Genomic DNA, 144,179 nt, shown 5'->3' with positions numbered 1-144,179 from the left:
GAGTAATGGAACCAGTTTCAAAATAGTATAATTTTTGCATAGATAATATATACAAAGATTGGAAAAACAAGCATCTAACTGTTAATACAAGTTTTCCCTAAAAATTGTGTGACTGAGGGACGCCTGGGTGGCATCTGCCTTCGGCTCAGGTCATGATCTCAGGGTCCTGGGATCGAACCCCACGTCCTCCCTGCTCAGGGGGGAGCCTGCTTCTCCCCCTCCTTCTGACTGCTGCTCCCCCTACTTGTGCTCTCTCTCTCTGTCAAACAAATAAATAAAATATTTTTTTTAAAAAAGTGTATAATTGAGAAGACTTTCACTTTCTATGTTTTATTGTCTGAATGTTCTCCAAAATGAACATGTTTTATTTCAAAATAAAAATTTAAATAAAAATAATTCCTTAACCAGTCCATTTGGTGTTATTCCAATGAAAATCATAAAAATGTTTTATTTAATAAAAATAGAAAAAAGAGGAGTAAAGAATATTCTAAAAAAGAATAATAATAATAAAGGTGAAAGAGATGTGGCAAGCATCACTAGTCCTCCCAGATAAAGTAACAATAATTAAATGATGCAATACTGACACAAAAACAAACATAAATAAATTAGAATTTTAAAACCCAGATATATCAATTTATATATTATGTTTAACTGTTCAGTGAAGTAAAAATCACATAATTCTGGGGTGCCTGTGTGGCTGAGTCGGTTAAGTGTCCAACTCTTGATTTCGGCTCACGTCATGATCTCAGGATTGTGAGATCAAGCCTCACACCAGGCTCCCTGCTGGACATGGAGTCTGCTTAAGATTCTCTCTCTCCATCTCTCTCTGTCCCTCCCCCACTTTTCTCTCTCCCTCTCTATAAAAAAAAAAAAACATAATTCAGGCAAGTGAACATTATTTAATAAATAGCGATAATTATAGTGCAACATAGAGAAAATCGATTTAGATCTAAAACTTATAGCCCAAGTGAACTGCCTGTCAATTATTTGGTTATAGAAATGTAGAAAGAAGAAAAAGGAAAGAAAAATATTTCTTACAAAAAATAAAGTTATGCTAACATTTCCAGAATTTCAATAAAGTATGAAGAAACATCCTAACATTTTATTATTCAGACTTTTTAGTTTGTTTGTTTGAACTATTTCCTTAAGTCAGTTTCCCAGAATAAAACTCTTGGCAAACACACACACACACATTTACATGGTTCTTGACAGGTGTTGGGAATCAAATTCAGAACATGTTTTGACAAAGCTGAGAGTATTTACAGACAGAATTAAACAAGATATCTGACCTCAACCCCATCCAGAACATCATACATTCAATTAACTACAAAATTTAAAACCAAATACAACCTGTATCCACCACAAAAATAAAATAAATGACAACATGTCTTTGTAACTAAATATTAAGATGCCATATAAAAAGATAGATATAAAGATGAGGCTAAAGATAAAAAATGGTTTACGAACTAAGTGAAAAATTTTCAATGTTATGGGTACTCTAATTAGAACTCTGCATAAATGTAGATAAAGATTCTTAGGAAATATATATAGAGAGAAAATATTTGTGTTGAGAATGTGAGAATATGGGATAATTTCGTGTTACCTTTAATTTTATTATAACAATATATAATATATTTAAATAACCTAATGGAGTGTATTGAAATGTACAGATGATAAGAGTAAGACTGTTCTCACCAACTTGCAACTCCATTGCCACTAGTTAGGATGTGACTGGATACCTTGAAAGTGCAACTGCTTTCTCATCAATAAATACCTGTTTCAATTGTCTAGAAGCAAAGGAATAACATGAAAAAAACCCAGTGTCTAAAATCACATATATTTTTAGTGGAAATACTATCACAGATGTCTATTAAATTAATTTTGGGGCAGAAGGCGAGTGACACTATGCTCATAATATGATTCCAGGTACGTCACAAAACCCCCTGGTAGCTGAGGCTATGGTAGCTATGGTTGCCTCATTTTTTCTTCTAACACCTGACAGTAGTCTGTACTTAGAATTTTTACCACCAAAAGAAAAAGAAAAGAGATGCAAAGTACATATATTTGAGCTGCAGAACAGACTGTGAGTTAGCTGAAGGCAGGGACAGAACTCAATTTCTTCATATCCCTAGAATTTAGTAAAGTTCCCCTACTTTGCAGCTGTGTGTTTGTAGAACAACTTGACATACTACTGCCCCCTGGTGGACACTTATGTTTTTACTTTTTATTTATAGACCATAGAATAACTGGAACTGAGACCCTCAAGAACACTTTTAGATAACCACTAGTAATGATGCTTCCACTTCCACCAATCCTGACAAATACAGGCATTAAACTATATATTGTATTAGTTTACTGAACATAAGAATTAGGAAATGATAATGCAAAGATATATTCTTAGAAGCAAAGATCTTTGAATTGATTCTTTGAAAAAAATACAATTTTTAATATTGGCGAGGCAGTAATTTCTCATTTTCAACTTTCGCATGTTTTTCTTCCTTGGGGAGAAGTGGTTATCGAAATTGTCATGTCTTCCCAAATATTCTAATTATAACGCATACGACCAAAATCTTCACCAAAACATTTTAAACAATTCCACCATTTATTCATCCAACATTTTCCAATGCTTACAATACGCATCCTTGACACAAGTAACAAGAAAATTATTTTGAAATATTTCAAATATGTTCTGTAATTCATGCCCTGGCTCACTGATTATTATAATAAGCATTGAATACCATCAGGTATTCCTAACTTAACTCTGTGCTAACTCAGTACTAAATTCAAGTATTTCTCTGATGCTAACGAAGTGCTTGTGTTGTCAACATATAAATGACACAAAATGTAAAACTGCACAATTTTTAACAATTTTTATTAGAAATTTTTTTTTTTTTGCATCATCTAAGTTTGATTTTCTGGGGCAAAGCCTCAGTTGCTCAGTCCTGACCATAGCTAAAGTTTACTTCTAAGAATTATGGGAGGAGCTGGAGCATTAGAAACAAGTAAGACCCGGTGAGAAGCACAAGCTTCTTCTTTTTTTCTTAAAGATTTTATTTACTTATTTGACAGAGAGCACACAAGCAGGGGGAGCAGCAGGCAGAGGGAGAGGGAGAAGCAGGCTCCTCGCTGAGCAAGGAGCCCCACACGGGAATCATGACCCGAGCTGAAAGCAGACACTTAACTGACTGACCCACCCAGGCGCCCCAGGCAGAAGCTGCTTTAACATCAGGCCGAAAACATGCTGCAGGTGCTAACAGCATTGGTTACTGGGCATGGATCGACTCTTAGCCATCGCCAGCTGAACTGGTGATGCTGACACCACAGAACTTCCGCTTGCCCAGATGCAAGCTCTGCTCTTCCTGGAGACTGGAAGATGAGGTGGACAGGAGCATAAGGAATAACCAGCGAGAAGACTAAATGTGTCTCAAGTATATATTCTCAAGCGATTTGCAGCTGGGTTCTCGATGAGCTACTAAATACGCCTTAGCTTTTGCCTCAGGCTAAAGGAGAAAAGGAGAAAACTCCTAAGTTGGGCATCCATTAATCATGATGTACTACTAAAATTTAAGATTAAAAACAGAGTAACAGTTGCTTCGTTAATGTCTGAGTTTTCTGCTCTATCACCTCTGTTTCAAATTTCCTTTTAAGAGATATTTATATTCTGTCTCCAATTTCTCTCCTCTGGGGAAATATATTTTATCATCCAAACAGGAATATTTTGGGAATGAAAGAAAGCACTAAGAGTAGGTATGCCAGGACAACAGGCATCCCCACCCCTTCAGGGATTCCCATTCTCTCCTACACCCACTGCAGTCAGGCTCCCCCACCGTTACACCAAAAGTGCTCTTGGTAAGGTGCCATGTTGCTAACTACTAAATCACCAATTCTTTGTCACAAGCTTCCTGATCCTCAGTAGTACTGATCACACTCCCTCCTTATTACTTTCTTTACTTGGGTTCAGAAACATTGCACTCCTTTTTCCTTCTTCTTCCAATCAAAGTAGCTGCTTGTTTCACTCTCCCTTGCTGGTTCCTCCTCTAATCCTTGCTCTCTTCAAGTCGTAATGTTCCAGGACACAGTCCTCAGTCCTTTTTGCTATCTACACTCACTCTCTTGGTGATCTCAACCAAACCCTAAGTTTTAATACCATTCATATACTGAAAGATGTCTCATTCATGTCCTAAACTCTAGACTTGTATATTCATATGCCTACTTCACGTCTCCGCTTGGAGGTCTAATAGACATCCGGGATGGTTAATTTTATGTGTCAACTTGGCTAAGCCATGATACCCACCCAGATAGTTGGTCAAACACCAGTCTAGATTTTGCTGTAAAGGCATTTTTTTAGATGCCATTAACATTTAAATCAATAGACTTTGGGTAAAGCCGATTACTCTCTATAATGTGGATGGGCCTCATCCAATCAGCTGATGGCCTGAAGAGAAAAAGACTGAGGTCCCCCAAAGTAGAGGGAATTCTGCCCCCAGACTGTCTTTGGACTCAAGCTGCAACACTAACTCTTCCCTGGGTCTCCAGTCTGCTGAACTTCCCTGCCAATTTTGGACTTGTCAGTTCCCATAATCCTATAAACCACAAGCAATTTCCTTAAAATCTGGCAATCTTTCATCCTCTCTCCCTGTCTCTCTGATGGTAAGTATGTTTGTGTGTGTGTGTGTGTATACACATACATACATACGTACATACATACATACGTATGTATTCTACTTCTTTGAAGAACTCTAATACATCTTAAGCTCAAAATATCCAAAACTGAACTACATGTCTTGCACACCCAAGCCCCTTTCAACCTACAGTCCTATATTCTTCTTTATCTAATGACGACATCTTTCAAGTTTCTTGAATTGAGTCTGCTCTTTTATCTTATACTCCACCATCATTCCCTGCAGAAATTCTGTTGACTGAACATTCAAAATATATCTACCCTATATAAAACTGCAATATGTCTTCTATCCTGGCATTCTGAATCTTCCTTAATGTTATATTTTTTTAAATTTTTCATACAACTTTTAACAAACTAATTTTCCTATTTACAATGTTTAGTTTTTACTCTGTCTCCTCCACACAGAATTAGAATCTCAAAAGAGCAGAGATCTTCATTTTGGTCACCGACATTATCACAGTACTTAGTACTGTTTTGTCACACGGTAGGCAATCGACAAATATTTTTAAATAAACAGTAGAGGTGAAAAGTAAACCTGAGGAAAATCTCCGAAAAGTAAGTTAAAGGACAAAGAGATGGAAAACAGTAGAAAAAAATTAGAAGACTTCTTTAAGAGACTCACATCTAAACAGAGTTTCCAGAAATAAAGAGAAAATGGTGGATGGAATTTATCAGAGAAATATTTCAAGAAATTGCCCATTACTCTCCTTGGTAAGTAACATGAGATTTTAAAAACAGAATCCAAAAAATGCCAAGTGCTTTGGATGAGAGAGATCCATGCCAAAGCACCGCATTTTGAAATTTCAAATTACTGGAGCCAGAGAGAAGATTCCAAAAGTTTTTTTAAGGGGGAAAAAGAAAGGGTTTACTTCTAAAGATTAAGAATCTGAATAACATCACAGTTCTCAACAGCGATACTGGTGCCAGAGCTCCATGGAACAATCTTTAGAATCGTAATTTCTTTTGTCTTAGAATTTTATGCTCAGCCACACTTTTAATTAAGGATGAGGGTCCTTTTAAGAAATTTACTGGTTAAATGAAATTCATCAGTATGAAAAATAATATAGCATAACAAGCAGCTTTTAATACAAGCACCCAAAGTCTTATGATGGTGTACTTAACAGAAGAGGGAAATTTGGACACAGAGGCAAACACACAGGGGAGAAGGCCATGTAAAGACAGAAACAGAGATTGTGAAGATATATCTATAAGGCGAGGAACACCAAGCACTGATGGCATCCGACAGAAGCTAGAAGAGGCAAGGAAGGATTCTTTCCTAGAGCCTCGATTTTGCCCACCTCGATTTTGAACTTCTAGCCTCCAGAACTCAAAGAGGAAAAATTTCTGTTGTTTTAAGGCACTCAGTCCGTGGTAATTTGTTATGGTTGCCCTTGGAAACTAATACACCACCCAAATTTCAAAGACAATTGTCCTGGTCCATTCAGGCCGCTACAACAAAAATACCATAAACTCGGTGGATTACAAACAGCAAATCATAGTTCTGGATGCTTGGAAGTTCAAGATCAAGTTGCTGGCTGAGTCCCTGTCTGGTAAGGGCCCGCTTCCTAGATGACCGTCTTTTCCCTGTAGCCCCACGCGGCAGAAAAAACAAGGGTGCTTTGTTGGACCTTTTTTACAAAAGTACCAATTCTATTCATGACGGCTTCACCCTAATGACCTAATGTCCTTCCAAAGGCCCCACCTCATAATAACGTCACCATGCGGTTAGGATTTCAAGAAATGAATCTTGGGGGACACAAACGTTCAGACCATAGCGCCAATATTAGATTTCATGGTGAAACTTTGAAAGTATTCCCATCAAATTCAGGGACAAAATCCACTATTATGCTTTCTTATAAACATTGTTCTGGAGTTCATAGCCAATGATTATAAGGAGGTATAGAAGTGGGAAAGAAACAAACTGAAATGCCTTATTTTGTAGATAATATAATTATATAAATAGAAAATTCAAGAATATATACAAACCAACTAACAGAACTCTAAGAACGTTCATCAGGATCAATGGATACAAGATCAGCATAGAAAATTCAATAGTATTTCCATATACTGGCAATAAACCCATCAGAAATTATTACTGACAAAATTTTCATTTCCCAAAGCAACAAAAACTATTAGGTACCTAGGAATGAATCAACAGAAATACAATATCGCCTTTATGGAGAAATAACTATGTTTATGAAGGATATAAAAGAAAACCCGAATAAATGGAGATTTCTTTTTTTTTTTTTAAAGATTTTATTTATTCATTTCACAGAGATAGAGACAGCCAGCGAGAGAGGGAACACAAGCAGGGGGAGCGGGAGAGGAAGAAGCAGGCTCATAGCAGAGGAGCCTGATGTGGGGCTCGATCCCGTAACGCCGGGATCACGCCCTGAGCCGAAGGCAGACGCTCAACCGCTGTGCCACCCAGGCGCCCCTAAATGGAGATTTCTAATCAAGAATTAGAAGTCTGGCTATCATAGAGATGTCAATTCTCCACAGATTAATTTCAACATATTTCCAATAAAAATCTCAACAGGATTGACAAACAGATTTTAAGTGTATGTGGAAGAACAAAGAGTTAAGATACTCTTGAAAAACAAGGGAAGGGGATCCGAAGTCGCATGGCAGTGAAGGGACAAGCAATCCAACCAATAAAACACAGAAAGGAAAACCAGATCTATGTTTTGACCACTAAAAATCAACGCAGAAATATGGGTGGCTTATTAAATAATGGCAGGAAAAATGGCTCTTCTTACTGGAAAAAATAAATTAGATCCCTAACTCCCAACATAGACAACACAATAGCTGCTAAATATCCCCACGTCTCAAAGCAAGGTCCTGGGCCATCCGTGAAGACATGAAAAAGAAATCACCCAGAAGAAGTCTGTGGTTTATAGTGGACATGTGGACACACTCAAGCACGCCCACCACGAGTGCTGCTTTTCTAAGATGAAATAAAAAATAATAACAAATCTATTTCCCATTCTCCCTTGCTGTTGCTAGGCCTCCATATGAAATTCTGGCTTAGTAGTGACAGATGTAGGGAAATAGGCAGAAGCAACATGTTCTGGGGTCACCCGTGGCAACAACAGTTGCCCAAAGGGGACAGACGCAGGGTGGCTCTGGGTCGGAGAAGGCTGAGTTGGTACCAGGCCAATTCGGTGCGTGGTTCCGAGAACAGTTGCTGGAAGCTAAGCTGCACTCCCCCAGCATTCCCACGATGCCAGGAGCTTTACACTATCCATAATAATCCTCCGGTTTAGACAAATTTGTCGCATGCAAAAGCCACAGAATCCTTACCACCTACCTTACGAATATTTAAGACGTTGGACAAGCCAGGAGAGATGGATGTGTTTAAGAGAGAAATTTTTGGAGAAAACTGTCGAAGTGCTTTTGAATCTCCCTCATGCCCAAACGTGATTGGCAGGAGGGGGGTGGAGGAGAAATTCTTTTCTCTTACTTCAATCCCAGGGAGAGAAGTTCTGGAATAAGTTCTTGGAGAACTGGACACACGTACCCCAGAGTTTGACCCATGACTAACACATTTAAAGGCAACAGGTTGTGATGAAGCCGTCTGTCCAGCAACACAGGACAGAGATGGCCCTATCAGGAGCCCGCCCTAACCCCACTGATACGCTGGTGGGCTGTGCACAGTGTCTGTCGGGAACCTACAAAAAGCCCCCTGCCCCACTGAAAAAAAAGGGTCATTTTCTGACAGCCATCAAAGAATGAAAGTTCCCACATCAGATCACACACACGAAAATCTTGTCAAGTAAGACCTTTCTTGTCCCTTTCTTCTCCTCCTGCCCCTTTCTCCTTTCCAGATTTGCGGGAGCCCTGGGGGACCTGGAGCAGGGGATGAAAGGTGGGACCAAGCAGAGGTGAAAGAGAAGCAGAAAGCAGGGAGGTGATAGATAAGAAACTGACTGCACACCCCCATCCCCATGGCAGTCTTCCAGCTTGAAACAGACCTGAGCTCAGAGAGGGAGGCCAGCTTCATTTTTTTTTTTAAGATTTTTTATTTATTTATTTGACAGAGAGAGAGACAGCCAGCGAGAGAGGGAACACAAGCAGGGGGAGTGGGAGAGGAAGAAGCAGGCTCCCAGCAAGGACCCTGATGCGGGGCTCGATCCCAGAACGCCGGGATCACGCCCTGAGCTGAAGGAAGACGCCAATGACTGAGCCACCCAGGCACCCCATGTCCAGCTTCATTTTAAATAAAGCCCAGAAGATTTATCATTACGCTAAATTCAACATTTAATTTCTAAAATGAAACCATTCCTAGATTCAGAAATTTCATTTCTGGTAAATACCCCAAGACAAAATACTACACATGCCTCCAAGGAGCTATGTCAAGAATACTCATTGCAGCATAGTTTGTAATAATAAAAATTCAAAAAACAGAAGACTACATGAAGAAATGAAGAAATCAATGAACAAAAAAAAAATAGCTGATCTTTAATCTCTATAATATTCTCATAGGTTATTCAGTTTCAACCTTAAAAAAATTTCCCTAGATTTTGGTTCTTTAACAAGACTGACCTCTTATTGGAGAGCTCCAGTAATTAAAATGATTTGTGCTAATCATTTGTACCAAATTCTGTTGTATATCTTTATTATCATGATCATAAATAATAATCATCTCCATTTGTAGATGGTGGTATCACGAGAAGTATGAAAAACAAAAAAACTTAGTCTCTGCCCTTTTAATTAGCTCCGCCTAGATATTACTATACTTCCCCCTGGAAATCAGTACTTCACACTGGAAATCAGAAATCAGTATGAGTAGCCCCAAGTAAAAAGACTAGAAAGAGAGAAAAAAAGAAAATTCTTTGATCAGTTGGGTTTTTGTTTTTGTTTTGTTTTGTTTTGTTTTTTTGGTTGTTTTTGTTTGTCTTTTTATCCCTGAATAGGCAGAGCACTCAAACAGGTCTGTTCCCAATTTCTGAGAAAACATGACCATGTAAGTCAAGACAGAGACAAACAGCTGAGAGACGCTAAGATTTGTACAAATGCAGGTGGGACAAAGTAATTATCTTACAGGAATTTGGGGTGGCATCATTCACATTATAATTATGAACACCTTTTTTAATTGTAACTAGATAAGAAAGGTATTATATTGCACATTATAATGGGTCTGACTCATTTTGCAAGACCACTTCCCTGTATGTGTCTGAGGAGGGTGGTGTGGGACGGGGAGCTGGAAAAGCACTCTTAAGTCATCCTATAATTCTGTCAATGCATGCAGATTTGAATTACATAAAGTCATTATTGCACCTCAAGGGTGAAAAGTCTGTAACAGATTTAGACTTTGGGACTGTAAAATGCTAATTTTGTCACAAGAGATTGTTACCAGGAATTTTGGAGTTCGAAAGTGACCACTGGGGGAGGACCAGAGGCTGCTCCATTTTAAAGTGATTAGGCAATTGCATACAATCTGACACATGCAAGAGTCTTGCTAGATATTGAAAGAGATGACAAAAATAACCTTTCAGCCAAAGAACGAGAGACACGGCCATTGCAGATGCCCCTTCATGGTCCTGGGCCGGTCTGCATAAACAGTACTATGTGTTTCAGATTTTCTATTTCCAGAACAAATAAAAACCATGTATTATTGAATAGTGCAGGAGCAGTTAATCCAACCTGCTTTCTTCTGAATGTATTTCACAGACTACCGTTTAGAACAATGGGACAACAAACAACCCATCCAGTCAGAGCTCAGCCACGTCCTGAGACGCACTGGTTACACACAGTGCCTAACGCACCATCCAAGCCCGAACTAACCTGTGATGTTCATTGATAGCCATTGCACGTCAGTAATGGCGCACGATACTTCTATGGGACCTACCTAGCTGGGCTTAGTGACATCTTAAATGTCTAGGGATACGACAAAGGCAGAGAACCAGACTTTGTATGTATCAAAGCAGGAGACTTTGAAAAAGTCCTCCCTGCCTCATTATGATTTTTTTTTTTTCAGGGTCATCTTTGCAGTCTGTGGATAGGGATGTGGAGTGCAGGATTAGAGAGGGAATAAGGAAGAGACTGGCCCCATGAAAGTTTTACTTGATTGCATCCATGTTTCAGAAAACTACCTCTGGAGGCTGGGCAGAGATAGGATGAGAGAAAGAATTGACTGGAGATGGGGGAAAGGCTTTGGGGGTCATTACAACGACATAGTTGAGAGAGAATGAAAGGTTGAACTACAGCCATGAAAATGGGAATTAAGAGGAATAACAAGAAGATCTGCACGTGGGAGCTCGTTCATGGTTTTTCAGAGCCCTTTCTGAGCTTCTGCTTTGCTGTAAAGCTGTGCTTGATACCTGTTAGGTAACTGGGCCGCCACGTGGACCGCTACTTAAATAAGGCTGCCCAAAGCACTGGAGACTCCAGGGAGTTGGGTCTGCAGGTAAACCGTCACCTTAGAACTTTCCCTACAGACAGACTAGTAGGGGATTGGAAAACACATTAGTCTAGGTCCCTCCCAACGCCTCTTTTGGAAGCAAGGCATTGCCTGATGAGGGAATATCATCATAGCCAGAGTGGGAGCTTCTCGGGGACAGCTCTGCAGCAGTCTTGGCCTCTCCTGCCTTAGCCCAGTGGAGAGCACACAGTAGCTCTTGGTAAGAAATAATAATAATAAAATAAAGTAAAATTTACCCATACTTTCCACTCGGTCTACATAATAGCTTTATTCAAAATGTATTCCTAGTTTTGACAGTGTATCATAAGAAGTAACTAAATTAACCCTAAGAAATGGAAACATAAGCCAGACTAGAAATGGAAACATAAACCATACTACTCAAAAACAAGCCCTGAAGAACAAAACTGAAAATAGTCTACACAAAGCAGATGAACCACGGGATTGAAAAGTAATATAATAAAGTACACAATGGGTAAACTAAAACCACCACGGACTGGTAATAAGCTCTGTAAGGGGCAGAGAGTTTCATTTGCTTACCTGCTGCAACCTCAGATCCTACAGCAGTGCCCAGCACACGGGAGGCACTCAGTAAATATTTGTTGAATGAATAAATAAGCTGTCCTGGTTTTAAAAAAGAAGAAAAAAAGGAATACAATTAGCTTTTTCTTCTATTAAAAGCTGATTTGAGGTTTTTTTTAAATTGGGTCCAATTCTAGAACTAAAGAAAACATCTCTCATGCAGCTGTATTTTTTTTTATGTAGACTACTGCCAAAGACTGATATTTAAATCCCATAAGGAATAGAGAATAGAATGCAAATTGTTCTTTTTCTCATGCTAGAAGCTCTTATTCTCTTGCTCTGTCATTCTGCAATTCTAGAGAAGCTTGAGACAGAAAATCATGTGTAGATATTTGACATTTAGTTCTTTCCAGGGAAATAAACTTACTTGGCTAGTTTAATACTCCTTGGTGAACTATTAATGACGGGCTGTTTCCCAGAGATGTTTTTCTCAGAAACATGAAGAAAAATAAAATTTTAAAAGGAAAAGAACATGTCTGAATAATGGGAGAATTTTCAAGTAGCACATTCCCGAAACAATCAAATATTATCTACAGCAACGTTCTTTGTCAAGCAGGAATTCATTCAGTTTCGTCGTGTATCACATCCTCAAATACTTCAGTCTTTTCTTACTCTAGCCCAGAGTTTTCAGCTACATCCTAAGGATATAGTGTTAAATAAAACATAACCTTTACCATCTGGGAGGTCACAGCCTCCTACAATTCGCTCCTGGAGATTTCACAAGTTAAAATGCCCTTGTGTTTTGGGACTAGCGAAACAAAAGATGTGAAGGGAAGAAATAAAAGATGTGAAGGGAAAAAACGATAACATCTTTTGAAATGTTATTAGGCACAGTTAGAGGGGTAACCGTAGCTATGCTTTCTAAATAGCTTCCACTCCACCCCTGCTTACTTTTTTTTTTATCCTGCTTTTTGTTTCTTCATCTACTAAAATGCACTTGACATTGTTCAGGGCTCTACCCCCAGCTCTGAGAAGTAGCAGGCAGATAGTACGGTTTTTGTAGTCATTGCATGAATGAACTTGAGAGGTAGGAATTCTTTGACAAATGAGACCAAGACCGATAGCATAAATGATTTGTTCATGACTGTGAGCCTCTTGAGTCATAAATCAGGTGTTTCAACCTTTGTATGAGCGCAAGGCCCGTGTTCTTTCTACAACCACTCCTTTAAATGGGATTTCTGTACGGAGGCATGAATCTCTTCATTTGTTAAGCATTGTTATGTGAAAGACACTTGGACATACAAGGATCTTGCCTTCATGAGCCTGTCAGTCTGGTTAGGAAGAAAAGAAATATCTGGAGATCCAACTACAAGGGTAAGGCTGCGTCTGGCTCTGGAAGGAACCTCAGAGACAGTAACAGGAGGAGGGTGAGCTGGGCCTGGTGCTGGATCCTGAAGAGCGCGCTTCCCTGGCTGGGGACTGTTGCCCCTGGAATGCGAGCAAGCAGAACAAGTCAAGTCTTTCAGAGTAGACAGCTTTCCTACAAGCCCTTTCCCTGAGTTTCCATTTAGGTGCCAGAAAGTAGCACGTTCCCCGCACCCCTTTCTTGTAGAGGGAAAATGGTGGAAGGTAGAAGAAAGGCTCGTTTTGAAGAACGTTTGGAGAGTTTGTGGTCTTAGGAAGAAATGAAGAGATGGAGAAAAAGAAATGGCAGCCACTGAGTTGTTTCACCCAGGACAGAGAGAAAGTAGGGGAGTGGAGGGGGGAATTCTCTCTTCGTGGGGAATTCAGAAGTTTGTTGCATGTCCTCACACTTCCTTGGAAAACATCTGGCGTGTCCCGCCCTTGAAGGACTGTGGGTTCTTTCTGCAGGAGAGGGTTTAGATTTATTCTCTGGACACCAAACAGTGGGACCAAAGGGTGAAAGCCTGACGGAAAAGCGTTTCTTCTGGACATAAGGAAATGCCTTTTTAAAAGCAGCTGCAGGGAGCGGTCTCAGGAGGGGGGGGGTGAATCTGCTCCGAGAGTGTTCCAGCAGAGGCAGGTCGCCCCCCGGGCCCCCAGGGTCGTGGCACTCAGGTCCAGGGTCTCGGGCCGGGGGCGGGGGCCGGGAGCGAGTGTGAACGTGTCCGAGGCTCCAGCTGCGCGTCCGGGCTCCGCGGGGAGGGGCGCGGGGCGGGGCGGGCGAGCCCGAGCAGTGCTCCGCCGGCGGCTGGGAGCGCGGGAACAGCACGCAGCATGCTCGCGGCTGTCGGGGGCCTCCTGCGCCTCCGCCTAGGGCGCAGCTTCCGCTGGGCCCCGGGAGCGCGCGGAGAAGCGGCGCCACGGCGCATCGCGCCTCTGCGGCCTCGGGGTGTGACCCGCTACTGCAGCGGCCGGGCCCCCAGCGGCTCTGAGCCCCAGGGTCCAGGTGAGCCAGGGCTGGGAAAGACCTGGGAGGGAGGGGGCGCGGACCGCCGCGCGAGGACCCGGGGCTGGGGTGAGGGAGGGAGCTGGAGGCGTGAGTGCGCTCTGAGCCACTGGGTCGACGGTCAGTCGGTTCCTCCGTCGACCCCTGTCGATTTTGCAGCAGGAAAGGTCCACCGGGTCCCTGCCGAGCACAAGCCTTCGCAATTCGATAAGAAAATCCTGCTGTGGACCGGGCGTTTCAAAGCGATGGAGGACATCCCGCCTCGGATCCCGTAAGTGTGGCCTGCGCGGCGGCCGGGTTTCGTGCGCGTGGAGGGGTGCCGGGTCCATGCACCTCCCGACCTGGGCGCGCCCTGGAAAGAAGGCGCCGCGGGGCTTCACAAAACCTACCACCTTAAGGAGTGTGCTTCTCCAGGAGCCCCCTAGTGAGGTTAAATGTCAGACGCCTTGGCTGGACAGGGGGCACCTAAGCTTACAAGGAGATTGTTGAAGTTGGGTGAAAAGCCAGAAGTTCAGTGGGCACTTCCACCCTCGCCCAGATACCCGCCCCAGGGAGCTCGGAGCCGCAAGGCGGAGGGGCGCTTAGGCCACATGGAAGGCACGGTCCGTGCGTGCACCCCGGGTGTCTGCGGGGTCCCCAGGGAGGGAGAGGGGCTCTGCGCGGGGAGCAGCTCCCTGCTGCACCCAGCGAAGGCCCGGGGCTCCTGGGAGGACTAAAGAGCCTCTGGGAGGAAGCCGCATCCGCGAGACCTCCTATTCTGGGGCAGGAGAAGCCTGGTGTCCCTGGTTCTGCACCCCGCCGAGCGCTGGGTCTACTCGGGCTAGGACCTTCTTCAGGGCGTCAGCATCGCTGGCCTCTTCACCAACCCAAAACCAAGAGAGAGGGTCTCTTAAATGATAAAACTCAAACTGTCAACTTCATCCCAAGGGTAAATTTAACCTGTAAAAACCATCTTTCTACAGTTTCAGTTTGTTCAAGCCCAAAATACTTCCCAGCAGTTTTTACAAGGGAGTGGATTTAAAAGGGGGAATGAAGGAAACTAAGAATAAAACCAATCTACTATTTTTTAAAGCTGATCTTTAAAAAAAAGAATAAGGAGACTAGAACCTTAATATCAAATAAGGATTTCAGATGTCCTGTAAATAATTTTTATACAATGTAATCAGTGCCTAGCAGAATGAATAATGGAAACTAGGCCTACATCTTGTTCTGCACACATTACCTACACTTTTTAAAATTTAAATTTAAATTCACATTTGTTAATTGAAGTATAGTTGACATACAATGTTACATTAGTTTCAGGTGTAGTTGTCTACACTTTTATTACTTTGTAATTTACTGGTTACCAAAAGCATATCCAAAAAATGAAAAAAAATGTGATGGGAAATGTTCACTCAATAATGAATTCTCAAACATTTTTATCCCTTTCGTGGATCAAATTATTTAATGAGGAATGGACACGGAATTTGAAATAACACAGAATTTGAAATCAGTATTCAGCATTTATTCAACCACAGAGACATTTTTTAATGTTATAAAACAAATATTGTTTTCCTTGAGATCTGTAGACTCTGAACTACAGACTTAGCCCAAAGCAGAAATTATCCTCAGAAAAGCTGAAACACCATCCTTAATTTTTTGGAATTTTGAGTTCTAGTGCTCCAACAGAGTAATCAATGTTTCAATCATAAATAAAAATAAATAAACTGATCACTTAAAAAAAAGAATGTGAAGAACCCGCAGTATTGTAAATTAATTCTTGTCAAGTGATAGTAGACCCAGTATTGCATTAATATGTGTGAGCTCTATGTGTGAGGAGACCCATTTTATAGAAATAATTTAATTTCCTCGGGATCACAGTCAAAAGAAGTGTTATAAACAGGAGAATTTCCAATAAGATGTCTAAGAAAGGAATTGTAGTTTGGCATTGGAAACTAAAGTATTTGAATATTTTTCATTTTGCTGTTTTCTATAATTTTTTAAAGCATTGCTGTTGAAGAGGGATATACCTCCCAAACTAAGTGTTAGACTTACAACGTGAAAAGCTTTCAGTTTGTATGCTCTTAATGGACATGTAATTAACAAGTGACCTATAATTTTTGTATCATACACTAATGATATTTAATAAGAACTGTGCTTTTTCTTGTTTTTTCAGTGCAAACCTAATTTGATATGGCAGATCAAAGCCAGATGGATGGGCAAAAAAAGATCATATCTTCTAGGCTCCATCTGGAACAAAATTCAGCAACAAATATAATCTAATAATGTCTTCGTGTTCACCTGTTTGCAACCAACATCTTAAAACGTACATTAACCTGTCTCAAATCTAAGGAAAACAGGCTAGATATTGGTTTGCTGTGCTCTTTAAACTGGTGGAAAAGTTAAAGAAAAAGTTTCTCATTTTTAAGAGAAATTGCAACTTGTCTTTCTAAAAATTTTTTTCAATGTAATTACATTCTATTTAAACTTGACATTAGATAACAAAGAATACTGCTGCATACATTCCCAAGAATCATTCCTTAATCATGTGTATCTATAAACTGCCACTTCATATTATTGCAAATCATTAAAGTTTATTTCAGTATAAAAAGCCCACAGACACAATTTGTAACCCTGCTTTGTTAAGTTGCATTGCTAAAATCTTAAACAACTTGCCTGTAACTTTATATTAATAAATAAGTCTCCCCAGTATTCTAACAAGTATATAAAATTTCAGAATAATAAGAAAACGAAGGTGACTTTGTCATTTTCTTCCACAAATCATCGTAATTTTGATCACTTCTTTTGAAAACTTCATGCAAAAGCCAGAGGACACACCTTTTCTCTAACAGTGGTCCTCGCAGAATGTGTAATGGTCTCTCTAATCAAGATAGGATGGGAGGAAGCAAGAAGGGATTGGGAGCCCAGTGAGAAAACAAAATGAGGAAAACAAACTTTAAAAAACAATCTATTTAAAACTGAGAAGGAGGGGCGCCTGGGTGGCTCAGTCGTTAAGCGTCTGCCTTTGGCTCAGGGCGTGATCCCGGGCGTTCTGGGATCGAGCCCCACATCAGGCTCCTCCGCTGGGAGCCTGCTTCTCCCTCTGCCTGCCGCTCCCCCTGCTTGTGTTCCCTCTCTCGCTGGCTGTCTCTATCTCTCTCTCTCTGTCAAATAAATAAATAAAATCTTAAAAATAAAATAAAATAAAATAAAACTGAAAAGGAGGGGTGCCTGGGTGGCTCAGTGGGTTAAGGGCCCAGCTCTTGGTTTTGGCTCGGGTTATGATCTCAGGGTCAGGAGATAGAGCCCTGCCTCGGGCTCTAGGCTCAGCCCGGAATCCACTTGAGATTCTCTCTCACTCTCCTTCCGCCCCTCCCACCTGCCCCCATGCTCTCTCACTCTGTCTTTCTCAAAATAAATAAATAAATAAATAAATAAATAAATAAATAAAACCATAAAAAAAAGACTAAACTAAAAATGAAGCTCACTTATAACAGAGGGGCCAAATGAACACAAGTCATAGACGTACATAGACTTACACGCTTACCTTTACCCTGATCTGTGACCAAAAAATGACGGAGAGTCAGGCCATAATTTCTAGTAGTTATATTTTGAGCAACTAGAAACTATACTACACTGTGGTTTCATGGTGACTAACATTAATTAAGACCTAAATACACCTGTTAATTTGAAATTGGGAACATAATGGGCTAGCCTTTGGATGTCCTCCACAGTTGACTTCAGGGAAATTTGGGGAATATTTACATAAGAAATGATTGTCCATCATGCCAGTGAGAAAAAACCAGATTGTTTCAATATAATTAACAGAATACACATCTTGGTTTAGGCCAGAAATGATAGATGCTGCAAGAAACAAGGCTCGAGTGAAAGCTTGTTACATAATGATTGGACTCACCATTATCGCCTGTTTTGCAGTGATAGCATCAGCCAAAAGGGTGAGTATCTCTTCAAAATAAAGCCGGACTGGTGAATTTTAAGAAATATCATGAGCTTTGGTCTCAATTTGGGGATTATCACTGTGTTTTCAGTGTAAGCGCAATTTCGTCTTAGACTACCTTGAGCCACCCATAAATATCTATCCTCCTGGAAACAATTTCTTTCATGAAAATCTGAGTCCACAAATGCAAACTACATGGGCAGACAGGAGGAACAAAAGTTTGTTTCCATTTATAAGATAAAAACAAAAACAGGACAGTTCATAGCCTTGTTAAAATCTGTGCAAGTTTGCTGTGTGAAAATTACCCAGACTAGATCATTCCTTAGGTCATGAATTCAATCATAGCTATCGCACAGAATCACGACATCCTCAGAAATGACAAACATTGGAGGTGCTCCAGGACAACTTGTTTGTCCATATCCCATATGTGAGCCCTTTCCTTGCCATCCCCAGTATTCTAGAGAGAAATTAAGAGCTGATTACTCTAATTGTGTTTCTTCCTCCCCAAATCCTTTCACCTGCTGATCACGTTTTACCATGAGAAGCAACCCCACAAATATTGGGAGACATCTAACGATGTACATCCCCACGAGTCTTCTCCACTCTTAATTTCCTATCCCTTACAGCTTCCCTCTATTCTGAGTTCTCCTCTGAACACACTACGGTTTAGCCGTGTCCCTCGTCACGGTGGCATTCGCGGCCGAAGCCATTAGAGCCTGACGGTAACTTCCTTGTTCGTGAACTGCATTCTAGTAGCACAGCCAGAGCTGGAACTAAGTTTTGGCCGCCGCACCACACAGAAGAGTTTGCGTGGATCCATACATCTTCACTCTCTGGGCGTGTGTAGCCAATTACCATTCTCCCTCGTCCTGTGATTCTGCCCTGGGTTACTGTTCAGAGCTTTGAGAGTATTTGAGCCAAGTAATTCACATAGGAACTGAGGCTGTAAGCTTACTGATGTCATGTACATATCCATTCATTTCTATTAGCGTGGCAGACAACGTGTGCTTTGATATAATTCTCACCAAAGGGGAAATTTCTTAAATCTTTCTTAAATACTCGAACATAGAAATAAAGAAATTTGGTCATCTCTTGTCTATAACCCACTGTAGATAAAATGACTGTCCACCAACGTGATGATTCTCTGGCTCCTAAATGACAGACTGGAGCCTGATACTGTCTGGACCCTCCTTGTTTTATAACATCTACTCTTTGTTCATTACGCTCCATCTACATTAGTTCTTTTCTATTTTTTAGTACACTAAACTCTTTCTCCTCACTAGGCTTTCCTTCCCTCCCCTGGCCTTGCCATACCTGGCTTATTCTCATTCCCGTCAGAGACCTTCCCGGACCACGCCCTTAAAATGGCCTTGTCCAGGTGCTCACTATTTTATCATCTTCCCAGTTGCTCATGAGTAAGCCATTATACATCAGCAATCCTGTTGACTCCACTTTAAAATATACCTACCGTTGGACCACTCCTCACCATCTCTCCTGTTATCACCCTGGTTTGAGATAACCAACATCTGTTGCCTAATTGATTGCGGTATCTTCTAAAGGGTCTCACAGCTGTCCCTCTTGCCTGTCTCCAATTCTTTTGTTTTAAATAATTAACGCATATACTTTGAGATTGTGATAGATGGAGGTGGAGAAAAGGTTAGCCAATTTGAGATCTATTGGGGGAGGTAGAAAGGATAGAACTTTCTGATAAATTTAGTGTGGGAAGAGGAAAGAAAATGGAACCAAAAAGCCTGGGTTTTTTACTTCAGCAACTAGGTGGATGGTGCCACCATTTGTGGAGATGTGTAAAAGCGGGGAGAGAACTGGTAGGCACGACAGGCAAAATGCACTATGTCCTGTACCGTGGATATATTAAATGTGATGGGTGGATTAGGCATTCGTCAATATCTATTAAATTTTTTTTATTCTCCTAAGGACTTCGTACACTCTTCAGTCTGAAGACCTATATATACCTTTCTTCACTTCTGAAAAAGTCTAAGCTGTCATAACTTCAAATATGGCCACTTCACCCATTCTCTATTCTTTCCACCTATTATACATGTATGTTGGAACTTCTAATTCTATTCTCCATGTCTCTTAACTTTTTTTTTCTATCTTTTGTACCTGTCTCTCTGTCCGGCACTTAGATTGTTCCCTCAGATCTATACTCTAGCTGGAGTGTTTACTTCCTCATTATGATGCTGATGATCTCTTCTTCTCAGAGGTGATTCTCCTCACCCCACCTCCAGACAAATGCCTCGTTTCCTTGCCAGTTCCTTGGGCTAGTAAGAGGAATTTTAGTCATTTCAGTGGAGTACGTGATACTTCCAATTCCAGATCCAAACTCTGGACTCACTTTTTGGTGTAGAGATGAAACTCCCAGCTCACAGCTGTTAAAACCAATATTTTTCCCTAACGCCCCCTGCCTGAAACCATTCCTTCCTATCCTGGCTTCAGTCCTTCTTATTCCCCACCAGTTCATGCCTTTTGAGTTCTTTCCATTTCTGATACCTGAGGATTTCCCTTTCTTGATTTTTAGCATAACTATTGCAAATATTTTTGTCATTTTTTATCCAAAAAATATGTCTTTGTGTGCCAAGAAAGCCAGGGCAGATTTCTGATGTCAGTTGTCCTATTGACTAGAAGTCTCACAGCTTAAATAATTTCTTTGCTATACCAAAGGATCATTTTTCTTGGATACTGTTTGTGACAGATGTTTTAAGCGACTTTTCTCCTTTTCACAGAGTATCTCCTATGTATGTCTATCTGAAACACGAATCCTTTCCAGAGAGTCACAATGCTTTGTTTTGTTTTTTGTTCTGTTTTGGTTTTTTATTTTTTTATTTTTCAGGCTGCAGAACGACATGAATCCTTAACAAGTTGGAACCTGGCAAAGAAAGCTAAGTGGCGTGAAGAAGCTGCATTGGCTGCACAGGCTAAGGCTAAATGAAATTCTGAGTGACACAGTGTTAACCAGAGGATCATTACTATTATCAAAAACAATAAAAGATAGGTAAAATAGAATATTTAACAAAATAATTGCCATGGTTTTATTTGGTAAAGAGAAGCACAAAGTCTTTTTATTTTTACTTTTTAGTAAAATTTTACCAAAGCTTGATAAATATTTACATAGTGAACCCATGGGCATAACCACCTCCCAGGTCAAGATGCAGAACACCAGTAATACCTCAGAAACCTCCTTTCTGCCTTCTGTCATTCATTACCCTCCAAAGGTAATCATTGCTGTGCGTTTTATCACCAGAGGTTAGTTTTGCTTGTTTTTGAACTTCATGTAACTAGAATGACACAATATGCACTTGCGAGGGTGGATTCTTACCCACAAATTTTGTGTAGCATGAGTTTATTCATTTTGATTTTGTTGTAGCATCCCATTGTATGAATACGAGGCAGTTTATCTGGATATTTGGTCCAGTTTTTGGCCAAGACAGATAATGCTAAAATGAGCACTCTGTGTATATCATTCAGTAAGCGTTCTTTAAAATCTAAACTAATTTTCAACGAAAGTGCCGCTGTATTTGGGTAGGACTTCACTGATTGAGAGGAATGTAAAACTATCAGCTTTAGATTTTGTTAAGTTAAATATATATGTTAAGGTTCCTAGGGTAACAGGAAAATATGAACTCTCAAACAAGTAGAGATTTTTTAAAAAATAGATGACTGACTTTAGTCCAAAGGCAAAAAAGGGGGAAGAGAAAGAAAAAGAGAATAGAAAAAAGAGAAACAGGACAAAATAACATGGTCAAAATGAATCCAGATATATTGATAGTCAGAATAAATGAAACAAACTCTGGTAAATGAAGACAAAGATACTCAGAATGTATTAAAAACAGTAATATGCTATATACAACGGACACTGATGAAACAACAGAATGCTGCGTAGACGGTTACGAGAGTTCAGATATAGAATATAAAAAATGGGAATTTTGTCAATAGAGAAATGAAACTGAGCTTCAGTACATTAACTTTGCTAAAGCTGGTTGATTCATCAGTGGAGAATGAAACCACACATCAACCAGTTATTTTATCTTTTAAGGCAGAATTGCCATATGGCCAATTAGGCTGTAAAAAGGTTTGAAGGGAAAATGCTTATGGCAAAGATGTTTACGGAAAACTTACCTAGGACAGAGATTGGGAGCAGGACTTCTGTTGTGAGTTCTCTTTTGTTTTAGTTACGTCATTTTATTAACCAATCTGTTCCCCGTCACCTATTTTAACATTAGTAATCCTAGACCAAAGGTTTGGTACTCTTTCATTCTGTCTCCTGACTGCTTCTTCGGATGCTGGCCATTCGCTAGTGCACTGCTACAGAAGATCTCTCCGTGAAGACCTATGACTGAACCTTCAATCTGATCCCATGTTCATCTTGGCAAAATAAGGCTGCTGTGTCTTCAGCTTTCAGCAGGAAAATCCATTGTTCCCACCATAACTGAAAAGAAAACATTTCCAGTTAGGTTTCAACTAGTTTGTTTTATTCAAATTCAGTCATCACATAAACTGAAAATAAAATTAATAGTAACTATTGTCCTGTTTCCTTAACACATAAATATACAAATTCTCATTTGAACTTGGAAAGTATTATACTAATCCTAAATGTGTATGCACAAAGTAATGTGGCATCTAAATATATAAAAACTGGTCAGAACTAGAAGGAAAAAATGGACAGGCCCATCATTATCTTGGGAAATGAACACATCTCCCTTAGAAACGGACAACTGCACTGACTAGTAAATATGTAAAAGATGTGAATCAATTAATAATACACACTCTTTTTTAGCATACATGGAATGTTCACTAAAACAGCACATCCTAAACCATAAAGCACATTTCATCAACTTTCAAACTACATGCAATCATATCACAACTTAGAAATTAATGACATAATGTTTTTATTCACTTATTTATTGTCATAAGGTTTTTAAAGTTTGAAGATTTAAAAACATCTCTAAATGACTGATAGGTCAAAGAATGAATCATAATAGAAATTTTAAAATGCTTAGAGCTGAATATTAAGAAAAAGCTATATCAAAGCTTGTGGAATGCAGCTAAAGTGGTAATTCAAAGTAAATTGTTAGCCTAAATATGCTTTTCTTAGAAAAGAAAGGTTTATAACAAATATATTAAATATCCCTAAGAAATTAGAAAAAGAAATATAGAATAAATCCAAAGGGAATAAAATGTTGGAAATTATAAAATTAAGAGCAGAAACTAATGAAGTAAATAAAAACATAGAATATAGAGTGTTGATATAACTGAATTTGGCAGAGTCTTTAAGATAAAAGATAAAAAGTATAAACAGTTTAGAAATGATAAAAGGGATGAAAGCCAAGGTACAACAGAGATTTTAAAAAGAACATTATGAATTGGTATGCCATCTTCTGCTCTGGCCAAAAGTAATAGGGATAAGACATACTCTCTTCCCTGAAACAACTAAAAACTTGGACAAAAACGTGAAACAACAATTTCCAGACATTGGGCATCTGACAATGAAGGGCAGTGATCTGTGAAATAGAGAAAATAAGTTAGTTGGGCCCAGTAATTGCTCCACTTTACTGCCTAAAGAGTTTCAAGACTACATGGCATAAGCAAAAAACCTGGGTGGATCTTCAAAGTATCTCAGAGTTGAGGAAAAGAGTCAGGAGGCCAGGGAAAGTAAGACAATTAGATTTCACAGGCTAGGGAACTAAAGTGCGAGAGCTGTGCAGAGAGCTCTAGAGATCTGCCACTGAGTGTTGATGACCGCAAGTGACCGCTACCCATGGTCATGTAAAGAATCATCTGAAAGAACAAGGAGAAACAAATTTTGGAGCTCACACATGGCCAAGAATAATTTGAGTTGAACCAGCCAAATTAGTAACTCTCATATTTGACAGAGAAGCTGAGTACTTAGAATGGTATAGCCTCAGTAGTAAAATAAAGGCTGCTCTGTGCCTGCCTTACAAAGTGTAAAAGCAAAATAAATAAATAAATAAATAAATAAATTTAAAAGCATGGCTGTAAAGGATCAAATCATCTTCAAGTAACTTCATTGTGTTCCATACCAAAGCTTAAGAATAGATGTAGGAAACCCAATATCTAATAGCCAACAAAGTCACATTCACAATGCCTGGTATCCAATCAAAAATTACCAAACATGAAAAGAATACATGCAAAATGGAAAATACAAACCATAATGAAGAAAAAGGATAAAAAGAAACAGAACAGATGATAGAATTAGCAGATAAGGACAACATAACAGCTATAGTCATACTCACTGAAGAATACAGAAAAACTTGAGTATAAGAAGAAACATGGGAGATATTAAACAGACCCAAGTAGAACTTGCTAAAGATAAAATATACAAAGTCTGACATGAAAAATACACTAATGGAATTAAGAGCAAATTAGACACAACAAAAGACAAAATTAGTGAATTTAAAGACCCAATTACCCCATCTCTCCAACCAGTTCCCCTCCAGCAACCCTCAGTTTCTTTTAGTTAAGAGTCTCTTATGGTTTGCCTCCCTGTCTGTTTTTATCGTATTTTTCCTTCCCTTCCTCTATGCTCATATTTTGTTTCTTAAATTACACATATGAGTGAAATCGTATGGTATTTGTCTTTCTCTAACTTATTTTGCGTAGCATAATACCCTCTAGTTCTATCCATGTCATTGCAAATGGCAAGATTTCATACTTTGTAATGGCTGAGTAATATTCCAGTGTGTGTGTGTGTGTGTGTGCGTGTATTATATATATATATACCACATCTTCTTTATCCATTTCAGTAAGTAGACATTTGTGCTATTTCCATAGTTTGGCTATTGTTGATAATGCTGCTATAAACATTGGGGTGCATGTACCCCTTTGAATCAGTATTTTTGTATTTTTTCGGTAAATACCTAGTAGTGCAATTGCTAGATTGTAGGGTAGCTCTATTTTTAACTTTTGAGGAAGCTTCATACTGTGTTATAGAGTGGCTGCACCAGTTTGCATTCCCACCAACAGTGTAAGAGGGTTCCTCTTTCTCTGCATCCTCGCCAACATCTGTCATTTCCTGAGTTGTTAATTTTAGCCACTCAGGAGGGCACTTGATGTAATCAGCACTGGGTGTTAAATGCAACTAATGAATCACTAAATTCTACCCCTGAAACAATATACTATATATTAACTAAATTGAATTTAAATTAAAAAAATAAAGACAAAACAATGAAAACTATCCAAACATAGAGAAAAAGAAATGGACAAAGCATCGGTAAGCTGTATGACTATTTTGAGCAGCCTAGTATAAGTGAAATCGGAATTGAAAAAATATTTGAAGACATAAAGGTTAAAATGTTTCCAAAATTGATGAAAACTATAACCTCACAGACCCAAGAACCTCAGCTACCTGCAAGAACAAGAAACATGAAAAAAGGTACACCAGGACACATCATAACCAAATTGCTTAACATCCGTGATGAAGAAAAAAATTTAAAAGCAGCCAAAGAAAAAGTTAACATTATTTACTTACAAAGGAACAGAGATAAGAATGATAGAATTGTTGTCAGAAAAAGGCAAGTCAGAAGACAGTGAAGCAACATCTTAAAAGAACAAAATACATCTAGAATTCTACACCCAATAAAAATATCTTTCAAGGGGTACCTGGGTGATTCCATTGGTTACGAACATCCAACTCTTGATTTCAGCTCAGGTCATGGGCTGTGGAACCTGCTTAAGATGTTCTCTCTCCCTCTCCCTCTGTTCTCTCCCTCTCTAAAAAAAAGAAAAAAAATCTTTCAAAAATGAAGGTGAAGTAAAGACTTATTCAGGCATACAAAAGTTGATGGAAACCAGCAAACCTACAATACAAAAATATTAAAGTCCTTCATGTAGAAGGAAAATGATACCAAATGGAAATCTACATCAACACAAAGAATTGAAGAACACTAGAAATTGTAACTATGAGACCAAATATTAAAAACTTCATAATTCTTAAATCTCTTTTAAAATAATAGACTAAAGCAAAAATTTATGACTAACCCATGAATGTATTATGGGGTTTATAACATACAGAGAAGTAAATGTATGAGAACAATAGGACAGAGGCTGAGAAGGAGGAAATGGAAGTATACTGTATTTAAGCTTATATCAGTATTATCAAATAGAAAAATAATGCCACATATGAAATTTATAATTTTCTAATAGCCATGTTAAAAAATAAAAATAATCAATAAAATTAACTTAAATGGAAGTTAATCCAATATGGCCAAAATAGTATTTTAGCAAGTAATCATAATATAAACATTATTAACAACACATTTTACATTCTTTTTTCCTTTTTAAATTTTTGAGATCCAATGTAGATTTTACATCTCAGTTCAAAGGCTATATTTTGATTGGAAATACTTGGTCTATAGTTAGACTTCATAAAATGTATAGTAAAAAAAAAAAAGATTCCCATATCCAAGTTGTTCCAAATATACTTAGGTTTTCCAATAACCAAGTAAAGTTATCAGTCTTTATTTTTAACTTCATTAAAACAAAGTAATATTAAAAGTTCCATTTCTCAATGGTACCAGCCACATTTCAAGTGCTCAAAAGCACAGTGTTATATGTGACATACTTCTATATTATTTAAGAGTAGCCGAAGTTAAAAATGCCTACTTTAAAGCCTAAAGCAGCCAATAAAAAATGAAAAACAAATATAAAGTTATAGAGAATGAGTCAAAAAGGAGATGAAATGGAACCCTAAAAAATAATTAATCCAAAACTAGGTAGAAAAAGAAAAAGCAGAACGAAATAAAAGGGACTAAAAGTACAATGGTAGGTCTAAACTAAATTAAATCAATAATCCTGATAATTGTTAATGATTTATAAACACACTCCAGTTAAAATGCAGATATTGTCCGAATAAAAAAGCAAGACCTATTTGTTGCCTACAAGAAATCCACTTTATAAAGGGGGAAATTGAGTAAAAGTAAAAAGACAGAAAAGATATACCATGCAACACAAAAGTAAGTAGGAGTGGCTATAGTAATCAGAGTAGATTTTAGAACAAAGAATATTACCAAACACAAAGAGGGTTATTTGATAAAGGGAGCAATTCATGGTAACCAACGTGTGGAAACAACCCAAATGTCCATGTGTTATATCCACAGAGTGGAATATTACTCAGTAACAAAAAGGGATGAAGTATTGATATATGCTACCACATGGATAAACACTGAAAACATTGTTAAATGAAAGAAGGGAGTCTCAAAATCAGATGTTCTACAGTTGATTGTGGTGATAGTTACACATCTGTACGAGTATAGAAACCACTGAAACCACCGAATTGTGTATTTTAAGTGGATAAATTATATGGTGTGTAAGTGAATAGCTCAATAAAACTTTTCTTTTAAAAAATAAAGCCGCATGTCCTTGATACCTGAACAGGGAAAATTTAATGTAAAAAGATTAGTAATGAGGGATTGTCTACTACAAGTAAAGAGAAGTCTGATAAATAGTAGGAGAAGTAGATGTAGGGAACAGCCACTATGCCCAAGGAAGGAATGGACTTGGAATAGGGCCCTCTCCTCCAAGGCTAAGATTCAGACCTCATCGGTATGCAGCATTCCTGGATGGCAGCTAGGTTTTTTGGGTGTCTCGGGCTGAGGCTGGCAAACAGAGAACTGTCCACTGAGGTGCCAACAAAACTCACCAGGAAGTTGCTCTCAGGGGTGCTGGAGGAACTCCCTAGAATGTTGCTTGCAAGGTGCTGCTTAATTTCACTGAGAAGTTGCCCACTGGGGTGCCTGCAAGGCTCCTTGCAAGCCTGCTGGGGGCACCAGTGAAACGAGCTGGGAAGCTACCTATGGGGTGCCTGTGCAACCTTGCTAGAAAACCAGATTGGGGGTGGGGGCAACTGGGTGGCTCACATGGTTAAGTGTCTGTGTTCAGCTCAGGTCATGATCCCAGGGTCCTGGGATCGAGCCCCACATTGGGCTCTCTGCATGGCGGGGAGCCTGCTTCTCCCTCTACTGTTCCCCCTGCTTGTGCTCTCTTACTGTCTCTGTTAAATAAATAAAATCTTTAAAAAAAAAGAAAGAAAAAGAAAGAAAAGAAAAAAAGAAAGGAAAGGAAAGGAAAGGAAAAGAAAAGAAAAGAAAAGAAAAGAAAAGAAAAGAAAAGAAAAGAAAAGAAAAGAAAAGAAAAAAGAAAAAAGAAAAAAGAAAACCAGATGGGGTAACTCCCCAGTGAGCTGCCCGTAAGTGCCACTGAACTTGCTGGGAAGCTGACTGGAGGTGCCAACGAAACTTACCATGAAGCTGCCTGCAGAAGTGCCGCTGCAAGTACTGGAGGTGAACCCCTAAGTCTTCTGCACGACAGCTACGCAAGACAGGAACAAACACTAAGAAGAGCACACTTGGAAGAGGTCAAGACACTTCTTTCCCCTCCGATGTCTCTCCAGTGCCTTCTACTGACAAAGCTTAACATCATGCCACTTGGCAAAGGAGAAATGTTTACAGGGTCCAGTACCAATATCACAAAGTAGGTTGAGGAAGGGTGCATTTGAAGCTTAAAAGCAGTAAAATGATAAATGACGTATTGGGTATATCTTAAAATAGGTTCAATGCTGGAAAGTCTATTTTTCAACGTATTAACAATGGAAAACCATATGCTTATTCATGATGCAGAAAAAAACACCATTCAAGTTAAAAACAGAACGAAATAAAAACCTTACACTAGGAATAAGAGCGCTTTTTAAAGCTGACAAAAACTATCTACAAAAAAACCCGGTCAATTCTCATTACTCATGGGAGCTACTGTAGAAAGTTGCTGCGAACACTGCATTAGCAAGCACTGATCATTATTCCCAGGGGAAATACAGGGTTAGATTCCTGAGAGCTTCTGGTAACACTTTGTCAACTACTCAATACATAATCTGTTCTATGTGTGTTTCTGTTTAAAGACTATATATATGATTCGTTAACATTGAACTCCAAGCCTACAGAGCTACAAACGAACCTAGCTAACGTAATGTGTTTTTTGTTAAGACACATCACTGTTTTCTTGCACTTAGGAGGAACACTAGACAGCACTTCAGCATTATACTTGGAGGCCATTTTAAATAGCAAAATCAACAGAAGCGCAAGAAACGTGGCATTAAATAGATCAGGAAAGGATAGGTGTTTATAGTATGAAAGCTGAAATAAGAAAGCAGAGCTTTGTTTTGTTCAACCTCAGCTGGGAACATGTGCCCTGGGTGACTCCATTTTTTCACCACTCTACATAATGTCCACAAATAACCTTGAAAATGCCCTGAATGTTGATTTTGGGGAGTAGGCAAATTTGATAATAAAGAATCTGCAAAAACCAAGAGAAACTACACCAACTACATTATATTTTGTGGTGCAACATTAAAGGTGTTAAAAAAAATAAGAACAAGTTTAAAATCCCTGTTATTACTTCTAATCAATATTGTACTAGAGATCCTACCTAATACAGTAAGAAAAAGAAACAAGAATTTGAAACGAATGACATTATTCAGTTAATATTGTCTACAAAAACTCCAAATCATCTATAAATTGGAATTTATTTAGCAAGGTTGTTGGACATGATTAATATACAAAATTAAATTACATTTCTATATCCCAGCAGCAAGTTGGAAAATTTTAGGTAACAAAAGATAATTGTTTTACAATGAAAAACATAAGGGTCCTACCTGGGAGTAAACTTAAAAATGTGAATGATCTTTGTGAAGAAAACTATAAAAAATTTTTTTTGAAATATAGTAAGAAAGCTCTAAGTAAATGGTAAGCTATAACTTGTTCACGGATAATAAGAGTTAGTATCATTAAGATGTTAATTCCTCCAAAACCATCCTCTAGATTAAATTAATTTCATCCAAAAATCTTATGGGCCTCTTAACAGAATTTGAGAGGTGAATTCTTTATGTGAAAATGCAAAGAGCTATGACTATCCCGAAGAAAAACAAAATAGAAGACTTGCCTTATCAGATAATCATGATGATGGCACAAAATGGAATAGTAGCAAAGAAAATGAACCCCAGATGTGCATCAGTGTGAATGCATCTCAAAAAATGCTTAACATTGAGCTAAAAAAATCATGGGATATGTAAAATATTCCATTTTATACATTTCAAAAACAGGGAAGTGAAACTATTTTAGGGATACATAAACATGAGATAAAACAATGAGGAAAAGCATAGGAATTAGTAACACAATCCAGAGTAATAGTTACAAAGGACTGATAATTTAAGTTGGGTGGTGAATATGTAGGTGTTCATTTTGTTATTCAAACGTTATTCTCTTTGTGTATATCTTATAATAAAACAATTTAAAAGATGGGATGCTCAGAAAATAGTGAGTCATGTCAAATCCTAATGTGTATTAAATTTTGTCGTGCTATTTTAGCTCTTAAAAACATGTTAACCATAACTGAAAAAGAACAGAAGAGTTCCCTCAAAAGTAGTCTAGAAGTTTAAAACAGTCAATTTTTAAATAACAGACACTTTTGGGCATTACACATTAAATTCCCCCAACTTCCTACTGTCTCCAAATTAAAATGGTTGTGCATTAACTACTGGGCATTCCAAGTTGTTTATTTTGTGGGGTTGCCCCCAATCAACATTTTAGTTCTGGTGGTGCTTTACAGCCAGTGCAATTATTTGAAAGTCCCATTTCATAACAGAATGGAAAATTGTAATGTTAAAGTGCTATTAATAATGATATATGTTTCATAAAACTTAAGCTACTGAAACAAATATAAAAATATTTGATGTGCTAGAAGGGGGGAATCATGTGCTCATTGAGCTTAGTCAACTCTTCAAATATGAAAGGAAAGGAAAGAACTCTTAATCATAGGAAACAAACAGAGGGTTGCTGGAGGGGAGTGAGGGTGGAGAGATGGGGTAACTGGGTGATGGACATTAAGGAGGACATGTGATGTAATGAACACTGGGTAAAGACTGATGAATCATATCCCTGTACCTGTGAAACCAATAATACATTATATGTTAATTTAAATAAATTTAAAAATGTTTAAAAGTTAAAAAAAAGAACATATATAAAATTGAGCAAATACATCATTAAAGGATGTACTTAGGAATTTCTGGGAAGGAAATGCCACTGCATATTTAAGTCTATTGTTTGACCTGTACATTGTATTTTCATACATTTTCAGGAATTCATTTGTCACTAGAATTGCAGACTGCCTTATTGACAGTAAGGTACCCTAAAAATAACAGATCCAATTACTTTTGCTACTCTGTGATTAACATAGTTTCAAATACTGAAGGAAATGAAGCCAGGCAAAGCAAAAAATATAGTAGCAGCAGAAGAAAACAAAAATACTAGGCTAGGGAGGCTTGGGCTTGGCCACAGTGTAGACCATGTATCCCAGAGTTCATGAATAAGTTAAATCGGACATTCCCTCTGGTTTCTGTTTATCAGATTTAAAACTCTTACCCCTTAAATAAATGCATTGTATTGCATTAAAAGAACAGAAAAGGAAAAAATAATCTCAAAACATGTGAATGTCTGCTGCCAAAGCTTGAAATACAAAGACAAATTTGATGTATAGCAGAATAAATAAGTTCTAAAATAAAAGCAACATACTGCTTTATCGGATATGCTACAAACAACAATCTGACTGGTTCTAGAAAGTGGATGGAATTATAATCAATGAGGGTATCTGTTTTTGTTCCGTTAAGAATATACCATCTTAGGGTCGCCTGGGTGGTGCCGTCGTTAAGCGTCTGCCTTCGGCTCAGGGCGTGATCCCAGCGTTCTGGGACGAGCCCCACATCAGGCTCCTCCGCTGGGAGCCTGTTTCTTCCTCTCCCACTCCCCCTGCTTGTGTTCCCTCTCTGGCTGGCTGTCTCTGTCAGATAAATAAATAAAATCTTAAAAAAAAAAAAAAAAGGAATATACCATCTTAAGTGAGAATAAATGAAATAGACACATTTATATAAATGCAATTGTAAAATAGTATTTTATTATTTTTAATATAGTGCTGTAACATTTCATAATATTGCATACTGCTCAAATGTTGGTTTATTTAGTTAGGCAAGAATATCCTCCCCTCATCCCACTCCCCAATTCAGAATTTAAAGACACATTATCCTTGCAGAGCCCTACCATATTGGCTCCTAATGTCACATTTCATAAAACAGTAATGCTATGAACTAAAATGAGTAAAGGTTAACAACAATTACTTCGATTTCACAGTTTCACAAAGCAGCCAGTAGATTGCTGAATTCAGAACAGCAACAAAAATTCACTAAGACTTTGTATTAGAGTTACCTTTTCCATAATGCTCCTTCTTAAGAAAAAATGAGGCAAAGGTAATGCTTCTTTTAGTCCAACAAATCAACCTTTACCTTGCAAATAAGTTTTACAGTTACCAAATGATGTTATTTCTGTGCCAGCAGATTTTTTATGTGTTTGGTTTTTTTTTTTTTTTTTTGCTTTCTTGTTCTGGTGCTACCAGTTAAGTGAACAAAATGACACTAAAAATTTAAGTTCTAGGAACACCTTTCAAAATAAAACTTGTTAAAGAAAACAAGGCTAGTGAATCAAGTACTTACAAATATGATAAAACAAGTAAGCATAATTGCATAGATTAACTAGTACAAATTCAAATTCAGACAAAATAAAACAATGAATTTAATTAAATAAATGTAAAAGGCTCTTTCAAGTGTTTTCTTTTTTTGCGTTAATGTTGCGTTTTCCCTTTACAACATGTTTTACGTTTTTTTGTTTTTTTGTTTTTTTTGGCACAGTTTCTCTTGAATTTAAATATATCTTAGTAGGAAAGCAAGTTAAAAAAAGGTATTTTTTTCCATAAGGATAAGTGAAGATTAATGAAAATACATTTTGGAGCATTTTAAATATTTTATTTGAAAAGAGTAGTCATATATAAAAAAAATTTTAGTAACAAAGTATTTGCTAGTGTTGGTTCAATGAAGTCATCAGCATGTCAATGGCTGGTCCCAACTATTAGACAGATACTCCCTCTTGCATTCAAATCTAATCAAATTAATTACCCAAATAACAGAGCTAAGAAATTAAGTATAATTCTATATTTAGATGCTTAAAATATGGTCATATTCTGTATTTAGAGATATAAGGTTTGTTTTACCGGCAAAATTTAAAAATTGTCCCCTCAAAAATCATTTTATATATGTGTGGGTATGTACACACATATATATTATTTTTCCTTCTATAAGAACTATTTTGTTTGAAAGACTTGGATTAGGTATTTATTAATGTGACTACAGGGTCCTCAAAATAAAAGCAGGCACAGCTGGTTAGTTTATGAATTATGCTGCATTATCAAGTTCAATTGATTAGAAAGAGTGGAATACCCTGTCACCTGATACTTAGAACCATCTGTACCACAAAAAAAATGTTTATCTCATAAATTCACCATCAGTTTGGTAATCTTTGATATAACTACCCTGTTCTTTTGACTATACATAATGCAAAAGAAAAACTGTTTATACTAAACTTTGTAACTTCCACCACAATAAAAAGGGCACAGATACAACCCTCTACTTAACAATATATAAAAGAGGTTTGGCAGATACAGTCAGCATTATGGACACCATTTAAACCTGTATTTCATAGCTGTAGGTTTTAAGTGTCTTGCCAAAAGCACAGTTTCATGATACATAATTTACAAAGTGTCATACTATTTAAAAGTACTCCTATATACATTTTCTTCTTGTAACATGCCTCTGATTTCCAGCAGAAACATTATAAATGCTATCATAAATGAAATCTTTCTTTACAGAATAGACTATGAATCATATCAAAAATGCCTTAGTTCCCATCTTAAAACAGTTGTATACTAATTTTTAAATAAGTATTTTAGGTATATAATTGGAAGTGTAAATAGCCTGCATATAACTCTAAATGAAAAGACTGAGTTCAACAGTACCATATCTGCTTAGAAAGCTCTACCAAGTACAGCACTGTGAGAATAACATACAGACACCATTTACATACGTATCTATAAATAAATATATATATACTTTTTCTATGGAAACTTTTTTTAAAAGCTTCATGGTTTGAAGAGGTTTTTGCTGTTAATACGTAAAACACATACATTATACTGACCAATCTGATACAAATGTAATTTAATACACTGATTTACAACAAGCAGCAGTATGGCCCTCCAAGTATTATGAAAAATGAAAAAAAATTCCTAATATAGATTTCAACTATATTAAAGAATCCTTAGCAATTTTCATTAGTGTCATCCTTTAGTGTCCAAACATTAAGTGCATTTAATAAAACTTAACACATAACAAGGTGATTTCTTCAGGATAATTTTGCCATTCAAGTACCTAAGTTTATTATTACACAAAAAGTGAAACTTTTTAATAACTGCTCTGAAAAAATCAGAGAAAGAATTACAGTATTATTTTTGCTATGCAGCACTACTTTAGATTCATGATGGCATCTCTATCATGATGCTTTTTAAAATAAAGAGTGAAAAAATAATAAAACACTATTTCAAAAATGGTAGCATATTCGGTCGAAATACAAAATATACTAATATAATAGCATTTACATGTTAAAAACACAAATATTTAAATGTTGTGTAATCACTTTAATGTGTTCAACATGAAGAACAGCTTTTCTCTTCACAATTGTCACATTTTAATTGATTATCAGTACAATACTTCTATGTTTTATAAATAAATTTTACAGGTTTTCTGTTGTATTTTTTTTTTTTTTTGCAAAGTATAACCTACAGCACAGTGATTTATAATTTAAGGTAATAGATATTTTCACATTCTAATTTAGCTTTTACACTATTTCATGCTTCTGAAGCTTTTTTGTTTTTGCTTCAAGATAGAGGTAGATTTAATAGACTGGGCATGTCAGACTTCCTGCCAAAATGCAATTATCAGCTGTACTGCTCATGTGCAGTTTCCAAGATGCCAGAAAAAATTCAGAACCATTATATGTAATACTTTACCAAAGTTCTCCTTTTCAAGCTTAAGTTATTAAATAATTTCATATGTATTTAATTGCTCACAAAGAGTTACAAAAAATAGATAAAACAATAAAAACACAAATATAGGTACACCAAAACAAAAGCAAAACTATAATGAAAGATTGCATCTGAATGGAAACTTTTTTTTGTTTTGCTTTTTAAAAGTGCATCAACTTTTTTCTTTTCTGTTCTAAGTAAAAACACATCAAACATTCCTACTGACATTGTAACAAAGAAGAGATATCTGAAACCACCCTTTGTAGCCATTAATTTTTCCCCCACCAAGTTAAAGTTGAAACCCTTCCATTGGAGCTTCCTGCTGCTGAAACACGAACTGTTGCTGACTTTCATCCACCTGAGGTACTATGCTGGGGTCATCTTCCTCTACACCAAAGTAATGTTCAATCAGGTCAAAAGCCTTTTGGTAAATTTCCTGATTTTCATGGCTTTGCAGAAATTCAATTTTATCCAGACCTGTTATACGAAACATATATATTTATATTTATATTTATATTTATATTTATATTTATATTTATATTTATATATAATTGTTATTCAAGTTTCATCGTATATTTGAACCAAAATAATGAATCAATAGCATCTTTCAGTCCATCAGCAATGAGGCTGTTATTTTTATCTAATTTCTGCACATACTGATAGCCAACACCAGTTAGGTCTTAAACTTCAAGAATGACAGCATAAGGCAGTGTGATATGAAGAAGTAGCACAAGCCAGGGCATAAAAAGATCACAGACTACACCTTGCTAGCTGTGTGATTTTGCCCAAATAAGTTTGGTTTCTCTATACTTTAGTTTCTCAATTTTAAAATGACAGTTTTAGATTATGTAATTCCACAGGTCCTTTCCAGAGTAATTATGCTATTTATAAAACGTACAAAAACGAAAAGCATCAAAACAAACACAAATGAAACTAAAAGGCGAGCAAACTAACACACACACATTCTCTCAGAGAAAGAGCCAGAGATCAATACGGAATAAGTATTATTTACAAATCCAATGTAGCTACTGTATAATAAACCAAAAGTACAACCTATAAGTGAAACTGAAAAACCCTACTTTTACAAGATACGCAAAATCTAGAGGACTCTATTTTATTGCTCACAAGAAGAAAAATTTACACTAAGACTGGGTGATGCTGAATGTATTTTTCAGTTAATTACAGGTACCTCTTCAATTATATCATTGCAGAATAGTACTGAAGTACCAGCCAGAGCAACTGGGCAATAAAAAGAAATAAAAGCCATCTATTTCAAAAAGGAAGAAGTAAAACTGTCACCATTTGCAGATGACATGGTATTATATATAGAAAATCCTAAAGACTCCACCAAAAAACTTAAAACTAATCAATGAGTTCAGCAAAGTAGCAGTATACAAAATCAGTACAAAAATCTGTTGCATTTCTATACACCAATAACAACTATCAGAAAGAGAAATTAAAAAATAATCCCATTTAGAAGTACATCAAAACGAATAAAATACCTAGGAATAAATTTAACCAAGGAGGTGAAAGACCTGCACACTGAAAACTATAATGAAAGAAACTGAAGTGGATACAAATAAATGGAAAGATATTCTGTGCTCATGGGTTGGAGGAATTAATATTGTTAAAATGTCCATACTACTCAAAGCAATCTACAGATTCAATATACTCTGTATGAAAATACAAATGGCATTTTTCACAGAAATAGAAAAAAAAATCCTAAATAAATAAATAAATATATTTAAAGATTTTATTTATTTGAGAGAGAGAGAGAGCACACAGAGGGAGAGGGAGAGGAAGAAGCAGACTCCCCACTGAGCAGAGAGCCTGATGTGGGGCTCGATCCCAGGGCCCTAGGATCATGAACTGAGCCAAACGCAGACACTTAACTGACTGAGCCACTGAGGTGCCCCTATACTGAAGCACACAGAACCCCAAATAGCCAAAAGCAATCTTAAGAAAAAGAACAAAGCTGGAGGGATCATAATATTCTCTGATTTCAAACTATACTACAAACCTGTAATAATAAAAACTTACTGGCATAAAAACAAATCAATGGAATAAAGAGCCCAGAAAGAAATCCATACACAAAATCAATTAATTTACTACAAAGGAGCAAAGAATGTAACATACAATGGGGAAAGGGCAGTCTCTTAAAAAAATGGTGCTGGGAAAACTGGATACTGGGAAAATGTATACTGTACACAAAAACAAACTCTGAATACATTTCTTGAATGTAAGATCTGAAACCATAAAAGTAGAAGAAAACATTGGTGATAAACTATTTGACATTGGTCTTGGCAATATTTTGGATTTGACACCAAAAGCAAAGGCAACAAAAGTCAAAATAAACAAGCGGGATTACATCAAACTAAAAAGCTTCTGCACAGCAAAGGAACCCATCAACAAAATGAAAAGATAACCTACAGAATAGTAGACAATATTTGCAAGTCGTATACCTTAAGGAGTTAATGCCCACAACAGATAAAGAACTCGACACCAACTCAACACCCAAAACAAGCAATGTGGTTAAAAAATGGGCAGATGATCTGAATAGACATTTTTCCAAAGATGACAGATATCCAACAGGTACCTGAAAAGGTGTTCAATGTCAGTAATCATTAGGGAAATTTAAATCAAAACTGCAATGAAATAATCACCTCACATGTGTTAGGATGACTATTATCAAAAAGACTAGAAATAACAAGCATAGATGTGGAACAAATGGGACCCTGGTGCACTGTTTGTAGAAATGTAAATTGGTGCAGCCACTATGGTAAACAGTATAGAGGTTCTTCAAAAAATTAAACTACCCCCCCCCCAAAAATAGAACTACCATATAATTTAGCAATTCCATTTCTGGGTATTTATCTAAAGAAAATGAAAACACTGACTAGAAAAGACATCTTCACCCCCATGTTCATTGCAGCACTATTTATAGTGGCCAAGATATGTAAGCAACGTAAGTGTTTCCTGATGGACGAATGGATTAAAAACAACAACTGTGGTATATATATGTATACAATAAAATATTATTCAGCCATAAAAAAGAATGAAATCTTGCCATTTGTGACAACATGGATGGACCTTGAGGGCATTAAGCTAAATAAAATAAGCCACATAGAGAAAGACAAATACCATATAATCTCACATATATGTAAAATCCAAAACCAAAACACAAAATACCAAGCTCATAGATACAGAAAATGGACTGGTATTTGCCAGTGTGGGAAGCTGGCAAAATGGGTGAAGGACAAAAGGTACAAACTTCTAGTTATAAATAAGTCTGGGGATATAATGTACAGCATGGGGACTACAGTTAATAATATCATATTATATATTTATAAGTTGCTAAGAGTAAATATTAAAAGTTCTCATCACAAGAAAAACATTTTGTAACTATGTACAGTAATGGTTGTTAACTAGACTTACTATGGTGATCATGATCGATGTATAGTATATACAAACACTGAATCATGTTGTACACCTGAGACCAACTTGTTATATGTCAATTAAAAACAAGAAGACTTGACTATAATGACACATTTCGAACTGACTGCTTACCATATGCTTCTTCAATGAGAGCACAGTATGGATTAATGCCTATTCCATTCTGCTTAGATTCTTGTTCTCCAAGACGTAAAATATTTTCAAGTCCATTTAAAGCCACTTGGACTATTTTAGAGTCCATAACAGTCAATAGGTCACAAAGTGGTTTAATGCAACCTAAGGCTACCAAATACCTTCAGAGTAATTAAAAAAAAAAGTAGAAGAAAAAACATTTAGAAAGACTTAAATATTATTTATAGCAAGTATTCTTCAATGAAATGTTCTATAAACAATTAAGAAAAGTATTATTATACAAACTCAAACATTGTAACATTTAACTTTTCACTTACATAGGAACCCGAAAACTTTTCTACTCTCCTATTTTCATTTAACATAATTAGCAATAAATGAGATTACAAATACTACAAAAATATACATACAAGCAAATCAGTACTTGGACCTGTTTCTGCATGGCATATGAGTACTAAGAATAATAGTGACTTCAAGGTGTTTTTTCTCTTTTTTTAAAGGTGAGCCTATGTACACACATTGGGGTCATATGGGAGCAGGCAAAACTGAAGAGGGAGAAGGGAGAGCGAAATCAAATTTCCCACAAAAGCAATCATAGCTGATGCTCTAAAATACTGCCTGTGTTTCAGAAGCTTCTAGGAGCAAAACAGGCTATGTTGTGAACAATTTTAATAAACAATGTTCACAAAAGTTACTCCACTCATTTTCTAATACTTTGCCCTTTTCTAGTTTTTATTAGTTCTTTTCCATTCTCTATAATATAACTAAAGTCACTGATTTATTTACTTGGCGAAAAGTCCATTACAGCTAAAGGAAAAAAACATGTACTGAAGCCAGACTGCATGGCTTCAAGTCCCAATTCCACTCCTTATTAGTTGTGTGACTTTGAGTGACTGCTCTGTGCTTCAGTTTCTCCATCTTAGAATGGGGATAACAACAGCACCAAGCTCAGAGAGTTGCTACAAAAATACAGTTAAGCATTTGATACAAGTTAGTTTCCACTATCCTTTTTCTTAAAAAAGTACATACTTTCACTAGAGCACTCACTTGCCATATACTATACTATAACTAATCAATATATTTGTTGAATGAATATCTCATAGAGGTATGACCTTAAAGGACATAAAATACATGAAAGTATCGGATACTCTCCTGGCACTCAATAACTGAAATGACTTAGCACAACAACTGGCAATATGAGACATTCAATAAATATTCGTGGTAGGCATGCCGAAATTAATCTGAGATCAAGATCTCCACCCATATATGTACAATTAATGAAATGGTGAAAATGGTTAGAAAAACAATGATCTCAGTTTGGACACTTGATTCACACCAATAAATTTAGGTAATAATATACAGACTAGGCATAATAATAAAAATAATCTGAAAAAATTCAACTATTTGTAGGTGAACAAAGAAACTTTGGTTCCCAAAGCAGATAAAAAACAGTATTAGTTTATAAAAAATGCAAGCTAGAACAAGGGGAAGATCTTGTTTTATTACTCTTTATATTCATAACATGAGATGAAAATGTAATGGAAAGAGGTAGAATGGAAAATAAAAAGCAGAAGAGATGTTATCAACATCCATAAATATAAATCTAAGACACCAAGATAATAGTATAAATGAAAGCAATAAGACAAAGATCTCACAACAGGTATATTTCAAAATCCTCTCAGTGATTTGTAAAATAGCTAGTAGCCTGACTTCTTGTTTTATAAATTAAATACTCATTAGAAAATACTTCCTAGACAGTCATTTCAAGAAACTAAAAAGTCCTAAGTTTCACAGACAAATCCGTAGAACAAAAAGATTCTGTAGGAAGTCAGGCTTTATTCAAGTGTAAAGTAGAACCTTGCTATGGAGGAAAAGAGAGTAAAGGCACAAGATAAAAAGAAATTCTGGTATCAATTCTGATCATAAAAGTTGTGATGAATACAAATAATAATGATAAGAGCAGCTAATCTTAGTAGAGAACTTAATGTTTAGGCACCATGTTAAGCACTTTAAACATATGAATCCCATTTAATTATCAAGAGACTATCATAAGATATTATCCGTTAATCAAATCCATTTAAAAAATGAAGAAACTGTGGATTAGACAGGTAAAATGACTTTGTCAAGGTCACACAACTTTTACTGAAGGAACAGGATTTGAAAGCTGCCAGACTTCAAAGCCCATGTACGCAGTATTTATGTTGTTAGTAAAAGAAACACGTAAAAAAAACAACAGAAGGCCTATCAAAAAAGCTATCGTAAAAAAGAAAAAAGAAAACAAGTATAGAGAAAGAAAAGATACCATCTACAGGTAAGGCTAACAACTGACCAGGAGAACATCCTATACAAACAAATGTCTATTTCAGCATTATCTTTTATTTTTAATAATTATTTTAAATAAGTGGATGTTCAAATTCATTAGCCATTTCTATATAATAAAGTTATATGCACGTGACTCTAATGGTATAAAAAATATTTAATATCCATTAGAGTATATTTTGCAAATTAATAAAAGCTGCTCTTTTTCAGATTTTTAACCTCTGATTTTTCATAAATAGTCTGCCAAGGCAAGTGGTGTTAATTATCCTTTACTGAAAAACAAAACAAAACAAAAACTACTATGAATGAATAATATAACCGATGTAACAAATGCTTTCATTTCACATTAAAAATGCATATTAAACTGACTTAGAAATAATGTTTTAGTTTCATCAACAAATAAAAAGTATGTAGTACTTTATTTTGTCCCATTTATATTTAAAAAAAACAAATTAAAAAACTCTGTATCATACCTTATTTGTTCTGGAGTACCTCCCGATGTTGCATTAGTTATAGCCCAAGCTGCTTCTTTTCTGGTGCGAAACTCTGCTTTCTGCAGAATCTCAATCAAAACAGGAAAAATATTTGCATCTATAACAGCCTGAGGAGGAAAAATGATACAACATAAACAGTGCCAATGTTGTTTTAAAAATGTTATTAAGTAGAGAAATTTTAAGACCCATTGGCTTTAAAATGTCATGCTTTTTAGAAATACCTTTGGAAATCTTTCTAATCTTTCAACAAACTTTCATATACTTCCAAAACTGGAAAACATATTAACAGGATATTAATTTTAAAGATGATAAAGCAGGGGAGCCTCGGTGGCTCATTAGGTTAAGTGTCTGCCTTTGGCTCAGGTCATGATCCCAGGGTCCCAGGGATCGAGCCCCACATTGGGACTCCCTGCTCAGCAGGGAGTCTGCTTTTCCCTCTGCCCCTCATCCTGGTCATGTTCTCTCACTCTCTCTCTCAAATAAATAAAATCTTTAAAAAAAATAATAAAAAAATAAAGATGATAAAGCACAAGGTAGATATTTGATCAAAATGTACAAGTAATTTTTGACTCAATTTTTCACCCAAGAAGCTTGTTAAGACCCTAATAAATCATTACTTAAAAGTTTTGATAGGAAGATCATTACCTAACTTATTTAAAACTAATAAAAATCAATCTCTTTTTAAGACTAGCCATATGTGTCCAGCACTGTGGGCAATTTTATACACACACACACACACACACAATTCCTCACTAGACAACTATAAATGGATGTTATTATTTTAGAGGAGAAAAGGCCATGTTCTGTAAAATCCTTTTTAAGAATTTTTTTTAACTCACTCACTAAAAAAAAAAAATCACTGATAAAATGCTGACTTTTGTCCAAACTGACTTAAGAGATCTTCCTGGTTTTTTTTTTGGTTTGAAAGGTATTTACCTGAATCTGAGCTCTATTTCCAGCAGTAATGTTAGAAACAGTCCAGCAGGCTTCTTTTCTGATTGATTCCTTTGGGCTACTCAACAAATGTAAGAGACATGGTAATGCAGAGCAATTCAAAATTACCTGAAACAAAAATCAGAAATGGAAACAGAAGTTTTGTAGCAAAAAACTACACAAAGATAGACTAATGATTTACAGAAATACAAAAATCACTCTTGAAAAACTTAATTAAGAAAAAAGAAATTCCTCTCAAAGTAAAACTTAGGTACTTGCTACTTTCTACTCTCCCACTTCGCCAAAACCTGGTGCAGTAAAGTGCTCTGTCAAACCACTAAAATGTGGGTAAGCAGGACACTCAGAGGTGTGTCCTTCATGTTTACAAATACACTCAAGAATTCAACTGATACAATTCAAGAGAGATTTAGTGACTGGTCAGGATCCAACCTCTAGTTTTACCAAATGAAATGATGAAAATAAATCAGTTTGAAAATACCTAATTCCGTAACTGGTTAAGAAACTTCAATGCAGAGAATAAGTCAATTTTTTTCATTAAATTTTTTTACTGTTCCACTTTTCTTTTGTAAAGAAGTATGTTCTGCTTTGTCCCTTTACATTCTTCATTCCATGTCATAATTAATTATGTTCCTATTTTCAGAATACCCACAATGATTTACTTGGTGAAGAAGAAGGCATGAAGCAGTGCACCAAAATTCTGCTGAAGAGTGTTATGTTTAGAAGGGCACTCTCACTGGGCGCCTGGGTGGCGCAGGCGTTAAGCGTCCGCCTTCGCCTCAGGGCGTGATCCCAGAGTCCTGGGTTAGAGCCTCACACTGGGCTCCCTGCTCTGCTGGGAGCCTGCTTCTCCCTCTCCCACTCCCCCTGCTTGTGTTCCCTCTCTTGCTGGCTGTCTCTCTGTCAAATAAATAAATAAAATCTTAAAAAAAAAAAAAAAGGGCACTCTCATTTAAAGAGCTATTTTAAATTAATAACTATCAATTACTAAGGATCAACTATTTAAAAACTTATATATCTAAATAGGACTTGAAAAGATTAAACCCAAAAGATAATATGTAAATGAGAATGAAGTTTAAGCTATGGTGGCAAAAAAAGGAGAATCTAATGTGTCACAGAGTTTAAGTTCCTATCTTCAAGAAAGATTGCTCCAGACCTAAGTCAATCTTGACATCACACCTTTTCTGGTATCTCACCATCCTCCGAAAGACAGACAGACAGACAGACAGACAGATACACACGTATTTACTATCCCGGAAAATGTTTCCTTGCTATCTTTCCTTCCATTCTCATAATCTAGGTCTTCAATCTACTATAAAAGACCCTCCCATTTCCAACCAACCCCATGTTTAAACCATTTATAATCAATCACCTTTCACTAACAGTTCCTTCTCCAGTCACGTTTAATGTCTCTCTCTTTTTTTTTAAAGATTTTATTTATTTATTTGGCAGAGATAGAGACAGCCAGCGAGAGAGGGAACACAAGCAGGGGGAGTGGGAGAGGAAGAAGCAGGCTCATAGCGGAGGAGCCTGATGTGGGGCCAGATCCCATAACGCCGGGATCACGCCCTGAGCCGAAGGCAGACGCTTAACCACTGTGCCACCCAGGCGCCCCTAGTTTAATGTCTCTTAAACACAACTCACACATGTCTGCCTCTGTACCTATGTTCACATAAATCTCTTCTAGTCTACTTAAGTTCTTCCCCAACTTTAAGATAAAGCTTTAATTACAACTTCTTTATGGAATCTACAAAGATTTCTTAGGACGGTGATCTCTTTAAACTTCTGTAGCATTTACTGACCAATCAGCTCTCAGCAAAACATACACTAACTTGGGTAATTTGCTTTTGCTTTAGTATATATTTTCTCCTCAATTTTATTATAAATCCTTCAAGAGTCAACCTCCTATCTTGTACTTCTTTCTATCTATATAGATCTAGGATAGTGCTTTCACATACAGGAATTCGAGGTAGATCACTCATCATCAAGAATATGCTTACTGTCACATTATAGATGCCTATATAGTTATGGTAATGCTAAAGTCTTGATTAATATGTAACCAAGCAGTATGAAACTAGATAAATTTCTTAAAATCCATTATCTTAACAATTTATCATACTGAAGTCTGAACTTACCTGTGTTTGAATATCATCACCAGTCACAATATTACCAACTGCTCTTAATGCAGGTGATACAACTTTATAATCATTGTGCCTAAAAATAAAAATATGAACTTACATACTATGCAAGAGTTAAAATTTACAAAAAATTTGCAAAAATAGTACAAAATAGTCCTGTATACTCTTTACCCAGAGATTCCACTCAAGTTTCACTAATTATGCCAGTAATACTTCTGTAATAAAGAATCTAATCCAGGATTATGTATTATACCCAGTTGTCATGTCTCTATTCTAATTCAAAACAGTTCCTATTTTTTCCTTTATTTCATGATCTTGACATTTATAATGATCATAAACTAATTTTTACGTTTTGTCCCATGTTTCCTCATGATTAAGATACAAGTTATATACTTTATGCTAGGATGTCACAAATGCAATCGTCTTTTCATCACATAGGGTAGCCCCTGATAATCTGTTTTGTCCACAATAGTGGCACCGAACTTGTCACTTAAAATGGTGTCTGTCAGATTTCTCCACTTCAACATTTTTTTTCCTTTTATAATTAATATTTTTGAGAGGAAATACTTTTAGACTATGTTAAACCCCACTCCTTATCCCACTTTCACCACTACTTTCACCACCTCTTGATGTGTATTGTCTGAATTATTATTAATATTATTGCCAATGATTTGTAATACCATCATTCCAACTATATGCTTTTTCAGTCTATTGATCTACCTACTTATTTTAGTGTGGACTCATGGATTCCTATTTTATTCAATGCTATAATATATTACTACAATTTATTTTAATGCTCAAATCATCCAAAGTTTGGAAGCTTCAACAGCAGGAGTCCCCTCAAGTGGGTTCTGTGTCCTTTTGATATTTCTCCATTCTTTGAGCACTTATTACTTTCTAGGTTCATCTTATTTTTTCTCAATCCCAGCCCTAGAATCAGCCATTTATCCAAGAATTTTGGTTCCTGTTAATGAAGGGTAGTGTTTAAATACCAAGATTTGGTATGTTTAGCTTTTTAGTACATATGTGTCACTACTCCCAGGCCCTTTAAGAGGATACACACATACACAGACACACACACACACATACTTACATATATATTTATTTCTACATCTACCTCTTTATGTTCAAAGCCATGAGTTCACATTGATATCTCCAGTTCTAATCTAATACCACAAGATTATTCTGGCTTTCCTCCTTTCCATATTTGCATCTCCATTCTCTTAGAATAAAAATAAGAAACTGGCTTCTGATCCAGCTAGGCTGTTATCCATCATGTGTTGCTCCAGCCTGCTTGCTATTCCGCTCTAGTGGGTGCCATCCTCAAGCTTGAGCCCTGATCCCCCCACTGGACCTGCCAGCCTACCCTCCTCAGATGCTGTCTTTGGACTAGAGCCATAACTCCTTATCAGACCTCTCTTCTTTGTGCCATCTGCTTTGTTTGACCCTACCTAATGGCTTTTTGATAAAAGGAAGTAGTATAATAAGTCTTTTTAAAGAAAAAGATAAAGAAAGTATCTTTTTAAAACAAATTCTCTTACAGTTTTTAACTTCTTTTACAAAAAATACGTTCTTTTTAAAGAGGGTAGCAATAGCCTAGCAAGTGAAATACTAAAACAAGTGAAATACGAAATGTTTTCACTACATGGATTTTCACACAAATTAGTTACTGTAATGAACAATTAACTAGGTTACTGGTTCTGTGGGAGCAGGTACCGAGTTCTATACTTCATTAATAATATGTTGTACAACACTCTAGCAGGTAACAGGCATTCCATATATATCTGTTAAATTAAATCCCTGTCACTCATAAAAAGATGAAAACTAATGAAATACATTCACAAAATGATTAGTTCCAACTAAAGGATGAGATATAAATTTAAAAAGGTCAACTTTTCAGCATTATAGCTGTTCTGAAAAGTGGGACTGATGGCTTTTCAATCCTCTCCAAAGACAGTCACTCTTGAGATATTTACAAGGCCATTACCCTAACTGCTAAATTTAATACACAATCATACAATTATTAAACATAAATCATAGTTACATCAAAAGTTCCACCAATCTTCGACAGACTCCGGAATCAATGACTGCTTGAATTTTATCATTGGGTCCATCAGAAAGATAAGAAAGGGCCCAGCACACATCTGCTAATACATCTGGGTCACTGCTAAACAACAATCGTGACAAGACATTTAAGCAAGGTGAAACCTGGAAGAAAAGAAAAGAGCCAATATTTAACAATTTACTCTATCTAAGACCAGGTTTCTTTGGGAAAGTACAGAAACCCATTTTAAAACAAAAATTTAATGCTATAAAAAATACCTTTTGTGAAACAAAAGGCTGAATTAGACAAATTCTATGATCCTTTCTTTCTCAAATCAGACAGACCTAGATTCACTAGCTGTATGACCATGGGCAAATTACCTAACATCTCTGAAAACCAATTTCTTCATTTATAAAACAGGAATAAAACAATACTGTTATACTAGTAAGAATGCATGTAGCATCTTAGAACAGTACCTGACACGTAGTAAGCACGGAGATGTTCGCTCTTTTTATTGCCACGATTAGTATTGATTCTATATTCCTTAAAGCTTTTTTTAAAGCGTTTTTTTTTTTTTTAGATTTTTATTTATTTATTTGACAGGGAGAGAAAGATAGAGGGCATAATCGGGGGGGAGGGGGGCAGTAGGCAGTAGTCTGAGGCAGAGAGAGCCCGATGTGGGACTCGATCCCAGAACCCTGGGATCATGACCTGAGCCAAAGGCAGAGGCTTAATCAACTGAGCTACCCAGGCACCCCAAGTTTTTTTTTTAATCAGCAACCTAAAGTATCCTACAGATAAGAGTTATATACTAAATTTAGATATGCCACAAATAAAGAGTAATGACAGCTTTTTTAAGGTTCTAATACTTGAGATGAATTTTCTCTTTACCTCTATTTTAAAGATTGCCAGTACATAAACTATGAGCATCTGAAAATACCTATCTATCTTCTCTGTGAGGCCTTTCTGTAAGGAAGACCCCAGGGCCCAGGAATAAAAAAAACAGTTCGCTTACAAAATAGATGTGTTTGTAAGTTAGTAAAGCAAATCTGCACAACTGAATTCTTTCCAAATAATCATGCCTTCACCCTTGCCAATGACCTCTTCCTTGAACAGAGAACTGTGAGAATCATTTTTTAAAGCAAATATAAATTTTTGAGTTAAAAAAATCAGCATACTGGTTCATATCTTTTTACTGATTTAAAAAATGAAGCACTACAGATTTCTAGTTTTAAGGGAGCAAAATAAAAACATTTCTGACCCACTGTCTTCTCAGAAACAAGGCAAAGAAGAAAGAAATACAAATCCCATCTCTGAGGAGTGCAGCAGACATCTGTAATCATGCCCATAATATATTGTGGACAGGATTATAAATGAGAGAAAGGTGACACCTCAATGCCTGGAGAGGGAACTACCAATATGAAGAAAGCTAATTTAAAAAAGAAGAAGAAAGCTAATTTATCCTCCAACCATCACCCCAAAGGGCCTCAAGAATCAGAGGTGACAGCTATCAAAGAAGGCACAGAAGAGAAATGGTGCTAAAACAGAAAGAAAGCTTAAAAAGCTAAATGAGAAACATGTTAGACTATAGGTAGGTATCTAATATTCTCAATGCTACCAAAGACTAGAGGTTTATTTTAAGGAGAAACTGAAAAACAAAAAGTGAACTACAGAAACTTAACTTTGGGATATCAGACATAGACAAGTTTGAAATAAAGCACGAGATCAGAAATTACAGAGATTAAGTAAAAGTTTACATACTGACTGATGAAAATCTCTAGTTCTCTTCCAATGCCCAGCTCCCACATCTCCAGTAGTATTATCTACTCTACTGTTCAACCCAATCCATTCACTTTCCACCAGGAGACTAGAAAATCTGTCTCTGGAGACACAGAATGGTCTCAGAAAACATACAGAAATTTTGAGTTCCTCAAAGAAAACATGGTTTTGCTGCCCAATTACTCTATAATGAAGCCCATGAAATGACAAATCTATACACCCACCTCTACACCTATTTTCCATTTCGCTTTTAGTGTCTGCCTCCTAAGTATGTCCAGAGTGCCCAGGATCACCAGTTATATGAGGAGATCGCCCAATAAAAAAGAGACTAAGACAAACAAACCATAAACAAAACAAAAACATACAAAGAAAGAGAGACACCAGAAAAAAGAAAATTTCAAAAAAATTATAAATCCTCAGGTAGATAATTTGCTGGTGCATACAAAAAGCTATAACACCTGTAAAATTCTAGCTAAAGATGAGCAATCAGAGAACAGAAAAAATTCTTGAAAATTATGATTCTGAAAATAAAAATTTCAAAAAAATGTGAATGATAAAAACTCTCACAGAAAGTCACAGAAAATTTACCCAACAAAAGTTTTAAGCCCTATCAATGTGAATTACACTCTAAGTTTGGAATACATAAGTAAACAAAAAGAGACAAAGATTCCTAACTCTAAGGAGTTTATATTTCAGTGAAAGAAAGTTTTTTTGAAAAAATTAATTATGTAATAAATTTTTAAAAATGTATTATGTTAAAAGATGCTAAGAAAAAATTAGAGGTCAGAAAAAATGTGGAGGTCAGTGGCTGGGGTAGTAAGAGATTACATTACTATGTAGGGTAGTCAGAGTGGAGCTCATGGAAAAGGTAACTTATAAGCAAGCACTTTAAGAAGATGGGGGGGGGGTCTGGGTGGCTCAGTCAGTTAAGCAACTGCTTTTGGCTCAGGTCATGATCCCAGAGTCCTGGAATCGAGTCCCACATTGGGCTCCTTGCTCAGCGGGGAGTCTGCTTCTCCCTCTGCCCCTCACCCCACTCTCATGCTCTCTCTCTCAAATAAATAAATAAATTAAATATTTTTAAAAAATGAGGGAAGTATATAGATATTAAGCAGATATTAAGCATTAAGTTGTAGGCCAGTGGTTCTCAAAGTGTGGTCCACGGACTCCTGAAGGATTCCTGAAACCTTGAGGGAAGCAATCTTTAATGCCAAAACCATTTTCATAATTCTACTAACACATAATTAGTCTTCTTCATTTTGTTGACATTTGCACTAAAGCTACAAAAGCAATGGTGAATAAAACTCAGCATAAATCAAGGCAGTGGTACCAAAATGTACCACAGATCTTTGTATTCTTTATATTCACATACTTGCAAAGGGGGGGTGGCGGGAGGATGCCTGTTTCATTTAAGAATTACCTGGTAGAAGCAAGCAGTAAAAATTACTCATTTTATTACGTCTCAATTCTTGAATACATGTCTTTTGAATACATTGTGAGATGAAATGGGAAATATGCATACACACAACACACACATATATATACATATAAAATACATTTTAAAAATATGTTTACTGCCTATTTGAGAACCAACTACAAATATTATCATGATACTTCACCCCTAATCCTTCAGCATGTATCTCTTAAGAAAAATGGAATTTCTTTACACTCTTCTAAGACAATGTAATTGTCACATCCAAAAATTTTTTATTGGTACAATAATATCATCTAAGGTCTAAAGCAAATTTAAATATTTTAAATTAAAACTTAATTCCAATCCACGATCTAATCAGTAATTAAACATTGCATTTACTTGTTATATCTCATTAGTATCTTTAAAAAATCAGGTTTATTGAAGTATAAATTACAGTAAAAGTAATTCTTTTTAGATGTACAGTTCTAGTGAGAGTTTTGACAAATACATTCAGTGGTATAGCTACCACCCAATCAAGCTATAGAATATTCCTATCACCTCTAAAACTACCCTTCTGTCCCTTTCAGCAATCACTGATCTGATTTTGTTTCTATAGTTTTGTCTTTTCCAAAATATTATATTAATGAAATCATACAAGATGTAGCATTTGTGTATGGCTTCTTTCGTTTAGCTTAATTCTTGTGAGATTCACTCATGTTGTTACATGTACCAGTAGCTTCTTACTGTTGAGTTATATTCCACCATATGAATGAAACATAATTTGTATATCCATACACCAGCTGATGTTCGTTTGGGCTGTTTGCAATTTCTGGTGATTATGAATAAAGCTCTCATAAACATTTACGTACAGGTCTTTTTGTAGACATACTATGTCCTACTCCCTGGGTAAGTACCATATTGTTAAATGGCACAGTAAGAAACTGCCTTCTTACTAAAGTGTCTGTGCCATTTTACATTTATCAGCAATGTATATGAATTTCAGTTGCTATCCATCTTGTCAGCACTTGGTATTACTAGCTTCTTAGATTTTAACGATTCTAATAGGTGTGTGCCTTTACTGCCTTTTAATCTTAGATAGTTCCTCAGCTTATTTGTGTGCTTTCACACCACTGATGTTCTTAGAGTCCAGCACATTTATTTCACAAACCATTCCTCAATTCTGATTTGTCTTACTTCCCTCATTATTAGATTCAGAGTAGACATTTCCAGCAAGAGTGTTACATAGGTGATGATGCGTCATTTTTAGTCATGTCACATCTAAAGGCATATCATGTCAGTTTTCCCTTTATTAGTAATGTTAAACTTAATCATTTGGTTAAGGTGACTAAAGTCCACTAGAATTCTCAACAGTAAATAAAACTCCCTCCTATCCCCTTTGTAATTAATAAATACTCTGTAGGTCAGTACTTTCCAACAATGTCAATATTCTGTTCCCCAACAATCTTTCACCTAAATGTTTTAGAACGCATTGATAATTCTTGCCTAAATCAATTATTAGCATGGTGGTTGACTTTTCTAATATGAAGTCTTTCTTCTATAAAAAAGAGCTTTCCTTTCCCCATTTTTAGTATTAGGATAGACTCACAGATTCTTTTTTTTTTCCCTAAGATTTTATTTATTTATTTGTCAGAGAGAGAGAGAGCGCACGTGAGCACAAGCAGGTGAAGCGGCAGGTAGAGGGAGAAGCAGAATGAGCAAGGAGCCCATTGTGGGACTCAATCACAGGACCCTGGAATCATGACCTACCCCGAAGGCAGACGCTTAACCAACTGAGCCACCCAGGCATCCCAGATTCTTTTATTCAATGTGTTAAAAGTATTTCCTTTTCTTAATTCATCTTGATCCTCAAACAGTACCAAATTTGGCCAGAGGAACTCCTACCTGAATATACTTTGGAAGTAGTGCCAACAGAATCTACTGATGGAGTGATTGTAGAGAATGAGATAAAAGAGAAAGCAGGTAAAAAATGTTGAAGTACCTCATTTAATAATGGAAGATGGAAATTCTATAACTGATATGAAAGACTGTTGGCATAGAAGGTTCTGAGGGAAAAGAACAGGAATTAGATTTTAAATATGTTAAGTTTAAGACGTCTATTAGCTATCCAAATAAAGATGCTGAGTTTGGAGTTAAAAAGAAGATATGAGCTAAGCATTGAAATCTGTACGTTGCTGGCATGTGGATGACACTTAAAGTCACAGAATGGGTAATAATCAATAAGGAATTGAATGCAGATAAAGATACGAAAAAGCCAAAACTACTCACTTTGTACTCTCACTTTTAGGAGGAAAAAAAGAAGTGGAACTATGAATCTGAGAAGGAGCAATCATTGAGGTAGAAGGAAAACTTAAAAGAGAGTAGTAGCCTGAAAACAAAGTGAAAAAAATTACATAGGAGGAGGAAGTGATCAAATGTGTCATATGAAGGCAAGAGATCAGGTAAGATGAAGACTGAGAAATCACCACTGTGATACAGCAAGTCGTTTAAGATGAGGTCTAATCATTGACCCCTGGATTTCACAATGTGAACACATGTGTGCCCTTAGTGAAAGCAGATTCAGTGCAGTGACTGAGGGAAAATTCTGACTGGAGAGGTTCAACAAGAATGAAAGAGAGAGAGTAGACAATGAGAATAGACAAATGAGGAATTTTGCTATAAAAGGAAGCAAAGAAATGGGGTGGCAATAAACATGGAAGCTAACAGGACTCTCAGGGACTAAGAAAAGATTTAACATGAGAGAAATAACAGTATACTTTTATAGTATTGAGAATGATGTAGGAGAGAGTAAAACAATTACTAATGTTGGAGAGGAAAGGAGTGATGGACTTGGAGCGATGACCCTGAATAGGGAAAACAGAAAGTTATGTAGTATCCAAACAGATGAATTAACTTTATAAAGAAGCATGGCTAAAGTAATTAACAATGACAGGAATGTATAGCAGTACAAATGATGACAAGATGGCAAATGTAGTGACGGTAGTAATCCATGGAAGTTCTCTTCAGAGTGCTTCAATTTTCTCAGTGAAGAAGCAGGGTCATAAATTGACTGAGGATGGAGAAGGAAGTAGAGGTGGGATGGAAGAGAAAACAAGAGTCTCCTAATTGAGAAATCTTTTTTTTGGTCAGCTGTTAAAATAGTATCTATTTGCCATTTTAAATGTAAATTGGCCTGAAATTCAGATAACCACATGGCTTCTCAAGATTCATATAACTTCTCAAAGTCCTTAATGTTCCATTAGATGTCTCATAAAAGCAATCGTTTTTAAAAAGGAAGCTTAGAAAAATGTGGTTTAGACTATCAGTTTTATAAATTATAAATTTCAGTATCTTTCAAATAAGCAAATTCTTCAGGAAAAGCATCTCTACAAGAAAAACTTTTTTAAAAGAGTCCTTTATAGTAGATGCTTGTTATTACAAAAATTTAAAAAAATCTTTACTGCTTGTCTATGGCTAAAGAACTCTTAAAAACCATGTAATATAACTGGAACACAAAAAGATCTCAAAATGTGAACAAAAAAAGATCCAATACTGTTTCTAAGCAGAAAAAAAGGGAAAAATGAAATATAGCATTTTAAACTTATTATATATTTACAACTATTATCACATAATTATTATCTCAACATATACACATACAGATGCACGCTATTTTAAAAGCAAAGGGAAAAAACCTCCAAACTCTTAAATGGAACGTATTTTAAAGAAAGAAATTTAAAATGAAAAGCAATGTATAAACTAAAGTTCACTGAATAAAGACTCAATCAAAATATAGTTATCCCATACTATTTTTAAGAGGTAAAAAAGTCAAATTACTGTGACTGCTAAAACCATGAATATATACATATATAATTAGCAAGCCAATTCTACATATGCAAGTCTAAACCTACAAACAGCTGGCGAAGGATTCACCATCAGTTGAATTGATCCTTATTATCTCCTCAAACAAAATATGAACATTTTCTTTCCTTTCAATTCTAGAATAATCATTGCCAAACGATGTTTTTATACATAATGCTTTAAAAAAACAAAAAGGTCATAGAGGAGTACTTGTGTACCACATAAATATTCTTTTCCTTGTACTATACCCAGTTCGAATATTCATCCCTTATCCTTCTACTATTAAAGTGAAAAATATAAAAAAAAAACCTTTTAAACTAAGGCCATTGTTGCAACATTATTTCATAATGCTTCCTTGGGGAGCTATGGTATATAGTTTACTCAAAACTTTTCTAAGATATATGTATCTATTAAACCAAATTTCTGATTAAAATAATAATTTTGGGGGTGCCTGGGTGACTCATTAAGTTAAGCATCTGACTCTTGATTTTGGCTCAGGTCATGATTTCATGGGTCATGAGATCAAGCCCCACATGGTGGGGGGGGGGTCCCATGCTCAGCAGGGAGTCTGCTTGAGATTCTCTCCCTCTGCCCCTCCCCCCGCATGCATGTGTGCCTTTTCTCTTCTCTCTCTCTCTCTCAAATAAACACAAATCTTTAAAAAAAAAAAAGTAATAATTTTGTTCCCCCTTTTATTTTTTTAGCATATTTTACAATGCTTTTAACTATCTTCTTAGTCATATTATGTACTTGTCAATGAACATGGGATAGAATAGGCATGGATGGTTATGGAAAAATTTTATGAACTATGACTGAACCCATAACATGCTATGGGGTGTGGTAAAAGATCAATAGATGATGCTACCAATGAGATTTTAAAGTCATGCTGGTGGTTCAGACGAAATGTGGCTTAAAATCATGCATTTTTCAAACTGCAATGGTGAAAGTATAAATGAGAAGGCATACCAGCTCATGCATCATATTTTTCAATTAGGAATTTATTATTTTTTGCCCCCAGAAACTTAATTACTAAATTCTCACCAGATTTTGAGCTCTTCTTAGTGCCAGAGTCAATGTTCCCCTTTCATTCATAGATACTGAATTCAAAAGAAGTATAATGGCAGCCCAGAAATTTACCTACATTCTATCTTTTTAACATCTCATTGGTAAGAAAATGGAACTAGATTGGAAAGTTATTAATAATCTATACTTTTAGCAGCAGAATATGAGTAGATGGGGAAAAAGATATTCTAAACAGATAAAAAATACACTGGGAAAGCACAAGCCACTGGGGACTAATTACTTTTCCAATTTTATAACTAATAGTGGACCTGGATGAATTACCTTAACCTTTTTGGGGGCTTGAACTTCACTTATAGGAAATAAATGAGAAGAACTAAACTAGAAGATTTCTAAAGTCAACACTAACATAAATAGACATCAAGTGACACTAGCTGCCGAGAGGCAATCATGAGGTAAAGTAAAAGTAGAAGAGAAGCTTCCTTTCTATTGTATATCTCTAGACTTTGTACGTGTGCAAATGTTATCTAGTCGATAAAGAAAATAATTACTAAAAAAAGCATAAAGTTCCTTCAATCTCTGAAAGTCTATTATAAGGAGACTTAAAAGTGTATGTACATAGATTCCTTAATTTGTATATTTTAGTCATACCTTACTAAAGTTTGGAGGAGGGTTTTTGCCTCTACATAAATTTGAGAGGGCCCATACAGCATTTCTGGTTGTTGTAAGTCTGTTTGAATTTGTTAATAACCTGCCAAAAAAAAAAAAAGAAAAAGAAAGAAAGAAAGAAAAGAAAAAAGAAAATTGTCACTTTACATTCATTTCTTCTTTTTAGCTATTTTATATCATAAAATATAAAAATTCTCAATATATTTTATAACATAGTCAAAGTGGTAAAGTAGGAAAAGGTAATTTAAAAAATCATTATATATATATATATATATCTCACCGCTGTATTTTTAAAATTCTGAATCTATGATCTGAACGGATCCTTACAAGACATAAAACATGTTCAAAATAAAGGGTATCATGGAATATTGGCTGATTTACTTCTATATACTTTATTTTTTTTAAACCTTGACGGATTTATTGTTTTAAATCACAATATAATGTAACAGATAATATGATTTTGAATATGAAATCTTTCCACTGGGACTTTAGAGGAGCAGAAAAAGGAATGCATAAAGTCTTAGCAAAAGTAGCCTAAGCATTACAAATTAAGGCCAAATTATCTTAGTAAAAAAAAAAAGAAAAGATACCAAATATTGGGTTTGGTGCTTAAATAAAATTATTTCTATATACTTTAAAAAGAGTATTAGATTACATTTTTTTAAACCATGAAAAAAATATGTTTCAGGAAGCAAGGAATACAGGGTCAGATTGAATGAAGATCAGCTACTGAGAAGAGATGTTTGTTTTGAACAGATTGTCAGTATTTTTGATCTGTAACCTGTTACAAGTATAGAGAAACTAGATTTTTAAAAAATCCCTATTCTGTAGTGACCTCAGCAAAAATAGTGGAGACAGTAACTCTGGCAGCCTGTCCCCTCCTAGAAACAACCAAAAAAACTTGGAAACTTTGTCAGGATCAACTATATCCGAACTCTTGAAGATAGTAAAAAACTTATAGTCACCAAGAAAACTTTTAACTAAGAAAGGGCTACAATGTGGTAAGAGAGATTTCAGGCAGTATAATTTACCCTTGACTAACTCCCTCCCAAGTCTGGCAGCAGTCTTGAAGAAGAAAGCCAGAATTTCCACTGTGAATTCCTAGTTCCAAAAAGGAGCTAAGGAGACATATTTCCAAGGAATTGTGTTTGTTTGACCTATGTGGGTGCTGCCTGAAGGACTGATGCAAGGGGCCTGCCTTTGTTTTGTCTAACTGGGAACTCTTTCATTAAGATCAACAGATAAATTCTCATCAAAAACCATGGAGAACAGAAGGCAACAAGATTATATTTAAACTGCTAAAAGAAAGAGCTGTCATTTAAGAATTCTATATCCTGCAAAGCTATCCTTCAAAATATCAAAGAGAAAGTAAAAGATTCCCAGAAAAACAAAAGCAGAAAAACTCATCACCAGTAGAACTGCTTTACTAGAGCAACTAAAAGGAGTCCTTTAGGCTGAAGTGAAAGGACAATAAACAACAACTCAAAACCAGAAGAAAAAACAAACAACACTGCTAAAAATAAGTATACAGATAAATATAAAAAGTGGTAATTTCGATTTGTAATTTTTCTTTTTTTCTATATGACTTAAAAGACAAATACATAAAACAATAATTATAGATCTATTTTAATTGGCATACAACGTATAATGTTATTTTTGCCAAAACTTAAACTAGGGATAGGACAGAGATATACAGGAGTAGATTTTTTTCATAATATTGCAACTAAATTGGTTTTAATTCAAACAAGGTTACTGCAAGTTTAAGATGTTAACTGTACTCCTGGGACTGATCATTAAGAAAATAACTAAAAAATATACAGAAAAAGGAAATGAGAAGGGAATCAATACCATATCTTACCCCAAAAAATCAAACACAAAAGAAGGCAATAAGGAATTAAGAAACAAAAAGGAAATAAAACATACAGAAACCAACAAAATGGCAGAAGTCCTTCCTTGTCAGTATTTCTACTGAATGTAAATGGATCAAATTTTTGAATTAAAGGCAGTGACTGGCAGAACACATTTTTTAAAAACCCCAAGATAAACAACAATCTATGAGCCATCTATAATGCACTCTACAAGATACTCACTTTACTTTTTCCTAAAGATCTATATATTTTAGAGAGAGGGAGAGAGCATATGCAAGAGCAGGGAAGGGGTAGAGAGAAAGGGAAAGAATCTCAAGCAGATTCCCCGTTGAGCACGGAGCCCCACATGGGGCTCAATCTCACAACCCATGAGATTATGACCTGAGCTGAAACCAGTAGTCAGATGCTTAACCGACGGAGCCACCCAGGCACCCCTACAAGATACTCACTTTAGATATGAAGACAAATAGGCTGAAAGTGAAAGGATGGAAAAAGACATTCCATGCAAATAATAACCCAAAGAGAGCCAGGGGTAGTTACAGTAGTATCAGACAAATAGACTTCAAGTCAAAAATTATTTTAAAAGACAAAGAGGAACATTATATATTGATAAAAAAGTCAACCCATCACGAAGCTCTAACACTCATAAACTTAGAAGATGTAACAATACAGCAAAAATACAAAGCAAAAATTGACAGACCTGAAGGGAGAAAAACAATTGTACAATCATAGTTAGAAACTTTAATACACTGTTTTTAGTAATGGACAGAATACCTAGATAGAATATCAGTAAGAAGAAAAAGAGGACTTCAACAATGCTATAAACCAACTAAATATAAAAGACACCTATACAACATTCAACTCAGTAACAGGAGAATATATATTCTCAAGTGCACATTAAACATTCTCCAGGATATATTGTATATTAGATCATAGAGCAAATCTGATATATTTTAAAAGACTGAAATCACACAAAGTATCTTCTCTGACCACCATGAAACTAAAAATCACTAACGGAAGAAAAACTGGAACATTCACAAATATGTGGGAATTAAAAAAACATACTCCTAACCAATGGGTAAAAACAAAAAAACACCCCCAAAAATGAGGAAATTAGGAAATATTTTAAAATAAATGAAAATGAAAACAAACATATTTAAACTTAATGGGATACAGTGAAAGCAATGCTCAGAGAAAAATTTATAGCTGTAGAAACCTACATTAAGGAAAGAAGATCTCAAATCAATAGCTCAAACTTCCATCTTAAGAAACTACAGAAATTAGAGCAAACTAAACCAAAAGCTAGCAGAAGGAAGGAAATAATAAAGAGCAGAAGAGTAAATGAAATAAAGAATAGAAAAACACTAGAGAAAATGAACTAAACCAAAAGTTGATTCTTTGGGGAAAAAAATTAACAAAATTAATACCTTTACTTAGACTGACAAAGGAAAAGGGACTCAAAATTAAGAATGGAAGTGGGGAGGGGCAGGCACCTGGGTGACTCAGTTGGTTGAGCGTCTGACTCTTGATTTTGGCTCCGGTCATGATTGTGGGGTCATGGGGTTGAGCCCCACATTGGGCTCTGCATTCAGTCTGCTTGTCCCTTTCCTTCTGTTACCCTCTCCCACCCCCGGAATAAGCACAGGTACACACGTGCGTTTTCTCTCTCTCAAATAAATAAATAAATAAATAAATAAATAAATAAATAAATAAAATCTTCAAAAAAAAAAAAGAATTAAAGTGGGGCTGTTACTACTGATCTTCTAGAAATAAGAATATAAGTATAAAAGAATACTATGAGCAATAGTAAGCCAACAAATTGAATAACCCAGAAGAAATGAACAACTAGAAACACAAAAACTACCAAACTGATTCACAAAGACACAGAAAATCTGAATAGGCCTACAACGATTAAAGATATTGATCAATAATCAAAAACCTCACAATAAAGAAGAGTCCAGCACAAGATGGCTTCACTGGTAAATTCTACCAAACATGAGAAGAACTGAATCCTTCTCAACCTCTCCCAAGAGATAGAAGAGAACATTTCCTAACCTGTTTTATGAGCCAGCATTACCCCAATACCAAAGCCAAAGACATCACAAGTACAGACCAGTATTTCTAATAAATGCACATGGCAAAAATCTTCAACAGAATTCTAGGAAATTGAATCAAGCAACATATTAAAAGGGTTATATACTATGACCTAATGGAATTTACCCCAGGAAGGCAAAGATAATTCAATGTACAAATAATAAATAATATAATACACATTAACAGAATGAAGGGAAAAAGAACCCCAAAAACCATGTGATCCTGTCAACTGATGCAAAAAAAGCATTTAACAGAACCCAACACTCTTTCATAATAAAAACACTCAACAAACTAGGAGTAGGAGCAAACTACCTCAACATGATAAAGAACATTTATGAAAAATTCACAGCTAACAACATACTCAATGGTGAGAGTAAAAGCTTTCACTCAAGATCAGAAACAAACAGAACAAACCTTCTTTTGCCCTGTTATGCAACACTGTACTAGAAGCTCTAGCCAGAGCAATTAGGTAGGAAAAGGAATAAAGGCATCCAAATTAGAAACCAGTAACTGAAACTATTACTATTCACAGATGACATGATCTTGGATAGAGAAATCCAACAAAATCCATAACAAAGCCCCACTAGTGCTAATAAATGAATTCAACAAAGGTGCAGGCTACAAGATTAAAACACAAAAACCAACTGTATGTCTATACATTACCAATGAACAAGTCAAAAAAAATTTCATCTAAAATAGCATCAAAAAGAATAAAATACTTAGGAATAAATTTAACCAATTCTGTACACTGAAAACTAATTCATATGGAATTGCAAGGAGCCCTGAATAGCTAAAACAATCTTTTTTTAAAAGGATTTTTAAAAAAGATTTATTTATTTGAGAGAAAGAGAGACAGCACGCACAGCAGGGGGAGGGGCAGAAGGGGAAGGCGAGGGAGACAGAGGGAAAGAATCTCAAGCAGACTCGCACTGAGCACACAGCCCGACACAAGGCTCGATTTCAAAACCCATGACATCATGACCTGAGCTGAAATCAAGAGTCGGACACTTAACTGACTGAGCTTCCCAGGCACCCTAATAGCTAAAACAATCTTGACCAAAAAAAGAAAACTGAAGGACTCACATATTCTGATTTCAAAATTTACCACGAAGCTACTGTAATCAAAACAATATGGTACCATTCAATAAGGAAAGAATACTCTTTTCAACAAATTATGCTGTGATAAGCAAATGCCCTCGCATCATATAAAAAAATTAACTCAAAATGCATCAAAGATGCAAATGTAAGCGCTAAGACTATAAGACTCTTCGACGAAGGCTCTTTGACTCTTTGATGAAAACATAAGGGCAAATATTCATGACCTTAGATTTGGCAATGGTTTCTCACATACAATACCAAAAGCATAAGCAACAAAAGGAAAAAAATATATAAATTGGATGTCATCAAAATTAAAAACTTTTGTGACTCAATGGACAATATCAAGAGTGAAGACAACCCAGAAAATGCAAAAAAAAAATTTGTAAATCATTAATCTGATAAGAATGTATTCAGAATATATGAAGAATTCTTACAACACAGCAACAAAGGACAAGTAACTGAATTAAAAATTATTCAAAAGACTTAACAGACATTTCTCCAAAGAAGATATAGACATAGCCAACAAACCTATGAAAAGATGTTCAATATAAATCAAAGCAAAATGAGATAACACCTCACACCTACTAGGGTGGCTTAAATCAGAATAACATATTAACAAGTGCTGATGAGAATGTGGGAAAAGTGAAACTCTCATACATTGCTGGTGGGAATGTAAAATGGTGCTGCTGCTATGGAAAATAGTTTGGTGGTTCCCAAAAAGTTAAAGATAGAGTTACCATATGACTCAGTAATTCTATTCATTGGTATATACCTAAAAAGAATTAAAAACTACTGTTCAAACAAAATCTTGTATATGAATGTTCAGAGGAATACTATGTAATCAACAGATGGAAAATAAATGACCATCAACTGATGAATGGGTGAATAAAATGTGGTACATCCATACAACAGAATGTTATTAGGCCTTAATAATGACATACTGATACATGTTATAGTATAGATGAACCTTGAAAACAATATGCTCAGTGAAAGAAGCCAGATACAAAAGGTCACACAACATATGATTCCATTTATATGAAATATCCAGAATAGGCAAATCCATAGACAGCAGATTAGTGGTTTCCAAGAGCTGGGGCCAGGAGAAAATGGGACATGACAGCTTAATAGGTATTGGGGTTTCTGTTTGGAGTGTTAAAAGTTCTGGAACTAGACAGTGGTGATAGGTACAAAATACTGTTTAATGCCAGTGAACTGTGCATTTTAAAATAATTAAAATGATAAATTTTGTTATGTATATCTTACCATATACAAAAAAAATCTGCTCTACAGGTTTTCCTATAGTCTTTAAAGCCTCCTAAAACCATAACTCATTTAGAAATAAAATAATTACACTGACTTTCTGTATCAGGGGTTGAGAAACTTTTTCAGTAAATATTTTAGGCTTTGCAGGTGTTTCTTGGCAGCAACTGTTCAACTCTGCTGATGTAGCATGAAAGCAACCGTAGCATTAAGTGAGCAAAGGGGAGCGATTGTGTTCCAATAAAACTTAATTTACAAAACGGAAGCAGGCCAGATTTGGCTTGAGGCCTATAGTTGGCCAAGCTGTGTTGTATACTACTCTTCTTTATCTGTATTAATGAGGTTATTATATAAATTAAAATCAAATTAAATTAAAATAACAAATGTGTCAGTATATGAAATCCACAGTAGTGGAAGATTTACATTTGCTGAGAGACTTACGTTTACTGCAAATCAAATGAAGTAGAATGAAACAAATTAAAATTCACTCAAACTGAATTGATAAAACCATATATTAATAGAAGTTGTGCATTTACTTAATAACTAAAATGTGAATTTCAATGTGAACAACAGGTAATCCATAATCTTAATAAAAGCCAGTAACTCTCTTCCTTTTGCCCAACTAAAGTGAGAGCATCTGGTAGCTAAGTTGACATAATTTCTTTTTTACTACTTTTCTCAATTTTTTAATGAAACTTTCAAACTTTCTGTTTAAGCCTATTCATTTTCTGAAATTTATTATATTTATAACTGGCACTACATAGCTAGGTACTTTTTCTCCATTAGAGCTTTATTTTTTAGTTTGGTTTCTTTGGTCATGATTAAAAGCTCTTTAGAACATTTAAAGGAATTAGAACTAAGAAATGCTTACTTACTATTTCAGAAACCATGACCAACTTGCGATATTAACAAATAAGAAAATGAGACAAAAAGCAAAAGTAAAAGGAAACAAAGTGCTCGGTGAATCTATGAACCATATAATCAGGACAGAAAAATCTCAAATTGAAAATTCAAGAGATACTTTTAATAATATGAATTTCAAAATAATTCTGATATTGAACTCTAAATCAGTATTTTCCGTTATAGCTCAGCTAAATTCTCACATACTTTGGAACATTAACTTTGAATAAGTCCAAAGTTAATGACATTATAGCAAGCGGTTCAGTGGCCTGCACATAGTTAAATATTCAATGTTAGTTGAGTGAAATGCTGTGAAATCACTCCGTCCGTGGAAAGTTATTCTCTCTAAAAGAATAAAATATCTTTTGCAAACTTCCTTTCAATTCTTCAGCTTGGAGAGGATGGCTAATACCACAGGAATGATAAAATTTTTCCTTTTTACCATCTCCTCCATTTTTTTCTTTTCACCACTTGCCAGTGGCATCTAGCCTAAAAAAAAAGATCCTCTTACTGAATGATAACCAAGATGAATAAAGGAATCTACATTCCTAATAATTTTATGTAATTTCTGTAAAGGTCCTTACATTATAGAGTAATTGCTTTTTTAAGAAGTATGTAAGGTATTTGAAAAAGAAACTACTAGATAACTCATTTAATTCTAATTCTGAAAGAAAAATCTCTTATGATATTTGTTCTCTGAACATTTCAACATCAAATATAAAAACTGATATCCTAAATACATCATCTGTTCATGTACTAAGGATTCCCTTCTTTAGTAAAACTTAAATTTTTATTGTACTAAAACTACTACATATCCTTAATTTTGTAGAATTATTATTTCAGCACAGTAAGCATCAAGTACACAATAAACACTGTTAAGTATGGCTTAAGAAAATATAAAAGACAGAAATGAGAAAATTGGAAATTTTTTTTTTTGCTTTACTTACTTTTAAGCGATTGCTCTTGAAGATACCAAATTTATAAGCATCACTGAAGAACATAACTGTGCATGTAGAAATATAGTATAGAATATAGTTTTATTTTCTAAAACTAGTATTAATTTAATTGTGATGAAGTACTTACTCTAAAAGAGGTGGAAGTATCTCACAATTCAAAACAAAATCTCTGCATTCTGCATTGTCACCAGCAATATTACCAAGTGCCCAAACGGCCTTAGAAAAATGAGAAAAAAATACTGTTACAATATCTTAAATAAGATGCTCTCTCTTAAGAATGAGATTTTAGTACAAAATGAACAAAGTAATAGTTTCCAAGATGTTAAAGAAAAGCTAAAACATGCTAGCAGGACAGTAAAGAAAGTTAAAAAGTACCATTTACTAATATTTTTAACCAACTGAAGGATGGGGTATTAAAATTTTTTCATTACATACTAGTGAAATGTTTATTTTGTTCAACAAAGAGACAGTCTGTCTACTCCGAATCTACACGGAGAGACAAAATATAATTTAGTGAATTTTGCAATTACCTATACTAGAGGTTTGCTCCTATGCCAAGGAATCCACTCACTGGGAAGGGACTAATTTGTAAAAGAACGGAAGGAGAGACAAGATAAAGAAAAGTGAAGTCAAGCTACTACAAGAATTAGCTTGGATTGATCTCTGAAAATAAGTTTAGAATTAGTCCAGGTTCATTATAATTTTTTAAATAATTAAAGTAGAAGATCAAATTATTCACATTAAATTTCAATTAAGTAACAAATAATGCAAATGCAAATTATCATTTCATTATATTCTCACTTCAAATGTTTCAAATAAGTGCAAAAGTAGACACAAGTTACTTTTTTTAATTGGGAAAATTTTAACATTTAAAACATGAGTTAATATTTTCAACATCTACTCTAAGCCTAAGTTTATTTTCTATTTTTTAAGAAAAATCTTTTACAAGACAGGCGCCTTAACCAACTAAGTCACAGAGCCACCTTAAGAAAAATCTTATGAAGTATTGACATTTTTCACCCTGTTAAGTCTAATATTCTGTTGGTGGGGAAATTAGTATATATAACTTCTTTGGAGGTCAACATTGAAATACATAATAAAAACTTGAAAAATTTTTCTTTTACCAGGGTTAAGTCATTTTTCCTAATGAAATAATCAAGATACACATAGATTGATAATGATGTTCATCGTAATATTAATAAGCTAGAAATAACTCTAATAAATAATAAGAGGAAAAGATAACAAATTATCATTCATACCTGACTAGATAATGAGTAATCAGTAAAAGTTTCTTGGAAGAATAATTAATGCCATTAGAAAAGGCTCCCAATATTAATTAAGTGGGGGGAGGGGGAAAGTGTGTGTGTGTATATACACACACATGTATATATATATATAACTAAACAGATGAATAGAATGGTAGAGCAACAGATCAATTTGCCATAAGAATAGTTCAAAACAAAAATACCAAAACATTTTATTTTCTTTCGTTGGTACAAAGTATATGTGATTAAATTTTCCCTCTTATAACAACTCTGAGAATTTATAATGTCTATTATAAACAGTTCCATTAAAAATAATGTGATATTTTAAAAAGAAACAACAAAATAATATATGTACATGCAAAGAATAAGGAGTCAGACCAGCCCAGGTTTAAAACTTGGTTCAGCCATTCACTGTGACTTTGGGTAAATTACTAACTTTTCTGAGTCTCAGTATGCTCTTTAAAAGCAGGAGTAGTAATTTCTGATATCTGAGATCACACTTACAGAGAACCCAGGATTATGCCTGAGACAGTTCATTCTGGCTTCCTTCTAATCTGACACGGAAGAGAAATTAATATTTTAATAAATGTAATGCACATGCAACTCTCAAGAGAACATTAAAATCTAGTAAATATAACCATTCTAATTAGAAACATACCTGCTCTTGCACATCTTCATGCTCTGAATTAAGAAGTTTGATAAAAATTGGAACAGCCCCAGTTTCAATCACTACCTTGGTATGCAGAAAAGTTCCAGATGCTATATTAGTTAATGCCCATGCAGCTTCAAACTAAGGAAAAACAAAGGTAGAATAAATGAAAGTATCAAAGAAATGTTAGAAAGAAAGGGAAGAATAGCAGGAGTAAAGTTAGTTGTACAAACCTGAAAGACTGATTTATGATTAATAAGATTAATCATATTTCATAAATAAAAACCCTCAGTTTTAAAAAAAGGACTCAATTTGGAAAAATAAAAACTGAGAAGCATATAATGAAACTTTTCAAAATCATGAACAATAAATGAACACCTCTGAAATTATATTTCACAGAACTCCTAATGCTTACTATTTAGAGAGCCAGGTGTCCTAAAGCAAGCAGTTCAAAAATAAATGAGACACTACTTAATAGAGCAATAGTACATTAATGGAACCTAGAATCCTAAAAGGTACTTTTGTTTCCTTGGGGATGAATCATCTAGTTTCAGCCTCCTCATTTAAGAAATTAAGAAAATTAGAAGTCCAGAGACTTAGATGATCTGCTCAAAGTCAAAGAGTTCACTATTAGCAGAGCCACAGGCAGGACTTGTATTCCTGTAAGCAGCAGAACCTCTGAAAAGTCACTCATATCAATTCTACTTAAATTTAGATATATCTAAATATGATGGATTTGTAACAGAAGAAACAGAAAATTCAACCCATGGCTCCCAAACAATAACTAGCAAATTACTGAAAATGATCTACGAATCCACAGGCAAACTAAGGAGTGACTATAACTTTAAAAATATTTGGTACAGACAACTTTTCACATGAAAGGTACATATCACTATGATTAATAAAATAAAAACACATCCAAAAGCATTACTGAAAGGCACGAAAAGCAGTTACTATTATGTGTAAGACTAAATTTTTAAGGAAGGAATTTATGTTGAAAAAAAAGAAAAAGACCACAGTACTAACCAATTATAAAGAAACAAACTAAAGGACAATTAAAAGGTTACACCATAAAATTCTCCTAGGTATCCCCAGGAGAAAGCATTAGAGAAGAGTGGTGAATTCACAAGCTGACAAAACATAATTAACAATAAAAGGAGTGATATGAGTAAGTGGGGAACTGCAGCAAACTAGAGAACATGACTATGATTTTTCTAAAAAGAAAGGAAAAAAAAGAAGTAACTTTCTAAAAAGCAGGGGGCACAACTCCTATTCAGCCCCACTAGATCTTTACTGTGTGGCAGTAATGCCAACTCCTCTGATTTGTCAACAGAAGCCAAAAATCTAGATTTTCATATGAATTTCTCCAATATTTTAAAGGCCAATATCTAATTCACATTTTTAAAACATATGCAGGACAAACAAAACTTGTTTGTAGGCCAATATGGCCTGTAGGCCCCCAGTTGGAGACCTCTTTGACAGACCAAATCTGAACTAGCATCTTTCATATGAACGTGGGTAATACGGCAATGCTATAGTTATCCCAAGACCACACTGTTGAATTTCATTAAGTTTTAACTGCAGTGATTACTAAATGCCGAAGTCCCCAATGTTCTTCTTGAATACTCTATGCTTTTTGCACATGCTGTTCTCACAACTGATATTAATTTTCCTTTCTTCAGGTTCATCCTGAAAAGGTTCATCCTCACGACTAGCCACATAATACTACATTTGTGAAGTCTTCTTCAACTTCCCCTACACAGATGAGTTATTACACTGTCTGTGCTCCTAAAGCACTTTGTTTGTAGTTCTGTTACGGCACTAAGCATGCTATGGCATCACAGATCTGTTTACGTTTGTCTTCCCCACAGAGTGAAGAATTTCTGCAGAGAGGGACAATATTTTAATTTTGTAAAATAATACCTTATACACAATGTATGGCTTAAACGAACACTCAATTTTATTTATTCATATTTACTAATTTCCTCTTTCATTCATTTAGAATTAAGAAGCCAAATAATAAACTAAATATCAGGAGGCTTGGGTTTTAGTCTGAACTTGAGGCTTAAATATAAAGCAAATGGACCAGAAGTCATGACCTCTAGTCCTTACAGAGCTAACACCTAAGGACTTTGAAAACTAATGGACAGTATTATTATATATAACACAAAGTGGCTTTTTCCTGACATCCTTATTGTAAACACTCTCAAAATTTTTCAGCATAAAATTTATGATAGGTAATATTCACGTATGCAACACATTCCTTTGCTTATTATCTAAAATGTGAGGAGCTTTCCCAAATTACTCAATTAACTGCAACACTATTCTAAGTTGTAATTTCAACAACTATTACCCAAATACCAGTAACAATCTTTCATTACTGACAATAGCGCTGATAAACTAGGTGTAGGTCTTGTGTAATTCCTGATAGATGTAACTCCACACTGTATTCCTACTTAAGAATATATATGGCAATGAAATCAGGAAAAGCAATCTTTCTTAAAAAAACAGTAAAATATTTACAAACTTCAGTAATTTACTATTAGCAGCCAATTATTTGGAAGACATATTACAACAGTCACTGCAGTATAACTGAGAAGCAATGCTCATTTCGACAAACCTAACTTTGGTCACATTTTTAGTAGATTTTACTGATTTCACTTTTTTTAAAAAAAAGAGCTAATCAATCAGATAAAAATGTTTTAAAAGGTAAAAGAGTTTATACTAAAAAGTTACAACCCTAATTAGCTGAGAGCCGAAAAAAAAACGTACCCATTAACATTTTAATTTGAGGTTTTTGTATTTTTTTTTTAAAGATTTTATTTATTTGACAGAGACAGACAGCCAGCGAGAGAGGGAACACAAGCAGGGGGAGTGGGAGAGGAAGAAGCAGGCTCCCAGCAGAAGAGCCTGATGCGGGGTTCGATCCCAGAACACCAGGATCACGCCCTGAGCCAAAGGCAGACGCTTAACGACTGCGTCACCCAGGCGCCCCTAATTTGAGGTTTTCTAAAACGAAAAAGTTATTAAAAGTTGACAACTACAAAATTTTTATTAACATTACAAATGATTTTATATGGTTTTCTCAAAATCGTTTTAATGAAATAACAGTCCCTAGAAAAAACTAGCATCGCAAACATGACTAAGGCAAGACAGGTGGTACTACCTTTTCCTTTAATTGCCAAGTATTTCCTGAATGCTTATAATATATTTAGTATTGTAGAATTTCACTAGAAAATTTAATTATATGTTATTTCTGGAAACAGATTAAGAAAGAAAACTTTAGAACGCACCTGTAAAGTACAATTTTCATTTCTTTCAAGAAATTTCACAAATCTCTGTACAACTCCTGGTTTCTGTATAACCTGATCGATTGGTGGATTAGGTTCTAAAAATTAAAAAAGAATTAAGTCATTACACAGACACAAAAAGACAATAACCTGGTCCCTCTGTCAATTAACAAGATGCCCGAAATAACTCTTTCCTAGGTTTCACTGACCAAATTTAAAAGCCTTAGGTGCATTTAACTGAAGTAAATAAATGTTCTCATAATTGCAATGTTTACTGGAAAGCAAATTCTTTTTCATTAATCATAGTAAGAAAAATTAGTAAATATTTCCTACACAAATATTTAAATATTGTAAGTTGAAGGCTATTTAGAAGGTCATCTTGACAACATGGAGTATTTCCGTCTAATACACAAAACACCAACTGACCCCCTAATCCTATATAAGCATACCCCACTTTCCAGGGATATCGCCTTCCCTATCAACCATTATCTAATGGTTCTCAGCCAAATGATATTCTATGCTGTCAGCGTACCATTCATTATTCACAGAAATGCTATTGGACTGTAGGATTCTTCATAAATTTTCATAAAATGCAGAGGGCTTTTGAGGATCATAAAATCTCTAGGAAATTTTAAAACAAAGATATTCAAAATTAAAACCAAGATATTTCAGCTACTGGCAATCTAAGTATCAACAACTCTTCCTTCTCCCTTGGCTTCAACAAAAAGTATGCTCTTGCGGTTCTCCAGGAACTTCTCTGTTAGTGTTCCCTATTTATGTAACAAAAAGGATAAAAAAGACTTCCTTTAGGGTTCCCTGGCTGGCTCAGTCAGTAGAGCATGTGACTCTTGATCTCAGGGTTGTGAGTTCAAGCCCCACATTGGACATGGAGCCTACTTAAAATAAATAAATAAATAAACTTTATAAAAAATAGATCTTACTTACAAGTATATTTTAAAGAAAAATTAAGACCTACTGACTTACTGACAATGAAAGTGTCTTAAAATAAAAAATACCTAATAAATCTCTATTATAGAATCTTTTAATATCAAATAAGCATATTGAAAATAATTCTTGCCTTTAGAAAGCAGCTTTCTAAATTTCTGTGTTGCTGTTAGCTGTTGATCAGCATTGTTAGAAAAAATCATCTGAACCATATCTGTGGTGATAACTTCCTCCTAAAACATAGAAAATATAATTCATCATTTAAATATTTTACGTGAATAATTGTTGCTATACCCTCTATCTCTGAAACATTGTTGAAGTATAATTTGAAATACGCTTTTGTAATATCTACCTCTGGAATGGGTACAGTGGAACTGATATCCGGATCCTGGATAGGACTTTCTAGCATAGATTCATCATTTCTGGGCAAAGAGACATTTCTGCGTTTGAACAACTGTAATAAAGAGAAATCACTTTATCCACTGGGCTTTCCATAAAACACTGAATTCCCATAGAATTATACTTTTCATTTAAGTGAACAAAACAAACTGATCATTTAAAATTCTAAATATTTAGTATTTCTCAATCACTATTCCATGAAGACCTAAATTATCTTTGAGAAGTTAAACTCTCCTGGCTTGGTTAGCTCTTACCTGCAGACTGCTTTGGGTCATTCTTAATCTCAGGTCTTTTACCCATGGCCGGCCTCATAGGTGGAGTACACATTTATGTTTTATAGCATTTGGAAAAGCACATATGCTCACACTGGTATATGTCTAAGATGTCTAAGATGTCTAAGAATTTTTCCAAGAAAATCTTCATTAAAAAGCAAATTAGTTACATGGGAGAAATATTGTAGTATATTAACAAACTCATATCAGATTAATAAGGAATAGAGAACAACTCTGAGGAAATATGGCCCTATCCTTTTTATTTCAGGAATGAATAAAAATAAAAATAAAAAAAAGGAATGAAGCATAGTGAGGTCACTGAGGGAGATTTATGGATACATTTCCTATATCAAAATAGAAAAGAAAAAAATCTGGTATATTCTTTTTGATAGCTAAAGAAATACTGTTCTTCAACCTGTATACAGTTCTTTCTAATCATTCATTCAACAGATTTTTTTTTGAGTCCCTACTGTAATAAAATAAGGACTGTGCTAGATACTATAGATAGGGAGATGACAAATCATATTTCTAAAACAGGCCTTTCTCTACTTTTATCATTTATCCTTTATCCTTTCTACACCTTAGTTTTTAATTCATGCTGTGAGGACTATACCCTCTTAATTATAAATACTTCTAAATTTGAGCATGTCTTGGAGTGAAAAATGTTGAGATGCACTCTTTTAAACAATTTTTCTATTCCTTATGTCACATATACAAAGTTCAAAATGGAGAAGGCTAAGAGAGCTAGCTGGCTGATGAGACTATAGAAGGAATAGTATGAGTAGCATAGGAAGAGGACTGTAATTAACTTAGGAGCAAGACCTATGAAAACCACAAAGCAACAAATGAATACGATGTTTTTGGGGGGAGGAAATTTTACAATGACAAAGGGAAGTGATCTAAATAGGTTCAAGAGTAAAAATTTCTTAAAACTGGGATAAAATATAATTAACATAAAAGATCTATCAATAAAACAGAAAAGCTGTTCCTCTCAGTGATTAAAAATAGAACAGGATTCTGATTCGTGAATTATTCCTGGAGTCTAATAAAGAATAGATTTATTTATATTCAATTTCTTAAAAACACTTTTTCATTTTAAGTTATCTAAAAATAAGCAGTAATAATGTAACTTCTAAAATCTATATAATGATGTTTCTGTGTTAAACAGATTTAAATATTTTAAAACACCTACCTGTTCTTCCCTTTTTTGTTTTCGAAGCTGTATTCCTTCTTCTTCTCTTCGTCTACGCATCTCTTGGGGATTTAGGGCTTTATTCTTGTAACTTTTCATTCTATAGTTATCTTTCCCTGGACTAGCCATGGCATCTTAAGGTTAGGAGAGAAGAAAACAGATACTGATAATTCTCAAAACAACATGAGATGTTTATTAGGAGAACTAAGTTCACGCTTACTGCTTAAATAGACTAACAAAATCAATTCTGAAAAGTATGTACAAAGATACATTCCCTCATTCCCATATCAAAATTAGAGCAAAGTGACCAAACATTTTTGGACTAAACTATCAAACAAATAATAGATTTTGGTCTAAACACAGATAAAGTCATTACCCTAACTTCACTGATTTTAAGAGGCACTGCCCAATGCCTGGTGTTTTCACCTTTCTGAAGTGGGATGCATCTTAAAATCACTGTCAGCCAGGATATACTCAATCATGAAATAGCTGGGTAAAAAACTTCTAAATTACAGCTCCTGGCAAGATCAAAAGATAGCCAGAATGAAGTATCTTATTTTCAATGGAATTTGGTATTAGACTTCAATAAGCATCCCTCAAATATTTTGGGGGGTCTGGCTTCTTTCACTTACTTAAGGTGCTGTCTTCATAAGTAAGGTTGCATGGGTCATGACTTCAGTCAGGACTGCAATACTAATTTGCAAATGAGGGTATAATTACTTCTTTTAAAATAGTGAAATCCTTGTATACTTTATTTTTAAGTAGTTATATTATAAATGTATTTGAAAAGTTAACATTTATATAAACATATTCTTACAAGTACATTTATAATATTTTACATAACATTTTACATTTAAAATAATATAATTTTACTTTTAGAAACCAGAGAGAATGTTGTGATCAATTAACACTTACGAAGTAAACAGAAGAAAAGGAAAGGCTGGCATTTATCTGCCACCTCTGATGTTGAAGATAGACTAATGAACTGGCAAATTACACTCTAAGTAGAAAAGTACACTAAAACATATGCATTAAATCCCGTGAGAGCACAGAAGACACAGTAACTAACTGTGTCTTAGGGAGCTCTGACAGTTGAGCAAAAATTTGTCAGGGAAGAGGGTGAAAAGGAAAAATCGGGAAGGAATAAGCATTTCAAGCAGAGGGAATATATGCAAAGGCAAAGAGCTCTTGCAGAAGACTGGAATAAACACAAAACAGTAAGAGATTAAATGTGCCTAAACAAGAAGACTTGTGGGAGAAAGGGCAGGAGATAAAGCTAGAAAGGTAACTAAGAACCCATATGGTTCCTCCAATCAGGCTGAGAAATTTGGACTTGACCTAATAACAATTTAAAAAATTAAAGAGAAGATTGTTTCGAACTTTGATGATGAAGACCTGAACTAAATTAAATTAGCAGCTACACTGGAAATGGAGAAGACTGGCTGATTTCAGAAACATTGCAGAAATTGATTGAATAAGAATTAGAGACCAAATAAATGTAAGGAATGTGTGGAGAAGAAAAAAAAGTAGTTTAGGATAACTCCATGGTTTTTAGCTTGATCTATTTCAGTTCGGCAACAAAATAAGCCAAGACAGGGAATAAAGATGGAGTATCAGAGAGATGGTTTTGTTTGATTGCTTGTTTTTGAGATGAAAACAGTGAATTGCTTTATTTTTTTTAAAGATTTTATTTATTTGTCAGAGAGAGAGAGGAAAAGAGAGAGAGCAAGGCAGGCAGAGGGAGAAGCGGGCCCCCTGCTGAGCAATGAGCCCGATGCGGGACTTGATCCCAGGACCCTGGGATCATGAGCTGAGCATAAGGCAGATGCTTAACCGACTTAGCCATCCAGGCGTCCCCATTTTTAAATTTATATACAGAAAAAAAAATCACTCTTTTGTTATAAAGTTCTATGAATATGACAAATGCACAGGCATAAAACTATCACAATCAAGATACAGAACAGCTCCATGCCCCCTAAAAAAACCTGGTCATGCTGCTCCTATTAACCCCTCTCCCACCCTTAATACCTGGTAACCACTGATTGGTTCTCTATCTTCACAGTTCTAACTTTTCCTGAATTTCACATAAATGGAATAATAACAGTATATAGTCTTAAATTGGCTTGTTTTATTTAGCATAGTGTATTTGTGAGACCCATACTGTTGGCATATATTGATAATTTATCCCTTCTTATTGTTGAGTAGTAATCTATTGCATAGATATTCCACAGTTTATCCATTCATTAGTTGAAGGACATTTAGGTTGTTTCCAGTTTAGTGCAGTTATGAATAAATCTGTTATAATATTCACATACAGGTTTTTGTGTAAATATAAGTTTTCATTTGTCTCGGGTAAATATTTAGAAGTAGGACTGATGGATAATATGGCAACTGTATGCTTCACATTTTATAAAGAACTGCCAAACTGCAAAGTATTCCGTCAGCAATGTATAAGACTTCCTGTTGCTCTATGCTCTGTCTACACTTAGTATTGTCAGATTTTGTTGGTAATTGTAGCCATTCTAATAGATGTATAGTAACTTTCATTTTAAACGTGTTATATTTATATAATACTTAGGGCACATACAGGAGATTAAGACCTATAGATGGTTAAAAGTATGGGTCAAGGGGAGCCTGGGTGGCTCAGTAGATTAAGCATCTGCCTTTGGCTTGGGTTATGATCCCAGGGTCCTGGGATGGAGCCCCGCATCAGGGCAGGGAGCCTGCTTCTCCCTCTCCCTCTGCCTGCCACTCCCCCTGCTGTTGCTTGCTCTCTCTGTCAAATAAAATAAATAAAATCTTAAAAAAAAGAAAAAGTATGGGTCAAAACTCAGGAAGAGTCCTAATAGATCATTCAAGATCATGCAGAGCTATAAAAGAAAGATAGCCAAGGGAGAAATCCTGAGAATGTTTGTTTACCTTTGAGTGGGAAAAGGAAGAGCCAAGGAAACCAAAAAGAAATAGGTCAGAGAATCAGAAGAGTCATGAAAGAGAAAGGAATTCAAAAGACAAAGGAGTATTTCATTTGCAGTAGCACTAAAAACAAGCCACTCAATTTATTCATTCATTGTTTCATCCAGCAAATAAATATAAGTGCCTACAATAAGCCAAGTACCACATGGGGCATAAGATCTGATTATTAGGTCCCTGGTAAAGATTAGGGAGAAAAATTTCAATAGTGGTGAAGCTAAAAGTAGAATAGGCTGAACACTTCAGAATGATTTAAAAAGTACTTTGTGTCTTTGAACCAAACACCTGTACATTCTAGCAATTAAAGTATATTTATAATCGACCAAAATCCTTCCTTAAAGTATTTAATGAATTGATTTCAACAATACTGTGTGGACCTACAAATACTTATCATTAGAAACAGCTCAGTCTAACTTTATTAATAATAACAATGTTCAGCAATATTCTCTAAGTATTTCATATATAAAAATTGTCTCATTAATATGCAACTAATGAATCGTTGAACACTACATCAAAAACTACTATATGCTGGCTAACTGAACATAATAAAAATAAATAAAAACATACATAAAATTAATAGAAAATTTTTAGAAAGGAATAGTTTTAAAAGGTAAAGAAACAAGTTCTAATATTTTCTCCCCATATCTGATTCAATTACCTTGTGCCTCCACAACCTACACACTGGACACTTCTAAAACCATTAATCTAGTGACCACATTAAAACCTTTAATATAAATCTGTTAACTGAATAAAATCTACCCCCAATAACTTCTATATCATTTGTTCCTTTTTCTGATGTACTACTAACTTCTTATTTAACACCTGCATCCTCACTGCAGTTGCTTTAAAGGGGATATAAAGTCCAAGAAAAATCATCTCTAAAGGTGCCTGACCCAACAGGATTGTTCCGTTTTCTCACAAATAACTTTAAAGACTGTATTTCAAAGGTTGCTATCTCATACAAGTTATTTCAAATATAAGAAATGCTATTCAGATACTTTGAATCCCCAACAGAGGGATTTTTTTTTCAGTCATAAGCTTCTTTTTCACTCAGCTCTTTGAAGAATTGTTTTGAGGTTGGGAAAGTAACAGGAATTTGAACTTTTTCTAGTACCCACTAACGGAATTTCATATTAGTAAAATTATAACATCGGTAGAAAAACGTCAAGTGTGCTGACTAGAGCCGCTACAACCAAACAAGCAGTACTTCAAAGACAGAAAGCACAGAGCTGTTTCTTGTTTACCAAGAAAGAAAGTCGCTCTCCTACAGCATATGAATCACTGAGTGCTGCAATTAAGAGACATTAAGTCAGAGGTTTGTTTCTAAAAAATGTTTTAACAGCCTAAGAGTAAATGCTGATGTATTCTTTTGAAGTATCACTATCCCGTTTCATAGCTTTCAAATCCTTCATGTCTTACGCATTACCGAGGACACACTCATTAAATTTTCATCTTGGAAGGGAGCTGACAGGCTATTAGAGAGAAGCATCTAACCCACCCTTTCCGGCGTCGACACTGAGCCCTCCGAGGCACCTGCATTCCGGTGGAGGGCAGCGGGCGACCGCGTCGGTGCGACAAGTAGCCCCCCACCCCCACCCCCCAGGGCCACCCCTGCCGTATTCTGGACACTATGGAACTTCTAATACGCTGCCGGACTCACACAGACGCTGAGTCCCAGGAGTGAATGGCAACGTTTGACAAGACCTTGTACGGAGAACAAGAACTACCAAGTCACAGAGAAGCAGAAAGGGAGGAAGAGGAGCTCGGCCGTTTAAGGCTCCTTCCCAGGGCCAGTGTGGCTGGCTGCGAGAATCTGTATTCCCTGCACCTTCGCATCAGCAAGGAATAGGTCCGGCTGCCACGCCCCCGCCACCGCGGTCTCCCTCAGGGGAACCTGAGCAAAAAAAAAAAAAACAAAAACCTGGCAGCATGGCCTGGTCCTCGAGCCTTCGCAAGGAAATGGGTAAGTAAAAACAGTGGCCCCTGGAACCAGTAACTCCCAAAGGGTCAAAACCCGAGGTTCACCCAAACTGGCCTGTGTCACTCCCACTTACCCATTAATGTGGCAATACCCGGCGTCTTAACTTCCCGGTTCCCGGTTGCGCCGTCCGCTGCAGGTAACAGTGGGGTCGCCACTCCGCCCCTAGCGTTGAGCGTAGCGACAAGGTTCGCAACTCAAGATGGCGGCTACCTGCGCCCCTTCCCCGAGACCCCGAGGCTCGGCTCCCAGAAGCCCTTGCATGCGGCGACCGCAGTGGTGGCGGCGGCAGCTGCACAAACCGGCAGAGGGGCGGAGAGAAGCGAGTGCCCCAGCTCCACCCACCGAAAGAGGAGCCGGCCCCTGCACTGACTTCGGGATTTTAATCGGGCGCGGTCGCGGTGGCCGCAGTGTGTCCTAGTGCCCTAGTCCTCTGGGCGAGCTCTCATTCATTCACTTTTTCTTTGATTTAGTTTATTTATTCAGTCATTCATCCTACAAGATAGCATTGATGGAGGGCCTAATCTGTGCTAGGCACTGTTTTAGATATTAGAGTTGCTGTAGTGTGCACAACGGAAAAATTCCAACCTCGTGGAGCTTCACAGAGAAAGGCTCTTTCTTCAGCTGCATTAAACTCTTCCTGTATGTTCTGCTCATTTGTTTCAAGCTTTTCAATTTGCCATTTACTTAAAATTTGGATTCTATAACATCTGTGGATTTTTAACAAAAGGTAGTCACTAATACGTGAAATAAATAATTCCAAATAAAGAATTCTAAATTGTTATAACACACATAAATTTTGTAATCCACCCTGGATTTCAACAAACAGCATTGAAAAGAGACTATCTTCTAGAATATAGAAGATAAATAACACCTGATTCCTGCCCTGAGGAAGATCTTGTTTTCTATCTCTTGTTCTTTTTGTTTTCTTTTCTGAGAAATGTCTTGGGTTATCTTCCAGCTCTGGATTTAGATGGATGGATGGATGGATGGATGGATGGATGGATAGATAGATAGATAGATAGATAGATAGATAGATAGATAGATAGATAGATTCTGCTATTGTATTTTTAATCCCAAGAGCTATTTCCTATTTTTGATTCAGGAGTCAAATATCTTTTTTTTTTTTTTTGTCTCTCTGAAGATATTAATTGTAGTTTCCTTGAAGTATTTTTTTTTCTCCTTCATTCATTGTCTCTGATTCTTCAGAGTGTTTTTCCTTTATGATCATTTTGGTTTTCATCTTTCCTGCCACAGCCTACTCCAATGCCTGGTGATCCTTGAGTATCCGTTCATATTTAAGAGTGAGACACTGAAGAAAACTGTAAACTTGTGTATCAGCTGATTATTTACTTGCCAATTGTTGGCCTCCCTACAGAGTAATAACATGGGATCTTGGCTGTTTCATTGGAGGACTTTCTAAAAGCCCTTATCTGTAGGTCTTCTCTCTCAGACCAATGATTTTCCCCGGAGAAGAATTTTTCTAATCTCCTGACTAGAAGGCACATATCAGACATGAGAACGGATGGGGGTTGGGGGGGAATGGCCTCATAATTCAGTATTTAGCTTTCACTGTTCCCCACTTACAGTCCAACACCTTGACACCCCCTCTCCCCCACTCTTAGCTGTGCATTTCTGACCTAATAGCCTTTCTGGTTCGTTTTCTTCATGAAACCAAACCTATAGCCTTCTGTCTTGGAAGGAAGATCAATCACTTGGCAACCTGGTAATGGAGGAAATCTGGAGGTAGGGGGCTAACTGCTCCTTATTAAGAATTTTCAGCAAAGTGTTCCTCTTTTCAGGCCCAGTTTTAGTATCTTTTTCAGAAGTATCTGGTCTTTAATTTCTGAACATTTCCAGAATTCCGGTGTATAAACCGATTTGTTTTTGTTCACTTCTCTTAGCCAAGTTAGTTACTACTCATCCATACTTTTTCTAGCTTTCAAATGTTATTAAAATCTCATTAACATTTATTTTTATTATTTTTATTCTTCTGTCATTTTAGTAGATTGTGAGAGGCAGGGAATATAGATGTACGTGTTCAGTCTGCCATATTGAACCACAAAATTTGAATATACTGTGCATTATCAGATTATGCCACCCTCCTGTTTAAATATTCCAATAGTTTTCTACAAGAGCCTACATGATTTGGCCTCTGTCTTGATATACCGCGGCAGTCAGGCCTTAGGGTATTGTGTACTCGTGTAATGTCCTAGCACCCTTCGTAGGAATTCATTCTGAAAATTCTCAGAGCCTTGTGTGCCTCCTAGTAAATTAGGAATCAGCACGCTGAACCGAGGATGCAAAAAAAGACTACGACTCCCAGAAAACACTACAACCCAGACAGGCGTGGAGCAGTGTATGATGGGAGTCTTTTCCTTCCGGGGGTACAGAGGAAAAGCGTTTTTGAATGTGATAATGGAAATGAAAGTGTTTTGAAGGCGCTGGTTCTTTTCTTGGTTAACTGTGAATCTCTGAGTATAGGGAGGTCCCCCCAATCTTCCAGGCCGGGAAAGGTAATCGGCGCTGAACGTGCACTTCTCTGCGGGAGAGCCAGACGGCGTCGGCGGCCGACCCGAAGAGGAAGCCAAGCACAAGGCAGTGTAGCCGCGGCCGGATCTTTGGGCCGGTAGGAACTAACGGTCCCTTCCCTTATTCCCCCGGCCTCAACTTTGGCCCAGTTAGTGTCTGGGGCCGGTTTCGGGTCCTGGACGTTGACGCGGACTTTTGGGCAGACTGGGCCGTTTGGCATTCGGCCCTTAGGGCTTCTCTCACCGCCTGCCCAGCCTGGCACCTGTCACAGCCTCCTTATATCTCTCACCCACTTGTTCTGATCAGAGTGTTTGGCAGTTCAAGCGTATCCCTCTGTCTAGCCGTGTCCCAGCCCCGGGAAAAGAAGAAACGATGTGACGTTCTTTCCACTGGTGGTTTGGGAGAATTTGCTTCTAAGATCAGGAACTATTTTCACTTGTCTGAAGGGGAATAAGAAACATAAGGACAATGTAGGAAGTTCTTATAAAGCTAAATTTATTCAAACAATGGGAATAGTTTCCTTATTTTTCTTTTCGTTTTTTTTAAATAGTCCTTAGCTGAACGATATAGGAAGGTTGTGGCTGTGATTGCCTTTTAAAAATTCTTAACAAAATCACCTTTGTCCGTACCCAGTACTGTATTATCCATAAAACCCTAAAGTGACTGCCGATTTAGTACGATTCATTTTATAGACCGAACCTCAAAGACATGGGCTGTCTTACCTAAAATTCTGAGACGTGAGATTGCAATCCAGTTCTCTTGGTTCTGGAATCTGTGCTCTTAGCTACCATGGTCACTCTTTTTATTCTTTGGATTAAGAGGACAGCGTTTGGAGCCTGACTGGGTTAGCATTTTGGCTGACCCATTTTCTGGCCTTGGTGACCTATCTGAGCCAGGGTTTCCTTCATATAGGATGATAATAATGCTACTTAAATTACTTTGATATATCTAAAGCTCTTTACCTGTTAACTCTTGTTATTAAGATGTGTTTATTTACCCTCCCCATTGTTAACAACTTTAAGTTTCCCTATTTAGATAGATCAGTTGATAAGATTTCTTCTTTTAGTGTTCCCTTAACTGACTTACCATACTTGGGCAATTTTATAAACATTATTTTCTTCTCTACTTCACACCAGACATGCTTATTGAAATATATTAAAAATTATTTATTTTAACTTGAACTATTGCCTTTATTTTATTGAAACCATAAACTTAAAATACAGTAGAGAAATTTTGGTTGAGATTTATAATGAAGTTTGTACATTTGAGGAACAGTTAAGTACATCAAAAATATCTTCATCCAAATAATCCAGTTTTTGATAAATATTTGTTAAAAATTTGTTTTAAATCATTTTATAGAATGCATATTTTTCTTCAGTCTTTCAAACTTAAAATAATGTTATATTCTTTTCTAGCTACCTGATGTACTATGCTTTCTTGTGATATTTGTGGTGAAACAGTAACCTCAGAACCAGACATGAAAGCTCACCTCCTCATTGTTCACATGGAAAATGAAGTTATATGTCCATTTTGCAAGTTGTCAGGTGTGAATTATGATGAAATGTGTTTTCATATTGAAACTGCTCATTTTGAGCAAAATGAACTAGAAAGAAGCTTTGCGAGGATCAATACAATACAGATTAGAACTTCAGATAACAGGAAGGACAATACCTTACAGTGTAGAGTGGAAGTTAGTTCTAGTGTCCATTCAGCTTGTGCATCTAATCATCCAAAAATTTCAGCTCAAAGCCTGCCTAATGATAGTGCTTTAAAACATAAAGCCTTTTATTCAGAGAACTTAACTGAATCTAGAAAATTCCTTACAAGTAAGGAAAAAGAGTGTGATCCATCTAAAATAAAAGGATCAATTTATGAAACAACATATAGTCCTCCTGAATGTCCGTTCTGCGGAAGAATAGAAGACTGTAGTCAAGATATGGAAAATCATGTGAAAACAGAGCATGCCGATCTTTTAGACACTCCATCAGAAGGTAAGATACTCATTTTATGTAATAAGTAACAGTAGTGTCAGTTTAATATGTGGTATCCTAAAAGTTGGTTTGTAAATCAGATTACTGCAAATGTGTTTTTTAAATTCAGCTTATAACATTGTTCATTTTCTATTATTACAATATAAAAATATAATTATGGAAAAGAATTTTTGATTCAGATAATAAATGTTTCAACTACATTGAGAGTAGTTTTAGAAACTTTCTGAGGAGATATACACTCAGAATCAATTTTTCAGAGGGCATTCTTTTACTTACCACGTGCCCAGTTGCATCTGAACTGTCTTGTACTCTGATTTTCTGTGGTTCTGAGTTTGGTTCCCTTATGATCAGAGAACACACTGTATGGTTTTAGTTCTTTTAAATGTGTTGGAATGTGTTTTATCTACCAAGATACTGTATATGATCTATCTTGGTACATATTCCATGGACACTTGAGAAAGAGATATATATTCTGCTGTTGTTGGGTTGAGTGTTGTAAGTTTGTCATTTAGATCACTTTGTATTCAGATCTTCTATAGCCTTGCTGATTTCATGTCTAGCAGTTCTACCAGTTTTTGAAAGGCGGTTGTTGAAGTCCACGATTATAATATTTGTCTATTTTCCCTTTCAGTTCTATCAGGCTGTATTTTATGTATTTGGAGGCTTTGTTGGTACATACAGTGTATTTAGAATCATCTCTTTCTTTACTATTGAGTTTTAAGAGTAATTTGTTTATTTTGGATACAAGTCCTTTATCAGATATGTGTTTTGCAGGTATTTCTCTCAGTCTGGAGCTTCTTTTCATTCTCTTAACAGTGTTTTTCACAGAGCAGAAGTTTTAACTCTAATGAAGTGCAACTTACTTGATTTCTTCATTCATGGATTGTACTTTTAACGTTGTGTCTAAAAACTCATCACCAAACCCAAGGTCACCTTTCCTATGTTATCTTCTAGAAGTTTTATAGTTTTGAATTCTACATTTAAGTCTGTGACTCATTTGAGTTAATTTTTTAAAAGATGTAAGGAGAGTGTCTAGATTCATTTTTTTAAATTAATGTTATTTTTTAGAGCAGTTTCAGGTTCACAGCAAAATTAAGTAAAAAGTACAGAGAATACCCATGTACTCACTGTCCTTATATACTCATAACCTCCTCCAGTATCAATATCTGTACGAAGTGATTTATTTGGTCTAATCAACGAACCTACACTGACGCATCATTATCACCCAAAGTCCATAGTTCCATTAAAGTTCATTCTTGGTGGTGTACATTCTACAGGTTTTGACAATGTGCAATAACAACTACGCACCATTTTAGTTATCATGGAGAATAGCCTCAGTTCCCTAAAAATCCTCCGTGCTCCACCCAGTCACCCCTCCCCCACCCCAACCCCTGGCAATCACAGATCTTTCTACTATCCATATTTTTGCCTTTTTCAGAATGCCATTGGAATCATACAATATGTAGCTTTTTCAGATTGATTTCTTTTACTTGGTAATATGCATTTAAATGTTTCTCCATGTCTTTTCATGGCTTGATAGCTCTTTTTTAGGGCTGAATAATATTACGTTGTCCAGATGTACTACAGTATGTTTATCCATTCAACCTACTGAAAAACATCTTGATTGTTTCCAAGTTTTGGCAGTTAGGAATAAAGCTGCTTTAAATATCCAAATGCAGGGTTTTTTTTTTTTAAAGATTTTATTTATTTATTTGACAGCGAGAGAGGGAACACAAGCAGGGGGAGTGGGAGAGGAAAAAGCAGGCTCATAGCGGAGGAGCCTGATGTGGGGCTTGATCCCATAACGCGGGGATCACGCCCTGAGCCGAAGGCAGACGCTTAACGGCTATGCCACCCAGGCGCCCTGAAATATCCAAATGCAGGTTTTTATATGGACAAATGAATTTTTGATTCATTTGGGTAAATACCAAGGAATGTGGTTAATGGATTGTATAATAGTAGTGTGTTTAGTTTTAGTAAGAAACTGCCAAACTCTTTCACAGTGGCAGTGAATGAGATTTCCTGTTGCTCCACATCCTCACCAGCATTTGGTATCGTCAGTGTTCCAGATTGTGACCATTCTAATATTTGTGTTGTGGTATCTCATCTTAATTTAATTTGAAGTGCTCTCTCATAAACATAACATGAACATCTTTTTGTATGCTTAATTATCATCTGTATATCTTCTTTGGTAAAGTGTCTGTGAAGGTCTTCAGCCCACCTTTTATCTGGTTTTGCTTTTCTTATTGTTGATTTTTAAGAGTTCTTTGTATATTTTGGATAACAGATCTTTAGTACATGTATCTTTTTGCAAATATTTTTTCCCATTCTGTGACTTGTCTTCTTATTCTCTTTGACAATGTCTTTTGCAGAGCAGAAGTTTTTTTATTTTAATGAAGTCCACCTTATCAATTATTTTGTAACTTCATCATGCCTTTGGTGTTGTCATCGCCATATCCTAAGTTATCTAAGTTTTCTCCCATGTTACCTCCTAGGAATTTTGTGGTTTCGCATTTTAGGTCTATGATCCATTTTCAAGTAACTTTTTGTGAAGGATGTAGGTCTGAGTCTAGATTCATTTTCTTTGCATTTTGATGTGCACATGTTCCAACACCATTTGTTAATAAGATTTTCCTTCTTCCATAGTTGTGCCCTTGCTTTGTCAAAGATTAGTCAGCTGGGCTATTAGCCTATTTCTGGGCTCTGTGTTCTGTTCCATTGATCTATTTATTCTTTTTTCAGTACCATTGTGTCTTGATACTTGTAACTTTACAGTAAGTCTTGAAGTCTGGTAGAGCCAGTCCTTTTACTCTGTCTTCTTCACTATTGTGTTGGTTATTCTGGATCTTTTGGCTCTTCATATAAATTTTAGAATCAGTTACTTGATAGCCACAAAACAGCTTGCTGAGATTTTTATTGGGATTGTTTGGAATCTATAGATCAAGTTGGGAAGAATAGACATGGTGGCAATATCGAGTCTTCCTATCATGAACGAGAAATACTAGAAACAACTTAGTTGTTCTTTGATTTCTTTCATCAGAATTTTGTATTTTTTTTCTCATGTATATCTTGTTATATATTTTGTTAGGTTTTTACCTAAGTTTGTTTGGTTTCTTTTTGTGTTTTTTTTGGTATTGATTTGCCCAATTGTGTCTTTCAAGGAATTGGTCCATTTCATCTAGTTTATAAATTTGTGGCATAGTACATAATATATAACTTTATTATCTTTGGAATATACATGGGACATGTGATGTCCCCTTTTTTATTTCTGGTGTTAACAATCTGTGTTCTCTTTTTTCTTCTTAGCTTGGCTAGAGGTCTTTGGTTTCATCGGTTTTCTCTATTGGTTTTCTGTTTTCAATTTCATTGATTTTTGCTCTATTTTTTTTTATTTCTTCTGCTTATCTTGGATTTAACTTGTTCTTCTTTTTCTAATGTTCTTTAGTGGCAGCCTAGATGATTGATCTTTCTTCTTTTCTGATATATGCGTTCAATGTTATTAGTTTCCTTCAAAGCAGTGCTTTTGCTGCATTGCACAAATTTTAAGCTGTATTTTAATTTTCATTTAGTTCAAAATATTTTTAAATTTCCCTTGAGATTTCTTTGATACATTATTTAAATGTGTGTCTAATCTCCAAGTATTTGGGGATTTTTCTGCTCTTAATTTTTATTTCCTTTGTAGTTTGAGAGCAGACATTGTTTGATTTTAATTCTTTAAATTTCTTAAGCTTTAATAGCCTAGTTTATGTTTGATGGTGTAGAATGTAGTCTGTCTTGGTGAATATTTTATATGAGCTTAAGCAGAGTGTATATTCTGCTGTTGTTGGATGAACCTGTGTCTAAATACATTCAGTTGATTGATGGTACTGTTGAGTTCAACTATATCCGTACTTATTTTCTGCCTGCTGGATTTGTCCACTTCTAAAAGAGGGGTGTTAAAAATTCTCTAACTGTATAATGGCAGATTCATCTGTTTCTTCTTGCAGTTCTATTAATTTTTACCTCATGTATTTTGACACTCTGTTAGGCCCATGCAGGTTAAGGATTTTTATGTCGTCTTGGAGTATTGAACCCTTTGTCAATATGTAATCCCCCACTTTATCCTGGATAACATTCCTTATTCTGAAATCTGCCCTTTCTGAAGTTAGTATAGCTACTCCCAGTTCCTTGTTCGTTTGGTTTTGGTTTTGGTTAGTGTTAGCATGATGTATCTTTCCCCATCCGTTTACTTTTAACCTATATTTGTATTTTTTTTAATTTATATATTTATTTTGGAGGGGGGTGAATAGGCAGCAGGAGAGCATCTTCAAGTAGACTCCCCACTGAGCGCAGAGCTCATGCAGGGCTCCATCTCACAACCCGTGAGATCTAACCAAGTCGGATGCTTAACCAACTGAGGCACCCAGGCTCCCCTCTATATGTGTATTTATATTTAAAATGGATTTCTTGTAGACAACATACAGGTAGATCTTATATTTTGTTTCACCTTGATAATCTGTCTTTTATTGTGTATGTTTAGACCAGTGATGTTTAAAGTGATTATTCCTATAGTTAGATTAATATATCCACACTATATTTGTTATTGTTTTCTAGTTGTTGCCCTTGTTCTTTGCTTCTTTTTTTGTCTTTGACTTTTTTCCTATTTTTTGTGGTTTAATGGAGCATTTCATATGATTTCATTTTCTCTCCATGGGGAAAAAATAGTTCATGCATGTAGTCTTTATTTTATGTTTATTTATTTATTTTTATAATTTTTACTTTGTTATATTAGTCACCATACAGTACGTCCCCAGTTTTTGGTGCAATGTTCCATGATTCATTATGCATGTAGTCTTTTGACCCTATTTGGCAACATAAGAATGATCCTTGGGCCTAGAACACTTCCTTTTCAAGAGATAGAGTCCTCACAGCCTGTGTATGGAAATATCTTCCCTTGTTTCAGGCAACAATGTATACCCCTTTGTTTTGCTTAAGCATGTGTGTCATATGGCACCTGAACAGCCTTAATGCTAGCTCTGTCCTCTGCTGAAGGGGATGACATCCTTCATTCTGTGGTGCAAGAGAGGTGTGTACAGACCAATTGCCCTGTGTTGGCTGCTGGAAGTGACCCACTGGCCATGGCAGACTGATGTCCAATACCGAAGAAGATCTTGCTCTTTCTCTTCTCTGTGTGTTTCTCTGTGTTTACTGTGAGTAAAGTGTTCTCTCCAGTACTTGACTACATTATGTTTTCTGTGGCAATTCTGATATCAAGATGCATTTGGACTTCTACTCCTGATCATACGCAAGAGATGTCACTTGCTTAATACTCTCCTTTCTTAGTTATACTTGTTTTTACTTTTTTAGTGCTTGGCCTAGAGTTTGCAGTATACATTAACAACTAATTCAAGTCTACTTTTGAGTAACATTGTATCACTGTAGAAGTACAAGGACCTTATAATAATAAGATACTCCTAATTCCTCCCCCTGTCCCTTATGTCATTGCTGCCATTCATTTTAAGTAAATGTTAGCACACATGTATATACATATATATACACACACAATTGAATGTTGTTGCTATTTTTAAATAAACTTATCTTTTATATCAATTAATGAGAAAAATAAAAGTTTTATTTTACCGTCTCCTATTTCTTCTCTGATGCTCTTCTGCTCTTCCTTTATGGATATCCATGTTTCTGACCAATATCATTTTCCTTCTCTCTGAAGAACTTCTTTTAACATTTCTTGCACAGCTAGTCTACTGGCAACAATTCCCTAATTTTTGTCTGAGAAATTCTTTATTTTTCCTTTACTTTTGAGGGATAATTTTGAATAGTACAGAATTTTAGGTTAGTGGGGGTATTTTTTTATTTTGTTTTTTTTTTCCTTCTAGAAAATTTAAATATTTCACTCCTCTCTCTTATTTCCTGAGTGACTTCTGAAAAGTTGTATGTAATTCTTATCTTTGTTCCTCTATAGGTAAGGTGTTTTTTCCCCTCTGGCTACTTTCAAGATTTTTTATCTTTGATTTTCTGAAGTCTGAATATGATGTGCCTAGATGTAGTTTTTGGTATTTACTGTGCTTGGTGTTTTCTGAGCTTCCAGGATCTATAGTTTGATGTCTGACATTAACTTGGGGATATTCTCAGACCTTATTGCTTTAAATAATACTTTTGTTCCTTTCTTTCTGGTATTCCCATTTTGTGTATATTATACCTTTTGCAGTTCTCCCACAGTTTTTGGAGATTGTGGGGGGTTTTTTTGTTTGTTTGTTTGTTTGTTTGTTTTTTAATGTTTTGGAGGTCTCTTTCTGTTTCATTTTGGGAAATATCTCTTGTCATATCCTCACACTCAGAGATTCTTTCCTCAGCCATGTCCAGCCTGCTTAATAAGCCTAAGTGGTCGATCTCTAGCATTTCTTTTTTTAGGATGTCACTTCTGTTAACTTTTGAAGATTTATAGCACTTAAATTATGTTTGCTTGAATGTATGAAGGTTAAAAAAATTTTTTTCATAAAATGCAAGAGCACCCAATTTGTCATCAAATAAAAGTAAAAACTGGGTTTCTTTTTAAATTTAGTCCAAAGTAACATTTAGGAACTTAGTTGTAAGCTGCAATGTTGACACCATGACAAAGCCAAGTATAGGGTTGGGTCTGGTTTTGTTTTGTTTTTGTTTTCAGTAGCCAGTGCTGTTGGATTAAGATCTGGAAATGGTCCAGTTGTAAGGCAGGGATCATTTGGATTCCACCAGGGGTATGTTAGTTGGCTGCTGCAGGGGGAGGCACATTTTCTGGGACCCATGTCAACTACCTGCTAGTCATCACGGTGAAAAAATTCATCGTCTCCTCTTTGATGTTCCATTCCATGGAAATCAACTCAGTATTGCAAGATACTTCAGTTCCACCAAATCTTGTCACAAACTAGGATCTTTCATATGACCTATCTGTGACAATTTCCAATGTAGCTCCAAATTTTTGATAGTTACGAGCAAACCATTCCAGAAGGGACATACTCTCAATCGGTTCATGTTCCTATACTGTCAGTGAAATGAGATTTATCCTTCTCTTATTCTTCAGTTAGGTTAAGAATTTTCTCCTCTTCTGTGCCTTGGCAATGAAGAACATTTCTCATTATATCCAGATTTTCATAAACTGTTAGAATCTCTACAGTTCCCACTTCCAAAGCCTTTAGTGTATCTTCAGCTCCAAAACAGTACTTATCTGTGTCCTGGCTGATTTCACCAACGTGTTGAATTAATTTTTCTGTTTGAATGGATTTTACCTTGGAAAGAACATCAACAGATAACTCAGTGGCTTGGTTTCCATCAACTCATTTTAAGTCTTTTGACTGCAGCGTCTCTCCACATGTATCAGATTGACTTGGTTCAGTTTTAAGGTCAGCTGATCCACCTAAAATGAGACCAGTCCCATTCACTTTGTGGAAATAAACAGCTGCCTAGCAGTCTCAGCTACCTCCTAAATACAGTTATTCTCTTTGACGTAGGGTCAAAAAATCTAAAAGCTCTCAAAATAAAACCAACTGAATTATATTTCTAAAACAGGTCATGATCAACCACTGTATGACTGCCCTATGTGTGGACTCATCTGTACAAATTACCATATTCTCCAGGAACATGTTGACTTACATTTGGAAGAAAGCAGCTTTGGACAAGGTGTGTTGATATGTTTAAAAATAAGAATCTCATGATTTAATTTCTGTTTCCTAGGATATATCTAATTAGAGTAGTGATATAGAGGGAAAAAAGCATACTGGTTAAAAATAAATTTGTCCCTTTAAAGAATTCTAATGTAGCTTCAACTTCTTTTTAGAAGTTGTTTCACAGAAAAGTTGTATAGGATGAACTGTTGGGAGCAGCAGCTAAACTAGTGGTTTTGCCCCCAGAGTTTTGCCCTAGAACACCAATATTTAGAAAACAATGAAATATGTACAATTTAAGAAACCTGTTTGATGAAGTTGAGGCTGTTCTTTCAGGAGCTAGAAAGAACTGAATTTAGCATCAGCTCAGCAAAAGGTGTTGTTGAATGAGGAAGCTGCCATAGGGTACATATAACTTAAAAAAATATGTATATGAACTATATGATTTAAATGTTTTTCAGGTTCATTTCCAGTTTGCCCAGTTCCTTATATTACCACTTACTAGTTTTGTAAGTGACTCTGTACAGTTTTTTCTCTGTCCCTTATCTTTTGGAATAGTGGCATTGATTAAGTAATCACTGTGGTGCCTTAGAAGTGGAAGGATTCTGTGAGTTTCAGAGTCCCAATGAAACAATATAAAGTAGGCCCTAAGAGAAACCAATTGTGTTCTACTGGATTTCATTTTCTTAAGGTACATTGGTTTCTCCTATTAATTCAGGGATCTTCAGTATCTAGTATTAATGATCCCAGTACCAGTCAGTGATCTTCATGAGTAATACTGCTTGCTCACTCAGCCTAATCCCAAAATGAGAATCACTGGAGCAAAGATAAAACAGTCCTCTACTCCAGTGATTCTCTACAAACTACAGTGATTCTCTGCTGGTGTACAGCTACCACTTATAAGTACTCTGAAGCTGAATGACAATTCTTCTTTTGTTTATAATAGGCTTTCTATGGGTACATAAATTATTCTGTAAGCCTATGGTAGATAATGAAAGATAGGCCTGAGTAAATCACTATAGATAGTGTCAGAAGTATGCTAAAAATCAGTTGTAAATTGTTTGTCTCCAGCAGGAGTGGGGACCAAATAGGAAGATGTAGTAGAGACTGAGAAATTTGAAAGAAAAGAAAGAATATTCAAATACATAATTCAAATATCAATTTGGAAGTCGGGGAGACAAGATCCTGGTCAGAAGCCACTGACTAATGAATCTGTGGGATATGGGGTAGAGAGGAAATGGCAACATGATGCAAAATTGTACCATTTGTTTGAGACCTGATTGTAATTAAGCTGTACTTTGCAAACATATTTTTATGCTCTTATTATTTCCTTTTCTTCCCCAGTTTATTTTAAAAGCCAATCTTCTTTATTTGTGTTAATAAGGAATACCAATGAAGAGTATTACTTAATTTCTCTAAGGAAGTTTCCTTAGGAATTTAAGTATTACTTCCTAAGGTTGTTGAGAGGATCAAATGAGATAGTTAATGAAAAATGCTTGTCACAGCCTACCTATTCGGTGAATATTAGTGATTTAAGTAAAGGTTCTACCCTTATAGAAGTTGTTCAAGTTCTGCTAGAAGCAGTGTTTCCATGACATCATAGTCGTGAGTAAATATCAAAATAATAGCATTTACTCCATTTAAAAGATGAGTTAATGTATAATAAGTGAGATTTGAATTCAGTAGTTATTTTATTCTAAACATTAAAAATATCTAATAGGCATAGATAGAGTCCAATGTTCTAGAGATCTAGAATTGGCTCACCAGCTTCAACAAGAAGAAGACAGAAAGAGGAGATCTGAAGAATCACGACAAGAAATGGGAGAATTTCAGAAGCTCCAGGTACAAAGATTAATAACAATTGTAATATTTTGCTTTGGTAGAGTTCTTATTTTTCAAACATGCTGTCAAGACTGCAGCCTATTGTCATTTTTGGTATACAAAATATTCTTTTTACATACGCATTTTATAGTTCATAATAGCTACCACTTATAAGTACTCATTCTGGTCATGTACTGGGATAAGCACTTCATATATAGTATGTTAAGATCTTCACAGCTCCCTAACTGACAGGTGAGGATGTAGAGACAGAGTGCTTATGGAGCTAGTAACTTGTTCAGGTTCAGGCTATATTAAATAGTAAACTCTGGATTCAAACCTATGTTAAATTGATAGGGCAGATTAGGAAACAAAGACTCAGAATTTAAGTGTTTGTGTAGATACTTAAAAGAGAAATTTAGAATTAATATCTCCTGTCCGAGTGTTAAATTCTTTTAGTGATTGCAATTTAGGCATTTAAAAAGAGCCATTTTTAATGGAAAACTTTTAATATACGAATGTACGTCGTACATATCATAATTTTCTCAGACTTCTGAGTCTATCTTAGATATGTCACACCTGACTGTATAATTCTCATTTGGAATACCTAATTTAGGCTATTTTTCTCCTTGGTGATTCATTTATTTGCAAAACATTTTCCCTCCAAGATTCAGAGGAGGAAAAAAAGCTGGCTTTTCCTAAGTTTTCTTTGTCTTACATAATTTTGAACGTTATCAATACAAAAAGTTTCCAGTTTTTAAGGGAGTTCGTTAAGTAACTTTGCAAGTTGTTTAGATCTCAAAAACTTTTTCCATAGAGGCTGTGTTATACATTGGAGAGTCTATATCCAGTGTGCAAAAAAACATTGTTAATTTACTATGTAGAATTACTGCCTGAATGAATTATGGATTAAGTAGGCCTTCATAGGCTAGTCTGGGAACCAAGTAATACGTATTGGTAAGTTTCTTAAATAAATCAGTGGTGTTTTCAGAACTCGTCTGCCTTTTTCAGTACCTTTAGTAGGAAGACAAGATTCTCTACTTTCCCTACTACAAGGAAAGCAAATCTCTTGCCCTGGTGGTTGTTTACAGAGGAAGGCTGTTTGCTACTAACTCAGGGATTTGTGTGTGTGTGTGTTATTTATCTTTAATAAAAATCTTAAGAAAAATCTTTAATAAAAATCTCTAATAAAAAAATCTTAATCTTGTATGAAAGTCTACAAACCAGAATGTTTCAAAATACATTTCCAAATAAATAAAATTATAGTAAGTTTCCATCCTCATTGAGGTAAAGGGACATAAAAAGTAAGCCATTTTTATGTTTGATAGAGACAATATGGTTTAGATAATTCTGGAGGTTACAAACAACAGCAACTACGAAATATGGAGATAGAAGTCAACAGGGGAAGAATGCATCCATCTGAATTTCATAGAAGAAAAGCTGATATGATGGAATCGCTAGCTGTTGGTATTGATGATGGAAAAACAAAAACTTCTGGTGAGTACTTAAGCATCAAAATCATTATTTTAGTATTTCATATAACAGTGAAGTAATAATCAAGATTTTTTGAATTTTGCTTTATTTTAATAATCCATAGTTTATATACTTTTAGGTGAAACTGTTCAAATAATTTTTTATAAGTGTTTTTGTGAAACTTCTGCACTTTTATTTTTTCATTAAATAATTCACTTAAAAATAATTTACCTTTTTTTATAAAAATTTTTTATTATGTTATGTTAGTCACCATACAGTACATCCCAAGTTTTTGATGTAAAGTTCCATGATTCATTACTTGCATATAACACCCAGTGCACCATGCAATACATGCCCTCCTTAATACCCATCACCATCCTGTCCCGATCCCCCACCCCTCTCCCCTCTAAAGCCCTCAGTGTGTTTCCCAGAGTCCACAGTTTCTCATGGTTCATTCCCCCTTCTTTTTACCCCCCCTTCCTTCTTCCCTTTCTTCTTCTACTAATCTTCCTACTTCTTATGTTCCATGAATGAGTGAAACCGTATGATAATTGTCTTTCTCTGCTTGACTTATTTCGCTTAGCATTATCTCCTCCAGTCCCGTCCATGTCGCTGCAAATGTTGTGAAATCGTTCTTTTTGATGGCTGAGTAATATTCCATTGTATATATGGACCACATCTTCTTAATCCAGTCATCTGTTGAAGGGCATCTCGGCTCCTTCCACAATTTGGCTATTGTGGACAATGCTGCTATGAACATTGGGGTGCATATGGCCCTTCTCTTCACTACGTCTGTATCTTTGGGGTAAATACCCAGTAGTGCAATAAAAATAATTTACTTTTATATTTTGTTCATTTACTTGACATTTGAAAGTGAGCCTTTTAGAAGTTTTTATTGAGTGTTTACTATGTTCTAAATCAATGCTGTGTGATAGAAGTATAAGTGAACCAAATATATATGTGTGTATGTATGTGTGTGTATATATATATTTTTTTTTTAATTCCAGTAGTCACATTAGGAAAAGTAAGAAGGGATGAAGTGAAATTAATTTTAATATTTTAAACCCCATGTGTCCATACTATTATTATTTAAACATATAATCAATATTAAAAACTATTAATGAAATACTTTGCAATCTTTGTACATTCTTCAAAATCCAGTGTGTATTTTATACTTTACAGAGTATTTATATTTGGACAAGTCACATCTCAAGTGCTTAATAGTCACACTTAGATAGTGACTACTATATTGTTTTAGTATAGTTTTAGACACTAAGATCTTTATATATATATTGCATCATTTAACTCTCAAAACAGACATTGACTTGTATCCTGTTACATTTTTCTGGATTAGTTAATTGTGATTTAGATAGATTAAATTACTTTCCCAACGTAACCACATAGCTACTTATTGGCCCAGCTAGTATTCACAATCAAATCTGCCTTGCTCCAAAGAATGCCTTTTCCCTGATGTTTTTTAAGGTATTTTTTTAATGTACCTATTAGTGTAGTAAAAAAATGTATATGGACACAACCTTGTTCCTACCACAAAGTTTCCTAATCTTACTGTTTTAAAGCTGTAAACCTCTCATATGTATTTTAAATCCCTTGTGCATCCATTTCTGATTCTAATCCCTCCTATCCACAAGGAGAACCGATATCCTGAATTTGGTATTTATCAGTCTCCTGTATATTTTAGTGCTTTTACCATATATGTAGGTGTCCATAAAAATATGTAATATTTTGATGTATTTAAACTGTGTATTTGATCTGTTTCTATTTGGTCTGCTCAGATATGTTGATTCTTACAGCTGTACTTCATTCATTTTGACTCTGATATAATATTTCCTTGTATAAGTTATACAGAACTTATTTACCTGTTTTCGTGTTGACAAACATTTAGGTTGTTTCCAGTTTCTTACTCTTACACATTATGAACAGGTCGGTTTTTTTGTTTGTTTTGTTTTTTATCCTTAATACCCATTATCCATTTACCCCATCCCTCCCACCCACCTCCCCTCCAGCAACCCTCAGTTTGTACCCTTTTGTCAAGAGGTCTTTTTTAAGAGTTTCTCTGTAATGAATCCAGAACTGGAGATACTAGGTTAAAGGGCATATACATCTCTAACTTTGTTAACTTTGTTAAGGTTATTGCAGAATTGTTTTCTAAAATGATCATAATCTACATTTGCATCATTGTATTCTCACTCACACTTTGTATGGTGACACTTTTTAATTTTTGCCACTCATTTTTGAAATGCTATAGTACTTAATTTGCATTTTCCTGATTACTCCTGAGTTAGTTTCTTCAGTAAATAACCTATTCCCTTCCTTTGTCCGTCCTCTTTTGGGTTGTCTTTTTCTTCTTGATTTGTGGGAGTTCCTTCAATATTTAGGACACTAATTCTTTGTTGATTATATGAAATACAAATATCTTCTTCAGCATCTATAATTTGCCTTTAAATTTTGTATATGGTATTTTTAATTAGAGTTTTAAATTTGAATGTTATCAAATTTCTGTCTTAGTCTTTATTTGTATCCTAAGTGTCTTGTTTAAGGAAATCCCCCAACTTTGAGGTTATAAACATATTCCTTTGTATTTTCTTTAAACATTTATACTTTGCTTTTCATATTTCTACTTTTAATTCACTTGGAATTTGTTTGTACATATGTGTGTATGAAAGAGAAGGAGAGAGAGAAAGAGATGGTGTGGATTTAATTTTTCCCCTTATTTATAACAGTATTTATAAGTTCTTACTGCTTATGTATCTCAAGCAATAAGAAAGGAAAGCAACTCTGTACTTTCCCCACTTATCTTTATATTTCTTCAAGGGTCTCCATGTAAAAAGGTTTCTGTGAGGTAGGACATTCCAGCAGATGTGGAATATGATTCATTAGGAAGCAAATACTAGAATTTCTATTTGTTTTTAATTTATGTCACCCTTTAATTTCTATTTGTGCATATGTTTTAGAATTACTATAGAATAGAGTATGTATAATTTAATATTAATATATCTGTAGAAGATTAAAGAATACTGCTCTATAATATACTATTTCCTTTTTATAAGCTGCTTTGAAATTCAGTGATTGTGTTGCAAAGATTTTTATTTTTGTTAGTTACGCAAATGTTAATTGAAGCAGCTGTTAGTTAAAGCTATTATTTCTGTTTAACAATAGATTATAATTTCACAAAAAATATTGAAAAATTTCTAAAGAGATTTAGGAGCTAAGGATAGAAAGTTTTATTATGAGGAAATTTTTCTTTGGCAATTATAGGATGTGGTTGCTAAGACCGCGTTACCTAGACAGTGAGGCACCATTGTCTTAGTATATATAATAAGTAGTATGCTAGTGTTAGGAAAACTTGCATAGTAGTAACAAGACATGAACTAAGGTTATAACAGTAAAAAGATAAAGAAGATGAAATCGACAGGATTTACATGGGGCACTTGAGAGAGAGACTAATATTAGAAATATATGAGGTAGCCATAAAAGATGATAGCTTATCCTTCTAAATCTTCTAAGTCTCTTTTTTATTTTAGGAATTATTGAAGCACTTTATAGATATTATCAGAATGCTGCCACAGATGTGAGGCGTGTGTGGCTTTCCACAGGGGTGGATCACTTTCATTCATCTTTTGGTGACAAAGGTTGGGGTTGTGGTTACAGAAATTTCCAGATGCTACTTTCATCATTACTGCAAAATGATGCTTATGACGATTGCTTGAAAGGTACGTGAAATACAATTCTCTGAACTTATCCACTGATATGTAGTTGGCCCTTGAAAAACATGAGTTTGCACTGCATATAACATGGATTTTTATACATGGATTTTTTACAGTTTAATATTGTAAATGTATTTTTGCCTTATGATTTTTTCTTACAATTTTTTTTGCTTTATTATTAAAATACAGTACGTAATAGGTATAACATAAAATATGTGTATTGTAATCAGCTGTTCGTTTTATGTTTATTGGTAAGGCTCCCAGTCAACAGTAGGTTATTAGTAGTGAAGTTTTAGGGGAGCAAAAAGTTATATGCAGATTTTTGACTGTGCAGGCGATCAGTGTCCCAACCCCTGTATTGTTCAAGGATCAACTCTACATATAATATGGAATGCGTTAATATCTATAGTACTTTAGTAACTGTCAGGTAACGTGTTTGCTTGTATATTTTAGGTATGTCAATTCCTTGCATTCCAAAAATTCAGTCTATGATTGAAGATGCGTGGAAGGAAGGTTTTGATCCTCAGGGTGCCTCTCAACTTAATAACAGGTTACAGGGAACAAAGGCCTGGATCGGAGCTTGTGAAGTATATACACTTCTGACCTCTCTAAGGGTAAAGTATGTACCTGAAAACCGAAGTTAAGGTTATTGTCACATCTGGGAGGTTTTCTTTGTTGTTGGTTTTTTCTTTTATCAAAGGACAGTTAAAAAATAAAATTTAAGTGGCACTGAAAGGCTTATACTAAAAACCAGCAATTCAGCCCCTATCTCATATACTTCTCTATTTTCTAGTCTTATTTCTCAGAGGCAGCTGTTACTTCCATTATTTTGAATACATTGTTTTGAATAATATGCTTTCGGGGGCTTTTTTCCCTTTTCTTTTCATTTTTTGGTTTATCAGTTTTAGACATTGTCTGTTGCATTTCCCTCACATTTCCTACCTGTGATCATCCTCAATCCTTGTAATTTGGTTAAATCTCACTTTTTATTTAAGTTAAAGTCAGAGTTTACATCATGACTGTATAATATTATTCATTGCTGATTTCATTTCCTTTTCTGAAACGCTTTTAAAAATTTTCCTTAAGAATTGTCTTTTCTCTTCCTTTTTGCTATTTGACTGCATCATGGTCTCAAACTTTTTCACAGCCTCCACGTACGTAATCTGAGGCACCCCTATTCCTGGACACTTCTTCCTTGAAGCCCTCTTTGTCTTTGCTCAAGTCTCCTAAATCCCCCTCAAAGTTGTAATTATGTAGCATTTCTTCATTGTTTTCTTGAAGTGGAGCCTGGACTTTTTTCTGGATTCCATGTCTTTATCTCTTTTGGATTGCTCTTCTGCTTAAACACATGTTTCATTAGCTTCCCAGTCCTTAACTACTTAAATGATAGTTTGGGTGGCTATGTTATTCTAAATTCAAACTCATTTTCAGATCAAATCAAGTTTTTACTCTGTTGACTTCTAGCAATCACTGTTACTGTTGAGAAGGTAAAATGTTATCTGATTTTCATTCCTTTTATGTATAACCTATTTATTTTCTCCAGAAATTTTTTGCATCATCTCTTAGTCCTGCTATTTATGAAATTTCACTATGAATGTGGGGCTTTGATTCTTTGTGTTGGGCATTTGTTTTTGCTTTTGAATCTAGAATTGTGAGTTGTAAGATCTCAGTATAGTGGTTAGGAGCTTGGACTTTGGAGTCAGACTGCCTACAATTGATTCTAGTTTTCCTGCTTATTGGTTGGCTGTATGACTTAATTTGTCTTAGCCTAGTCCCACTGTTGATAAAAAGAACATGTACATAGTAACTGCTTCATAGAGTTACAGTGATAGTAAGTGAGATGATAAAGTGCTTAGAACTGTGACTGGCATGTAGTAAGAGCTCAGAGGTTAACTGTTTGATAATTACGATCCCTCCATTTTCTTTATTCTTCTTTCTGGAACTTCTGGTAGTTGGTCACTGAACTCCTTTGACTTTTTGAGTTTATTGGTCATTTTTCATTTTTTATCTTTGCTTTTTGTTTTACTATGTAGGTTTTCTCAATTTTATCTCCCAACTGTTCTATTGAAATTTGTGTCTTAGCAATCATGTTTCTAATTTTAAGGGGTAATTTCATAACATCATAGTCTGTTATGGTTGCAGATTTTTTCCCAACATTTTCTTTCTTTCTTTTCCTTACATTTTGTGGGTTTTTTCCACGTTAATTTGTTTTCATGTCTATATATTTTAGTCTTTCGCATCTTGAAGGCTTTCTTCTAACTTCTGTAAATCCTTAGTTGTCCATTCCTAGAGTGAGGATGAGGCACTAAAAGATCAGAGGTCCTGTAGGATTACATGGAGCTTGCAGATGAGCAGACTTCATTTAGAGAGTTGTAGGTGGAAGCTTGCTATTTGTTTGGCAAACTCTGAAAATATTAATATAGGGAGAGATCTTTTCTAGGGGCCCTTCAGAGAAGAGTTCTCCATTCTCCTGCCTAGAGCTCCTGCATTGATGGAGGGGGTAGTTAAGCAGTGATTTGCTGCCTTTATGCAAATATTCAATTCATTTCACATTATAGCCCCACTACTACTCTCCCCAATACCTAATTCCTCTAACTTTCAGCCTCTCTGGGATTTTAAGACAATTGTCTGTTTTTGCATTCACTTTTATGTTTCCTTTTCTGCTTTTCCTTTTCCAGAAAATGCAGGGCAGTTTGGTCTGTCTCCATTCTCTTTGTCTTGGCTGTTTGAATCATTTTCTCCTTCAGTATTATGTTGTTTGGCTTTTTAAGGGAACAGAGATAGATGCTTATGGTCATCTCTAATGGAAAGTTTGCCTTTAAGCTTCATGGCTCTGTGTTTCCTTTAGGTTTGTTTTACACCATTTTTACCATATTAATTGATTAGATTCAGAGGTAAAACTATTAACTGTTAAATAGAAAAACTTTGGGGGTGCCTGGGTGGCTCAGTTGGTTAAGCGTCCAACTCTGAATTTCAGCTCAGGTCATGATCTCACAGTTATGGGCTCAAGCCCCACATGGGGCTCCCTGCTCAGTGTGGAGTCTGCTTGAGATTCTCGCTCTCCTCTGCTCCTGCCCCTCCCCCCACTTGTGCTCTCTTTCTCAAAATAAATAAATAAAATCTTTAAAAGAAAATAAATAGAAAAACCTTATTTAATAATTTTCTTGAATTATTTAAATCAAAAGGACTATTTTAATGTCCTCTAACTTTATTTTTTCTTCTTTTCTTCTTGTCAGTCTGTTCACACTTTCAGATTACATATTATATCATATACTGAGTTTTCAGATAATGTTTAAGGAAAGGAAAATATCTATCTAAAATACCTGATATATCCAGCTTTTTTCTTGGTGACTGAAATAGTTTAGTTTTTTAGTAAAGCCTCTTTAATACTCTGCTCCGAATTTGTTTACTACTTGTTTAAATGTCTTCCCTTTGCTCTGAATTATATTCTGTAGGGGACTATTCAGGTTCTAAATCTAAATATGTAGTCAATTTCTAACCCAAAAGCACCATACCTACGTTTTAAACAATTTATCCAGAAGTTCATTTCAGCGTTTAAAACTCAGTAGTAATCAGTTGAAAGTTAGCCTCAACACTAGACTTGCTGAGGCTAAGGATAGCAACCATTATAATTTTGGTGTATTTGGGGACTTTATTTGTCAAGAGAGACAAGGAAGGACGGGATATCTGTGCTATACTTTGAAGTGACAGAAAAGCTTTTAATTGCTTTTGCTTATGACCGAGTATTTATTTATTTATTTATTTTTATTTTTTATTTTAAAGACTTTATTTATTTGACAGCACAAGCAGGGGGAGTGTCAGGCAGAGGAAGAGGGAGCTGAGCAAGGATCTCGATGCAGGGGCTCCATCCCAGGACCCCGGGATCATGACCTGAGCCGAAGACAGACGCTTAACCAACTGAGCCACCCAGGCGCCCCTTATTATTTTTTTAAAGATTTTATTTATGAGAGAGAGAGAAAGAGCACGCGAGCACAAGTAGGAGGAGGGGCAGAGGGAGAGAGAGAATCTCAAGCAGACTCCTTGCTCAGCAGGGAGCCCGACATGGGGCTCCATCACACAACCCTGAGATCATGACCTGAGCAGAAATCAAGAGTTAGACCTTAACCCACTGAGCCACGCAGGCGCCCCTTGCTTATACCCGACCTTTTAAAAATAGTTGCTAAGAAGTGTCAGTAGTGCTTCTGGTTAAAATAATTTCGTTTATTCAAGGTTGACTTCCTCTAGAGGTAGGAATACCACTGTGGTCTACTGCCAAATAGCAGATAGATAGATGTATAGATGGGAGTACATACAGGATTTTCCTGAGATCTTTGCAGGTGTTCTTTTCTTGTCTGTTATTGGAATTTGTGAGAACCAACAGGAAAAATACTCAGGATATTTTTGATAGATGTGAGTGGCTATTGCAGAATTAAAATTAGAAGTCAGCTTCTGATTGATATCAATCAGGTTTAGAGACTTTAGAGTGAAAGTTGTATCTCAGATTACATGTAGATGACTTTTAAAACCAAGCTGGGCCCTTGTTTACTATTCATGGAGATTCTCTATGTCAGAAAATGTAACTTTTAGATCAGTCATCAATCTTATTATATTTAAATAATTATTTCTTCATAAAATGACATTTTTCCAGATACATAATGAAACTTATACTTCCTTCCTTCTTAGGAAAATACTAATGAGATAAAGTTAGTTCTAAATTAAAATTTTTTGTATAACTCCATTGGTGAAAATGTTTTAAAAACTATTCTCCAAACAATCCATTTTGTCAATTTTTTTATAGGTGCCACATTGTTGATTTTCATAAGTCAACTGGTCCTTTGGGTACACATCCTCGTTTATTTGAATGGATATTGAACTATTATTCTTCAGAGAGAGAAGGGAGTCCAAAAGTAGTGTGTACATCTAAACCTCCAATCTATCTTCAGCATCAAGGTTGGTATAACTCATAGATGATGAGTATAACTTATACCTTTACAGGACACCTAATTGACTTTTGCTTCAGGACAGATTAAGATTCAGATAATAGGGAAGAGGGGAGAATTGTGACATTAGTCTGATTTTCAGAGCTACATTGTCATTACGGTACCTTCCTGGGTATTGAAGGGTGCCATCCCTCGTATATTTCAGGGCCACCTGGTTCACTCTTCCTTTCTTGTTCATCCCTTACTTTTTTAGGTCTTCACCTCTGTCACTTCAGTGAGGCCTTCCCTGATCACCTTATTTAAAATTCCATCTTGTTATCAACCTCTTACCACTGGCATTTTCTGTCTCTCTTCCCTGCTTTATTTTTTTGTATCTAACATAGTAATATGCTTATTTATTTACCTTGTTATTTACCTTGTTTATATTCCTTCCTTTTAGAGTGAAAACTCCATAAAGGCAGGGATGTTTGTTCTGTTTGCTTCTGTATAGCTGACTGCCTGGAATAGTGCCTGGCACATGGATACTTGATGTATTTTATTGAATGGATGATTTGAATCAGCAGGAATAGTAGAAGTAAATGTTGGGGATTTTATCATTTAGGAATACAAGCTGTAAAGGTTAAGCCCCCCCCCCAATGAAATTCTAGTATATATAAATTTACTTTTGTTAACCTTTTGGATTCATGAGAGTTTTTGTTCCGTGATAGGTAATTTTCGAATGCTTTCATGTGAGGTAATTTGGATAAGAAGGATCAGGGGATTAGGAAAGAAAAGCTAAAATAATATGGCATAGTAGACATAGAATTTTTTGTAATGGAGCCTTTGAGAAAAGAAAAATTGAACAAATGAAAACTGAAGGTTAGGAAATAGAACTAAAACTGTTGTGTCTTCAGAGAGTACCTGTCAGAGGAACTGATTATATTTCTATTCTAAACACATATGTGCACACACTGCATACAGAATATATATATATATATATATAGTGTGTGTGTGTGTGTTTAGTAACGTCTATGTGTATAGCAATAGATAGCTAGGACACACACATATACATAGCTGTTTTTTTATTTTTTGATAGGTCATAGTCGAACAGTTGTTGGAATTGAAGAGAGAAAAAACCGAACATTATGTTTACTAATATTTGATCCTGGATGTCCTTCTCGAGAAATGCAGAAACTGTTAAAGCAAGACATGGAGGCTAGCCATCTCAAGCAACTTCGGAAATTTGTGGGAAATTTAAAACATAAGCAATACCAGATAGTGGCAGTAGAGGGTGTTCTTTCTTCAGAGGAGAAAGTTGTAAGTATCTGCATATGTATGTGAAGCTTGAACAAGTTGAACTTACAAGTTTAAAATTTTTAGTTAAAATCAGTGTTATCCCTTTAGATCTCATTCTGCATTATTTTGGTTTTGTATCATTTAATTTCTGGAGTGGACAACTTTAAATTTCAAATGCTACCTAATGACTTTCAAATACTTTACTCAGAGCTTCATAAAAATATTTAATCTTATATAATGTAATTGTTAATGCCAGGCAAATGATGAAAAATGGCAACGTATATAGTAAGAAAATCTAACTTAATCCCAGGAGACCTAGTGCGTATTGGTCTTAATAAGTATGGTTTATTAAGTGTGATTCTTGTAATTATTGAGGCTCTATCTTATGCATCTGGGGTTACTGGATAGACATAGTTCTAGAATTTAACTTCAGTACAGTTGCCTCTTTATCCCTTACAGTTAAGTGGTGACTGGTATGTTCAGAAGAATTTCTAGGGATTGAAAACCCCTCACTTGGTATAAACTGAAGTTGTGTAATGGCGTAGCAAGTCCAGAAAATGCACAGTTCCCAGAATCTTAAAAGAAAAAAATGTCCCTATTATTAGACTACTCCATGTGGTTTGTTTCCCTCTGAGGAGAAAAGAGACAGAGGACTGGAGAGGAGCATTTATGAAGGGTAACAGGATTACAGGGGGAAGCACTAAAATTACTTGAAATGAGAAATAGAACCAGAGTTCATCTTTTCAGCCTCACAACTTGGAATATAAAGGTGAAGATTGTTTCAGAGGTTCTTCAATTTAATTGTATCTTAAAGGTTTCTTTGCCGTGACATAAATGCCAAAATCACATTCATTTTTTCCACCCTATCATTAATTTGGCTGCATGAAGTTAGAGATTAATTTTATTTATTAATTAATTTAATGATTTTTAAAAGACTTATATTTTTATTTGATTTTTTAAAAAATTTTATTTATTTGAGAGAGCATGCCTGCACACACAAGCAGGGAGAGGGTGAGGGAGAAGCAGGTTTCCCTGTTGGGCAGGGAGCCCCAAGTGGGGCTCGATCCCAGGACTCTGGGATCATGACCCAAGCAGAAGGCAGATGCTTAACCAACTGAGCCACCCAGGTGCCCATATATATATATTTTTTTAATTTTTAAAGATTTTATTTATTTATTTGTCAGAGAGAGAGAAAGCACAAGCAGGGAGAGTTGCAGGCAGAGGGAGAAGCAGTCTCCCCACTGAGCAAGGAACCCAATACGGGACTTGATCCCAGGACCCTGGGATTATGCGTGACCTGAGCCAAAGGCAGATGCTTAACCAACTGAGCCACCCAAGGGTCCCTATATTTTTATTGTAATTCCAGTGTTGTTGACATAAAATGTTCTATTGGTTTCAGGTGTACAATATAGCGATTCAGCAATTCTATACATTACTCAGTTAAGTGTACTCCCCTTCACTAGTTCACCCATCCCTGTACCACCTCCCCTCTGGTAGCCCTCTCTTCTCTATAGTTAAGAGTCTGTTTTTTGTTTGTTAGAGGTTAGTTTTAATAGGTATAAAATACCAAGATGCTTGTTCATCAACATACAAGTAACTTTTGAGAGCATTGGTGAGGTTAAATATTATCATGGAGCCTAGCTGAACATTTTAGTTGTTAACTTTCTGGTTTTGGAAAGTGAGACATTGGTGTTAATAGAATACTAAAAATGTGCATTTGCTACTGTTCCTTTTTTTGTTTTTTTGAGTCATGGAGAGCAGCTGTGTCTTTAACCAAAAGAATCAGAACTTGGCTGACTATGTACAGTACTGCCAGATAGAGAAGAAATAATAATAATAGGGCTATAATTGTAATATTAATGAAGTAATACTTTATAATGCTTGCTTTGTGCTAGGCACCATCCTACAGTATAGGCACTATTATTCCCGTTTTACAGATGAGGATACCTAAGCTCAAAGAAGTTGTTATGTCACACAGCTGCTAAGTAACAAGAGGCAGGATTTCAACTCAGTCCATTTACATCCAGAGTCGTCCTCTGTATTGCTTCTCCTGGGAGGATACAAAGGCTCATTGTTTCATGTTTGCTAATTAAGCTTATATGTGAACAATTCACTTTTATTATTGAGAAGATAGGACAGTATATTTTGAAAAATGAAAAAAAATCATCAGTTAACATTGTTTTCACATATTGCTTTCAAGCTTAGGTTTTTGTTTTTTTCTTTTTTTAATTACTGTGTCTTACAGTTATTCTGCCATTTTTAACAGTGCTGTATATATTGTAGGAATTCCACAAATACTGATGTACTGATTAATCTGCATATCACCAGATAGAAACCTGTGTCTTTAACTAAGGGCACATTAAAGACTTTACTTTTTATTTCAGGGTGGTGGTTTTTTTATAGCTCATTTTAAAATGTCTTTTTTGTCCTAAGTGAGAACTGTAATTTTAATTGTAGGACTTTCAGAGCAAATTTAGTATTTTAAAGTATCCCAAGATATAGATACTTGTAACTGCATTTTATGTTTTGTTCTTCATATTTGGAGTTAATTTTAATATTTTAATAATCATGCAGCTCTTATTCAAGAAGAGAAATCAGGTTTCAAAAATTGTTTTTACCCTGGCAGCTATCCTATAATTACCATAATACATTTCTGCCGTAAGTATATTTTGAGTAATAATTCCAAACTGTTATAGGTGTTGGAGCACTTGTTTAGGTGAAAGGATTTATGTTGGAAAATATCTCCTAATGCAATTCAGTTAAGTAATGCATACAGACCTATTGAATAGCTATTTTTCTCATTCTTTTCATACACTGACAAGTTGTAGTTAAATTATATCAATGCATTCTTTGCTTTCCATTATGTAATCCTTGTACTCTTGATTTAACTTTGTTTTAAATTAGCTTGGTATAATGTGCTTTGATTTGTAACTCAACTTGTGAAAATAGAAAAAATGTTTAAAAGTCTTTTAGGGGCACCTGAATGCATCAGACAGTTAAGCATCTGCCTTCGGCTCAGGTCATGATCTCAGGGTCCTAGGATCCACCCCACGTGAGGCTCCTTGCTCAGCAGGGAGTCTGCTTCTCCCTCTCCCTCTTCCCCCTGCCTGTGCTCTCTCTCTCTCTTAAATAAATGAATAAAAATCTTCTAAAAAAAAAAAAAGTCTTTTAAAGTGACATTTTTAAGGCCATAATGAAGGAGATAATTTTCTTAAAGGTTCTCTGCTCATAGCTCTCTCTCTCTCTCTGTCTCTCCTTCTCTGTGCTTATACATGTCTCTTTCTGACCATGAGCCATCATTTTTACTTTTGACTCATTATTCCTTAAAAGAGTGAATTTTCTTTTTACTTTTTTCTGTTTTGTCTTTATCTGATATTTTGTTTAATTTTTTTTTTTTGGTTTGGCTTTAGAAATGTTAACTTCTGGGATGCCTGGGTGGCTTAGTCAGTTAAGCATCTGACTCGATCTCAGCTCAGGTCTTGATCTCAGGGTCCTGAGTTCAAGCCCTCATTGGGCTCCACTCTGGGTGTGGAAACTACTTAAAAAAAAAAAAAAGTTTATTTCTAATTTCCTAAGTTTGAAGTTGTAATTTTTCTTAAGGAATTTTAATTATCTTGAAAAAAATTCTAAATTTTATTTTTTATATTAGATAATATATATTCTAAATAATGGACTTCTTGCTTAAAATTAACAGTTCTTTAAAATTCCTTTTCAAGGCCAGGAGACAAGCTTCTCAAGTCTTCACAGCCGAGAAGATTCCTTGAAGAATTAAGCATTTCAGTGATCATGGAATTTTACTTTATTTTCCAAATTCAGATATTAAAGTCCCAAATACAGCTTACGAATCTGAATTCTTTAAATACTCAACTTATAATTTAATTTCTAAAACATCTAAATCATCTAACCTCAAGTACCTCATTGTTTAGTAACTAATTCAATAAACTATTTTGTTTGCATTATGAGTTCTGTATTTCCTCTCATATCCATGTGTTAGAAACTGGTTTTGTATGATAGTCATATGTAATATTTATTGGGTCCTTATGTTAGGTATTCTTAGTATTTTCCATGTATTAATTAATGTAATCTTCAATTCTGTGAGACAAATTCTGTTAGTCCTGTAAGGAAGCTGAAGCTCTGCAAAGTTTGTAATTTGCCCAAGAAAATGATTGTGATCCAGGGTGCGAACCAAGGCTGCCTCACTTCCAAGCTCTTACATTTGAGTATTGGGCTTTCTTTTGTTATAAAACACATATAATGAAATCCCCTCCTCATCACTTAGAAATTACATTAATATTTAACAGGTATAGCTCTAAAAAGAGGGATTTGCTTTTGTTAAATATTTATACTCTTACCCCTACAACTGTGAATTAGAACCTTGTGTTTAACATGTCCTATAGGAAAGAAGCTTTCAGATTCATGTTGGATGTGTCAAGTAAGGTTGCAAGCAGGAATCCTACTTTGGCCAATTTGAGCAGAAGGGAATTCATTTAAAGATTATCAGAAGCTCAGAGAATACACAGGTGACTAGGAAACTGCTGGAACAAAGGCAATTCTAGAGGCTAGAAGGTGGTCTGATTTATAGTGGAACTATCAGGGTAGGAGCCCAAGTCAAATGTCTCTGCTCAAAATACAGATTCTACAAAGGGCACATCTGACAGAGACAGTTTCTCAAAAGGAAATCAGGGTAGATAAGGAAATGGATATTATACAACAGCAAAAAGCAACATGATGAAAAAAGGAAGAACATACTTGAATAAGGTTTTATAAATATTAGCTACTCCATCAAATAGTAGAAGCTGCACTCCAAGAATGAATAATATTGCCAACTGGAAAATTCTGGAAATCATCTTTCCTAATACTCTGTCCCTCAGACAGGTAACCAGATTTCTACTTTATCCTGTTTCGTGCCACTGTTACTTTCATCTAGATAATGTAATAATCTCCTAACTGGTCTCCCTGTCTTGATCTTGTGTTGATCTCTGTCAGTCAGTCTTCCACACATAAGCCAAATGTTTTGAAATACAGATGTGATTTTGTGATTCCTGGTTGAGTCTTCTTCATCACTCCATTGGATAAAGTCCACACATTCCACACAACCTGGGCTCTGCTTACCTCTCCAGGCTCATCCCTCACCACTCTCAAAGTTCTACTCCTTCAGCCTAAAGTCCTGTGCCAAAAAAAAACAGTTGATACTGCCTAGGACCCTTCTCCCCATAGTTTTCCACTTTCTTGGAAGTGCTTTCTGCAAGGCTCAAGTCTAGATTAAATGCACCTTCTAAGTGTTTGATAGCAGTGTTTTTCAAAGTGTAGATAGATCAGTGATCTGAGAACTGCCAGTCCATGACAAGATAATTACAGAAATTAGAATTGCTTTGATATTTTATCTGACAAAAATAATAGCACTGGATTAGAATTTTTATTTTTAAATTGGTACTTCATAGACTTTGAGAAACACTGTTCTATGGTACCCTGTGACATTTATATCACAATATCTGCTAAGTTGTAATCTGTTCTAATTTTCTACTCTTTTCATATTCCCCTCCTTGAATGGGAGTTCTAAGATTTCAGGAGCAATGTCTACTTTTTAACATTAGTCTCAGAATGCCTAGCACATAGAGGACTTAAAAATACTTTTTTAGTGAACAGAAATAATAACTAGTTTTAGAGAAACAGTAGTAGAAAAATAGTAGTCTGAAGTCTTTGGATATCCCAGCTAGCTATCTCTGTGCAGATCATTTTTCCCCAATCAGATCAAACCAATTTCTGTAGGATAAAGGAGCCAGACTGAGAACATTTTTTAAGAAGTCACAAGTAAAAGTGTTAAAATTTTGAGTGCTCCCAGTCTTTGAGCAGGTGATGGAATTATAAATCCTCTCCCCAGCAAAACAAAACACAAAATCCCCCCATACACACAGACATACACAATATTTGCATACAGTATCACAGACTGGTTAAAAATACATGCTCTGATTCAGGGATTATCAATAATTTTGGTCCCAGTACCCACTGAAAATATTAAAGTCCCCAAGAAGATTTTGTGGATTATATCTTTCCATGTTTGCCATAGTAGAAATTAAACCTAAGACTTTTTTTTTTTTTTTTTAAGAATACACATTCTATTAGCTGTAGCCATCAGAACAGTGATAAGAACATGTCGTTTAGCCTCTGGAAAATGCATCGAGCGTCTTTCTAGAAGTACATAGTAGTAGTTGCACACATGAAATACAAACGACATTTTCAAGGAGTGACATTTTGCACACAAGTAGTTGCCAATTTTATGTAATTCTATACTCGTCTTATATAGGTAAAATCAGGTCCACACACGGTATACGTGTACCAGTCTCACACAAGACTGGGCTGACCCTATTCTCAGTCTTCATCATCTTCATCATCTTCCTCATCTTCATCTTCCTCAGTGTCTTCCATCTCTTCAACTGGAAGAGCAGCTGCTTCCCGTGAGGCTTCGAAAGCCTGCTCTTCTTCCACACTAGGGTCGTCCATTTCTGTAATTTCGGCTCCGCTGGGGTACTCCTGGTAAACTGGGGGTAGAGCTGGGGGTGTATAGTTGTCTGGACTGTATTTATGACCCCAGCCTATGTAGACATTTTCGAACTTTCTATAAAGTTTGAAAAGAAAGTAGATGATCATTATCTCATTTTTCAGTAAGAAAAGTTGATCCTTCTCCGTACAAGCTGATGACTCTCAGTGTCATGGTCCCATAATTTCAAAACACTACCTTTGGAGTGCCAGGGATGAAACAGCCCTCAGTGATTCTTCTACCACAGGGCACTGCTGTGGTCCACACTGCTTAAGCTGGTTAAGAGGCCGGCCAGGCTCTGTCAAAATGGACCCTACACCTAGACCACCATCTTTAATCATTATTTGCTATTTTCAGAAAAAACAAAACAACTAAGTTAGAAAGTTACGAATCCTCTTTGGAGTTAGGAAAAATTAAAAACTTACCAACCTCGCGAATCGTCGCTATGGCAGAGGATGCATGTGATTGGTTACAACCTGTGTGAGGTTTCTCAGGCCCCCCGTACGCTGTTGTCATGCTTTACCTGGCAGGCCCCACAGGGAAACTGCTGTTGCCTTGCCATACTTGATGCCCAGCCAGTGCACTGCAGTCTCTAAGGAAAGTTCTAGTCAAGGACTCTGACCCATCTGGCCTACCATGCTCTTTGCATAGTTGAGTTCCTAGCACAGCTGTCTTCACTCTAGGTCTTATGGGAGGCCTTCAGCAGAGGCCTTCAGATGCAGAAGGGCAGGGGGGGGGGTGCCTTAAAGACACTTCTCCCTACTCTGACTCAGTACTCAGTACTTTTTCACTTCTAGCCCTTCCCCCTTCCCCTCCACCAGCTTCCTGGGCCCCGGAGGCCATACAACCGCAGAAGCCTGGTATTTGGAGACTGGTCAGTGAGATGACCCCTACCATCTACACTGACTCACTTCCATCGTGTGCCATTCCATGAAGGAAAACGGGACAGGAGCAGTCAGAGTTTTCTCTTGCTTGTATCGTCACAGTAAATGATCAAAAGCTCAACTCATTTTTGGCTGTGGCTTTCATGGCATCTCTCATATTTGGCAGCTCATCTCTCTCTCCAGTTTAGCTGAGCTTCCAACACTGGGTTTTTAGATGAGAAATGGAAGCATAAGACAAATAGAAGCGTAGTTCTGGGTGAGGTATAAAAGGACATTGAGTATCCTCTTTTTTTTTTTTTTAAGATTTTATTTATTTATTCGACAGAGATAGAGACAGCCAGCGAGAGAGGGAACACAAGCAGGGGGAGTGGGAGAGGAAGAAGTAGGCTCATAGCGGAGGAGCCTGATGTGGGGCTCGATCCCACAACGCCAGGATCACGCCCTGAGCCGAAGGCAGACGCTTAACCGCTGTGCCACCCAGGTGCCCCAAGACATTGAGTATCCTCTTGACCCTAATTCCCTTGAAAGTGATAGCTTAAATAAAACATATTTTACTTTATTTTTTAACAAAATACCCAACAAAAATTATGTGAGATTCAAGCTAAACATGTATAGAGCTACCTCCATTAATCCTAGAAAACTAGTAAGTCTATTACTCAAATACTCAGAATAAAAACCGTATTAGGACAGAAGTCTGAATTACTCTAGTGTTCTAAATTTGATGCTTACCACGTAATATAGATGTTGTTGGACTGAATCTTACAGCACACACACTTGACAAGCCAAGATGAGTTAAAACAATAGAAACCCCCTTCCTCCTTCCAGAGCGTTTCTGGCACCAGACTTGGCTCCAGAAACAGACACCACTGAGAAAATCACTCCATTGAGAAAATAGCTTAACAGATTTTGGGGGTGTAGTTTCCCTGAGAGTGGTCAACTCGGCAACAGGACAAGCTCGTCCTAGGCAGTGACATTTTACGCACTATACCATCTGGGGACTTCATCATCTGCCTCCGGCCTCTTGCTCTCTCTTTATCTCAGCCCCATTTCCTAAGCTGTGAAATAGGGGACCTCTCTCCCCAGAGTTGCGATAAGAACTCATGGGGAAGATGTAAGTACGAGTGCTGAACATGACGTCTGGCTCATGGCCTGCACCTTCCTTGGTATCCCTCCTCCCGACCCCTTACTCTGGGTAGACTGCCCCATACTCTTTTTTCCCTCCCATCCTGGTCTGGGATCTCACCCCAGGTTATTGTGAGTAGCTGCTCTGAACAACTACCCAGGGCAGCCTTGTCTGTTACTCTGGGGTTACTCTGACTGCTTCGTCCAGGTTTGTGCTTCACCTGGGGAAGCAGGCGAGGGAGGGGAAAAAGAAGAAAAAACAAAACTGGAACGTACCAACATTCCAGCGATAGCTATAATTTCCAGCACTTAAATAATCCGGATAATGGCTTTGTATACTTACTTGCCATTGGAAAAGGCATATGCTCCAGGCCAAAGGTTGGATCTTAGGACGGCAATAGCATATTGAGGAACGAGGTTTGAGGACAGCCGTGTTGTCCAAGGTGGTATGTTCTGGATTTCTGTAAACCAAAGAGAAATTCAAAACTTCACTCCTAAATAGACAAAGATCTACTATGTAACAGAGATAATCTTTTTAAGAATCTTAAAACACATATACTTGACATTGAAAGAACAATTAAACATCAGCAGCTTAAGGTCAGAAGGATAGTTTATGAATGTTGTGGAGCAACAAAATTTGATTATTTTTATTCATGTATGTGTGTGTGTATGTGTCCATCTGTGCAACAGAAAAATTTATCAAGGGGGCAGAAAACTATGTGGTAGAGAGATTATTTAATGACCAAAAAAAAAAAAAGATCGAATTATTATTATGAAACAGAACAAGAGTTACAAGCAAAACTGCTCCAAAACTGAGTAGGAAGAAACAAGAACAGGAGGACAAGGGTAGATTTAAAAAACCCGCAATACCTCATATGATATTTTACTGTAACTATGTCGTGTGTTTACAGCCATAGGTTATGGTCTGCAGAATGCAAGACAAGAATGATACATAAGACAACTGTCAGCATTTCAGTAACAGCTGCAGCCAATTTACATTTCTTTCCTGCATCACTCCTTCACCCTCTGTTCGAGAAAGTTGGTGGTGAGGCCAGCTATATTCTCTATTCCCCACTATCCCAAAACACATGAATGGGAAAGGGGATGAAATTTTGGCTCCTGTTCACTTTTTATACATTTCCAACGCTCATTTATTAACCATATAATATACGCAGTATATTATATATACATGCATAAAGCCACTATAGTGTGTGTGTGTGTGTATATATACGTATACTATATATACTATATTATATACACATAATAGCTACATTTGTATACAATACACATGGTGTATTATGCAGTTTGTGTAAAATTACCTAAATCTTCAGAGATTGGTGTCAAAAGAGGAGGCCCCACTTCCTGTTCCATATAGTCAGGCTCTTCTCCTTTTTCTTCTTCTTTTTCTTCATCTTCCTCTTCTTCCTCCTCCTCACTTTTTTGTATGGGGTTAAACCAATTACAGCGACCCTGGGAATGAGTATTGCAAGATTTAGCAATCTAATGAGGACCTTAAAATATTGGACTATTTATTTGGATTAAAGCAATTATCTCCAGGGGGACCTCCTGCATGGGAATTTAATCAATCACTTATTCATTCAACATCCCAAGTGCTAGGTTTTTGATCTAGCTTATTTCAAGCAAAAAATGGTACAATTTATTTCATAAATTTGCCGACTTCTTAAAGTTACAGAACATTTATATTTTGAAATCAGCAAAACCTTAGTGAAAAAAATAATGTACTTAACTAATTTGTAATGAATAATTTATGTGAAAGTAGTAAGGTATTACTATTAGTAGCAATAACAAATTTTTAAATGTGATATTGAGTTAGGTAAGAAGGTTGGGGGTTATTTCTCATTTAAGTAACTTTTATCCAGAGACATATGAGAGTCCCTCTTCAGTAGATCAAAGTGTAATGGTTTTCTCCGTGTAGTTGAAGCAGCGTAGCAGGGTGATAAAGAGGATGGATGCCAGGTCCATTCTGCCCATTCATATGTGACTGTTGCTTATTAGCTATATTCCCTTTTTCACATCTTCTAAACTCTCTGCCTCGATTTCCTCACCTGTAAAATCAGGATAATATTAGACTTCCGTACAGTTGTGAGGATTACATGAGATAATACGTATAAAGTGCTGTTAAAAGCACCTAGCAGGGGAGGTGCCAAATAACTTCTCTACAGCTCTACTTGTTTCCATTTTTCTTATACTATTTTATTTTTCTTGGTATAAAAGCTCCATGTATTATAGAAATAGAATAAAAGAACTGTTCCCAATACAGGAATGCGCCTATCTATATTTAACGTATAAAATATAATTTCACAACACACATTAATCTAAACCCTCACATAACTTGTCAAATTTTCCATAGAAATATTTATTTTATTTCTGTTTGGAAATAAAAATTTGTTCAAAGATCCCGGATCTACACTCCTTGGCAATTTCGTAGTACTCTGTGTTTTTACTTGATTTTCCAAAGGTTTCTTTGTCTAGGATCTGAAGAACTTTGTTTTGTATATATCTGTGCATTGTAGAGAGAATTTAATACAAATTTGCTGATCGGCTGATGAATTGAGAATTGCCAAACCCCTACCTGAGAGAGAATGTGTTGCACGTGATGAACCCAATTGGATAGGGATTCCACGAGATCAATCACTTGGATGCCTTCAAAATCGGGGTTTTCTTCAAAGCTATCTCGCCTGCCTTCTACCTCTTCCTCCTCCTCTCCTTCCTCTTCACCAAACTGATAGAATCCCAGAGGGCTGACATGGGTCCCTGCTGAAATTCTGGCAATTTGTGCTCGTAAGTAATTGCTCTCATTTCCTGGGAAAGGTGGGTAGCTGACAATGGGAGTCTCTAAACGCCCAGTGAAAAATTTCTTAATTTTTCTTGCAGTAACAATTTGTGCGGGTGTAACTGATGGTAACTTCACCCATGGTCCTCCTGGTTCGTTGCAAACAAAGTACACATATTTGTTGGCCCCCGTTCTACTTTCTTCTTTTGGTATAGCCTGTGGGGTCTTGTAAAATGTCCTTGGTAATTCATCTTCGTCATTCTCCTCAGCTTCGCTGTCTCCATCGTCCCTCTCTTCGGTTACATCTTCATCTTCGATGTCCTCTTCGTCTTCTCCCTCACGGAATTCTACTTCAGCCACAATATAATTCATTTCCAGACCTAAGATCTTGCCCCAGAAGCGGCATCTCTGGATTGGATGGGTGTCAGTAAGCTGCTTGAGGGCAAGAAATATGCGATAAGTTTCATCTGTGCCCAAACCAACTCCAGCTTGTTCAAAATAAAAAGCTGACTCCATTACATTTGGGAGAGAGTTCTCTGCCTGGGGATACAAACACTGTGGTTAGTATTAGAAAACTGCTGGCTTCCCTTTTCCTTTTTCAACATCTTGGTATTAGCTCTACTTCCTCACTCCACCATGTCTTCAACATTTGTTTCAAGGCTCAGATCAAACTCTGATAATTCCTGTATTCCAATTTTTCTCTCAGTACTTATAAATGTAACTTCTACCATTGTGTCTTATACTTACCAATATAATAGTTGCTTTGTTGTATGTGTGTATCTTAAGGATAATTTAATAGCTACTATGAATAGTAAAAATTCAACATCGTCTTTTTATAAAAAATATTTAAGTGATGCCTTTACTATCCTGAAATAATAAAATATAATCTATCTCCCTACATATATTTAGAAAAAAAGTTTATATATGTTTGTATATATTACCATATTTTTTCTTAGTAATAAATATTTAATATGTACATATGATAATATATAGGGTAAATAAAAATCAATACGGCCCTCTATATAGGGTAATATATAGGATAAATAAAAGGAAGATATAATAAAATAAGTGCTCAGACATGACGTCCCTTGAAAACATAATTTAGTCAGGTGTTTGTCCCTACTTATAATAAATACTTTTGGATTTAACATAAGGAAGAAAATTAAAAAATGATTTTATAAAAGAAATAGAAGTGAAAAAGCGAAGTCTCAAGTAGATTCTAAGAAAACATCTGTGAGAAAGTAGAGAATAACCTTAAGTAAGATAGGGATCACTTGTAAATTTTAGATAAATTTAGACAAATTTTAGACCTTGAAGATAGAGAAGTTGAGAGCACTTTGCTGCTCTTACAAGAGTTCTGCTCTTGTTTATATTATAATTTTGGTGTCAAAATAAGCATGATGACTTTTACAATCCTCATCTCTTTCATGTTTGGCATTTGTTGCACCCCTCACTTTTTTTTTCTTTTCTTTTTTTTTTCACTTGAGAGTAGTTGACGAACAATGTTACATTTGTTTCAGGTGGACCCATAGTGATTGGACAAGTTTATACATATGCTGTGCTCACCACAAGTGTAGCTCCATCTGTCACCATACGATACTATTACCATATCATTGACTGTATTCCCTATGCTGCGTCTGTTATTTCTGTGACTTTCATTTCAAAACTGGAAGCCTGTATCTCCCAGTCGCCTTCACCCATTTTGTCCACCCCCCCGACCAGCACTTTCTTCTCTTTTTTTTTTATTTATGGGACTGATTCTGCTTTTTGTTTGTTTGTTATAAATTTGTGTGTGTGTATGGGTTTTTTTTTTTTTTTTAGATTCCACACAAGAGTAAAATCATATGGTATTTGTCCTTCTCAGTCTGACTTATTTCTCTTAGCATCATACATTCTAGGTCTATCCATGCTGTCACAAGTAGCACAGTCTCATCCATTTTATGGCTGTGAAATATTCCATTGTCCTTATCCATTTGTGTTTTAATGGACACTTAGGTTGCTTCCATATCTTGACTATTGTAAATAATGCTGCAATAAACATAGGGGTGCATATATCTTTTCAAACTAGTGTTTTTGTTTTCTTTTGGTAAATACCCAGTAGTGGAATTATTGAATCACCTGGTATTTCTATTTGTAATTTTTTGAGGAACCTCCCTACTGTTTTCCACAGTGGCTCTCACTCTTCATCCTCCTTTGCCCTCTATAACTATTTCTTCTTAGTCTCTAATTGGCTCCTTTTCCTTAATAGAGACCTAAATATTCGTGTCCTTAATAGAGACCTAAATATTCGTGTCCTCAAATTTCAGTCATCATTCAGTACTTTACGCTTGGAAGATCGCTTCCACACACAAGTGTTATGTGGTTGTTTAAAATCCAGCTCTCTTACTCTGACTTTTCTCCCATATTCTACACCTAGGTTTCTAGTCACCTCTGAGAAATTTCAGCTTATTAAGAGTCTACATATACCTCAAATTAAGATTGCATTCATATTTCTCTCAAAACCTTCTCTTTTTACTTATATACCCTATCTTTGCCAATAACATCACCATTCACTCAGTTTCCCAAATTAATTCCATCATCCTGTTTCTTCTGAATCTCTAGACTTTCATTAACTAGTTAGAGTCCTATTGATTCTACCACCCAAAGAGCTGTTCTCATTATCCCTTCTTCATGTCTCATTTCTACCCTCTAGTCTCCATTCTGACTCCTCGTCCTATCACAGAAGGCTTCAAATGCTCTCCTTATCCCTGTTCTAATCTTTCTTCTCTCATTCTCCTCCACACTATCACCAGAGTTACCTGTCTAAACCAAAAGTCGGACCATTGCTATTTTTTATGAAAAGCTTCTATTGACCTCCTATCATATAGAAGCAAGAAATTTCTTCTGAATGCACAAGAGCAGGTTGGCTTTAAGCACCTTGTTTGCTTTGTTTCTATCACCCCTCAAACCCATGTTCATTTTTCCAAACATTGCATAATGTCTCCTGACTTTTTTTTGTTCTTTTTGCTCAGGATTTATTCCTTATAGTCTATCTCGTGAACTTCTACTTGTCCTTCATGACCCAAATGAAACGTCACCTCCAGTGCAAAGTTTTGCCCAATTCCCAATAGTGGAGTTAGTTGTTTCATTCTGTTTCATAGCTTGTCAAAACAATATAACAGTATGTGCCAAACCCTTCATATATAGTACTCTACCCCTTGAGTTGTTGCCATGTGATTATCCCTGAGGCTTGAAAGGGTTAAATCACTTACCCACAGTCACACAGCAAGTAAGTGATTGAGCTAGGATTCTAATTCAGGTGTAACTCCCAAGCTCCTGTTTTTCCCACCAAAGGAGGCTACCTCTTTTATTGTGCTAATCAAATAGTTTTATAGTCTTTTTTGCTCTTTCACTAGACTGTGAGCAACTTAACGTCAAAAAAGTCTTTTTTGTGTGTATTTCATTTCATGCGTATATCTTTTTCATGTGTAGCTGGCATGTGGTAGGTAGTCACAGTGTGAATCAATGGGTGTATGAATAAATGAAAGCTGAAAACTAGGAACAGGAATTCTCATGTGGTCAAAGACAGGACTAGAGACATGAACACTCTAAGTCTTAAGTCTGAGACAGAGTTGGTCACAAAGCTTATATTTCAGTGCTTCCAAGACCAATGTGTCTCCTGTTGCTGCATCTTTCTCCTGTCTGAGGTAGAGCTTTTAATCTTCATCTGATGGCTCAGCTCTTCCTGGCTCTAAATCCTACTCCTCATTAGGAAGAATTTATGAAATCTGGTTAAGGGGCTGAAGTTCCAGGACCAAAACACCTCATTTGTGTTCTCACCCCTAGTTTTGGGATGCAGATCCCTATCGTGTCATACTGTGCCTACAGAGGGCCCAAAGCCCCATTCTTATACTGGAGTCGACTTCTCTTTGATAAACTCCTCCCTGAGATGTCTGCCTATCTGCTTGATCCCCCCATACTGACTGTCCCCAGAAACGTCATCACCGTGTGTAGCTATTTAACCACATGTTTAGAGTAAGATATTTTCAGAAAAGGTTCAGCCAATGTCAACTCCTTGACAACAATCACCTGCTCCTTCTGAGTACTCTGCATCCCACTGTGTCAGGTTGGTCTCCCCACAAAGGTTGCAGAACCCTAGAGGGTGAACTTGCTCTTTAGATCCCTACCCTCCTATGTTTTTCTTGGCTGAACTCTCCCCCTTTTTCTGAAAATATCTTACACCAAACATCAAATTTGCAAGTATACAGATGGATTTTAAATGGTCTAGTGGTAACACAACATGGAAGCTCAGTACATGTATAGTATAAATCACTCAGTAGTATAAATTACAAGCATGCGGGCATTCAGGAAACAGAATACTTGATGCTATTTTAAAAATATTTGGAGCAAAAATTTCTGTGGTACAACTAATTTTATTCTTTAATGGTAGCTTTTTATCTCTGACACCAGCTTTCTCTGTAAATATTTTTAACACTTTGTCTATAGTGATTTAAATAAATATTTCATCCCTCTCCTCTTGATTATGTCCCATTGATGTAATATGCATAATATCAAGGCATAATATGAGGAAGTTGCCTTGGAAAAAATGCAAATAGCATTAAATGTACGTCTAATTATTCTAGTAAATTAAGGGGGCAAATAGGCAACTTGTTTTAAAGCCCAACTTTTAACTCTCTGACATTAATTCATTTATTCAATAAATATTTAATTAGAAACAGCTTTAAACCCACATCTACACCAGGTACTTTGGAGAATATAAAAGATGAAGGAATCATTTTCTCTGATATCAAGGAGGTCAACCCCACAAACATAACAACCAAGTCTCCGAAGTATTAAAACATAATGTAAAAAAATAAGAAACTCTAAACAAGGAAATGAATGGTGTGAAATGAGGTTGCAAATACTATTTAGGCAACTACAAAAGACAGTCAATGAGAATTTCAAGCCACACCCACTCATCTCAAATAAAACCCTAAGATGGAACTATTCAAATTTATAGCCGTGACTTACTATTTCATCTTCTAGTTCTTGGTCGGCTCCTTCTAAATTTCCCTGGAGAAAAAGAGCCTTTTGCTTCTCTGCTATTTCATATATTGGAAGCATCTCATTCTCATTTTGGAGTGTATCTAATTTTTTCCTAAAATGTGCCATCTTCACATCTTGGCTGATACTTTCAATGATGTCCACAGCATTTTCAGGACGCTCATCTAAGACCTTGGTCAGCATATCAGAAAGATGATCATATCTACCCGAAAAGAGAAAATTCCAGATAATATCCATGTCAAACTGCCTTTGAAGAAACATTACATACATGCAAACTCAATTAGTTGGTTTCTAGGAAACTTCAACAACTCAAAGCCTTCAGAAATTTTAAGTGGATAAACACTGACGGTAACTGCATCACTGCACAAAGAACCTACCCTAGAATTTTCCTTAGGAAATGCCTCCAATGTGATATGAACATTTAACAAAACATTTAATATGTTTAAAAAAAAACATATTACAGCAACTGGAGTTCTTGATTTGCTCCGATAGAGGACATACATGCCATTAAATTGAGGACTCTAAATCCAAATTTTCATTTTATTTTTCAGGTTTTTTTTTTTAATATTTTATTTATTTACTTGACAGAGAGAGAGACAGCCAGCGAGAGAGGGAACACAAGCAGGGGGAGTGGGAGAGGAAGAAGCAGGCTCCCAGCAAAGGAGCCCAATGCAGGGCTCCAACCCAGGAGATCCCAGGACTCTGGGATCACACCCTGAGCCGAAGGCAGATGCTTAACGACTGAGCCACCCAGGCGCCCCCTGAGCAGTTTTTAAATGCACGCTCTAAAGTACTTAGAAGATAATAGTGAGTATTATAGAAGAGATTAATTTATGACCTCAGAGGTTGAGCATTTGGAAATAAAATAAAATTTACATATTTAAGTAATGTCAGTTACAAAATAATTCAGGAAAGGAAATTTTTCCACTTTGATGTTTTGTGTTCGATTTTAAAATGTTAGTGAACTCTCAAGTATTTATAATGAGTGTTTCTGGAATTTTAACACAGTTGTAAATTCATGCTTGTTATTTAACCCAGAGAATTATGACAATAAGTTTATATGACAAATTCAAGTAGAATCCACTACTGAGTATAAATCATATCTTTGAAGTTTAGTAAATTGTAGTTTAAAACAGCACTTTAGAAGTTACCTTTTGAATTGTCAATCTCAGGTTTTCTGGAAGATTTCTCACATTAAATATTAATTTAAAAAATTCTTTAGACCTTAAAATTACGGTGACCAATTCTCTTAGTTTGCCCCAGACGGAAGGGTTTTTCAGGATGCAGAACATCCAGTGCTCAAATCAGGAGAGTTCTGGGTGGCTGAGATAGTGGGTCACCAGCCCCCCCCCCCACTGGCCTGAGGGTGGGGCGACTCTAAGTCAAGCCAGACAAGCACCAGGAGGCTCAGACGTGGTGCCACGCACTCCCTATCACTGGTAGGCAATTGCTTTTTATAAGCATCTTGGAGAAATGCTTGGACTTCACTATCTTCATGATTTCTTTTAAACCCAAGATTCCATAATTCCTAAGATTTATTTCTGTGAGCCAAGGGTCTTTAAAGAAGTTAAAAGAGTCCCCACCAAAGACCTATTTTGAGTTCTGTGATGTAAAGAGTTATTAAGCCACTAACTCTCTCCTACTAATGCAGCCTTTTCAAACACATTTCCACTTACCCACAGAAACACACTCTCACACAAAGATACTCACACCCCCTTTTCTTTGCCAAACTTCCGCCCCCCCCCTTCCTTTTTCCCTTTAAGACTTACAGATTTAAGCCAGACTTGCTACTGGTCTTCTGTAGGTAAGCCTTAGCACTCTGAATGGCAATCTCAAGCAGGCTGGGGGCCGCTTCAGAGACCCCAGGCCCAGCGTGATCCAGATCGTAGTTACTGTTTGAGTCTTCCTCCTGAAAGATGTTAAATCTCAGCTCTTTTTGTTTAGAGCTGTTATCGCTCACATCTTTTGGTCCATACAGGTGATGTTTGGTTTGCTGAGACTGCTGAAAGGCGTTTCCCTCTGATTGGCATGTTGCAGGAGCAGTCCATTCTCCTTTATCAGATGATTGTTCCAAATGGTGGGAGCGAGGTGTCCCAGCTTTGGGATTCACATTAGTGGTTTTGTCTGAGTGCTCCTGTCTGGCCAGAGCCAGTGTAGGACTGAAAGAGGCCTCCTGAGGAGGGGAAAGTGAAGATGATGCCCCTGGTCCCGTGAGGTCATCCAGAGGGGTGCTGGCTCTAGACCGTGGGCTCTGAGCAGGGCTGCTTCTGGGTGAGGGTCCAGTTTCCGGCCGCTCCTCCGGCTCCAGGGGCTCAGATAACCCAGACTTGGGATCTTGGGAAGAAGCTGCTATTTCTTCCCGCCGCCCTGCTTCCCCCGGTTCTTGGTTTTCTTGTTCTTGCTTCGGGTATGTCAGGTCTTCCATGGAAGGAGTCAAGAAAAAACAAAGTTCTGGATGAAGGGGGAGTGCAGAAATATGAAGAGGCAACGTAGGCAGTCGCTTTGCTGAGGTAGGCTAAGCGATTTCTCGGTCCTAGCGGCTCTGCAAGTTGCAGCGTCCTATCTCCATAGCAACCCCAGGCCAGGGTTCCTCGAAGAGAGACTGCGCACACCTGTTGCCAGGATTCTGGGGAGGAGACAAAAAAGAAAAGAAAAGAAAAAAGAAAATCCTAGATTTGTGACTTGGTGAAGCCTCTGCTCCTCTTCCTACCGCAGCCAATCCGACCCGCAGTTGACCAGTCTTGGTTGGAAACCTGAGAACTGGTCCGGCGCCGCGAGAACAAAAACAAAGGAGGAGGAGCCGCGAGAGTCGCGATCCAGCGCGGGAGAACCATCAGGGTCTGATAGTTTGATTCAAGGTGCGCAGAAAGGGGTGAGTCCTGCATTAATGGAGAGAGAATGCATTTACAGAGTGAGTGAGAGAGTTGAGTGAGTGAGTGAGTGAGGAGTGACAGAGACAGGCACAGACAGACAGACAGACCTTGGGAATCCCGAGGGATAGGTGCGCAAGAGATGCTAGTGTGCGGACCAGGAGAGTCCAAGACTCACGCTTAGAAGGCAGAGATGTCTCATCTGCGCGCCATCCAAACTCGATAGACTTTTGGAGGATAAACAAAGAAGTCCTGATTTTTATTCTTCCCCCTCTTATGGAATCTGCCGGATGAGTAGGCAGCATGTTGCCTTGAAGGCGAAGGCAGTGTAGAAGGTTGTCCTATAAAAGTAATACAGCTCATGGGTTACCTGTTTTCTAATGATTGAAATTCAAATTAGCCCTAAAACTATATTATCATCCTTTTTCGATAATATAAATGTGAATTCATAATTTTGCAGTATTTAAGGCCGTGACTATAACTATGACTTAATTCAGATTATTAGGTCTCCAATGTGAAGAAGATATAAAGGATGGGACCATATCTGGTCTGGACTATAAACTGTATATTCATTAGTCTTCAATGTTCCTTTGTCCTGTATCTCTCTTTTTTAATAAGTGAATACTTGGTTTTTGACACTTTACATTGATATAACTTCCAATTAGCAAGATGTTGGTCATTAATTTTAACTTCATGGAAGAACATGATACTTAGCTCTCACCCCCTCCCAATTTGGTGGGAGAATTTCAGAACTCTTCCATAGAACTGTGGACCTTTCCCCCCTCACAAAATACATGTGTATGTGTGCACAAAATGTTGCCTATAATTTCTGCTGGTTCAGGTACTCCTTGAAGTCAAACTCCCCAGATTAGAACCCTCGGAATAGACTAAAAAATGAAAGAAAAACTAGAATGATAAACTAGGGGAGAAGGACAACTGAAAGGAACAACCTAAGAAAATATCCATTATTTTTCCTGCTTTATTTCCAGCCCCAATTATCTATCTAGACTCTGACTCTAGTAATCCTAAAGTTGGTTCTCACTGTTCTTAGAATAACTATTAAAGCTCTTTGCCTACTTACCTTTCCATTTTCATCTGGAGCCTTTCTTTCTTTCTTTCTTTCTTTCTTTCTTTCTTTCTTTCTTTCTCTTTCTTTCTTTCTTTCTTTCTTTCTTTCTTTCTTTCTTTCTTTCTTTAAGATTTTATTTATTTATTTGAGAGAGAGAATGAGAGAGAGAGAGCATGAGACAGGGGAGGGTCAGAGGGAGAAGCAGACTTCTTGCTGAGCAGGGACTCAATCCAATCCTGGGACTCCAGGATCATGAGCTAAGCTGAAGGCATTCGCTTAACCAACTGAGCCACCCAGGCGCCCCTCCACTCTCCCTTCTGTACGGGCAACCTAGTCACCCTGATTTTTCTTTCATTCACTCAAATGTTCCATATTCCTTCTGACCTCAGAGCAATTGCACATGGCTATTTCCTTTGCCTGAAAAGTTTTCCCCTGTCCTGCCACTTAGTTTTTTTCCTTAGGAAAACCTTCCTTGATCCCACGGACAATTTCCGTTTCTCTTATTATGTGCTATCACAGTACCCTGTACTTCTCATTCTTAGCATTGATCACAGTCTGCCATGGTAATGAACTACTAGTGAGTTTTACCTCCAGAGGTTTCCCTGGTTTTGTGAAGACCAGAGAAAAAGCTCCTGCTTTGGGCAGGGGGATAGGGGAAAGTAACCATTCTGAAAAATGCCCAGAGCTCTCTGTTCTGCTTAACAAGGATTGCCCTCCAGGAAAGCTATTTTACCAGAGCCTAAATAATTTTTACAAGGGTTTCATTGGGCTTTTTGCTGAAGCCTAACTGACCTGAGGGGAGATATCCAAATCTAGCCCACTCTAGCCTTCCTATATCACCTGAGGTTGGAGAGGGGGAAGGAAGCTGAGAAGCATTTGTGAAGGCTAAGCCCCAGGAACATGGATGGATTTGCAAAGGACTGAGACCTAATTATAAGCTTATGGAATGCTTCCCCTTTCTCCTTATCTGAGCACCACATCAGTGGGGCTTCTGTGTAATAACAGGGGGTTACACTGGAAGAACTGCAAACCTGAGATCCATTTAAAAAAATATAAGGAGTCTCTGGAGAAACCCGAGGCAACAGAGGACATAAAAACAAAGACACCAGAGGAAATTTTAGCCTCTGAAACCACAGCTGCAGCAAACAGTAAATACAGCCTAACTCTCAGCTAGATAAACGTAATACCTCACACTAAAGGTCTGTGTATCTCCATTCCTTTTACCTGATACATCCTTCCAGCTTTCCACAGAAAATTACAATGCATGCTGAATGACAATAAACAGTCTAAAGAGAAAAACTAGCATTGGAAACAGATTCAGATATGGCAGAGATTTTGGAATTATCCGACCTGAATTTAAAATAACTATGATAAAGAGGCCAAAGGCTTTCATGGAAAAAGTGGACAATGTCAAAGAACAGATGAGTACTCTAAGGAGAGAGGTGCAAACTGTTAAAATCAAAAGGAAATACTAGAAACCAAAATCACTGTGAAAAAAAATGAAGAATGTATCTGATGGGCTCATCAGTTTAATGGACATGGCTGAGAAAAGAATCAGTGAGTTTGAAGATATGTTCATAGAAACTTTTGAAACTGAAAGGCAAAGAGAAAAAAGGAATTAAAAAATAAAAATAAAAGGAACTGAATATCCAAGACCTGTGAGATAATTACAATAGGTGTAAAATACACTTGAGGGAAATAGCAGAAGGTAAAAAGGAAAGGAACAGAAAAAATATTTGAAAAAGAATTTTCAAAAATTAATGACAGATACCAAACCACAGATCCAGGAAATTAAGAGAGAACATGCAGGATAAATACCAAAAAATCTGTATCTAGGCATAAAGTATTCAAACTTCAGAAAAGCAAAACAAAGAGAAAATCTTGAAAGAAGCCAGAGGGGGAAAAAACCACTTTACCTATCTCTACAGAAACAAGGATAAAATTACATTAGACTTCTCTTTAGAAACCATTTGAACAAGAAAGTGAACTGAAATATGCAAAGTGTTGAAAGAAGAAAAACCTCACCAATCTGGTATTCTGTATCTAATGAAATTATCCTTCACAAGTGAAGGAGATACACAGACTTTCTGAGATGAAGATTTGCTCCCTGTAGACCTGCTTTGCAAGAAATGTTAAGTTCCTCAGAGAGACGGAAAACGATATAGATCAGAAAGTCAAATGTACACGAGGAAAAGAAAAGTGTTAGAGAAGGAATAAATGAACTTAAAATCAAATCTTTAATTTTATTACTTTTAACTGATCTAACAGCTAAGAGTTTGATCAAAATACTTCTACAATAATTATTGGATAAATACAGCTTATGCATAAGTGAAATGATGGCAGATGGATTGGGGTTCGGTTACAAAGGAAGGAAGAAGCTCTCTATGGGTGTTAACAAGGTAAGCTACTTTGCGTTATGCATTGATTGACCCCTGCTTTTACTTCAGAAATTCCACAACTATGCGTCTTACCAGATGTCTGTTCTGCTGTTCTGTCTGTTCTCAAACAATGCTTAAAAACAATTGCCATTTTGGCCAGTCCAAAGGTTTTGGCCCAGTTCAAACAAAAGCACATAAGGTGGTTTCTCTACAATGGCCATCCCAACCCCTTTTAAAATGGATCATCGTGTCAGTTTTTCACCTTTCCCCTTTTTGATCTAGACCTTTCTCTGAAAGCACTGTAGATCTCAACCATTGAAAAGCATTGCTGATTGACCACCAAGCATCAGTGATCCCTTGTCACCAGGAAGGCTCATTCTCGGTGTGTCATGTCCACGTAGGAGGGAAAGTGATTTTCTTGGGAGCCTTAGGCCACATTTGAGCAACATTAGTGCCAGAGGAGAGAAAAGCTTTACCGTCAAGTCCTAAGGCCAAATATCTTCTGAAGTTTCTGGAGCTTTCTCATGGAATGTCTCATACGCTTTAGAATTCATTTCAAAATTCTGAGTGACCATTACGTGAGTGGTATCCCTATAACATTGAGCTATATAGAGGACACAAAGTTTTACAATGATAAAAATTCCAATAATAATAAACAAAACGCTGAGTCCAAATTGGACAATTGATCTAACCGGAAAGCAATTCCTGAGGGCAGCCAGCTAAAAAGAAATCAGTGCGCACTGCGTTTAACCACTTGGATTGTGCCTGGATTTTATCTAGTTCTGTTTGTACTTCACCAGAGCTGTTTGCCCAAGTACGACCAGAGGTGTTTATCCCAGAGCAGACCCCATGTTGTTCAGCTCGGAGGGAATCCAGAACAATTCCATTAATGAATACAACTTGTGCAAGGGAGTCCAAAGATTTTTCTTGGATGGCTATTGCTTTAGCAACAGATTTAGCAATATCGCTCAGGATTTCAGAGAGATTTCTACTCGCGTATTCATTTATGGCACTATCGACCCAAGGACAAGTGGTCTGCTGACGCTGGCAGCTTTGCTGGGGTTGACGTCAGCCGTCACTGATCGCCCTTGACTACGTGTGCAGCCACTGTCACACTTTAGGCTCTGAAGTAAATTTAAAGGCGATGCCTGATGCTACGTTTCTGATTGATTATACAAATGAAATAGGTGTAACTGATAATCCAATTGCACAAGCTTTACTTTTTTTTTTTTAAAGATTTTTTATTAATTTATTTGACAGAGATAGAGACAGCCAGTGAGAGAGGGAACACAAGCAGGGGGAGTGGGAGAGGAAGAAGCAGGCTCATAGCGGAGGAGCCTGACGTGGGGCTCGATCCCTTAACGCCAGGATCACGCCCTGAGCCGAAGGCAGACGCTTAACCGCCGCTGTGCCACCCAGGCGCCCCTGCAGAAGCTTTACTTTAACAGGGACTTAAACAGTGTGTTCCCCGTAAGTCCTTTTGCCAAATACAAGTAAAAATATACCCTTAGGAAGCACACATTATGGAGTCATTATACACTGTAGTTCAATCAATAAGGTGCACCCGTTTTAGTAGGAAATTAACTGAAGAAAGGAAATAAGGAGTAAGCGGTATTTACAAAATACCGATAATCTGAGCATGGCAGAAATATTGAGTTATCAAAAGCTAAGGAGTTCGCTGATATTGTAAAGCAGATCTAATGTGAAATGGATTAAGAGCTGAGTCAAAATAATGTTCATGAGTACACAGGCCTGGTGCAGAGTCTTGAGTCAGCTGTCCACATTAGATGCCATCTTCATCTTCCTGGTCAGCTTGGTTCAGAGGTCTCCAGCGTTTGTGCAGAGCCAGATGTCAGGTGGAGCCTTCTTCAGCTGTGAGATGTGTCCCCAAGGCTCGAGTCCCTGAAGTTTGCTACCATTTGGGCAGTGAGTGAGGAGGACCTGATATAATCTCTTCCAAGGAGATTCTAAGACAGTTATCGGCCTTATTGATTTCAAATCACAAGGGTGGGAGAAAATTAGAAATGTTAGTTTGGAGAGTCAAAGCCAGATATTTGAAGAAACTAGAATTTAGGATCCAGTCCAGCTTACAGGTATATGACAAAACCTGAAAGACAATTAATAGGGCTAGGATCTAATATAGACCAAGGAACAAACATAACTTCTCTCTCTACAATTACCCCATTTTTTAAAAATAAAAGATCATGACAAAATTAACCTGTTTAAGCTAGGCCTGATTATTTATATAAAAGCAGCAAAAATAGTGATTGGCTATATAAACTTTTTTTATGAAAAGATTGCTTTGTTGGAACTTTGTAAGCAAGGTACTAGGCTAATTTTTGCAAGCAGTTCTTTAAAGCTGTCTGGTCATACCTGAGTCTACGCACCTATCTCGCAAACACGAATGTTTTAGTCAAAGCCTTAGCAAGGTAATCAGTTTTTTAAAAATTGTGTCCTGTGATAAGGGGAACAACTTCTCATTGAATTTATGTAAACAACTAACACTGTTGTTTGAATTCTAGAGGAATCAGGTAGAGAGGAAAAGATAAATGTTTCATCTTTGCTTACAAAGATTTATCTTACCAAATTGTTGAAAGCTTAAAAGAAAAGATTTCTCTAAATCTGGTAAAACAAAAGATTAAAAACTAGTAACACTTTAGACAAAAAGTTATAAAAATTATAATCCATATTCATCAGCTCATTAATTACATCAGTCCTACATAATTAATACTTGTTCTGCTTGAGTACAGGTTTTGCATTTGTTTTGTTGACCTTGCCTGATTATCAACAGTGATAATTTTAAGAAAGTTGTAAGGTTTTCATTAAGTGTTACACAATTTGCCCAATGAAGTGGGTATTGTGGAAGGTGTACCCTAAATGGGAAACACATCAACATTTTGATAACCCACAGTAAGTGGCAGTTGAACGAAGTCCAGCTGCAAATGTTCAAAACGTCCAGAGAGAGGAGGTCTGAGGCCGCTGAGGACCAAGTTAGTTTTTCTTAAATGCACTAAGGTGAGTGCAAAAACCAACAATGGTTTTGCCAGGGAGCTAGGAAGGACCAAGTGGCCGTCTTGGGTTTCCCGTAGCCCTGACTGTGATTTAGTTTGTAGCCATTGTTCACCTATCTTCATTTCTGTGATTCAGGAGCAGACTGTTGTCATTGTTACAAGGACATCAGAATGGCAAGTGTGTGGTAATGAGGGACCATTTTTTATAGAAGCAGAATATACTTTACCCACAGGTGCCACAATCTTTATAGATTTTATTGTCCATTGTTAAAGATCTAAGGAGAATTTACGGCAATGGAATTGACAAGAAGGTTTAGTTATGTTTGAGACACACTACATTTTAAGATTATAACTGTACTTACAAGTGATAAGTTGATTCAAAGAATCTTGTTAAAAATATTCAAAATCTTTAAAATACTTGGGCAAGTAGGATCACAGTCATTGTGAAACAATACTCAGTTATCCACTTAAGCATGGTGACAATTAGAGACTGCAGGCAAATGCAGAAAATTAATATAGTTATAGGAACCCTAACTCTTTCAGTAGAAAAGCCTCAGTTTTAATTAATCACAAAAACTGCCAAAGCCATTTTTTAGAAAAAACCTTTTACAATCTTTTATCAACAGCAGGCCAAGGGCCCAAGAAACTTGGTCTTTTTAAAAGCAACCCAGGGGCGCCTGGGTGGCTCAGTCCTTAAGCCTGTGCCTTGGATCGAGTCCCACATCGGGCTCCTCCGCTGGGAGCCTGCTTCTTCCTCTCCCACTCCCCTGCAGTGTTCCCTCTCTCGCTGGCTGTCTCTCTCTCTGTCAAATAAATAAACAAAATCTTTTAAAAATAAATAAATAAATAAAAGCAACCCCAATTCTAATTTTGCAACAGTATACTTTTACTTTAAAAGAAATTCATTGTAATCTTAGCCAGCTTGAGCACATATTAAAATTTCTCTTTAAAGATTTCTTTTCCACAGATGGTCTCAAGTTTCTTTTTACATTTAAATTTTGTCCTAAGTATCCGGTCTTCAAATAACCAGCTCACTATAAAACAAAATTACTTTATTTTTCCTCAACAAAAATGAATTTCCATTCCTTTTTTTTTTTTTTAAGATTTTATTTATTTATTTGACAGAGAGAGAGACAGCCAGCGAGAGAGGGAACACAGGCAGGGGGAGTGGGAGAGGAAGAAGCAGGCTCATAGCGGAGGAGCCTGATGTGGGGCTCGATCCCATAACGCCAGGATCACGCCCTGAGCCGAAGGCAGACGTGAATTTCCATTCCTTATACCTTCTTTTACACACATCCTGCTTTTGTTTTATCTTATTTTTATTTTCGCATACTGAGATGTTTCCCTTACTTTTAGCAGTTTTAATTAAATGTATTAAAGTGCTTAACTTTGAGAAACCTTAACTAAGAAGTAAACGGTTGTGAGCTTTTACATTAGCATTCTGTGAATTGGCAAACTGATCAATACTTTTCATGATTTCTAGAAATATGTACTTTCTTATAGTATAATCTTTCAATAAAGCATTAAACATGTTCACTAACAGATCTTTAGTTTCTTTGTAATAAGAGCGCCCAAAGTAGATAAGCCTATGTTCAGAAATTAATGTTTCATTATTTTATCTTATTTGGAAATGATCTAGACATTTAACATATTTCTATCATTTAATTTAATTGAGCAAAACTCTAAAGTTCAAGTTACCAGAAGATTTTGTAAGCTATTTTTAAGTAAAAGTTTCATCATACCAAATTATTGTCAACACACGTTGTAGGAGAGATGATGTAAGCTATTTGTAAAGGTCGCTTTTAAGCAATAGGCATGAGCAATGGAAACTGGGGGAAGACCAAAGGGCCCACAAGCGACCACCCGAACTGATGCGAACAGGCTCATTAAGTCATAGGCCCTAACCAACCAATGCGCTACTTCCAGCCAAGCACAGTTCCTGCGATTACCAAAAAAGGGAAAATTCTCTATATTCCCATATTTCCTCACTTCACCCTATAACTTTGGGCCCACCCCCACCCCCAACCTCAGCACAGTCTCTCCTTTGCTGTCCTTCCTGCTGCTCCCTTGCTGTGTATTCAATAAATTTCTATCTCCTTTGTTCAGCTTTGGGTGAATTCTTTCACCATCTGCACCACTGGCTCCCACCCAATCAAGACACCCCACATTTGGTAGCCCACACGGGGACCCTCTGCTGGCCTGGAATTCTCCTTAGATTTTCTGGGAGTTTCCATTAGTGGCTGGACTCTAACATTTTGGGAACTGATGACCTCCGGCCAAGATTACTCCTCAGTGGAGATCTGAAGCTCCAGGGGGGACCTGCTGGACCGCCCTTGCCCGAAAGGGTGAGAAATTTCCCCTCTTGCCATTTGGAAGGATCTTTCTCTCCTTCTTCTTTCTCTTTTTGGCCCTTTGGCAGCCAACCCTAGTACTCCTCAGACAACTGAAGGTCTCTGGCCAGGGCAGCTCCCCCGTGTGGTTGGAAGGTCTGAGGGCCAACAGGTCAGACTATGCATGCCCAAGAGGACCCCATTCCTCTAACCTTTCCCAGTCTGTCTCCTCTGAGGTCTCTGTTCCCAATGTGTGGCACAGTGGGCAACAGCAACTCATCCTGGGTAACTTTACACTTTACAGACTCACTTGGGCCCCTTTTCTGATGCCTGCTAACTCTCAGCTACCTTGCTTCTTGGTGGGATGCCCCTTGGAGAATTGTTAGCCAGTCTTTCCCACTATGGGACAAACCACCTCTATTCCTTCCGACTTGTCCTTGGGTTGCATTTTTAAAAAACGGGAACAAATGTGGCCCCGAAAGCCTAAGAAAAAATGTCCCATCTTTTTATGTCATGTTTCCTGGCCTCAGTACAAACTCCCAGATCAAGAGGTATGGCCCCTCCATGGAACCCATTCTTATAATACTATTTTCCAGCTTGGCCTCTTTTGCTGGAACTCCTTCAAATGGTCGAAGATCCCATGTATGCCAGCCTTCATGGCATTGTTCCCCAAATCCCGACCTCCGCAAAAATTAGAATGTGTCCTGTTCCGTTTCACAGTTCCTCTGACTCTGAGGACATTCTAGGTGACCCCTCTTCTATTCCACCCCCTCGTCTTGCCCTGACCCCTGAAGGCCCAGGTTCTCCCGTGGACTTAAACTGCCCACTTTAGATTTGCCCTCAGGAACCCCAGGTAAAAACTGACAGTGGGGAACAAACCGACTGACTTTTAGTGGACACAGATGCAACATAGTCGATATCAAAGCTCATCTTCACAGCGTCTCCACCAGGAACAGCTTCCATCCCAAGAAACCACTTCCTTTGCTCACCCAGAAGAAGCGACTCCTCATCTGGTCAAGTTTGATCACGAAATTGCGGCAATTCAAGCACCTCTTCGGGCTTCACTTCCAATTCCGGTTCTGTGGACCTTTAATTTGTAAAAAATTCGGTACCTGGGAAACACAAAAAAGTGAAACACAATAAGATGTGGTATGCCTGTAACTGCTCCTGGAACATTAAAGAGGTAATAAGCCTAGAGGACAGGGAATCTGGATGGTGGAGGGCTTGGGATGGAGCGGTGGTGTTAGAATATATGAGGAAGTGGCGTTCGTTTATATATGCATTTTAAAGATTTCTGCGTCTCTATCTCGATCATTAATAATATCATTGATCCTCTTCATTTTTGTTCATTTCATGAAAATATATGCACAGCCGAATTTTTTTATATATATGTATATTTTTAAGATTTTTATTTATTGATTTGTCAGAGAGAGAGAGAGAGCACAAGCAGGGAGAGCAGCAGAGGGAGAGGGAGAAGCAGGCTCCCTGCCGAGCAAAAAGCCCGATGCCGGGCTTGATTCCAGGACCCTGAGATCATGACCTGAGCTGAAGGCAGCTGCTTGACTGAGCAACCCAGGCGTCCCATACACAGCCGAATTTTTATATCAGCATCAGGCATGTGACTAATAACATGGATCTGCCATTCGAGTGTCATACAGAGTAGTTTCACTAACCTAAATACCTTCTATGTCCCTCTTATTTAACCCTCCATCTTTCCTAACTGCTGGCAATTACTAATCTTTTTACTGCCTCCATGGTTTTTTCTTTTCCAAAATGTCACACAGTTGGATCATACAGGATGTAGCTGTTTCAGATTGGTTTCTTTCACTGAGTGCTCTACACGAGGTTTCCTGCGTGTATATTCATGACTTGATAGTTCATTTCTTTTTAGACTAAATAATATTTCATTTTCTGGGTGTACCACAGTTTCTTTATCCACTTACCTACTGAAAGCTATCTTGTATTCAAGATTTCCAATTTCTGGCAATTATGAATAAAGCTGCTATAAACATTCACGTGCACGTTTTCTGTGGAGAGAAGTTGCCAACACCTTTGGGTAAATACCAAGGAGTGTGATTGCTGGATTTTAAGGTAAGAGTATGTTTACTTTTGTAAGAAACCACTGTCTTCCAACGTGACATGTTGCATTCCCACCAGCAAAGAATAAAAGTTCCTGTTGTTCCACATCCTCTCCAGCAATGGGTGTCGTCAGTGTTTGGCTAGTCCACTAGGTGTCTAGTGGTATCTCATTTTTTAAATTTGCAATTCTCCGATGACATATGATGTGGAACGTCTTTCCACAGCATATTTTAAAAATTGAGTTGTTTGTTTTCTTATTGAGTTCTAAGACTTCTTCGTATATTTTGGAAAACAGTCCTTTATTAGATATGTCTTTTGCAAATATTTTCTGCAAGTCTCTGCCTTGTCTTTTTCATTCTATTGACAGTGTCAGGTCACAGATTTTTAATTTTAATCAGGTCCAGCTTATCAATTATTTCCTTCATAAAATGTAACTTTGGTGTTGTATCTTAAAAGTCAGGACAAAACCCCAGGTCATCTAAATTTTTTCCGATGTTATCTTCTTGGAGTTCTATTATTTTAAGTTTTACCTTTAAGTCTGTGACCCATTTTTGAATTAATTTTTGTGAAGGATGTGAGGTCTATGTCTAAATTCATTTTTTTTTGCATGTGGTTGTGCAGTTGTTCCAGCAAAATTTTTGAAAAAACTACCTTCTGTATTATTGTCTTTGCTCCTTTGTCAAATATCAGTTTCCTATATTTATGTAGGTCTATTTCTAGGCTTTCTATTCTATTCTGTTGATTGATTATTTTTCTCTTTTACCAATACTACATTGTCTTGATACTGTAGCTTTGTAGTAAGTCTTAAAGTCAGGCAATGTCAGTCCTCCAGGTTTATTCTACTCTTTCAACGGTGTTGGCTATTCTGGGTCTTTTACTTCCCCACATAAACTTTAGAATCAGCTTGTGAGTATCCACAAAATACTTGCGGGCTAACACCTGTAAAAGGCTGTGGTAAGAATTTCGGGACACCATGTGGTCAAATAAGTGGTATTTTTTAGTAGTAATATTGTTATTATTAATACATATTATTAATACATTAAGATCTTAATCTTATTTTGAATTTTGTATTTGGAGACACTCTCTAATATACTTGATTACTTTAATGACACAAGTTGTTATTATTTCAGCATTCTCACTTTCCTCTCTTTTATAGATGTACTAAAAGTAGTGTTTTTTTTATAAGACACAATTTGATTATTTGGGGTACTTAAATTAGTTGTGAACATAAAATAATACAGTCAAAATAAACATTTAACTGGTATAGGTATCATGTGAGAAAAATTCAAGCACATACAATTTGAAACCCATTAATCAAGTGGGAATATTACAATAGTGCATATATCTTTTTTAAATTAATTAATTAATTTTTTTAGAGCGAGAGTGTGCAAACAGTGGGGAGGGGCAGAGAGAGAGAGAGAATCGTAAGCAGACTCCACACTGAGTGGAGATCCTGAGATCATGACCTGAGCTGAAATCAAGGGTTGGACACTAACCAACTGAGCCACCCAGGTCCCCAAAAGTGCATATTTCTAAGCCAATTGGTAAAAATTTATAAACTTGTTTAGCCTGGAAAAAACATGTTCCCCATCTGACTTATCTTTTTTATAAGCTAGGAGTGCATATGTGGTTTTTTGTTTTGTTTTTTGTGTTTTTGGGGGGAGGGGGTATGTATGTTTTTATGAATATATTATTTAAAGAAAACAAATGGGATATTAGGTACTGTTCCATAACTTACTTTTTTTACACGTAATAATCATTCAACACCTTTCTAAACTTTGAACATATGTGTGTGTGTATATATATGTATATACTTTATATTAAATAATTCCATAATCTACTTTAATGGCTATTGAACAAGACTTAGTTTTCATTTCCTTATTTTTAAAACAATGTAACACTAAATATTCTACTGCAGTTGTATCTGTTTAGTTCTTGAGGTAGATATTACCTGTTTGTGTGTGTGTTTTTACATATATGTGATAAATTTCTAGATGTGAACTTTTTCGGTCAGCAGCTATGCACATTTAAATTTTTAATTTAATTGGGAATTAATTGACAATCTGCCATAATTATTACATTTTTAAGATGAAAAATCTGGGCCAGCATTATAATTGCTGAATTATTTTAGTTGTATAGATATGAAAGGATAATGTTAATACTTATAAATTAATCTCAATAAGATAGCTGGTTAAATATATCTTACCTAAAATATTTTGATTCTGTGTAAAGAATTTTCTGTTAAATTACATTTATAAGTGCTTCATTTTCCGGTTAAATTTTCACATAGAGAAGCAGCAAACCAACAACTTTAAAGTATTTTTAAAATTATATTTAGAAGTTATATATAAATTACCTTGATATGTCAAAGAAAATGTGATGAAAATACAGGCAAATACCGTGTTTCAGTATTTTGGCCATTCGAAACAATTTTGTATTTATGTGTGTGCCTTATGATAGATACCCTCTTTATGACTTAGCACTTAGATAAGCACATAAACATCGAACAAACCATTTAAAATTGGAAACTACTGAATGGGAGAAAATATTTACCAGTCATATATTTGATAAGGGGTTAACATAAAAAAATATAAAGAACTTAGACAACTCAATAGCAAAAAATCGAACAATCCAATTAAAAAATGGACAGAAAATCTGAATAGACATTTTTCCAAAGAAGACATCCAGATGGTCAACATGTACAGGACCAACATCCTTAACTGTAAGGGAAATGTCAATCAAAACCACAATGAAATGTCACCTCATGTTGTTACTATGGCTATCAGAAACACAAGAAATAACAAGTGTTGGTGAGGATACGGAGAAAAGGGGACCCTTGTGCACTGTTGGTGGAAATGTAAATTGGTGCAGCCACTGTGGAAAACAACATTGCGGTTCCTTAAAAATAGAACTACCATATGATCCAGTAATTCCACTTCTGCGTATTTATCCAAAGAAAATGAAAACATTAACTTGGAAAGATATCTGTACCCCCATGTTTATTGGAGCACTGTTTACAATAGCCAATATATGGAAGCAACCTAAGTGTTTATTGATTAGTGAGTAAATAAAGAAACTGTAGCATATTATTTAGCCATAAAAAAGAATGAAATCTTACCATTTGTGACAACATGGATGGACCTTGAGGGCATTATGCTAAGTGAAATAAGTCACACAGAAAAAAAGAAAGCTGTATAATCTCTCTTATATGTAGAGCCTATATTTAAAACAACAACAACAACAACAAACCAAAACTCAAACTCACAGATACAAAAAACAGATTGGTTACAAAAAGAAAAAAAGGGACAGATTGGTAGTTGCCAAAGGAAGGAGAGGGATGGGGAGGAGAAATGGGGGGTGGGAGCCAAAATTTTTAAAAATTTAATTTAAAAATTTTAAATTAAAAAAAAAAAAAGAAGGGGAACCTGGGTGGCTCAGTTGGTTGAGCGTCTGCCTTCAGCTCAGGTCATGATTTCAGGGACCTGGGATCGAGTCCCACATCCTGCATCTGGCTCCCTGCTCAGTGGGGAGCCTGCTTCTCCCTCTCCCTCTGCAGCATCACCGGCTCATGCTCTCTCTCTCTCTCTCTCTCTCAAATAAATAAATAAAACCTTTAAAAAAAGAAAAGAAAAAAAAAGAGAGAAGAGAAAGATGGAATTTAAGACCCATTTCAGACTTCCGACCTCAAGAAATGTAAGAGAATAGATTTGTGTTGTTCTAAGCAATTAAATCTGTGGTAATCCGTTATAGCAGCAATGGGAAACTAACACAGCTAGTAAATAGTAAACAGCAGCTTTCTAATAGCTCCTTGAATATCATTTTAGAATGAACTCAACATAGGTATGAAAAAATGAACTGTATTCTTCCTGACATTTTATAAGAAGGAGAAGAAGCTGCCTTACCAAATAGTTCTTTCCAAAACAGGTTAGGAGGATGGGGCAGGGTTTGTGCAGAAGGACAGCCAGTAGGTTTCCTGTAATTCCAAAAACATGAGTTAGAAAAGAAGTAGATCCCAGAAAGAGTGTTCCTTTTTTAGGAATAAGAGTCTTAAGAGGGAAACACAATCTCTGACCAGTTGTATTAACCATCTGGAATTAATAAAGCTCCCCTGAGTTCTTTAATCCCTTTTGTGGAGGTTTATGGACTCATAGTCCTGTCTTTATCCCTTCCTCTCAGTAGATGGTGGATAGATAGATAGATAGATGATAGATAGATAGATAGATAGATAGATAGATAGATAGATAGATAGATGATAGATGATAGATAGATAGATAGATAGATAGATAGATGATAGATACATAGATAGATAGATAGATGATAGATAGATAGATGATAGATAGATAGATAGATAGATAGATAGATAGATAGATAGATGATAGATACATAGATAGATAGATAGATGATAGATAGATAGATAGATAGATAGATAGATAGATAGATAGATGATAGATACATAGATAGATAGATAGATGATAGATAGATAGATGATAGATAGATAGATAGATAGATAGATAGATAGATAGATAGATGATAGATACATAGATAGATAGATAGATGATAGATAGATGATAGATAGATAGATAGATAGATAGATAGATAGATAGATAGATGATAGATACATAGATAGATAGATAGATGATAGATAGATAGATAGATAGATAGATAGATGATAGATACATAGATACATAGATAGATAGATAGATAGATAGATACATAGATAGATAGATGATAGATAGATAGATGATAGATGATAGATAGATAGATGATAGATACATAGATAGATAGATGATAGATAGATAGATGATAGATGATAGATAGATAGATGATAGATAGATAGATAGATAGATAGATAGATAGATGATAGATACATAGATAGATAGATGATAGATAGATAGATGATAGATAGATAGATAGATAGATAGATAGATAGATAGATAGATAGATGATAGATACATAGATAAACTTGGAACTTCAGTGTAGCTGTGTAAGAACATCAGGCTGAAAGCATTTTCTGGGCTAATAGCAGTGCCAGGACCCCAAACAATCTTGCTCTTAATCCCCATAAGCTTTTATGTTATCAGTGAATAGGCAGAGAAATTAAACGTCTCACTTTTCTAAAATATTACTATACCTTGGTGGCAGATCACTGAATAATGGCAGAAGAGACTAAAACAAAGGAAGCTGATAACTAGTGCTATACTTTAAAGACTTTTCACACCTGTTTGTTGAACCAAAATTTTCTAAATGTGCTGAAAGACTTTGAAATCCGACATAGTGACACCATGATTATTTCTTATCCAAAATCTAGTAAGTTATATAATCATTTTGATTTTTAAAGCATATGTCAATATATATATTAATAATCACTAGAAAATATTATTAGAAATAATTTGGGGAAATAACTATTTCCCCAAAAATGTCCCGAGAGAAGAAGGATATAAGAATGTATCTGTGTCCTGATCAGTTTTAATGGAATATGTCACCTCATTTTCATGCACAAACCATCCTTTCTTAGCTTTAAGGGAGCCCAAGAATTTTCAGTCATTGATTATTGAGTTGAAAGATCTTACAGTGTGAGCTGTATCCACTCTAGGATGGAAATATTTTTTTCTACTTTCCACCCCTGAAACCAGCTCTTTATGCTCCTGTTTCCTTCTCCATGTTTCTGGTTTGTGGATTTCATCATAGATCTCGACCTGCAGGGCTCACATAGAGCATACATTCTAGCTGTAGTATTTTTAGAGCCAAAATTAAAGTCTTTGAGCCTGAAAAGAACTACCAAAGACATGTCACCATCATTTCCACTTTAGCGTCCCTCTGTCAAAAACCTCATTTCACAGAAATACACCCTTTTCTTGAATGTCACTCTTTAGACACACATTTTTTTCCAGCAGTTTAATGAGTGAGGAACACCATACTTATACCAGACTTTGCATTAGACAGGATTTGAGATGGTTGCCTGTAGTAAATTGATTTCACTTGGTAGCCATATCTGTTTTTCCCAACTGCCCTCCCTATCACGGTAGAGAGACTGGTCCCAGCAAAGCCTCAAACTGCAAAGTTTTAACAGAAGGAATGAGGTTGAAGTTTGCTGAATTCACTCCAGAGCACTGAAATCTGTTCTGGTTCTTCCAGTCCTAGAGATTTCCCAGGATTCGTGCAACACATTCCTTTTCTAAAAGTTAGTCACCAGAATTGATTTCTGTTATCTGCAATAAAAAGAAACTTCATCTATGTAGGACTTGAAGGGAGAGGCATACGGAGGGGCCGGGGCAGAGGGAGAGAAGCAGACTCCCCACTGAGTGTGGAGCCTGACCCAGGGCTCCATCCCATGACCCTGAGATCATGACCTGAGCTGAAACTAAGAGTCTAACGCTTAACCAACTGGGTCACCCAGGTGCCCAGGCTGGGATTTTGTTTGTTTGTTTGTTTGTTTTATGACTTGCTTCTTTTAATTATTTGGTTCCCAAAGCTTAAGAGGTAAAATGGGAAAAGTAGGTTGTAATTTTCTTATATTTGGTGCAAAGAGACAACTGTTTCTTACCTGATCGAGCTACAATAATTCTGAAGGAAAAACGATGAATCCTGATAGCTATGTGCGTGACACATTCGTCCTCCCTTCTCCACAGGAGGTACGTTCCAAGACCCCCAGTGGAAGCCTGAAGCCAGGCTTTTTCCTGGCATACGTAGGCTTTTCCTGTACATACATACCTAAGATAAAGTTTAATTTACAAATTAGGCACAGTAAGAATTAACAACTAATAATAAAATAGACCAATTATAATCATATACTGTAATAAAAGTTATGTGAATGTGGTCTTTTTTCTCAAAATATCTTACTGTACTATTTTCATCCTTCTTGTGATGCTGTGAGATAATAAACTGCCCACGTGATGCACTGAAGCCCTGTGAATGGCGGGGACATTGTGCTGTAGCCTTAGGCTACTACTGACCTTCTGATAGCAGCCAGGGGGATCATCTGCTTCCAGATCCTGGTACCATGAGTAATTGAAGTCATGGAAAATGAAACTGTGGATAAGGCAGCAGGGGGCTACTGTAGATTGTAGCAAATTACAATTTGCCTTTAGAAGTAAAGAGTTTGCCGATAATTTAATGGCAAATTGTCTGTCTTGTGGCTTGTCCTTTGCTTTTCTTCTCGTTTATTCCGTCTTCTAGTTTTCCATTTGACTGCTTATTCTCACACGAGACAGTGGGCAGTGAAAGGGAAGAGAAATATGTATCAATCATAATGGAATGCGAATATACTGGATGCTTCGTTCCTTCCCACCCCCGGTGAGCACCAACACTCTAACACTCTATCTGTAAGTGTCCTCTACCCTCAGGCATAACCTCCTTGCAAATGCTCATCTTGGGCATTTCACACACTCCCTTGGGTCTTGGGACGTGCTGGGCTCTCCTTGCTCCTGTGCACTGGGTCAAAGAAGTCTGTAACCTTCTGGTAGTGTTGGCTTGTCACAGCAGGAATGTGACAGATCTCTGTGGATCGGATTTCTGTGGCTCTTCCCCCTCTTCCTTCTCCTTCCCAAGGTGTGTTGAATGCTCAGAAAGAGCATGTTCTCGTTACAGAGATCTGGAATTTCCATGAAATAATTGGTTCAGAAGTGGCTTATAGAAAACATGAAGAAGTGCTACATCCTCAAGTCCTCTGGAATTTCCAAGGATGAAGCATATCTAACAAACACAACACCTGGGATTACATTTGGATATTTGCAACTTTATTTGTGCTATGAAAACCCATTTAGAAAATGTTCCATGTCCTATTTTAATAGTTAAAACCTCTCAATAGTTTTCATGAAAAGCACTTTGCAGGATGTCTGGGTGGGTCCATTGGTTAAGCATCTGCCTTTGGCTCAGGTCATGATCCCAGGGTCCTGGGATCAAGTCCCGCATTGGGCTCCTTGCTCAGTGGGAAGCTTGCTTCTCCCTCTGCCTGCAGATTCCCCTGCATAAATAAATAAATAAAATCCAATTTCTAATATTATCTTCTGATACTCCTTTTGTCTTTAGTTGCCTAACTGTTCTCTTTGTGGTACGGTCCTCTCTGGATTGAAGTTTTACACTATTGACCTTATTTGGATCTTTGATTCCTAAATTGACATTCCTTCAGTACCATTTTGTAGATCAACCGTTCTCTATATTCAAAAGGTACTTCTTGGGGCTCCTGGGTGGTGCAGTCAGTAAGCGTCTGCCTTCGGCTCAGGTCGTGATCCCAGAGTTCTGGGATCGAGCCCCACATCAGGCTCCTCCGCTATGAGCCTGCTTCTTCCTCTCCCACTCCCCCTGCTTGTGTTCCCTCTCTCGCTGGCTGTCTCTCTCTCTGTCAAATAAATAAAATCTTTAAAAAACAAAACAAAACAAAACAAAAAACAAAAAAAAAAACAAAAGGTACTTCTTTCCATGACTGAGTCCCCCTTGTAATATTAATTATACATATTGAAGTTGTGCTGGACTTTTTACCAGTTCCTTTTCAATGGACTTTTTTATATATTCTGTGGTTTCTAATAAGAGAGAGGATTATGAAGATGCTATCAAAGGCCAAACAAATTACAGCTCGTATTTTTCGTGTTCATTTAGTGCAATCTCGAGCTAAAATTTAGAAATGCACCATTTTTTCCCATTTGTCACAGGTCTCGTCTGGGTACATAACATAGTACCAATGGAAGACCACCAAACTCTTCTTTTAACTTGGGTATGTTTCATGCATCCTAAGGGTTAGCACACTGAAGAGTATCTTTGTTCTTCTTTATGAATTGCCAATATTCTTTGTCCGGGAAATACACTCTTTTCTTCATCTTTCATAAACGTGAGTCTATCCAGGCATCCCTCATTTTCTTCTGCTTCACTTTATTGTACTTTGCAGATAATCGCATTTTTTGCACATTGAAGGTTTGTGGCCACTCTGCATCCGGCACGTCTGTCGGTGCCACTTCTTCATCAAAAGTTGCGCACTTCGCGTCTCTGCACCACATTTCGATCGTCCTCACAATATTTCAAACGTTTTCATTATTATGACATCATTGACGATGACTCACTGAAAGCTCAAATGATGATTAGCATTTTTTTAGCAACGAAATATTTTTTATGATTTTTAGTTTTCTTTTTAGAGAGGGAGAGAGGTGGGGGTGTGGGTGGGGGAGGGGCAGAGGGCGAAAGAGAAAGTTAAGCAGGCTCCACGCCCAGCGCAGAGCCCAACATGGGGCTCAGTCTCACGACCCTGAGATCATGACCCGAGCTGAAATCAAGAGTCAGATGCTAAAGTGGCTTAGCTACCCTGGCACCCCGATTTTTTAATTTGGGTATTTACGTGTTTTTAGACATAGAGCTGTTGCATACCTAGTAGACGACAATATAGTTTACATAACTTTCACATGCACTGGGAAACCAAAAAATTCATTTGACTTGCTTTATTGCAATACTTGCTTCATTGGGGGACCTGGCATACTCCAAAGTATGCCTGTATTATATATCTACAACACTTCAGAAAGTATTTCTTTTTATAGGATGATATCCTTTATTCTAGAAAATGCTACTGCTTCATCATTATTTTAATCTGGGACTACAGCCTTAACTGCAGACATATCCCCGCATTCAGTCCTTTTATCTAGACCCTTTACTAACTTTCTCTAGGAAGCCAGATGTATACGAAGCTAATGATACTTAATATAGGCCCTTTCCCATGCACTGCACTTAATTTTGAATTCATAATTTTGTATTTTCTTAGAAGACCCCTCCAGATCACATAAGCCTTAGGTGCCTCCAATCCTGGATCGGCCCTGTTGTTACATAGGACTCAAGAGGAAAAGGCTCGGATGAATAGAAAACAAGCCAGTGTCCTGATTTGAACTAAGAGATGCTTTTTTGAGGAGTAGCCTCATTCTCTTGGGTTCCCAACTTTCCTAGGTTAGCTCGAATGGGAGCACTTCACTTGTGGCTTTAGTCAATTTTATGTGCAGTCTTCTCTAAAACCCTACCTTACAGTGAGGAATTAATACTTTGGCGAACACCTATGTGCAATGTTGTTATTCTAAATACTATATTTGGCCCATACTGAAACCCCAAACAGTCAGAATGATGGTCCCAAACTCTGTCTCAGAGTATTAGGATAATTTGTCCAGGGTTAAATAGCTACAAAGTTGGCATCTGGGATTTAAAACCACTTTTATCTGACTCTAAAGGTCCACACAACACAACTGTATTGTTCTCTTTATTTCTCCTACATTGATAGTTGATTTTACCAAGACATCCATGGACGACAAAGTTGGAGATGAGCATGGGTGATAAAATACTCAGAGATTTTCCAAATAAATTACTTACTAATATGAAAGTAGACATCCTGCATTTTTCCATTTGTCACAAGGCACAATTATCAATGAGGACTACTTAAAAAGAAATGTTGAGCACTGAATAGGGTGGTGGGGCCAACATTTTGTTCTACAGAATAACTTTTCCCTTCCCCGCACAGTTAACGTTGCTATTCCTCCACTTTCCACATCCCTGTGGAAAAATTTGTCAGAGGTTTCATCCAGGGCCAGGAAAATAAAAATGGAACACTTCCTAGCGTCCTGTTTGGCGAATTGTAAGCTCAATGAACATTTTGGGGATGAATTTATAAAACCTGGCCATCGTTTTGCAGAATTCCTTAGTGCCGAGGCATAGATCTCCCCAGCCTCTGCCAAATGCCTTAAAGCTCCGCTCAGCCCCATCCACGACGCCTCTTCTGGCTGCAGTGGGGTCTCGTCTTCACAGTACGGAAGGTCACTGTAGGAGTAGCCCTGGGAGCCTCAGTGCGCTCCGTAGGCGATGAGCAGGTGGTAAAACCCGGGCAGGAACACCAGGATGCCAACAATCAGAACGGGAACGGCCCGGCTGGCACCCACTGTGCTGATGTAGCCCGCCAGCAAGAGGCAGCCCACGATAACGAGAAAGGTGCCAATCAAAAACTGCGCGGTGGCACAGGCGATGGCCTTATAAGGAATCTTGATAGGGCTTTCCTTAAACTTTAATAAGTGAGATCTCACTGCACATCGTTGCAATTTAAAGCTAGCTTCAGCAGATAAAATTTCCTTCTGACGGTGAATGTGTCCAGTGTCAGTACTGGAGAGCTTTGAGTATTTCACTTTGCTACTGGGGATCCCGGCAGCCGCGTTGGTGCGAGTGGGCACCGTAACCTGCAGAGTGGATGCGGAGCTCGCCCGCTGCAGCGGGCGGAGGCTTCAGGGCCCCCGCGCCCAGCCAATGGCTGCTCCAGCCGCGCGGAGGCTCGCCTCAACATCTCTCATTCATCTAACTCCGCCCTCAAGAACTGTTTCTGCAAGACTGCCGTGTTTTTAATGGTATTCCTCTTTTATCGTGCAGAGTTGCGATTACTTTGATAGTCTGATGTTATATTGGCTCCTTTATTTTCTTCGGGCAGTTCTAGTAAACTTCGATTCCTTTGTCATTACAACTATTTAGATTGAGTAGATCAGCTTACATTCAGTAGATTTCATTCAGTCAATCTCATAGAATTTCCATTTTCCCTAAATGTTCATCATCATGTCCCATGCTTGCCTTTCTTCTCTTCCATCGGTCTAACATGCAGCACACTTAGCTAATTTGATCAGCCTCCAATGGCCAATTAGGGGACAGGAGAGAGGCGAATGTTCCAATGAAACCTGGCTGAAATCCTGACTCTGCCTCTTCTTAACTGTGTAACGGTGGTCTTGGAGCATATCTAAGAGCCTAGTTGAACGGTGGTCTTGGAGCATATCTAAGAGCCTAGTTGAATGAAGGATGCAAACTGCCTTGCTTCTAGCAGTTGCCCCCCCCCAGCCCCCCCAGTCAATGGAGCTCAGGTCCTACATGATCAAGGGCAAGGCATGTCCAAAGACTTTAAGGCATCTCATTCCTAAGTTTTGACTCATCGTATAGATAACAGCTTTCCTGCAAGTTGTATTGACTAAACATTGAATTGGCTGCCTTGTGGGAGTTGTGCGCCCTTCAGAGTGGAAGGTTGTAATTAAGTGATGTGATCTTCTCTTAGGCTGTTGCTGAAGGGGTTCCTTCTTCATGAGGGGTTGACTTGGAGACCTCTAAATTCTCTCTCAACTCCTGGAATTTGTACCTGAGCTGCAGCTTCTGCCTCAAGGTTTTATACCAACCAAATGTAGGATTTCTCCCACTTCTGTGCTCTATGCCTACTTCTTACTACCCTATCCCTTCTTACTAGTTTATAATTCATCATAACATTTATCACCTACTACATCCATTATCTCATTTAATTCAATTTAACCTCATTTGGAAGGTGTATTTTAA

General features: G+C 36.5%; 4 protein-coding genes and 1 pseudogene across 5 annotated transcripts; 2 read left to right on the top strand and 3 right to left on the bottom strand.

Moving 5' to 3' along the window:
- The first annotated feature begins 13,823 nt into the window (after positions 1–13,823).
- On the top strand, positions 13,824–22,511 carry FAM162B (family with sequence similarity 162 member B). Of its 2 annotated transcripts, none has more exons than XM_045798419.2 (4): positions 13,824–14,034; positions 14,197–14,305; positions 17,861–17,969; positions 20,823–22,511. In XM_045798419.2, the coding sequence occupies exons 1-4, from the start codon at positions 13,863–13,865 to the stop codon at positions 20,919–20,921; spliced, it is 489 nt and encodes a 162-aa protein (XP_045654375.1). In that variant the 5' UTR covers positions 13,824–13,862; the 3' UTR covers positions 20,922–22,511. The 2 variants fall into 2 exon arrangements, with proteins under 2 accessions (XP_045654375.1, XP_045654374.1); XM_045798418.2 differs by having other exon boundaries at positions 13,825–14,034; positions 14,194–14,305.
- A 9,927-nt stretch (positions 22,512–32,438) lies between these two features.
- On the bottom strand, positions 32,439–76,642 carry KPNA5 (karyopherin subunit alpha 5). Its single transcript, XM_045798536.2, has 14 exons — positions 76,432–76,642; positions 71,408–71,541; positions 69,897–69,998; positions 69,678–69,777; positions 68,603–68,697; positions 65,319–65,450; positions 63,523–63,611; positions 55,202–55,301; positions 46,483–46,646; positions 44,436–44,514; positions 42,286–42,411; positions 41,329–41,456; positions 38,522–38,700; positions 32,439–35,431 (listed from the first exon to the last, which is right to left on the bottom strand). The coding sequence occupies exons 1-14, from the start codon at positions 76,433–76,435 to the stop codon at positions 35,244–35,246; spliced, it is 1,620 nt and encodes a 539-aa protein (XP_045654492.1). The 5' UTR covers positions 76,436–76,642; the 3' UTR covers positions 32,439–35,243.
- A 2,077-nt stretch (positions 76,643–78,719) lies between these two features.
- ZUP1 (zinc finger containing ubiquitin peptidase 1) lies at positions 78,720–105,705 on the top strand. Its single transcript, XM_045798534.2, has 10 exons — positions 78,720–78,984; positions 80,303–80,878; positions 88,421–88,531; positions 90,236–90,357; positions 91,662–91,830; positions 95,349–95,537; positions 95,985–96,150; positions 100,330–100,481; positions 101,547–101,767; positions 105,463–105,705. The coding sequence occupies exons 2-10, from the start codon at positions 80,317–80,319 to the stop codon at positions 105,508–105,510; spliced, it is 1,740 nt and encodes a 579-aa protein (XP_045654490.2). The 5' UTR covers positions 78,720–78,984; positions 80,303–80,316; the 3' UTR covers positions 105,511–105,705.
- LOC123792887 (eukaryotic peptide chain release factor subunit 1 pseudogene) lies at positions 87,673–88,364 on the bottom strand (annotated as a pseudogene).
- A 2,410-nt stretch (positions 105,706–108,115) lies between the features above and the next one.
- Positions 108,116–120,586, bottom strand: RSPH4A (radial spoke head component 4A). Its single transcript, XM_045798416.2, has 6 exons — positions 119,897–120,586; positions 118,095–118,329; positions 112,884–113,624; positions 111,610–111,760; positions 110,634–110,751; positions 108,116–108,362 (listed from the first exon to the last, which is right to left on the bottom strand). The coding sequence occupies exons 1-6, from the start codon at positions 120,550–120,552 to the stop codon at positions 108,116–108,118; spliced, it is 2,148 nt and encodes a 715-aa protein (XP_045654372.2). The 5' UTR covers positions 120,553–120,586.
- Positions 120,587–144,179: the final 23,593 nt, after the last annotated feature.

Source organism: Ursus americanus, chromosome 11 (assembly GCF_024610735.1).
Source record: "Ursus americanus isolate L20-20 chromosome 11, mUrsAme1.1.p, whole genome shotgun sequence".
Taxonomy (NCBI): Eukaryota; Metazoa; Chordata; class Mammalia; order Carnivora; family Ursidae; genus Ursus; species Ursus americanus.
Note: the sequence above shows the minus strand (reverse complement) of the source record. Positions and strands in the feature narration are given on the sequence as shown.

What these genes read in the sequence shown, in the direction of transcription:
- KPNA5 (XM_045798536.2), bottom strand. An exon ending in TAGAAAGCTGCTTTCTAAAG is followed by an intron (nt 68,698 to 69,677) that starts GCAAGAATTATT and finishes TTTAATTTTTAG; the next exon opens with AACCTAATCCACCAATCGAT. An exon ending in ATACTTCCACCTCTTTTAGA is followed by an intron (nt 55,302 to 63,522) that starts GTAAGTACTTCA and finishes TTTTTTTGGCAG; the next exon opens with GTTATTAACAAATTCAAACA.
- FAM162B (XM_045798418.2), top strand. Translation starts at nt 13,863, where the DNA reads ATGCTCGCGGCTGTCGGGGGCCTCCTGCGCCTCCGCCTAGGGCGCAGC. An exon ending in CTCTGAGCCCCAGGGTCCAG is followed by an intron (nt 14,035 to 14,193) that starts GTGAGCCAGGGC and finishes TCGATTTTGCAG; the next exon opens with CAGGAAAGGTCCACCGGGTC. An exon ending in GACATCCCGCCTCGGATCCC is followed by an intron (nt 14,306 to 17,860) that starts GTAAGTGTGGCC and finishes ATCTTGGTTTAG; the next exon opens with GCCAGAAATGATAGATGCTG.
- ZUP1 (XM_045798534.2), top strand. Translation starts at nt 80,317, where the DNA reads ATGCTTTCTTGTGATATTTGTGGTGAAACAGTAACCTCAGAACCAGAC. An exon ending in AGAAAGCAGCTTTGGACAAG is followed by an intron (nt 88,532 to 90,235) that starts GTGTGTTGATAT and finishes AATATCTAATAG; the next exon opens with GCATAGATAGAGTCCAATGT. An exon ending in TGGAAAAACAAAAACTTCTG is followed by an intron (nt 91,831 to 95,348) that starts GTGAGTACTTAA and finishes TTTTTATTTTAG; the next exon opens with GAATTATTGAAGCACTTTAT.
- RSPH4A (XM_045798416.2), bottom strand. Translation starts at nt 120,552, where the DNA reads ATGGAAGACCTGACATACCCGAAGCAAGAACAAGAAAACCAAGAACCG. An exon ending in ACCAATCTCTGAAGATTTAG is followed by an intron (nt 110,752 to 111,609) that starts GTAATTTTACAC and finishes TTTGGTTTACAG; the next exon opens with AAATCCAGAACATACCACCT. An exon ending in TATGCCTTTTCCAATGGCAA is followed by an intron (nt 108,363 to 110,633) that starts GTAAGTATACAA and finishes CAAACTTTATAG; the next exon opens with AAAGTTCGAAAATGTCTACA.